This window comes from Spermophilus citellus, assembly GCF_964194105.1.
Source record: "Spermophilus citellus genome assembly, chromosome: 11".
NCBI lineage: Eukaryota > Metazoa > Chordata > Mammalia > Rodentia > Sciuridae > Spermophilus > Spermophilus citellus.
Genome location: NC_138192.1, coordinates 93,356,429 through 93,500,607, shown reverse-complemented (window position 1 = coordinate 93,500,607; position 144,179 = coordinate 93,356,429). Strand labels below are relative to the sequence as shown.

General features: G+C 38.9%; 1 protein-coding gene and 1 pseudogene across 5 annotated transcripts; both read right to left on the bottom strand.

The window, feature by feature from the left end:
- Positions 1-43,813: 43,813 nt before the first annotated feature.
- LOC308630924 (large ribosomal subunit protein uL16-like) lies at positions 43,814-44,444 on the bottom strand (annotated as a pseudogene). The gene has a single exon. The product of its transcript is annotated as a large ribosomal subunit protein uL16-like (transcript).
- Positions 44,445-69,625: 25,181 nt separating this feature from the next.
- Positions 69,626-100,023, bottom strand: NABP1 (nucleic acid binding protein 1). 4 transcript variants are annotated; one of them, XM_081261303.1, is made up of 8 exons: positions 99,726-100,023; positions 84,722-84,809; positions 76,039-77,318; positions 75,612-75,750; positions 73,443-73,514; positions 71,742-71,817; positions 71,210-71,276; positions 69,626-70,217 (listed from the first exon to the last, which is right to left on the bottom strand). In XM_081261303.1, the coding sequence occupies exons 3-8, from the start codon at positions 76,127-76,129 to the stop codon at positions 70,048-70,050; spliced, it is 615 nt and encodes a 204-aa protein (XP_081117429.1). In that variant the 5' UTR covers positions 76,130-77,318; positions 84,722-84,809; positions 99,726-100,023; the 3' UTR covers positions 69,626-70,047. The 4 variants fall into 4 exon arrangements, with proteins under 4 accessions (XP_081117429.1, XP_081117430.1, XP_081117428.1 ...); XM_081261304.1 differs by lacking the exon at positions 84,722-84,809 and having other exon boundaries at positions 99,886-100,022; XM_081261302.1 differs by lacking the exon at positions 84,722-84,809 and having other exon boundaries at positions 99,726-100,021.
- Positions 100,024-144,179: the final 44,156 nt, after the last annotated feature.

Sequence of the window (144,179 nt, the reverse complement as noted above, 5' to 3'; positions counted from 1 at the left end):
CAAACTCCACATACCCTATTACTTTCTTTTCTACTTACTGTCATTTATCTCTTGCAAAGAGATTTGCTAATTTACTTACCCCTTATTGTCTGTTCAATACCTTCCCCAGCTATTTCCTGCATACAAAATGAGAGTCCTTTAAAAGCAAAGATCTTTCTAATATTTACTAACTTGTCCCAAACCTATACATACATGTAACATGTTCAATAAGTCCATAGGCAAATTCTTCCTGGGATTTATAACTCATGGGTTTTAGGTATAATCTAAAGTTCTATAGCTAATTAGTACAAGAACTAACTAAAACTTGAACCCAGACATTCTGAATACTCAGTCAATGACCTTTCCACTATATTACTCCAACTTTCAGACAAGAAAACCCCCACTCAAACTCTTGGAACACCAATATTATTTTTAATTTTTAAGACTTAATAAAATGTATTATTTTAATAAAGTAATAGATTATCAGCACAGAAAATAAAAACATTTTTTAGGCCTCTTGGCTGAACTAACTGAATTGATGGTGTGTTTTTGCCTGCAGGACTTCTGTTTTGTGGCTTAGAATCATTGCTTTCTTGGACCTCTTTACTTTCTCTTTGCTACCATTAGTAACCCTAGCAGATGATTTTCTTTTATAGCCCATTTTACACACAGAAAGAAAAAAAATAAACTTTTTATAACTTCAGGAGAGCCAGTGTGCATGATAATGAGTAGAAAACAACACAGCCAAGTTGAAATTCAGAAGCTGTGGCTGAACCCCTCCCTGCTTGTTAGTCATTCCAGCACATCAGTACTGCAAAGCCTGCAACTAAATTCACTCCTCAGCAAAATTGCAAATTACTATATGTTAAGTTGCTTCAAAATAGTCAAAACTACAAGTGTTTAAGCCTCAAATTGCAATAATCTATTGTAATTGGACTCAATCATTACTGCAAACATCATGAAGTAAAAGGGTAGGACACAAATGAAGAAGAAAAATTTTTTTGAAATCAAAATACCTATAATCTGAGGAATCCAACATGGCCGCCGGCAAGGAAGCATCGATTCCAATGTCTCCACATTAACAGGATCAGAAAGACCCATTGGAACAGCTGCAGTCTACCTACTGAGGAACTTCTAGCAAAATTCCGTTAAGAGGGGACCTGCCGGGAATTGGTAGGTTTATTAGAAGTGTCAGTTTGTCCCAGACAAGTGGATCTTGGCCGGCCACTCGGGCGCAGAGGTCCAGTCCCGCAGCCACCAGCCACTTCTGCAAGCGGCCGGCGGCCCAGAGCGGCGAGGCCCGCCCGAACCCGCAGACGGCACCCGCCATCCCGCCTTCCCGGCTGTCCCGGGAGGCCCTGCTCTCGCTCAGCAGGCTCTTAGCCACGTGGCCACAGCTGCCCAGCTCTACAGGCGGCCCCCCGGTGGGTGCAGAGGTCCAATCCCGTGGCCCGCCCGAACCGGCAGACGGCACCCGCCATCCAGGCTCTCCCGGGAGGCCCCGCTCTCGCTCAGCGAATGGCCACCCCACCCACCCGGATCTTAGCCATGCGGCCGCAGCTGCCCGGCTCTACAGACACTCCCCGGTGGCCTGGCTCAGCAAAAGGGGTCCCCACCTGGCCGGCAGACGGCCCCTGACATCCCGGCTCTCCTGGCGGCCCCGCCCACTCTGCGAATGGCCAGCCTGCCCACCCGGCTCTTGGCCACCCCGCCGCAGCTGCCCGGGTCTACAGGCGGCCCCCGGCAGCACGGGGCAGCGAGAAGTGTCCCCGACTGGCCCAGCAGACAGCCCGTGCCCTCCTGGCTCTACTAACAGCCCCGCCCACCCGGCGAACGGCTCCCCCCCCCCCAGACAGCGTGAAGGGAATCTAACCAACCCTTTACGAAATAGCGAACTGGGAACTAAAACCAGAGATTGTGTCAGACCAGAGACAAGCCAGTTCCACCCCTCCCTTCGGACACTCTGGCAAGGAGCCAGGGGCCCGCCATAGCAGAGAGGGGAAGTCACCAAAGTTCGGCCAAAGAGATTCCTTCCCAGTGGAATCTATGCTAAAAAAAAAAAAGCAATCTATTTAAAAAAAAAAAAAAAAAGCAATCTATGCTAAGCCTCAGGCTAGCATCATTCTGAATGGAGAAAAATTGAAGGCATTCCCTCTAAAATCTGGAACAAGACAGGGATGCCCTCTCTCACCACTTCTGTTCAACATAGTTCTCGAAACACTGGCCAGAGCAATTAGACAGATGAAAGAAATTAAAGGCATAAAAATAGGAAAAGAAGAACTTAAATTATCACTATTTGCAGATGACATGATTCTATAGCTAGCAGACCCAAAAGGGTCTACAAAGAAACTATTAGAGCTAATAAATGAATTCAGCAAAGTGGCAGGATATAAAATCAACACGCATAAATCAAAGGCATTCCTGTATATCAGCGACAAAGCCTCTGAAATGGAAATGAGGACAACCACTCCATTCACAATATCCTCAAAAATAATAAAATACTTGGGAATCAACCTAACAAAAGAGGTAAAAGACTTATACAATGAAAACTACAGAACCCTAAAGAGAGAAATTGAAGAAGATCTTAGAAGATGGAAAAATATACCCTGTTCATGGATAGGCAGAACTAACATCATCAAAATGGCGATATTATCAAAAGTTCTCTATAGGTTTAATGCAATGCCAATCAAAATCCCAATGGCATTTCTTGTAGAAATAGAGAAACCAATCATGAAATTCATATGGAAAAATAAAAGACCCAGAATAGCAAAAACAATGCTAAGCAGGAAGTGTGAATCAGGTGGTATAGCGATACCAGACTTCAAACTATACTACAGAGCAATAGTAACAAAAACAGCATGGTATTGGTTCCAAAACAGGCGGGTGGACCAATGGTACAGAATAGAGGACACAGAAACCAACCCACAAAACTACAACTTTCTTATATTTGATAAAGGGGCTAAAAGCATGCAATGGAGGAAGGATAGCATCTTCAACAAATGGTGCTGGGAAAACTGGAAATCCATATGCAACAAAATGAAACTGAATCCCTTTCTCTCGCCATGCACAAAAGTTAACTCAAAATGGATCAAGGAGCTTGATATCAAATCAGAGACAAGGCATCTGATAGAAGAAAAAGTTGGCTACGACCTACATACTGTGGGGTCGGGCTCCAAATTCCTCAGTAGGACACCCATAGCACAAGAGTTAATATCTAGAATCAACAAATGGGACTTGCTCAAACTAAAAAGTTTTTTTCTCAGCAAAAGAAACAATAAGAGAGGTAAATAGGGAGCCTACATCATGGGAACAAATCTTTACTCCTCACACTTCAGATAGAGCCCTAATATCCAGAGTATATAAAGAACTCAAAAAATTAGACAATAAGATAACAAATAACCCAATCAACAAATGGGCCAAGGACCTAAACAGACACTTCTCAGAGGAGGACATATAATCAATCAACAAGTACATGAAAAAATGCTCACCATCTCTAGCAGTCAGAGAAATGCAAATCAAAACCACCCTAAGATACCATCTCACTCCAGTAAGATTGGCAGCCACTATGAAGTCCAACAACAACAAGTGCTGGAGAGGATGCGGGGAAAAGGGTACACTTGTACATTGTTGGTGGGACTGCAAATTGGTGCAGCCAATTTGGAAAGCAGTATGGAAATTTCTTGGAAAGCTGGGAAGGGAACCACCATTTGACCCAGCTATTCCCCTTCTGGGTCTATTCCCTAAAGACCTAAAAAGAGCATGCTACAGGGACACTGCTACATCGATGTTCATAGCAGCACAATTCACAATAGCAAGACTGTGGAAGCAACCTAGATGCCCTTCAATAGACGAATGGAAAAAAAATGTGGCATTTATACACAATGGAGTATTACTCTGCATTAAAAAATGACAAAATTATAGAATTTGGAGGGAAATGGATGGCATTAGAGCAGATTATGCTAAGTGAAGCTAGCCAATCCCTAAAAAACAAATGCCAAATGTCTTCTTTGATATAAGGAGAGTAACTAAGAACAGAGTAGGGAAGAAGAGCATGAGAAGAAGATTAACATTAAACAGGGATGAGAGGTGGGAGGGAAAGGGAGAGAGAAGGGAAATTGCTTGGAAATGGAAGGAGACCCTCAGGGTCATACAAAATTACATACAAGAGGAAGTGAGGGGAAAGGGAAAATAATACAAGGGGGAGAAATGAATTACAGTAGAGGGGGTAGAGAGAGAAGAGGGGAGGGGAGGGGAGGGGATGGGGGATAGTAGAGGATAGGAAAGGCAGCAGAATACAACAGACATGAGTATGTCAATATGTAAATCAGTGGAAGTGTAACTGATGTGATTCTGCAATCTGTATACGGGCTAAAAATGGGAGTTCATAACCCACTGAATCAAAGTGTGAAATATGATATATCAAGAACTATGTAATGTTTTGAACAACCAATAAAAAAATACCTATAATCTCAGTATTTAGAGTGAGAATTTTTCTGCTTTGGGCAGCTCTCTACTCTTCCAGGTGGTGGCAGTAGGAAGGTAATAAAAACAATGAAAATTGTCAGCATTGAAAATTTTAAATTTTACAACAATGACCTTTGTAAACATAAAATGTGTCAAAATTTACATAACTCATTAATGAGGGAACCAGCAGGATGATAAAGGTGGCTCAGAAAGCACTTGGAAAACAGAGGGGGTGTGAGGAAGAATTTGGCATAAGATTGCTAGGTTAGACAAAAAAAAAAACTGGTGGATATTCTACAGTGCTATAAAGCCATAGCATAGGCCTTGGAGTTATGTTTTCTAATAGACATAAATAATTTGCATCTCTACCAGACAAAACTCTATATGTAAACATGTAACTGCACAGACTCTGACCCCTAAACAAAAGGACATTTCTCAAATGAATTAAGTAATCCTTGCATGGTCTGCTAGGCAATGTTGCAGTTTGACAGAAAGAACACACGACCTTCCTTTGCCAGATTTCCAATTATTTGTTGTTATTTTTTTTAACAGAACTAAAGTAGGAGAACCTTTTATCCGAAAGTTGCCTTTAGAGAAATATTCTATTCCATTACATTAGAAATGTGTCTAGTCTTTTTTGAAAGAGAACTTTCTCCTAATTCTAAAAGGAGCCCCTCATAACTTTTCCTGTGTTAGCAATAGAGTATTTTGCTTGGATAACATTTCTTCTATAAAACAAGAACATCGTTTATTAATTAATGATTGAATGCATCTCATATTTCAATCTGATTTATAAATTTTCTTAATTCAAATCATGTGTCAACTGCATCTTGGTGAAGAAAAGCACCTTAGTGAGAAATCTTGGAGTGAAATTACATTCCCTAAGCAATTTGCCCAAGGTCACATTGAGTCTGAAACTGAGCTCATACAGTAACTTGAAATTAAAACACAAAAACACATGGACCTATGGCAGCTGCAGAAATTCCAAATTCCTGTGGCTGTTCTATAGACAGCCATGATCTCATAAGCCTCAAGTAATGCTCATTGGCCAGAATAGAGTGTGCATAGCAAGGAATTCAGGTTTAAGAATGATGAGGAACTGTAAAACATAGGAGAGAGAAAGCAATATCTTTCCTCACTCATCATAAGGTTCATGGCTGACACTCCTATAATAAAAGACAGATTAACAAGAGAAAAGCAAAACAAATTCATTTAACAAGCTTTAGAAATGATACCATAGACCTCAGAAATGAAGATACAAAGACCCAGGGAAAACTCTATTTTTACGGTTAGGTTTAATGAAAAGCAGACAGTCATACAGAAGAAAGATTAGACAGAAAAGGGTATGGAGCCAGGTGCCATCACACATATCACTAATTCCTACCTCAGACTGGGGAAGCTGAGGCAGGAGGATCGCAAGTTCAAAGACAGCCTCAGCAACTTAGCAAGGCCCTAAGTAATTTAGTGATACCCTGTCTCAAGATCAAAAATAAAAAGAGTTGGGTATGTGGCTCAGTGGTTAAGCACCCTGGGTTCAATCCCTGGTACCCACCCCCTTCCAAAAAAAAAAAAAAAGAAGAAGAAGAAAGAGAAGGAGGGGGAGGAGGAATGATCTAGTGGTAATAGGTTGGCAGAACTTTGTCTTCTTTGTTCAGAGTCTTCTTTACCTCTCTGTGTCTTCATCCCTTTTAGGGAACCTGTCATGTCATTTAAGAGCTGCATATGGGACAAGGCAGGGAGCAGGTCAGAGAATGCCTTTCTTGTTTTGGTGGATTTTTCAGTTTCCATCACTTGAAATACTTAGAATGCAAAGATGCCATCCTTTGGGGTAACATGTTTTGAACCTCAACAACAATTTTCTCCAATAAAAATCACAATAAAAGAAATAGGTTGGGGACTAGGGTTGTGGTTCAGTGGGAGAGTGCTTGCCTGGCATGTGTGAGTCACTGGGTTCGATTTAAAGTACCATATATAAATAAACAAATAAATAAATGTTCATCAGTAACTAATAAAAATATTTTTAAAAAATAAATAGGTTAATTCAACTGTGGTGAAGAGGAGAAGGAAGAGATTTTTTTAAATGGGTATAATGCTATTTAAATTAGTTAGATTGAAATTATTTCATTTTTATAACTTCTTTCTTCTTTCCTGATTTTTTTCCTTCCAAGTTTATTTTTCCCAAAGAGCAATCTGCCTCCTTGAGAAAAAGAAACAGTTTCTTTTAGAAAATAAGGCTGTATTGTTAAAATAATCCAGTTTTAGAAGAGATAGAGTACATTATGAAACAACAAAAAAAGAAATTCGACTACTGAATAACTTTTGACAGCAGATTAGAACGCATGTCATTTTTCATCTTCTTTTTAATTCTTCTTATCTACAAATTGAATTTTGAATACAGGATGAGTTGATAGTGTTGAGAGAGTTTTGTTACTTATTTTAAAGTTTTTATGTCAGTCACAGTTATTATGCTCGGGCAATAGTATTCTTTCATCATGAATTTGTGGAATACTGATTCTTCTTTCAAAGTACCAAAAATTATTCACTTAAAACTGGAGATTTGACATTGGAAGATGAGGTTCAATAAGTGTTCAAAATTGGTTGCTAATTGCCGCCTTGATTCTACAATCCCCTAAAGTGTCTCTGAATAATAAACTTCACACAATTTTAAATTAATCCAAATCCATGTTAATTTAAAATACATGTGCATGCCACATGGCACTTTAACATTGATAGAGACAGAAAAAAAAGTTGTAAGAAAAACAGAATGAACTAATATAGAATGTCAAAATTCTGAAAAGTTTAGGGGTTGCTGTAATATCAAAGGTATATATTTTTTTCAATTATATTTCAGTTTTAACCCTGTACTATCCTGTAATTATCTTAAATTCTAAGGGCAGGCTTAATGATTATCCTTCAGCCTGAAATATTCAAATTATATTGTTTAACAAAATAGTCTACATATCTTATTCAGAGTACTGAATTAAAATAATTTTAGATGAAAATGATGATTCCTATTTAACTCTCTTTCTCAAGATTGTTAATAAGTACTCACCTTTTTAAATAAATGAGTATATTCAGATACTGGAAAGATATTTTGATGAAATTTGGATAGCTTAAGCCATCCAAAACCATGTTTCCTAGCCACATTCAAATTTTATTTTCTCCTTCACTTCATCTAAATGGAAAATAAAAAGAAGTATTTGTTTGAAGCAAGTTTGTGACCACAGTTAGGGTGTTGGTGGGACCAATCCTATTCTATTACATGGCAAATGATAGTCTTGGAAGGGTAGGTATCCTTGTGATTAAGAAACTACCCCTGGAGATCCAACATGGCCGCTGGCGAGGAAGCAGCGATTCCAATGTCTCCACATTAATGGGATCAGAAAGACCCATTGGAACAGCTGCAGTCTACCTACTGAGGAACTTCTAGCAAAATTCCGTTAAGAGGGGACCGGCCAGGAATTGGTAGGTTTATTAGAAGTGTCAGTTTGTCCCAGACAAGTGGATCTTGGCCGGCCACGCGGGCGCAAAGGTCCAGTCCCGCAGCCACCAGCTGCTTCTGCAAGCGGCCGGCGGCCCAGAGCGGCGCGGCCCACCCGAACCCGCAGACGGCACCCGCCATCCCGCCTTCCCGGCTCTCCTGGGAGGCCCTGCTCTCGCTCTGCGAACGGCCACCCCGCCCACCCGGATCTTAGCCAGCGGCCGCAGCTGCCCAGCTCTACAGGCAGCCCCCAGCGGCCCGGCGCAGCGAGAAGTGTCCCCGACTGGCCCAGCAGACAGCCCGTGCCCTCCCGGCTCTACTAACAGCCCCACCCACCCGGTGAACGGCTCCCCCCCCAGACAGCGTGAAGGGAATCTAACCAACCCTTTACGAAATAGCGAACTGGGAACTAAAACCAGAGATTGTGTCAGACCAGAGACAAGCCAGTTCCACCCCTCCCTTCAGACACTCTGGCAAGGAGCCAGGGGCCCGCCATAGCAGAGAGGGGAAGACACCAAAGTTCGGCCAAAGAGATTCCTTCCCAGCGGAATCTACTTTAGCAGGTGTGTGACTCCCACCCAGACCAGATACAAACAACCGGGAAACTTCAAAATCTCTCCGTGGGCGTGACCGTAAGGGCCAAAGGACTCTCAACCCCCAACTCCCCCTACTGCCAGTGACATGGGCGTGACTGTAGGGGCAGAGGGAAGCAGAGAAGACTCCCCACCCCCAAATCCCCCAACCGCGAACTGAGAGGGAGTGACGGTAGGGGCGGAGGGAAACAGAGGACACTCCAGACCCCCAACTCCTCCTACCGCCAGCAGAGTGGTTGTGACTGTAGGGGCTGAGGGAAGTAGAGGGGATCCTCGACCCCAAACTCCTATTACCACCAGCAGCGACACCAATGGTCTTAGCTGCCAGATTCCGAAGGTGTGCCCACCAAAGGGGTCCGAAAAAATTAAACAATTGACTCCCAGACCACAGCTCCACAGCACTGGGGATTAGATGAATGACAGAGAGAGTGCTCAGTCGTTAGGGAAATAGAGCACTCAGTGGGGCTGAAAGTGTAACCAAATCCTTGGGGAACTGCCTCTGGTGAGCAGGACCTGGCTGGCTGGCAGGAGGAAGGGGAGGAGGGGCCGTAGAAGTGAAACGGCTCTGGACCAACAGGATTGAGAGACTCCCAGGAACCGCCTTACAGGGATTGCTGTTGACACATTGAGGGCAAAACTCAGCCCGGAGGGCACAGCTTTGCCTACGGGAAGAGAAGAAAATGGATCTCTAAGACCTAATTTTATTTCCTATTTCATTTTATTTTTTTCTCTCCCTTTTCCCTCTCTCTCTCCCCTTCCAAGTTTTACTGCTCTTTCCATTCTCCTCTATGCTATCTATCTCCCTCTCCTTCTTTCTTTTCAAGAGCACCTACCTTCCCCTTCCCCCCAACTTCCATCCCAAGCATTACGTCCTCCATTCAGCGTAACTGTCTAAATGCAAATAGGTGTGCGCCCTCCCCCCGAGCCTGCAAGGTAGGCGGACCTGCAAGCCACCAGCAGGTCAGGCCCAGCAACCTGGGAGTGGCAGAGCCACCCCACGAGCCTGCAAGGTAGACGGACATGCCACCCACCAGCAGACCAGGCCCAGCGGCCTGCGGAGGGGCAGAGCTACCCCCTCCCCCAGCGCCAGCAAGGTAGGTGGAACTGTGACCACCAACAGAACAGATTCAGTAGCCTGCGGAGGGGCAGAGCTGCCAAACATGCCTGTAAAGTAGGTGGACCTGTGACCCACCAGCAGAATAGGCCCAGCAGATCAGGCCCAGTGGCCTGCTGAGGGGCAGAGCCGCGCCCTCCACCCGCGCCTGCAAGGTAGGCGGACCTGCGACCCACCGGCAGGTCAGGCCCAGCAACCTGCAGAGTGGCAGAGCCACCCCACGCACCTGCAAGGTAGGCAGACCTGTGACCCACCAGCAGACCAGGCCCAGGGGCCTGCTGAGGGGCAGAGCTACCCCCTCCCCCCGCGCCAGCAAGGTAGGCGGAACTGTGACCACCAAGAGAACAGGCTCAGTGGCCTGCGGAGGGGCAGAGCTGCCAACAACACCTGCAAAGTAGGCGGACCTGCGACCCACCAACAGAGTAGGCCCAGCAACCCGCGGAGGGACAGAGCCGCCCCACGCGCCTGCAAGGTAGGCGGACCTGTGACCCACCAGCAAATCAGGCCCAGCAGCCTGCTGAGGGGCAGAGCCGCGCCCTCCCCCCGCGCCTGCAAGGTAGGCGGATCTGCGACCCACCAGCAGAGCAGGCCCAGCAGCCTGCTGAGGGGCAGAGCTGCCCCCTCCCCCCGCGCCAGCAAGGTAAGCGGAACTGTGACCATCAACAGAACAGGCCCAGTGGCCCACGGAGGGGCAGAGCTGCCAACCACGCCTGCAAGGTAGGCGGACCTGCGACCCACCGGCAGAATAGGCCCAGGAACCCGCAGAGGGGCAGAGCCACCCCACTTGCCTGCAAGGTAGGCGGACCTGCAAACCACCAACAGAACAGTCCCAGTGGCCTGCAGAAGGGCAGAGCCGCCTCCCGTGCCTGCAAGGTAGGCGGACCTGTGACCCACCAGCAGACCAGGCCCAGCGGCCTTCTGAGGAGCAGAGCTGCCCCCTCCCCCCGCGCCAGCAAGGTAGGCGGAACTGTGACCACCAACAGAACAGACTCAGTGGCCTGCGGAGGGGCAGAGCTGCCAACAACGCCTGCAAAGTAGGCGGTCCTGTGACCCACCAGCAGAGTAGGCCCAGCAACCCGCGGAGGGGCAGAGCCGCCCCACACGCCTGCAAGGTAGGCAGACCTGCGACCCACCAGCAGATCAGGCCCAGCAGCCTGCGGAGGGACAGAGCTGCCCCCCTCCGCGCCTGCAAGGTAGGCGGAACTGTGACCACTGACAGAACAGGCCTAGCGACCCGCAGAGGGGCAGAGTCCCTGCCCGCGCCTGCAAGGTAGGTGGACCTGTGACCCACCGGCAGAACAGGCCCAGTGGCCTTCAGAGGGGCAGAGCCGCTGCCCGCGACTGCAAAGGAGGCGGAACTGCGACCACCGACAGGACAGGCCTAGCGGCCCGCAGAGGGGCAGAGCCACCGCCCGCGCCTGCAAGGTAGGCGCACCTGCTACCAACCAGCAGAACAGGCCCAGCGGCCTGCCAATGTGGTAGGCACATTGCCCCAATTGGAGGAGGAGCAGAGCCCCTGCCCGCGCCTGCGCGGGAGACTTTGCAACTATACAAGAGTAATACAAATACATAGGGGGAAAATTCAATAACACAACAGTTTCAGTAAGCAGAAAGAAACGCGAACAGTATGAAGAGACAAGGAAAGAAAGGACCACAATCAATGCAGGTCAACTCAACGTTAGAAGAGGTAATATCTGCAGCAGACGGAATGTCAGATAAAGAATTCAGGAGATACATGCTTCAAATGATCTGGAGTCTCAAGGAAGACATTAGACAGCAAAATCAGACAATGAAAGATCTCTTCAACAATGAATTACATAAACAAATCCAGGAAGCAAAAGATCAACTATACAGGGAGATAGAGGTTATAAAAAACAAACAGAAATCCTGCAAATGCAGGAAGCAATAAACCAACTTAAAAACTCAACTGAGAATACTACCAGCAGAGTAGAACACTTAGAAGATAGAACATCAGACAATGAAGACAAAGTATTTCAACTTGAAAAGAACATAAACAGCTCAGCAAGACTGTTAAGAAACCATGAGCAGAACATCCAAGAAATATGGAATAACATAAAGAGACCAAACTAAAGAGTCATTGGGATACAGGAAAGTATAGAGGTCCAAACCAAAGGAATGAGCAATCTATTCAATGAAATAATTCGAGAAAACTTCCCAGACTTGAAGAACGAGACAGAATCCCAAATCCTAGAAGCCCACAGGACGCCGAATGTGCAAAATCATAAGAGATCCACACCTAGACACATTATAATGAAGATGCCCAACATACAGAATAAGGAGAGAATTTTAAAAGCTACAAGAGAAAGGAAGCAGATTACATTCAGGGGTAAACCAATCAGGATAACAGCTGATCTCTCAACACAGACTTTGAAAGCTAGAAGATCCTGGAATAACATATTTCAAACACTGAAAGAAAATGGGTTCCAACCAAGAATTGTGTATCCAGCAAAATTAAGCTTCAAGATGGAAGATGAAATTAAAACCTTCCATGATAAACAAAAGTTAAAAGAATTTGCAGCTAGAAAACCATCTCTCCAAAAAATCCTCGGCAAAACATTACAGGAAGAGGAAATGGAAAATAACAATGAAAACCAACAATGGGAGGTAGGACAGTAAAGGGGGGAAAATAATCAAAGAGGAAAACAAACCATATTCAGTAACATAAATAAACAAATATGGCTGGAAGGATAACCCATATCTCAATAATAACCCTAAATGTTAATGGCTTAAACTCACCAATTAAGAGACACAGGCTAGTAGAATGGATCACAAAACATGACCCAACAATATGCTGCCTACAGGAGACGCATTTGATAGGAAAAGACATACATAGACTGAAGGTGAAAGGTTGGGAAAAATCATATCACTCATATGGACTTCGTAAACAAGCAGGAGTGTCCATACTCATATCAAATAAAATAGATTTCAAGCCAAAGTTAATCAAAAGGGATAAAGAGGGACACTACATACTGCTCAAGGGAACCATACACCAACAAGACATAACAATCATAAATATATATGCCCCAAACAATGGTGCAGCTATGTTCATCAAGCAAACTCTTCTCAAGTTCAAGAGTCTAATAGACCACCATACAATAATCATGGGAGACTTCAACACACCTCTCTCACCACTGGACAGATCTTCCAAACAAAAGTTAAATAAGAAAGCTATAGAACTCAATAACACAATTAACAACCTAGACTTAATTGACATATATAGAATATACCACCCAACATCAAGCAGTTACACTTTTTTCTCAGCAGCAAATGGATCCTTCTCAAAAATAGATCATATATTATGTCACAGGGCAACTCTTAGACAATATAAAGGAGTATAGATAATACCATGCATCCTATCTGATCATAATGGAATGAAACTGAAAATCAACGATAAAAGAAGGAAGGAAAAATCATGCATCACTTGGAGAATGAACAATAGGTTACTGAATGATCAATGGGTTTTAGAAGACATCAAGGAGGAAATTAAAAACTTCTTAGAGTTAAATGAAAACACAGACACAACATATCGGAATCTATGGGACACATTGAAAGCAGTTCTAAGAGGAAAATTCATTGCTTGGAGTTCATTCCTTAAAAAAAGAAAAAACCAACAAATAAATGATCTCATACTTCATCTCAAAATCCTAGAAAAAAGAAGAGCAAAACAACAGCAAAAGAAGTAGAAGGCAAGAAATAATTAAAATCAGAGCTGAAATTAATGAAATCGAAACAAAAGAAACAATTGAAAAAATTGATAAAACTAAAAGTTGGTTCTTTGAAAAAATAAATAAGATCGACAGACCCTTAGCCATGCTAACGAAGAGAAGAAGAGAGAGAACTCAAATTACTAGCATACAGGATGAAAAAGGCAATATCACAACAGACACTTCAGAAATACAGAAGATAACCAGAAATTATTTTGAATCCTTATACTCCAATAAAATAGAAGATAGTAAAGGCATCAATAAATTTCTTAAGTCATATGATCTTCCCAGATTGAGACAGGAGGATATAGACAACCTAAACAGACCAATATCAATTGAGGAAATAGAAGAAACCATCAAAAGATTACCAACTAAGAAAATCCCAGGACCGGATGGGTATACAGCAGAGTTTTACAAAACCTTTAAAGAGGAACTAATACCAATACTTTTCAAGCTATTTCAGGAAATAGAAAAAGAGGGAGAACTTCCAAATTCATTCTACGAGGCCAACATCACCCTGATTCCTAAACCAGACAAAGACACTTCAAAGAAAGAAAACTACAGACCTATATCTCTAATGAACCTAGACGCGAAAATCCTCAATAAAATTCTGGCAAATCGGGTACAAAATCATATCAAAAAAATTGTACACCATGATCAAGTAGGATTCATCCCTGGGATGCAAGGCTGGTTCAATATACGGAAATCAATAAATGTTATTCACCACATCAATAGACTTAAAAATAAGAACCATATGATCATCTCGATAGATGCGGAAAAAGCATTCGACAAAGTACAGCATCCCTTTATGTTCAAAACTCTCAAAAAAATAGGGATAACAGGAACGTACCTCAACATTGTAAAAGCAATCTATGCTAAGCCTCAGGCTAGCATCATTCTGAATGGAGAAAAATTGAAGGCATTCCCTCTAAAATCTGGAACAAGACAGGGATGCCCTCTCTCACCACTTCTGTTCAACATAGTTCTCGAAACACTGGCCAGAGCAATTAGACAGATGAAAGAAATTAAAGGCATAAAAATAGGAAAAGAAGAACTTAAATTATCACTATTTGCAGATGACATGATTCTATAGCTAGCAGACCCAAAAGGGTCTACAAAGAAACTATTAGAGCTAATAAATGAATTCAGCAAAGTGGCAGGATATAAAATCAACACGCATAAATCAAAGGCATTCCTGTATATCAGCGACAAAGCCTCTGAAATGGAAATGAGGACAACCACTCCATTCACAATATCCTCAAAAATAATAAAATACTTGGGAATCAACCTAACAAAAGAGGTAAAAGACTTATACAATGAAAACTACAGAACCCTAAAGAGAGAAATTGAAGAAGATCTTAGAAGATGGAAAAATATACCCTGTTCATGGATAGGCAGAACTAACATCATCAAAATGGCGATATTATCAAAAGTTCTCTATAGGTTTAATGCAATGCCAATCAAAATCCCAATGGCATTTCTTGTAGAAATAGAGAAACCAATCATGAAATTCATATGGAAAAATAAAAGACCCAGAATAGCAAAAACAATGCTAAGCAGGAAGTGTGAATCAGGTGGTATAGCGATACCAGACTTCAAACTATACTACAGAGCAATAGTAACAAAAACAGCATGGTATTGGTTCCAAAACAGGCGGGTGGACCAATGGTACAGAATAGAGGACACAGAAACCAACCCACAAAACTACAACTTTCTTATATTTGATAAAGGGGCTAAAAGCATGCAATGGAGGAAGGATAGCATCTTCAACAAATGGTGCTGGGAAAACTGGAAATCCATATGCAACAAAATGAAACTGAATCCCTTTCTCTCGCCATGCACAAAAGTTAACTCAAAATGGATCAAGGAGCTTGATATCAAATCAGAGACAAGGCATCTGATAGAAGAAAAAGTTGGCTACGACCTACATACTGTGGGGTCGGGCTCCAAATTCCTCAGTAGGACACCCATAGCACAAGAGTTAATATCTAGAATCAACAAATGGGACTTGCTCAAACTAAAAAGTTTTTTTCTCAGCAAAAGAAACAATAAGAGAGGTAAATAGGGAGCCTACATCATGGGAACAAATCTTTACTCCTCACACTTCAGATAGAGCCCTAATATCCAGAGTATATAAAGAACTCAAAAAATTAGACAATAAGATAACAAATAACCCAATCAACAAATGGGCCAAGGACCTAAACAGACACTTCTCAGAGGAGGACATATAATCAATCAACAAGTACATGAAAAAATGCTCACCATCTCTAGCAGTCAGAGAAATGCAAATCAAAACCACCCTAAGATACCATCTCACTCCAGTAAGATTGGCAGCCACTATGAAGTCCAACAACAACAAGTGCTGGAGAGGATGCGGGGAAAAGGGTACACTTGTACATTGTTGGTGGGACTGCAAATTGGTGCAGCCAATTTGGAAAGCAGTATGGAAATTTCTTGGAAAGCTGGGAAGGGAACCACCATTTGACCCAGCTATTCCCCTTCTGGGTCTATTCCCTAAAGACCTAAAAAGAGCATGCTACAGGGACACTGCTACATCGATGTTCATAGCAGCACAATTCACAATAGCAAGACTGTGGAAGCAACCTAGATGCCCTTCAATAGACGAATGGAAAAAAAATGTGGCATTTATACACAATGGAGTATTACTCTGCATTAAAAAATGACAAAATTATAGAATTTGGAGGGAAATGGATGGCATTAGAGCAGATTATGCTAAGTGAAGCTAGCCAATCCCTAAAAAACAAATGCCAAATGTCTTCTTTGATATAAGGAGAGTAACTAAGAACAGAGTAGGGAAGAAGAGCATGAGAAGAAGATTAACATTAAACAGGGATGAGAGGTGGGAGGGAAAGGGAGAGAGAAGGGAAATTGCTTGGAAATGGAAGGAGACCCTCAGGGTCATACAAAATTACATACAAGAGGAAGTGAGGGGAAAGGGAAAAATAATACAAGGGGGAGAAATGAATTACAGTATAGGGTGTAGAGAGAGAAGAGCGGAGGGGAGGGGAGGGGATGGGGGATAGTAGAGGATAGGAAAGGCAGCAGAATACAACAGACATGAGTATGTCAATATGTAAATCAGTGGAAGTGTAACTGATGTGATTCTGCAATCTGTATACGGGCTAAAAATGGGAGTTCATAACCCACTTGAATCAAAGTGTGAAATATGATATATCAAGAACTATGTAATGTTTTGAACAACCAATAAAAAAAAATTTAAAAAAAACAAACCATAAAAAAAAAGAAACTACCCCTGGGAGGGGCCAAGCCATTTCAAGATCAAGGGATCTAGGAATTAGTAGTTAGGTAAAAAGGAGATCTTAATTACCTCCTGACATTCTAGAGACTGGAAATAGCTAGTCTCTAGAAAAATATGTTACTAATAAACATTTTTTTAAATTTTTTTTAGTTGTTGATGGACCTTTATTTTATTAATTTTTATGTTGTGCTGAGGATAAAATCCAGTGCCTCACACATGATAGGCAAGCACTCTACCACTGTGCTATAACCCCAGCCCATTAATAAATTTTTAATCATATGTTTCCTCTAAGTTGGGGAGATTTTAGCATCTCCATACCCCCAGAATAAATGAAATTTTGTTTTTAAAAAATTCGAAAAATAGACAATGATTCTGTTCATTATTTTTAGCCTCTAAATTAAATCAATATATAGGGGTATGCGTGGAGAAGGAAAGCTGAGATCATGCATCATGCTGAAATCAGATATGCTTTTTGTTACATGAGAATCAGAGGTTCAAACATGTCATTTGACCATTGAATTATGCCTGTGTTCCAGGTGAATTTTTTTTCATTTGAATTTCCTTAAAAGCCACTAAAAATTTATATCTTCAATAATATGGGCCATTTGAGGGCTGGGGATATGGCTCAAGCGGTAGCGCGCTCTCCTGGCGTGCATGCGGCCCGGGTTCGATCCTCAGTACCACATACAAACAAAGATGTTATGTCCGCCGAAAACTGAAAAATAAATATTGAAATTCTCTCTCTCTCTCTCTCTCTCTCTCTCTCTCTCTCTCTCTCTCTCTCTCTTTAAAAAAAATAATAATAATATGGGCCTTTTGAAAAATAAAATCCCTTACTAGAAATTGTACACAAAGTCACCAAGGCCACACTTCAACCTACTCTAGTGAACTGATAGACTAAGATGACTATGCTCTACCACTTATCCCTGGTACAACTTGAATTTCTACATTACCTGGGCATTCATACCGATTTAAATCTGAATGTTTGTGGAAATTAGCTCTGATTTTATGCCCAGGGCTTGAAAAATGCAAGCTAAATACCACCTCTGAAGGTTTTGTTTGTCTATCAGCTTCATAAAGAAGTGATAGAATAGAAAGGGCAAATAAAAATGCCTTCTTAGATAAAGAAAAGAAGCCCTAAACTAGAAATGTCAAAGATAATCTAAGCCAAGGAAACATTCCAAAGCCAGCAATGACTTCATCACCTTTCACCTGACTGTCAACAGACACTGTGTTTTTCAAATGAAATTACATAAAAAAAGTTTATATGATTCTAAAAGAATCAAATATCACTATCCCAAGAGTTAATGCAATTTCTCAAGATATACAGTGCCCTTAGGGATTTTAGATTAAAACATGATATGTGTATTATGTATCTAAGGAATTTTGAAAAAAAAATATTTATGCTTGATGAAAAAAAATGAGCAAATATGCTGGAAACATAACATGCCCTAAAGTTACCATTTATAAGGAAAACAAAATCTGGGAATAAAGACTGAAGAAAGAGAAAGTCATTTCACTTCATGAATATTGTCAATGGCAAAGTTAAAAATAGAATTTGCTAACATAATCCATGCCATGTCATAGTCCATGAAGTGCCAGAAGTCCCAGATTTCCATATGATATTCAGTCTCCTTGTTGATGTTTATTATTATTATTTAATGAATAGAAACACTGTATATATAAAGAATTGAAGAATTAATAAGTATAACCTACTACAACGATATTGGTGGTACATATTTAAGGTATAAAAAATCACTTCAAATGTGTTTAAATTATTCAAATTCAAGCTTTGAAAGAAAATGAGCCTGCAAGTAGCCAGCTATACATATCTCATTTTTCCAGCCTTAGCCTCAGCCTCTTGGTCTCTCTGTAGATCTGTGCCTATTTGTTCCCTCATAGTTCACAGATAGCAAGGCCACTTGAATCCACAGATTTTTTTTCTCTATTTTTAAGCAGCAAATTCCCTGTAACCAAGGCAACTTGGTTACAGGTTGATTCTGATATTGATTCTGGTTACCTGTTCCACAATACTGTACTGACCAAGGTTATATTTACAACAATAATGAACATCTTAAGCATCTTAAGAAGACCTTTTCTAAATAAATAAGAGCAGATGTTTTGTAGTCTCCTAATTTTTTTAAATTAAACTTTCTATTTTGGAATAATTTTAGATTTACAGCAAATTTGGAAAGATAATACAGGTCTGTGCCATTTCAGTCTACCCCTCACCCATCATTAATATCTTACATTACCATAGTACATTTTTCAAAGATTTAAAGACAACATTCATACAATACTATTAATTAATCTCTACAATTATTAGAACTTCATCAGTTTTTTTATGAATATTCTCCCATCTATGGTACCAAATTTCTTTTACTTGTCATGTCTTCCTAGGCTCCTCTAATCTATGAAAACATACCAATATTTCCTTACTTTTCGTGATCTTTATAACCTTGAGAAGTGCTGACCAGGTACACTGTGGATGTTTCCTGTGTTAGTCAGCTTTACATCATGATGACCAAAATATCTGACAAGAACTACTTAGAAGAACAAAGATTTATTTTAGCTCTTGATTTCAGAGGACTCAATCCATGATCTGCCTGCTCCATTACTTTGGCCTGAGGTGAGGCAGAACATAATGGTAGAAGGGTATGGCAGAGGAAAGCTGTTTTTCTCATGGCAGCCAGAAAGCAGAGGGGAGTGGCAAGAGGCTGGGAAGAAGATAAACTCTTCCAAGGCATACCTCCAGAGAACCATTCCTTCCACTAGGTCCCACCTCCCAGTAGTCCACTTAGCTGTCAATTGATTAATTCATCAAATGGATTAATTCACAGATGAATTATCAGGACACTCATGATGCAATTAATACCTAAAACCCCATTTCTGAACCTCATTACTACATCGGGGAACCATGCTTTCAACACAAGACTTTGGGGGACATTCTGGATCTGAACCAAAGTATCTCCCAATCTTGTTTTTCTCAGGATTAGGCTGAGATTATGAGTTTTTGGAAAGCATAGCACACAGATGAAGTAACCTCTTGTTTCACCTTATCAGAGGATACATCATAACCATCCTATCCCCATAACCATCCATATCATAACATCCCTATTCACACAACCATCATCATTTGGCTAAGGTTGTGTTTGGAAGGTTTTTCCACTATAAAGTTACCATTTCTCTCTTCCCAGAATCTATTATTCTAAACTAAATCATTAAGTTCAGCCCACCTTCAAGGCAGAGAGAGTTCCACCTCCTGGTAGAGAAACTCCATGTATATACTAAGTGGAAGTCTTCTGTAAGGAAGATTACTTCCTTCTCCATTGACAAATTTACCTACCTTTTTCAATCATTTTATTCTATCAGTATATATCCATGTATGCTTATTTTATAATTTGGGCTATAATACATGAATTTATCTTATTATTCATATTGTTGCAGTTCCTTTGAACTGGCTCTGATATTGCTTTGACATGACTTCATTCTTTGTTTGTTTTTTTCTCCCACACTCGGGGACCTTTTGTCTTTACATTAGATCATTTGTTCTCTTGAGGATTTCATCTAGTCTCTTGGCTTAAAATGATATCCTCATGATGATAGCCACCAAATTTATACCTCCAGGTCAGCCTTCTCCCTGAACTCTAAAAGTATGCTCTTCTGATCCCTCCTAATTGCCACTTAGATATTTCATAGGCATTCCATCCAACAAGCCAAATCTGATCCTCCTGTTAACCCCACCCATGTTGACAGATGATAATTCCATATATCTCACTACTCATACCTTATATCCATCCACCATTCATTCACCCATCCAGAATCTCACCACCTGTTGTCAATGTCATTGCTGTCACCCTGGTCTAGACCACCCTCATCTTTTCCTGGGTTATTGAAAGAGCCTTTGCACTGGACTCCTTGCTTCTATTCAAGGTGTCTCTAGCACGTTGTTACATAGCTGCCAGGATGATCTTCTTAAACTTAAATTGGATCATGCTATTCTGAACTCAACTCTCTATTAATTTCCTGTATCGCCCTTAGTAACAAAGTTCTCAGATCTAATTTTTTAAAACAAAACTAGAGCATCCTGACTATCTGATGCACTCCCCACTCCCTGGCTGCCCCCCCCCACACACACACACACACACACTCTCTCCTAGTGTCATTCTCTGAGTCTTTCTCTAACATTTCTGAGTCCTTCTCTTGACCGTCTCCACCTCCTTCACCCTTGGTCACCATACGGGGTTCCATGCTATTTATCTTGTCCACCAGACATGCTTCTGACTTGGGTCCATTACTCTTATTGTTCTTCCATCCAGAATGTCCCCCCACTTTTTCTGCATTCCTTCACCTCCTTCAGTTCTTCACGCAAATGTTAACTCTTAAATCATTTAAGGTACTTTGTATTATTAACTTCTGTGATGTTTCTTTATCATAAATGTTACTGGGAAATTTTAATATCAATAAAGTAGCTATGCAAATTTTAAATTTCAACCTCTTACTCAGAACTATCTATTCCACTTCCCGGATTTAATCCTTTGCATATCACATCATAAAATCTCACATATGTTTTGCTTATGTATCTTTTTAATATCTAGATTCCCTCAAGAATATAAGCTTTTGGGAAAGCAAGACTTTTCTCTCTTGTTCATTACTTTATTTTCAGTACAGTAATGATTAATTGCCTGCTCATTGTAAGAACTCAAAAATGCAGGTCAAATGAAATCAATTTTACTTTTTAAGATCTTAATTTAATCATTTTTAGGTTTTAGGCATTTCTCACTTTTCCCTGGAAGCTGTGTCTTTGCTGTACTTTGGCATATGCCATGAGTCATGGCAACAGGGGGCGAGGTACCAAGTACATAATCATCAAAAATGAGGCAGCAGAAAAAAAAAATAACAATAAATGTCTATGCACCCACCGTGATTTCAAATTGAGTATTCTGTGCATTCTGCAACCTTTTCATCCCTGCTTTGATGTCCATTCTGATGGATGGATTGATCATCTCACCCTCAGCCCCGCTCCTGACACCTCTTTCAGAGATACGAAATGCTCTGCCTGCTAATTACAGGAAACTGTTTCTTAAGCCCATTTGCCGGTGCATCTCACTGCAGGGTCACCATGCCAGCAGCCTGCAAGCCAGTATATTCACCAAGGAGCTGACAGTCTCCTGGGGCTGCATCCTTGAAAAGGAGCCATAGATCTTTTCCATAGGATCCTCCAAACTTTCTGTGGGGCTGGGGTCCAACTCCCTGTCTTGAGAGAAAGGGAGCTGAGCACATAATTAACTTTTAAAAATTCTTTCCTTCCCTTCAGCACAGAAAATTTGTATACCTCCTCTGGTTTGGGGAGGAAGTATTCTCTCATGCCTATGGTTAATGGATAAATTTTACATTCAAAATTGACATTCGAACTTGATATTCAAAGTAGAGTATGGAATTCAGGGGTGGAGGAAATGTTTTCTCAAAGATTCTTGCAAACTTAAAGTAGCAGAGCTTTCAAGATGTGGTTCCACTATGGATTTTTCAGTGTATTTAGAAATATAAATAACTTTTTCTTCTCTCCTTACTCTTCTGTATCTGGCCATGTTTGGCACTAATGGATGCCTTGAAGGATCCTAGCTCAGTGAGCAGTATGCTTGGGAGGTAAAGCAAACCCAGGTAAATCAAAACCACCTTATTGGTTCCCAAATGTATTTTGCTACCTAGGATATTCTGCTCTAATTTTTACAAAAATTTAGAAATGCAGATGAACTAATTTCTAAACAAAGCAGCCAGAGGGTTTCTTGTACCAAGCTCTGTATCAGGAGATGGGCAAACCTAGCCAAGTCTGACTTGCCCAAGGCAATGACTGCTAGTACACAGCTTCCTTGTTCTATCTCAGGAAAAGATGTAGCAAAGAAAACATGATCACCAATATCAAGTGCTATAGAAAACAGGTCTCCAAAGAGTGGATGAACAGTCCAGGCATTCTAAAAAAAAAATGTTAGAACTATTATTTCCATTTATAATCTATGAAAAGATAAATAATAGAGTAGTTAAGCTTTATTATTATTTCATATACCAATTGACCCTGGCACCCTGCCTCATTCTGCATGTCAGATATCCCTATGCACATTAAATTCCTAATGTGTCTTGAGGGAAGGTGGGAGCATCATGGAGTCGCAGTGGCTCCCACATTTGTTCCTTTGCCTTCAGCATATTGTAACATATTGTAGTTAACCTGTGCCTGGTTGAGCAGCCAAGTTCATCTAAAATTAAATCTGCTGATGTGGCTTCTCAATAAGGCAATCGGTCCCCATAATTTAATGCAGTACCATATTTCAGTCATTAGAGAAAGCTAACTAAAAATCTAAAGGAATAGATACATTCTTATGCTTTACCAAACACTATAACAACTTTCATAGTGTAATATATGGTTATCTTGTGAGGTTTTTTGTTTGTGTGTGTGTGTGTGGTGCCAGAGATTGAACCCAGGGTCTTGTGCATGCAAGGCAAGCACTCTACCAACTGAGCTACATCCTCAGCCCAGTTATCTTGTTTTAATTAAACAAATCCTTAAATGTTTGGCAAGTGAGTTAAAGGAGTTGACACGAGGCAATAATGTATTAAAGATGATACTACTCAAGCAAGCAGAAATAAATTCTAAAAATGGCAGCAGAGACATTTTGTCAGAGAGCTCTGACTTATTACATACAGATAAAAACAAGGAGATCTAACCCAGAGGCTCCCAAATTTTCTGTTTATACTGTTCTTGGTCTCAGTGGTTTTTTCATGACACCTCTAGACCAAAATAAATCCATATATACATACCCAAGAATTTTATTTGCTGAATAGTTAGGTCCAAAGAACTTACCAATTATCTCCTTCCTAAGAACTTAGTAACCACTTGGAAAAATAAAGCATATAAACTTAAAATATTTTTTGCCTAATTCTTTAACAATATCCATTTAATCACTGATTATGTACCTGTTAGGATTATGCACCTGTAAGGGACTGTGCAGCTCCCCAAACCTTAGATTCCAGTTGGACACACCACCTTCATTTGACATTTCATTTTCAGGAGGTGATTGCTGTTTATCCCAGCAATCACAAAAACCCAGAACTGCAAAATAAATGTCATCATTGAAAATATGATAATGCTGCCGAAAGTTGAAAACATGAGCTACTTTGTGACAGTGGTTGCTGTTCTGTCCTGTGGATGTTGAATACCACTGTGTTTCACTTGGTAACTTAAAATGTCTCACTGGAGCCTATGAGTTTGCTACAGTACCCCTGGAAAAATGTCTGAGTCCATGTCAAATGCAGCAAGCGTACAAGATAAGCCTAGAAGCATTTTCTTCTATAAATGAGAGGGAGAAAATCTCCTCAAGACTGTGAGGATTATAACAAAGAACTCTAGAACCAACTTGAAGAGGTTCTTGGCTAATGATGGAAAATTTTTCAGCAGCATAGCAGTAGTTTTCATGGACTGCAACATTACAACGTGCTTAAATTCCTGTGCTCATAATGGTGCTTTAAAAATCAAATTAATTGTATTTTAGAAACATTAAGTCATTATCTTAAAGCTAGTAAAAGGAAATAATCTAGTATTTTTTCCTACTTTGTCTATATGAACTGCACCACGGGGTAGTTAAGTAGTAGGTGTTCATGTTTCTCTGTAAGTATTTCAGCTAGCTAATAAAAAAAAATGATGTAGTTTTAGAATATCACCACTTTGCAACCTTTAATGATTTATGAAATCTATACTTTGATTATAAGTGGCTGCTATGTGGTGGGGTTAAGGGTCAAACAACATTATCTTCCTGTGACAGAAGAATGTACTACCTATGAAGTAATTTTTTCCAAAAAAATATCAAGCATGAATCCAATCAAACTTCAAGATTCAACTACTGTTCTCAGGAAAGAGAGGAGACAACAGAACATGTTAAAGGACACCCCAGGGATGCAATACAAATTCAGTTTGGGGAAACCCTAAAACCCAGTTTCTTTAGAAAATAAATAACAATTTAAAGAGAGGGTGAGGGCAAGCAGAAATACCTGGGAATTTAGCATTTGGTAAAGGTAACGTGTCAAGTGTTTGAAGAAAAGATGGGAGAATTATTATCAAGCATTGATAAAAATAAAACTAGATCATTTATATTGAAATATACTGAAGAAAATATACATGAATTAAAACATGAATTATTACAAATATATGCAAGCAATTATTTTTTTCATTAAAGCAATAATTTAATGGCATGGAGAGGGCCTTTCTAAGGAATATGCCAAACCCTAATTAATCTGATTACACAAAAATTGTAAACTTTTGTAGCAGAAAGCATATCACAAAAAAATTAAAATAAAATAAAAGATAAACAACAAAATGGAGAAAAACATTTGCAACACACATATCAGAAAACAAGTCAATTTCTTTTAACATTTAAAGAACTTAAAGAACTCTTAAAAATCAGTATACACACACACACACACACACACACACACACACACACACACTTCAAATAGATGAGTGGAACATGAGTTCCCAGAAAAATAAATGCCGGGAGATATAGTGCCACTTTGCTTAAAATATACAAATCCTGAAAATACATGACCAAAAGAAGAAAGAGAAAGAAAAAGAAAGGGAGGGAGGGAGAAAGAATGAAGGGAACACATAGATTAAAATTAAAAATAATCTTTCATATTGTCTGGACATTAAATAATGATTCAAACAAAAATCATTTTTAAAAGTTATTGTATTGATGAAACAATTGGAAATTGAACAATGACTGCATATTTGGCGATAATATAAAATTAGTGTTATTTTTTTTTTGCCCTGAGAGGATTTACATTTTAAAAGCCTTTATCTTTTAGAGGGTCATACTGTAATGTAATGTCTGAGATCCCTTTGAAATAAATGTGGGAAATAAAGACATAGATGAGATAGGAGTAGTTACGGATTGACAGTGATATTAGGTGTTAAGTATGTGTTGTATCAGAAAATTATTCTATTTTTACTATACATTCAAAATAATAAAATGGAGTTTTCATAATTGAGTGGTATTATTTTATTTTGTAAATAAATAAAGACCAAAGAGGAGATGATATAGCCTGATTTAATTCAATTCAAACTTCAGAGTATACTGCCTAAATTCAAATATTAGCTCCTTGAAGCAATTGAGTGAGCAAACTCCTTTTCAGTTTTCTGATCTGTAAACTGAACAAAATAATAGGACTCACCTCACTGGATTGTCATGAAGATAGTGTTTAGATAAGACCCCAAAATGGGTAAAAAAAAAAAAATGTCAGTGGCTCTGATTTCAGAACACCATGATATAGAAGTAATTCCTCTTATTACATATAGTATAACTTTTAGATTTTTCCCATGTCATACTTGTAGAGTAAGTATCCCATCAGAATCTCAGAAGGTAATTTTTTAAAAATTCAATGTGGAGATTCTGACATGCTTGCCATAGGAGATCATGCTCCTGCAGATCATTACTGAAACTGATTTATGGAGAGGTTCACATGGCAAGAAGCCAACAGCCAGGTCCCACTTGCCAGCCACATGAGGGAGCCACCTTGCAGGTGGATTATCTAGCCCCAGTTAAGTCTTCACATGGCTGCTGCACCTGATTTAAGCTCATGAGAAATCCTGAGCAGAACACCTCACCAAGTCATTTTTCTGATCCACAAAAAAATAATAAGCACTGTGAGAAGCAGCGACTACTTATTTTTAAAGCCACCAGAGTTTGGGGGTAGTTTGTTACACAATAATAGATAATATATACATATAAAGATATGTGAACATTAAAATTCACTGGAAAATATAAAATTCAGCTATAAAATGCTATCCTAGCTTGCATAATTCTCAGAAAAGTGTTACAAAATGAACTTCAAAGAAGTTCCTCTACAAAATTACTGCTGGTCATAGTTAATATATAGACCAATTAGCACATTACACATTAAGTGCTGGACCCCCCAAAAAAATATTACTTTCTTTGCTTTCTGTAAATACAGTATTTACCTGTTTGAAAATGAAGTGTGTTCTTGAAAAAATATTTGATTGAAACTATCTAATGTAAAGCACAGAGAGAACATGGATCGTCAGAAACAAACCACTCTACATGGCATGCATGTATATTTTTGGTGTTTGGTCAAATTTTTTTTCCCAAGTGATCCTAGTATTTTTGTTGGAACCATCTGGCAATACTATTTCCAAACATGCATTGGAAGCTCCAGTATGGAACTTTGCATGGAGCTATGCAAATAAGGTCAGGGATAGTTAAAGCTATAAACTATAATTGATGAAGACTTCAGTTGAACAGAAGGTCTTCTATTTTCCAAGCACTGTGTTAGATGCTTGAAACAGAAAACTCAATCAAATGTGGACATTTAAAAATCTCAAAACCTAAGAACTCTTTTCAAGTTGAAGAACTTGAAGAACTGATACAAGGGGCTGGTGGATTCAAGAAGGATGTGTCAGAATGAAATGGCACAAAGAACTAAAATGATCAAAGACAAAGGCCAGCCAAGACTTGTATGACTTCCCTGCTGAAGGAGATATTGGAGGATCAATAAACAGTATCTTAATGCCTATTGCTTTGGAATGTCTCTTGTACTAGTTGTTTAGTAAACTCAACTCTCAATTATCTCAATCCAATGGGATAGATTTTATCATTTCTAACATTTTTAACAACTATATAAACTGTACTTGGGAAATATTTATACAGAAATGTACATAATAAGTCACTCCATAGTTGCTTTTAAATCCTTAGAATTTAAAAATAGAGACCAAAAATGGGAGTTCATAACCCACTTGAATCAAATGTATGAAAGATGATATGTCAAGAGCTTTGTAATGTTTTGAACAACCAATAAAAAAAAATAGAAATAAATTTTAAAAATTAAAAAAAATAGAGACCGTTTAGTATATGCACATATCTCAAGCCCAATAATTCCACTCCTAAGGAGATAGCCTAGAGAAAAATATTGCATATATGCACAAGAATACATGTAGAGAATACTCTTTGCTCTATTAGGGTTGGTTTGGTTAGTTAGTTGGTTGGTTTGGTTTGGTTTGGTTTTGATACTAGGGATTGAACCCAGAGATGCTTAACCACTAAGCCTAATCCTCAGCCCCTTTTTAAACATTTTATTTAGAAACAGGGTCTCACTAAGCTGCTTGAGAGCATTGCTGAGTTGTCAAAGCTAGCTTTGAACTTGAAATCCTCCTACAGCAGCCCCCTAGCAGTTGGGATTATAGATATGCAACGCCCAGTTGCTATTATTTATAACAGGTAATACTAAAATCATTGATGGGATAATAAAGCATGGTTTCTTTCATTGTTCTTCATTTTAGCATTTGCCTAATTGTTCTTGTTTTGTCTGCTTTCCAAATTAGATTAATTTTGTCTAGCTGTAGAGGAAAAAATCATTGGTATTTTTTATTGAACCAGGATTGAGCTTTTAGAATAACTGAGAAAACTGACATTTGTACAATAGACTATTCTATCCAAGAACATAGAATGTCTTTCCAACTTGTTTAAGTTTCCTGGTTTTTGTTTGTTTGTTGTAGAGTTCACAGAACCATCCCTCACTCATTCTGAGACCACTGGTGACCCAGACTCCATCAGAGTAGCATCATTGGATTCAGGAGTGGATCTATGTCCTCATTGGAACCAGTGAGCATCACCTTTAAACAGTGTCTGGATCCATTAGGAAAGAGAAACACTTTCTGATAGTATTGCTAAAATTGATATAAGCCTGAAGTTGTTTAGGAATAGCTTGAAAACAAAGTCAATGCTTGCTTTTTCTTAAAGAGGGAGTCAGGTTTCTGACAATAATCTTTACATGCCAGGATCCAGCTTTGCTTGATCATATTCCCTGAAGTCCATATATTTGTTTTCTTTCTTTATGCCAATTCCAGTTGAACATTTATCATATATAACTGAAAGAGGCAATGTGGCTAATATAATACCTGTTATTACTTTAGAATTTCAGATGGAGCATGAATCCATTGTCATAGAATCATTTCTGCATTTCTATATTAGGTCTTGGTCACTCTTATCTCTTCTCATCTGGATCAAAATCTTGAAATAACTGAAAGACAAGGCAGGAAATGTTCAAGCCCTTTTCTCCCGAGAAAGCTCAGAAGAACGGTGTATGCACATCACCTTCCCTAGAAACTCATTTGCCTCCATAGCTGGACAAGAGGACCTTTGCTTAAGGGCAAGCAATTAAACTTACAGTAAGGATTTCAGCTCAGAAATAAATAGTCTTTCAGGAGCTTCTTCTTTGCACACACTTAGATGCCATTCCATATGTAAAGACTGCTTATAACAGTCCCTTTCTTTTTCCTGAACACAAAGATCACCCTCCTAGTTATTGCTTTCCAAAGCAGAGATATGCTTTGTAACTGATTAAACACACATAAAGGACAGAAGGTATAACCTGGAGCTACTGTTTCTAAACAGTTTAAATATGTGCAACCAAAAGCTACAAGGTATCTTTAATATACCTGTCCTCATTTCACATATTCTGCTGCTTATTGCTTGAACCATAAAATGAAGAGAGCCCAGCAATACAACAAACCCAGCAAATGTGCAGTACACCATTTCACAGCAGGGGCCTCAGCGTCTCACAGCATGTGGCTCTGCCTCTCAATGATGTGAAAAGCCTGTCGCAGACTGACTTTCCCGCTGATGCTGCAGCCTTCTTACATTCTGGATAAGCAATTTCTATACTGTGATTTTTCTCACGTGGATTGCAGAAATGGTTAATACAAATCTGGCTTAATGGAGCCATCTGAAATATCTGAGGAAATGACATTTCTACCGCTGGAAATACAAAATAATTCGTAGGCATACTTAAAATTATGTTTTTTTTTACTATGCTTTAAATGTGGCTTTAAATATTATGTTACATATTCCATCTACATCCCTGCTACTGGCAATTAATAGCCTCATTTCTCTTCATCCACTCTAGAATGAATGTTATGTTTATAAAAACATGCACTCTAAAAAATGTATCAAAATCTTGAGAAAACTATAAACCTCTTAGTGCCATCCGTGCCTTTTATCTTTAATTATTATGTCCTTGATTCCTTAAATTCCTTATTCTGTTCCTTCTTCATTTCTTTCCCTTTTTCCTTCCTTCTTACTGTGCAAGGTTCTTTGTTAGGCCCTGGATTAATTTTCTGTATAGTGAATATATGCATTTTGTTGATAGAAATACATTAATCTGCTCCTGGTGCATTGACTTGACCCTGTTCATTTATTGAGGGATTAAGAATATCTTGCTATATCTGGAAGAAGAAACAATAGGCAAACAAAGAGTTTATTTGCAGTGGGGGGTGAGGGGAGAATTTCCTGAGAAATAACTCATTTGAAAATAAGGAAAAGTCAAGATGGACATTTTAGTTACCGAGTTGGGAGCAAGAGGTCCTAAACTAAAGGGCAACAATAAAAGAGTGAGAAATGCTAAAACAGCCAGAAGCTGGTAGGAGCAGACTGGTTGGCACTGAAGTCATCCACTCAGAGGCATCAGAAGATATATCCTTAGCTCTCACAGCCCTGGTTAACCTTAGCCCAGACTCACTACCATCCTCTGCCAGGAAAGTACTTAGGTCAGGGACCATCAACAAGGAAACTGACCATCATCAATGAGCTAATCAGCTTTCTGTCACTGCAATTATCTCTGCAATTATTTCTGTTTCAAAATACCTGAGGTAATTATAAAAAGAAAAGATGTATTTTGGCTCACGGTTTGATAACTTCCAATCCATGATCAAGTTACCCCATTCCTTTGGGCCAGTGACAAGACCGTATATCATGGCTGGAGAGTATGGTGGAGCAAAACCATTCACCTCATGGACAGGAAGCAAAAAGAGAAAAAGGAAAGGGCTGAAGTTCCACTAACCCCCTTCAATGGCCCTCAGTGATCTAAGGACCTCTTACCAGGCTCCACCTGTGAAAGGTTCCATTTGTAAATCGTGTCACCTTTGAGACTAACCCTTTTAACACATGATCTTTCAGGAGACATTCAAGATTCAAACTATAGCAATTGATGAATATCTATGGACTCCCAGAGGCATTGCAATTTTGAACTTCAGAAGCAACAAAAAGTTTCGTGATATTGAGGGATTAGAGAGAAATATCTCCTAGTACTCATTGTTATAAACTAAGAAAGACCAAACTATGCCTACCTACCTAATCATTATTATCCCAGCTTCTAGTGTAGTACCTGGCACATAGTAGGTATACATTAAACATCTATGGAATGAATGAAATACAAAATATCTATATCACCTTTTCAACTATAGCAATAAACTCCAAAGGTTATCTTTTAAAACTTATAAAGGGAATATTTGTGAACACTTAAAACTCCAATCAAGGTGACTGAGAGCAGTTTCAAGAAGGCAGAACCGGCATTTGATTATAAGTAGAATCCTAATCAAGTATATCAGATTCATGTTTGGAAGAAAAAAAAAACGACATGAATAGAGGATGATCAGCCACAAGAACAAGAGAAAGAAACAGGATCCTAGAGGAGAAAATTTTTGACAAATAATTGTATAAGCATTGGCTAGAAGAAAAAAATTCTGAATAAATGCTAACATTTTAATTTCTTGATACCATCCCTAGAGTACTTCAATCTGTCCTAGCTGGGAGGAACTTCTTGAATCAGATCACTCCTAATGCTTGGATTTCTCACTCATCAAACTTCTGTCAATCCAAGCATTTTCATCTCCTAATGATTGTGTTGCTCTCTAAAATTTGACAACTGGGGCTATAGGTCACAAGCCTCTGAGAGCTTGGGAATGCCAGGCCAACAAAAAGGATGGTCTTATCTCTGTGTGCAGAAAAATAAAATTTCTGAGCTCTCAGGCTAAGGACTAGTATACCCTGATGTAGGTGGCACTTCCAGGTTGAATGTCACAAGCTATGGAAAGTTACCAGTAGCCATCCAACCTTCCAGAAGTGACTTCTCTTCCTTTCCCCTGCCTTTGCCAATATCACCTGTGTCCTTAGAGCCAGAGGAGGCAAATGGTGGACACTGCTTGACAACCAGTGGTTTTTAATGAACATAAGAAACACCCTGTGTCCCTAGAAATGGGTGAAGAATTTTTAAATTCTGGATTTTTCTATAGTGCAAATAGAAGCAGAGCCAAAAATCAAATATCCATTTTGACCAAATCACCCTTAAGACCCCACCTTTTAATATTTTTGCATTGAGGATTAAGTTTTAGCCCAAAGTTTAGAGGGACACAAACATTCAAACTAGGACACCTGGTAACAAAACAGCAGTTCCAGGACTCAAATGCACATCTGGTTACAAAACAAGGAAGCCTCTCTTTTAAGGCCATTAAACAGAAGTTAAGGGTTTTATTCTGACTGATTGATTAGGTTTAGCATCTGTCTCTGTATGGTCACTAAAAGAAAGGCTATGAGATTTTGTTCAGGGCATGGATATAGGTTTATTCTCAAATCAGTTACTGTAGCAATTCACATTATGAATCAATGTGATCATTATGATTAGCTTAAGCCAACCAGAGCCTTTCTCTGGAGCAAGATATATGGTCAATCCCCCTAAGAGTTCACTCCTTCTGTATTTCAACCAGTTTGAATGATGTAGTTCAAAAAGTATATTTTTAAATATCTCTGACAGAAGTATACCAATCAGAATTTTATTATTTAATGATGACTTGAGAATTACCAAGTTATAAATTTATTATTGTACCAATTACAACACAGTGACCATGCCCATGTGTTATTGATCTGTGCATGTCTGTCCTATTAAATGACTCCAGAGCTGGATGTACTTTAACAAGTTGTATCTACTTTTTATGATTTTTCTTTCTTTTCCCTTTTTCTAAATTGCTACTTCTAATCTACAGTGGAACTGGGAACCAGATAATGAGGCTTTTCAAATTGCATACAATTTAAAAGTAAAAATAAAATTGCCTAGGAGAAAATATGTCAAGATGAAAACCATGGTTGCCTCTGGGTAAGGACAGTAACTTTTTTTTTTTTTTTGCTTATTTTTTTCTGTTATAATGAAAAGAAATTCTATGATCACACATATACACCTACAAAACAGAACAAAGTAAATAGGATTTTTAAAATACTTTCAAGTTCCCCAAGTGGAAAAGTGGCCCCGCTGTTAATTCTTGGAGTCTATGAGAACTCTCCTAGCAGACTGGAGGCCTTGTTGAACTCTTGGTTACCTGGTGTGTTCTGACTCAAGGGAGTACACACACATAAGAAGAGATCACAGAAAAGTCAGAAAATACCATAGTCAGCTACGTATAAGGCCTTGACCTGGTAGGTCACCATTAGGCAGAGATTGCTTGCCCTTCATCGTTCAGGCAGGAAGCCCAGTCTTGCCTGTGCCCAAGGGTTAAACATATGGTAAGGGATGATGACTCAACACCACAGAAACTCAGAAGCAACAATTTAATGACAGACAATGAAAATGGAGTTTTTCTTCCTGTTTAGAAACTATATAGAAACCAAATTATGCTCAGAAGGTTGACTTGGTGAAATTAGAACAAACAATGAAGGGGCATCAGTTTTAAATAGCCCTGTGCACTCAACACACTGGACCCTATCTGCCAATCACACCAGACCTAAGGTCTCATGCCATTCCAAGTATTGTTTGCCAAACTATCTCCATGACTTACTACCTCCTTTTTTTCATTACTGAACAACCTGCTTTCTAATGAGTCATTCTTTCTTTAGACATATTAATACCATCATAGGCAATGATAAAGGTTATTGATCTTAAAATTACTCTTCATATTTCTTATTTTAAGTACAATTCTGGGAGAGCAATTTTCAAGTTCCCTAGCCAACTCATATTTATCTCCCACTCTCCATAAAGCATTCAACTTCTAAGACAGCTGGAAGCCAAAAAGAAAAATCTCAATCAAGCACCTCAAGAGCACCTCAACCTCCCCTTAGCACCTCAACCTCCCCATAGCACCTCAACCCAGACAAAGCAATTCCCCAAATTATCTTTTTCCTTTTAATTAATCATATGCTCATCTTTGACTCCTCTCTGTTGGTACCCAAAATTCTTGGGGAGGCCACATCCTCCTTGTGAATGTCTCTCCCATCCATCTTTTTCTTCCATTCCTATTATCCTAACTTCTTTATCTCACCCAGAATTATTGCAATAGTCCAATAACTGATTCCCTTGCCTTTTGTCTTTTTCCTTCTTTTCTCACCCAGCATATTGTTGCTCTGTTAATCTTCTAGACTATTGAAGGGCTTCTCATAATACAGAATGTATATCACCCATGTCTGATTCCTAGTGGTCATAATGATGCCTCCATATTTTAGGTTTGCATTTTTCCATGTTTTGGGTTTTTTGTTTGTTTGGTTGGTAAGTTTTTTTGTTTGTTTGTTTTGCACCAGGGACTGAACTCAGGGGCACTCGACCATGGAACAACATCCCCAGCCCTATTTTGTATTTTATTTAGAGACAGGGTCTCACTGAGTTGGTTAGCACGTCACTTCTGCTGAGGCTGGCTTTGAACTCAAGATCCTCCTGCCTAAGCCTCCTGAGCCACTGAAATTACAGGCATAGGCTACCATACCCAGTTTGTTTCTTTTTTTGTTTTTTGGTTTTTGTTTTGTTTTGTTTTTTAACCAGGGATTGAACCCAATGGTGCTTTTATTTTGAGACAAGTTCTCACTATAAGGCCTCAAAAAGCTGCTGAAGTTGGCTTTGAACTTGTAGTCCTCCAGCCTCAGCCTCTAGAGCCACTGGGATCACAGATGTGTGCCACCACACCCAGGTCCCCAGTAGATTCTTTCCATACAGGAGCAAAGATTGTCACCATCAATTCCAGGCTTAACAACCCAAGCCAAAGGGTGTGTTGCTTTCCAAATTGACCAATAAATCTCACAGGACAAGTTCTTATTGGTCAAGTTCAAGTCACATGCCCATTACAAAGCCAGTCAGTGTACAGGAGGTGTGGAATATGATGGTTTGATTACCCAGGACTGCCTCATACATTCTGCTCCTTTCTAAAATCAGAGAATGGAGTCGACTCCTTGAATTGCATGGACTGAAAATAGGAGAAAAGTAGTTCTCCAAGTGAAAATCAAGGTGCTATTCTCAGAAGAAAAGGGAATAGTTACAAAACTAGCAAGTGAATACTGTGGGCAGCTTCTTGAATTCATGGGCATTCCTATTACTTATTATAATATGCTTGTTAATGAGGCCCACAACTTTATATTCCAAAATTTGAGATGAACTTTGACAGCATGCATCAATATTTTTAATATACAACACTTAAATCAGCAATTCTGCTTCTAGGAATAATAACAATAGCTATGCTATTAAAAGCTTTACTATCTGACCTAAGCAATTTGCCCATGTTATTTCACTAAATACAGAACAAACGTAGGATACTGTCTCCATCTGTGAGCTCAAGAAGTTGAGCTTAGAGAGGTTAAGTGATTTACACAAGACTGCACAGCTAGTAAGAGAAGTCAGAGTACAGTCTCCAAAGCCTTCACCAGTATTAGTTACTTCTCTTAGAAGCCTCAGGGACAATATAGTCTCATGGATTTATTCAAAGAAAAAAAAGACAGTACAGGTGAGAAAAGATGTATATTCCAGGATGTTATTTATAAGTGTTTGTCCACAGAACTCAAGTGTGAAATAAAGTATCAATAAATTATGTCAACCTACATATGTCCCCTTATTATCCATAAATACATACTCAGTTCCTACTTTATAAAATGATAAAAGATTAATGACTTTTTTTGTAAGGCTGTGAAATTACAAGTTTGTTCAAATCAGCTGCCTAAGCTACAAAAGCACCCACAGTCAAGGTTAATCAAACACAATAGGGCCTTGCGCATTGCTTCCAATCTATCAGGATGTCAGTTTATCGTTTAGGAAAAAATTGAATACTTAATCTGTACAAACATTCAAAATAAATCTTTATATGTATTAGCTGTCTACTATCAGACCAAAGGGAGCTTTAAGCTAAATTATTTAACCTTGATGATGTCAACACTGAACATTCCATTAAATGGGAAAGTGAGTGTCCGGAGAACCCAGAGAGCTGATGATTCTCAGTTCACATTGAGCAACTTCTGTTGGCAGTCAGAAACCTACACTGTGCCATAGCCCCCAACCCAAGGCAAAAGAGGCAGCAGGATGGCAGAGCCCCCTGAAACTAATAGGGAGCCTTGAATACTAGAGAGAACAACTGGAAAAGTAGCCACACTGGCCTTGGCTTCTGATATATTGCCCCAACCGATTCTGGGAAGGGGAAAACTCAAAGCATGTATGACATGTACTCATTATTGTTACTTTATATAAAATATAACCAGTAAAGTCAAGTTCTTACTGGACTTCCGATTTTATTATTTTTTTCCTTTCCTTTTTTATAACCTCTTATTATACATAGAAAGATCAATTAGTTTGTATTATAATCAGGCTCTTTTCCATCATGCCTCCATTTCTCATTATCTTCAGGAATATAGTCTCAGCAAACATAGCCCTAAAACACTTCTGAAAAGCACATGAAGGAGAAGCTCATTTGCACAAGAGTAATGATTTAGTCCTGTGCACTTTTAATTTGCATAATCCCCCTTCCTTTCCCCCTTCATAACAGTCTTTGATATTTTTTTCTCCAAATGGCATGGGCTGGGAGAAAGAATTAAGCAAGCATCAAAGTTCTGGTTCCTGTGTTCTTAGCTATTACATTAATCTTTAAGATTTTCTCTCCCGTTTATTAAAAATCAGTGACTCATCCAACTTTACACATAAATCCATATCAAAGTTAATTAGAATCTCAGTAGTCTGTTTGTCTTTTCCTTTATTAATTCCTGGAAGCTTAAAGCAAGGCTCTGTTTGTGATTGTGGAAAAAAGAAAAAGAAGTCAGTAGACCTGACCTGCCAGTGATTAACCAGCAGTATTTGCATGGCAGGTTTTAGAAAGGTGCCCAATCCCCTTTGGTATGAGAAAGAACCAGACCTCGAAGCAGCCCAGCTGATCATCAGGTACAGGTTGGTCTCCTCTGGGATTGAGGTTAGCCCTGAGCCCAACCTGAAAGAGAGGATAGATGCAAGAAGTAAACCATGGAGAAGAAAGCTCTGTTTGCTGACATTTTTTTCTACTTTTTCCATGATCAGGAAAAGCAGCCAATTATTCTTGTAAATTGACTTTCTCTCCTTCCTTCTCAAAAGTCATTTTTTTACTTGTTTTTAATATCATAGAGCTCTGCAAAATTTCTACTGGAAGCAGAAAAAAGACGTGCAAGAAGGAAGGTGGATACAAAGTGGAAATTACAATGCAACAAGACATTTTTACACTTGATTTTCTCCAGGACTACCTGGACACAAAATGGGGGGAAAGCACAGGAGTAGGACCGGGGATTTGTTCTAATACATGTATTAGTGAGAAACTGACAGCAATAGTTCCAGTGCCTCGGATTTTATTGCATATTGATTTTGCTTTAGGAGGTTTGTGTGGAAATCACATAAAACAAACTTAGAAAACTAATTTTCTTCCCAAACTGTTTTTGAAAAGTATTGGAGATTCTTCCAATGTATTTTCTTATTTTAAAACATTAGTTGCATTAATAACATTCTGAAATCTAAAGAAAATGTTACAAGAAAGCCGCAAAATTCAAGCTTATATACAACACAAGAAGTTTAAATCACCCACAGATGAGAACAGGTAGAGTTTCAGGGAATAATAAATTTATTCCACATTAATAGACTTGAAACTTTTTATAAAGTTGCATAATTCCATACTCTAAGGACATCAGCCAGAAAAATCCCGAAACCAAAAAATTGTTTTTAGTTTAACACAGACTGGAGGACCAATTTGGGCATGACTACTCCCTGCAAAGTGTTCCCCCGCCCTACAGCATTCTGGGAGTGCCCTCACAATCCAATGGTCCCAGGTTCCCCTCTGCATGTGCCCCTTATGAACCTTTGAGCGCAGCAGCAGCCATGCTGTTCCCTCAGGACCAGCAGTGAGCACCCCACTTGGCAACCTAAATGCATTCTCAAATGAGTCTGGGAGTAAAGGTGGATTAAGAAATTCTCCCTCTCCTTTGGGCCCAGCAGTGTTTGACCCAGGGTTGAAGAAACCTGAAAGCAACCTTGGGCTCCAAAATGTTACACAGTTCAGTGCAACAGCCCTTTCCCTTATCTCTGCAGCTGTCCCCTTCCCTGGGATCCAGACAGCATGCAGGGCCAAGGAGAGATTCTAGGAACAGTCGCTGCATTGTGCTCAAGGCCTCCTCTCACCCTGATAACTAAGGTTTTGTTCTGGGTCACGTTCCACATGCACAGATCTTTTCCTCTGAGGACACTTCTCCCGTTTCCCACCACCTTCCGTTCCCCCTGCAATCACATGTATCAGGCAGTCTCACCAGCTGGTCCTGCACTGCCAGATGCTTCTGAGCACTAGCAATGCCCAGGGGGCTCTTCTGCCTCCAATCAACACTAAACAGAGACAAGCTGGAAACCCCAGAAGTGTTGCTAATTCCAATGAGTGGTCGGGGGGCAATGGGGGAAGGAAAGGTAGTAAAGGGCAGAATCAAGAGTATTTTCACTCTTACTGAGCAGAGAACACAATATTGCTTTGGATCTATGGGTGTTTCGCACCATTTTATAGCATGGCAAAAACATCAGGGTGGGGGTGTGCACAGATGGCTCAAAGTGATAAACAATTTAAATTGTCACACAAGAGCAGGTAAAATCAGACTTACACTTCACAATTTACATAGCCAAGTTTTTGTCCTTGTGGCCCTTCTATCATGTTTCTGCCCCTACTGTTTTATTTCCTCTGAGATACTAATGAGGGTTGTTTTCCTGTATCCCTTGACCCTTCCTTCCCCAGCTGCTACATTTAAGAGTTCACCTTCACTTTTCAATACTCTTCCCACCCTGCTCTTAAGGAGCTATTTTAGTTTTATATGAAATGAAATGATAAATGCTGAATTTTGACACAGCCTCTGTACAATACTGATTTGCCATATTCAAATGAGTTCCTTATTCTGATCAATGTGCATAAAATAAATCATACAGGAAAGTCATGTTTTTTGCAGGCATAGGGCCTAAAGTCAACATATAAAATAAAAGCATGTATCAACTATTTCCTGAAAATTCCTTTAAACTAATTTGCAATGCATAGTTTGTGTATACCAACCAATTCAGTAAAAGATATTAGTGACTGTGATTCCACTTACTATAGCAGAGATATGCAACATATAATTTTCAAAATTTTATTTTCCTAAAAGAGAGGGAAACCTAAAAGAAACCTATAAACATATAAACCTAAAAGAGAGGGAAACACTGATATTCTTCATTGAGATCTGGATAAGACATTTGCTTTGCATTAAAAACAAAAAAAGTCCTTAAGGACTAGAATCCCACAGAGCAACAAGATGCTCTACTCTGAGAGCCATGAAGAGCTGAGACAACTCAGAGGGCACCAGTTGTTGATGTCATGGTAAATGTACTATTGAAATGAATCTTGCTTTTATTGTTGTTGTTGTTTGGCTTGTTTGTTTACCATAAATTAAATGTGCGTGAAGTGCAACCACTGTAGAGGGAAAAACATACATCAGGTTGATTACCCAGCAATGTTCACTTATTCATATATTTGATTTAAATATGAAGTTTGGCTCCTTTTTCTCCATGGGATGGAGCTTCCTTTTGCCACTGCTACCACACATCCGATGTCCCTACACATGCACATCTGAATACTGTGGCGCCTATGCACACACACACACACACACACACAGAGCACACTCCCACCCACCCACCCACACAAAAAACACCGCCACCTAAAGGGCAGGAAGGGAAACACCTCCTCCACGATTCCTAGTAACTGCTCACTCCCTCCCACTCGCAAAACTCCTTAGTTTCCACAAACCCCACCTTGCCCCTCACCATGTAGCAAGATGTCTCTCCTACTCCCCTGTGTCTTTATGCGTGCCTACATAGAGACCAAGTGCCCTGCTGGCCCTGGGGTCCTCCGCGGCTCAATCTGCACCGTAGCTTCCATTCAGAGCCCAACTGCGTGCTCTGGTAACCTCAGGTTGCCAGCACCTTATACAGTGGCCACCATTTTATCTATCTGGCAGAGACTCTAGGTTGCTGCAGTTGCTGAGGAATCTAGAGGTACCATGGTCTCCCTTCCTTAGAAATAAGGAAACAATCGTTAAACTAGACACTCTTAGGTACTAGTCAGCTCTCTCCTTTAAGAGTCCGAGGTCTGAATTACTAGTTTACATGAAGTCTCACTATTGCTAATTTGTAAGGGTAGGAGGAGGCCTGGCTAGCAGTAGTGCTTATTTGATTTTCATTGATAGGAAATTAATGTGCAATAATAAAAACAACAAACACTTCAACTTATTTAGGGCAATTGCTTTGCCTAAATTTCACCCTTTCAGTGTTAAAATCATGTTTATATCTATGTTGGCCTCCTAAACCCAGCCCCAAACTTTCTGAATAGAAAGAAGTCCTCTTCTCTCCCATAATAGGCCAGAGTGATAGATCTGTCCCAGTCAGGGCTGATTCAAGTTACACGAGGTTGACAACTGACTTTCCCCCAAATTCTGAGCAGTTCTAGATTGTTGGATTATAGTATTACACATTATAGTATAAATCATCAGCTCAAAATATGCCTCATATTTTAAACATTTTTATAATGAAAACAAATAGAAGAAAGTAAATGAATCCTATATACCAGTTCCCCATCTTCACCAAATATCATCTTATGAATAAGCTTTATTCTGTACCTCCATCCACAGGATTATTTTTAAGCAAATCACAGACATTCTATCATTTCACCAGTGAATACTTGAGTATGTGTGTCAGTTACTAATTTATTACTGCTCAGCTCCAAGAATCAAGTGACCCTTTTTCACTCCAATGTGATACTATCAGCAGGATCCCAGAAACATGTTTTTGCCAACTGGCGAGATGTTAAGCTTTGTCAGTAGAGGGCACCAGAGGGACTTGGTAAGAGGAAGAGAGATTTACCAGTTCTACTGCTCCAGGCTGCTTGTCTCTCTAGTGCAAAACAGTTGTAGTTCAGGGGACTGCGCAGCCTCCCAGCCAGTTTCAGCAGAACCCACATGGGCAAGTCCAGTGAGTCCTGAAAACTCACCAGCTTTAGAGGTGCCCAGCTGGTATCTTCCCATGGACAGCTGCAGGACCCAACTTGGGTGCCATCCCCCCACCTGTGTCACCTCAGTAGACTTCGGTCACCAGTGAGCCACTACACACTCTATCCCGGAGATCTGGATCTCACCCCTGGGGGATAGGGAAAGACTCTAGATTTATTCCTTCCTGGGTGTTCTGATTAGATAGAAGGTGGTCTTCCATCTCCCACTCCTCTGTTCTTTACAGTTTACCCCTTGGTAGTTAATATCCTATAACTAATTAATACTTCTTTATTTTCAACTCTCCCTATTCCATGTACTATGGAGTTTCTGTCTCCTGACTAAAATCCAACTGATACAGAAGGTTTTGACTGAGCTATAAATATGATTCCATTTTCTCTCCTTTCTTAGCCTATCAGTTACTTTTTTTTTTTTTGTAACTTTTTTCCAATGGTTGATCTAGAGTTTGCAAGATACAAATACAGAACTAATCCAGGTCCATTATTAAATAGCACTGTACCACTTCATGGGTAGTGTGCAAGTACCTTATAACAACAAAATTATCCTAACCCCTTTCTCCTGTTGCTTATATCATTATTGTCATTCATTTCATTTACGCACATATTACAAACATAATAAAACATAGGATTGCTGCTATTATTTAAACAAACTTATCTGTTAGAATAAGTGAGTATAAGTCAAATTAAAACTTTTATTTTACCTTCAAGTTTTCCTTCCTCGATGTTTTTCTTGTAGATCTGAGTTTCTGGCCTATATCATTTTTCTTCTCTCTAAAGAAACAAATTTTTTTTTAAAAAATTTTCCAACGTATTGAACCCACTGGCAGTTTACCAGTATTACCACTGAGCCATGTTCCCAGTCCTTTTCATTTTTTATTTTGAGATAGGATCTTACCAAGTTACCCAGTTTGACCTGGCTCCTGCCTCCCAAATTGCTGGGATTACAAGCATGTGCCACCATGCCTGGATCCTAAAGAACTTTTAATATTTCTTTCAAGGCAGGTCTACCAGCAACAAATTCCCTGAATTTTTATTTGTCTGAGACAGTCTTATTTCTTCTCCACTTTTGAAGGATATTTTTATAGGGTAGAATTTAGGTTGGTGGATTTTTATCAGCAAACTTTCTTCTTGCTTGCAAGGTTGCTGAGAAATTAAATATAACTCTTATGTTGTTAGGCTGTTTGTTTGTTTGTTTCCTAACCTCTATAGGTTAGATTGTTTTCCCCCCCTCTGGATTCCTTCAGGATTTTTTTCTTTATCTCTGACTTTTTGTATTTTGCATATGATATGCTGAGATGTAACCTTTTTGGCATTTGTTCTGTTTTGTGTTCTCAGCACTTCCTGGATTTGTTTCAGTATCTAAACACTAAGTTAAGGGAAATTTCCAATCATTGTTATTTCAAATAGTTCTTCTGTTCCTCTCCTTATAATCTCATAATGCCTATTTACACCTTTTGTGTGCCACAGATGTATTGTTTGTTCTTGAATATTCTATTTGTTTGTTTTCTTAGCAGTTTTTCCCCCTGTTTTCCAGTTTTAGTTGTTTCTACTAAGATATTCTCAAATTCAGGGATCGTTTGCTCAGCCATGTCCAGTCATATTCTTCTTTTCTGTTACTTTCATCTCTAGCATTTCTTTTTGGTTCTTAGAATTTCCATCTCTCTGCTTGCATTTCCATTCATTCCTATGTAACCCTCCTATGTAGTTTAAGTCATCTGTATTCATAATATCTAATACAGTGTAAATGTTACATTAATATTGTTGTACTTTATTGTTTAAGGATAATGATATATAAAATCCTGTAATGCTCAATGCAGACACAATATTTTTTCCCCTGGTTGGCTGAATCCATGAATGCAGAAACACTGAATGTGGAACCTGCAATATGGAGAGCCAATTGTACTTTGTGATTTCTCAGGGATCCTGAATTATCAAGTAGATCCATTTATTATGAAGTCTCTCATCAACTTTTCAAAAATGATTTTAGAAGGTATTGGTAATCATTTCTAGATTCATTATTTTATTAGAGGTAAAAACATAATGATATTAGGATGCTCTCATTACCTTTTTGTTAACTGGAATTCCTCACAGAGAAGGAATTTTCCATATCTACAATTAGTTTACCCCAAAGCGTGGTTTTTATAGGAGAGGCAGCATTAATGCTCCATTATTTTTTGTATTTACCTATTTTCAGAATAATGAGTTTCTTAACATCCTGCAAAGTTTGTATATGTGTGTATGTTTGGGTGTGATTTTTTAGTTCATGAATTTGAGCATAAGTTTCAATTTATTGCAATTATTATCTTGTTAGACAACATTGTCCATCTTTGGCAAGAAAGAATCTCTTCAAATTGGCTCCTGAGTATTTTTTAAATGACCCCAGTACTCTTTAATAGTTTCCCTTCTTTCACGTCCAACAACATGTTTCCAACTCATTTTATACAGTTCTTGCCATTTCTCCGGGGAATCCTTATTCCTTTTATTGGAAAATGGCATTTAGAAACTATAATCTGGGTCCTAGGGGCTCATTACTCTCTTCACAGAACAGGTCTAGAAAATGTGTTTTGTTTTGTTTGGTGCCGCAGTCTGGCTGGGCACAATTCAGGAGCCACTTGTCAAAAGAAACGAACTTTATTTTTAGAACCACACACACCAAACAAAACAGCTCCTCAGGAAAAACCTTCAGAGCCCAACTGCCACCACCGGCTTCCCACAAGCCTCTCCACCTCCCTCACTCCTCCTGCTCTTGAGGCTGATTAGCTGGGTCACCCTGGGCAGAGCCAAAAAAAGTCCCCCAATGAGCAGCTCCGTGGTCTGAAAGGACAGGGAAACAGCCCAATGAGCATCACCGCAGAGGAGCCAATCAGTTGGCAGCTAGAAGTTTGCTGGGGCCGCTGTGAGCCAATCATCAACTGGCAGCTGGAAGTTTGCTGGAAGCTGGAAGTTTGCTGGGGCCCCTTCGGCTGTGGCTCTCAACAGTTTGGTTTTGTTTTATGAATAAAATATGGATTTATTGGTGAGTGTGATCAAGGAGGGGACAACACAGTGGAAGCTCTCATGAGTGATTTGGCCCCACAGCCATTAGGAATGAGCTGCTTCCACAGACACCAGGACTTGAAATTTATCAGCATTAAATTTGGTAAAGTCCCATTTCTTTGAGATGTGGATTTTCTGGCAGTCAGGGAACTTGAACTTGGCCGGCCCATAGAACCTCAATCACCTGTTCCTTGTTCCACAGATTGGTGTGGATGAACATGATGATCTGGACAATATCAATCCTGGCCACTGTGCCTTGGAGTTTCCCAAAGGCAGCCGATCATACCCTGTCTGGAGCCTGTTTGCCCCAGCATAGGACAGCATCTTACTGATGATGATGACATGGAAAGGGTGGAACCACACTTGAAGATGAAAGCCATCTTTGCAACAACTTTTTTTCCATAAACTTATTGGCACAAATATGGGCAGCTTCCAAAGCTTCAGAGGACAGCTGCTCATATTCATCACACCCACCATGTGACCACACAGTGGAAACTTATGTACTTTTGCCTTCTTCTGCCCAAGGTCAAAGATGTGGATCTTGGCATCAGGGACACCTAGAGATTTTTCATAGGGCTTATTCTTACAATACTGGTAACACCAGGTGGGGTGGTGGCCCATGAAAACACCAGGATCTTTGGTGGCACACTGGATGTCAAAGAGCAAAAATGTGCTTTGTAAAAGAAAATATATCATAATAATATTTCCCAAGCTTATATTCTAATTGATTAACTTCATTTAGCATTTTGAATTTATATCTTTTCTTGATTTCTAAAATATTAACAAAAATGTATTGTATTTAACACAAAAAAAGATATATATAATAGATTCATAATAATAATTATTAACAAACATTGCTATTTCTTCTTATTTTTACCCAAAATTTTCCCCAATAAGGATGCACAGACAAATGGCTATGTTTTTAAAATACTTGAAATACTTCTCTGCATGGTTAAGACACCAACATAACTAGTTTCATTCATTTTCTTCATTTTATTTTGCTTTTACTTTGGGTATATATGACTGTTTTTTTATCTTATGTGTTATGGTTTGGATATGAAATGTCCTTCCAGAATTCCTGTATTAATGTAGGAATTTTCAGAAAGGATTGGATTAAGAGAGCTGTAACTAATCAATCCATCCTAGTATGAGTAAGCTAACTGGGTGGTGACTATAGGCAGATGGCTAGAAAAGGTGGATAACTGGGAACATGCCCTGGAAGGGTTCATCTTCCTTGTGGCCCATTTCCTCCTTTATCTCTTTCTGATTCCTGGAAATATTATTTATGATGTATTTTCTTTTACTGCCGTGAATGGAGCAGTGCCCCTCCGCGCCATGATCTATCTTCCCTTGGGCCCAAAGCAATAAACTTGGCTGACCATGGACTAAACCTCTGAAGGTATTTTGGTCCTGGTGATGAAAAGTTGACTGACTCTGTGTGTGTGTACAAAATATTTGCATAGTTCTAAAGTCATATCTAGCTTCTGTGTCCCTTCCCTTTTCCTATAAGAAATCAGTATTATTTTCTGGGTAATTTTTTCATTTTTATTTTTTAAGAGAGAGAGAGAGAGAGAGAGAGAATTTTTTTTAATATTTATTTTTTTAGTTTTCAGCGGACACAACATTTTTGTTTGTATGTAGTGCTGAGGATGGAACCCAGGCCGCATGCATGCCAGGCGAGCGCACTACCACTTGAGCCACATCCCCAGCCCCAATTCTTTCATTTTTAAAGTAAAAGCAAAATGCATATTAAAATTCTCCCATTATTAAATAAAAGGCAGCATAATGTACAATTCTGCACCTATTTTTTTTTCAATTAACAATATATGCTAAAGAGTGTTTCATTAAAGTATGAAGAGAAAGTTGCTGTCTCTCCCTCTGGAGATGGACTGCATCCTCCTTTGAATGTGTATTACTTACTTTATCCCCAAAAAAATGTCTCTTCCCTAAGATAGATCACATTTTCCCTTGAAATGTGTATTTGCTTTCCCAAATAAATCTGTGTCTGTAAAAAACAAACAAACAAAAGAGCATGAAGAGATACTTACTACCCGTGTTGCATATGTTTAGTGTTCTACTGGGGGAATGTGCTGTGGTTTATTCAACCATTGTTGAATTGCTAGACATCTGAACTGTTTCCCATCTTTAGCTATTAAAGGCAGTGCTTAAATGAACATGCCTTGTCCTATTTTTACCATTGTATCTTTAGTATTTTAACAGTTAGCTTTTACTATGTATAGCACACTACCTCAAACCTTAGTGACATAAAGTGGTAGTTATTAGCTCAAGATTCTGTAGGTCAGCAGTTTTGGCAGAACTCAGTTATGTCCTTCTGTTATTCTCCTCATGTGACTGAAGTCAGCTGGCAATTCAGCTGGATCTGGATAGCCCAAGATAGGCTCACTCACATGTCTGGTGTTTGGCAGGCTGTCAATCAAGGGTTCTCAAGTGGCCTCTCATCCTTCAGTAGGATAGCTAGTACTCCTTGTGTCCTCATGGCAATCTCAGGTTCAAGCACATGGAGAGGAAGCCCTGAAGCACAAGCACTTTTCAATCTTTTGTGAACATCAAGTTTGCTATTGTCCTTTTGATCAAAGAAGGTCATATGGACAAGTCCAGTATTAGTAGGGAAGAGGAAGGCTATCCACAGAGAGGCAGACAGGAAGAGGTTTTCTCTCCACCACTTGTAAACTACCTGAAACAGAAAGACTTGTCCAAAGGCAGGATTGTTAGATCACAGGGCAAATTCAATATAAAATCAGCCCACACAGGTGTTAGTTTTTCATTCACTCCATCTACAAGTGAAGTGCTTATATGCTCATATTGTCACTGAGAGTATGCTTTCAAACTATTGGTTTTTCCCAACCTAAACTCGACTATAAGTTTCTTCATATGGATACCTAGAGTGTTTTTCAAACTTTCATATTTTTTTCAATAAAAAAAAATGGGGGGGCTGTGGTTGTGGTTCAGTGGTAGAGTGCTCACCTGACACATGTGAGGCACTGGGTTTGATTCTCAGCACCATATAAAAATTAATTAATTAATTAATTAAAGGTATTGTGTCCATCTACAACTAAAAAAATATTTAAAAAAAAAGAATGGTATTATTAGCACAGACATAAACTTCGGAAATATCTCAGCCTTTTATTCAGGAATGGGATTACTACCACAGGAATGGACCCACTCTCCTGATGGAAAATGAACCACTGGACAGAGGAGGGGACTGGGCTTACATAAGGTATACTGAAAGGTGACTTAGTTAATTAATGAGCTTATCAGTCTAGGGCACTTAAGAATTTGGGGTCTGTCTCATTGGGTGAGATGGGGGGTCTAGGGTCAGCAGTCAATTTGGGCACTCAGGAAACAGGTTTGTGAGAATTTTTAACTTTGTTTGTACTGAGCAATATTTTACTTGGAGGGTCTGGGGTCAGTGTTCAGTGCTTATCTTTCTCCCTTCAGTGGCCCACCATACTGTCACTGGGAAAGGGTTCATATGGAGAAGGATCAATGCTTTGGCTTGCTTTGTAGGGATGGTTCTGTCACCAGGAAAGGATCAATGCCATCAGTGTGCTACTTTCTTTTTTATTCCATTTTCGCAGGCCTTGCTATTTGGGGGTTTGTCATTTTCCATATCTAATATTACAGACTCTGAAAGGAAGGAATTGGATGTTGAGGTCTCTAGCTGCTTCCTGCTGGGATAGGGTGATGTAGGGAGAGGGTCTTCCTTTCAGAATCCTGGAAGTGAATATGGGGGTTATGCAAAGGGGGATGTGTGGTAGATATTCAGAAGCAAATGCAAAGTGGGGGTCAGGAGGACAATCCTGGGTAATTAAACAAAATTTGTTGGGTAGACCCAGTAGTTCACAAAGGATCAGGCAAAAAAGTGGTAGAATTAAGATAGACTGAAGGGGGAATATCAAAGCATGTTACTGGATGAACAATAGCAGGCTGTGGAATATGACCCAATAAATCTCTGTGCCACTACCATGCCCATAGTTGTGCATATTATGAGAATCAGCATGATAAACCTGTTAACAGTAATAGTAAATTGATCTATTTTCCCTATTCCAGGTGGTCCTGGAGCCATTTAAATTGTCTTTTACCACTCCTGGTTGGTTTCCACAGAAATAGCATTCTTCCCTGACTGGTTTTACAAGATGATAGATGCCAGGGAGTCCAATTGATTTTGTAAAGTCAGTACCCAATCAATGACCTGTTGGATATCTACAATAACCTGTGCTATTTTATAGTGAATAAAGGTTCCTAATCCCACTGCTCCCGTGTTAATCCCAATGGATGTTACTAGCCCTGTGAGTAAGGGAACAATTTGGGGGCTTTCCTATGTCTGGTGTGGCTATTATTGAAATGGATAGGCTTTGATTGTGGGGTCAAATGTCAGTTTGAGGAATAAGGAAAATTTAGGTACAGAGGCCAGTTTAATTTTGGTAGGCAAGGGCAAATATGAGCCTCATAAAGGACAAACCTTAGAAGTTTGGGGGCATCAGGGATATGGGACTAACCCAAGTGTACATCTTAAGTTCTATTTAAAAGAACACTTGTTTTCCTCTAAAATGCCCAGGCATGGCCATATTTTGGTTATAACTGTTTTTTCTAGGTTTTCAAGACCAAGCTGGTCAAATTGACCTCGTTCCTATCTGCTATTAAGAGTCAGCTGAGTTCCCACAGGGGTTACTCTTGGGGAACTTGAGAGCAGTTTCTTAGCTCTTTTAGAGCTATCTTCTAGATAGGGTCTCCTTGATGAAGTGGCTTCCCTTGGAAGCATCAGGGATGTCTCCTTTCTCCAATGACTCTCCTCTTTGCAACAGATGCATGGATTGGCTTTCATTCTCCAGTGGTCTCATTAATCTCCCCAATCAGGAGGTCATGTGGCCCAGAGTTGCAAAGCTCCTTAGAGAAGTTCTCTCTTTCCCTGGTTCAGGCTGACTCAGAGGGCAGGAGACAAATATTGGCTTTCTTGGCCCTTTTATTTTAACAATCTTTAAGCCTTGGTCTTAAACATCCAGCAAGCCAGTCTCACCAGTCTTAAAATAAAGAGTACTGGGCTTTAACTTCAATGTCCATAACCTTACAGTCATTTACCCCTTATATTAAATTGAGGTCTATATTAGTACTTGGAGTTAGCCTTGTATCCTGTCTGTCCTGTAGGTGATGGCTTATTATCTCAAATTAACCCAGGTTTTGTGTTCTTGAAGCAGTACCTCTGCAAAACATTAATAGGCAACAGTTATAGAGTTTATAAGCAAAATTCAAGATAAAATTAACAAGAGTTAAAATATATTTAGTTTATATAATAGCTATCTTGAATTTTGGCTGAGGTATACATTATATCCCCTGTTTGAGATCACAGTAATCTTGACAACGAAAACCAATCTTTTAAACACAACTTTGAATAAGCTAGAGTGTGGCCTATTTTGGAGCCATTCTAACATGTAGCAAGGTGGGAGGAAGGGCCGTATCTCAGGTAAGGTGAGGCTCTGTCGCGACCCCCTTGCCCGCAAGGAAGACGCAACACCGGGAATCTTCTTACAGCTGTTTATTCAAGCTCTCGAGAGTTCTTCTCATCCCAGAAGCCCCTCCCAGCCTTAATAAAGTATCCAAACACCCAATGCGAAGCTGCCACGTGGAGCTTTCTCGTAGGGTGTCAAAGAACCATGTGCCAACTCTCCCAAAGAAGGAGTTGTTTATCACAGACCACCACAAGGCCAGCGCCATCTTGTAATGGCGACCACAGTCCGCAGAAGCGGCTCGCCACAGTTCCCCCTTTCGTTTACTAAAAACAAAACAGGCAAGAGTAGAGGTGAATCGCCATTACTCATACGAAGCCTTCAACCAGGAACCTCATCAGACCCAAGCAGGTCAGGACGTTCCCACATGACCGTTATTGGCTGAATATGAAAACAGACACCACAAAGCTGTTAAGGCCCTGTGAGCTGGCCTCCTTGACGTGCATACAAATCAGGGCTGGATCCAAGCCCTGGGGGCCGGGGGGAATCCACTGCCAGCAGTTTTTTCCTTCTGTTTATAGCACGTCAAAGGGAATCAAGTAGCCCCTGTCTTAGGTCGTTCACTGCCCTTACATTGCTTACCCGTCTTTGGGGAGGCCCCATTCCCCTGTCTTAGGTTGCAGTGCAAGCGTGAAAGTTGCCCGTCTCTGGGTACTACAAGATCAGCTCGTTGTTGCCAAGGCGTTTAATGGTATCTACTCAGCCAGTCATGATTAGGTCTCTGAGGCTGAACTGTGGCTGTATAGAAATACAACGACAAACAAGTTGGCAACACCCTAAAAGAAAGGCACGGGTCATAGAGCGATAGAAAAGTACTAGCGCGGAAACCCATCTGTGTGCAATGGCAGTAAAGCCGGCAGAGTGCAAGGGCTTTCCAACACTAGGAGAATAACAAGGAAGGACATGTCGTTCCCAGTGCAATGTCCGTAAAACTTGGGGTGCAACGACCATGTCAAAGGTTTACTGTTTAATTTGTGCAAGCCAAACTTGAGGTGAGTTGCCAGTTTCCAAAGCTGCAAGTGCTTGTATAATCATAGCTTTATCGCGAGCATTGCGGGCCTTAAGGCGGCAGAGAAACCACAAACAGAGAACCATACCGAAGCAACACATTGCGCCAAAAATGCCTACCCCCACCCACTCTTTAAAAAAGGAAAAGGCAGAAGATATCCAATCAGTGAATTGACCCAACGTTATGGGATCAACGTGGGTACTATTCAAGACAGCTATCTGGGTTAGTTGAGACTGGATCATGTCTTCCGCTGCCATGGACCAATTTCCGGCCAAGTATTCTCCGATGATACGGGAGGCATTCCTGGAATCATTAAATCTGACAGAGGTTATGCATAAATGTGCACGTTGATCAACACAGCCCAAAAGCACCAAATCAGCCAATTCTTCTACCTGAGCTTGGAGTAAATCTATTCTTTGGTTGGCAGCTAAGATCCCTGACAAAATATGTTGATTAATTGCATTTTGGGACTCAAGTATCATAGAAGTTTGTTGAACAACTTGATTAACGGAGGCAGCAGTCTGCACTTGATTGGCCATGGCCACTCCGGCCGCGACCGCTGCAGCAGCAGATACCGCCACGGCTGTCACTATAGCAGCTGTGATTCCAAAATCCCTGCGGACTCTAAGTAGCTCAACAATGGGGAATTTATCAAGGTCCGCAATAACTGGGATTGGAACAAAGGTTGGAATTTTCATAACCACTGTTACAGCCGAAGAACCATCCCAACATTCAGATAAGAAACAATTAACATTAAAACAATCCAGCATTTCTGACGAGGTGTCATTAGCCAAAAGGAGTAAGAACGGAGATTGAACACAAACCGCTGCAGGGGGCAATGTGGCATTATCCAACAGAGAGTTGAACGAAACAGATGTGAGTCTACTACCTCGCTCACTCTCGTAAACAGTGCCAGAAACATAAGCCAACCAACTTTTGGCTCCCAGCAATTGAGCCAGTGCAGAAATATCAGCTGAAGCCCCCTTTGTGTTGGAGATCAGCCATTGAAACCAGGACCAACCCACTCCTGTAGAGGAGTTGGCACTGTTGCTAAAGTCATAAACATACCTCTTAAGAGAGGGGGAAAGGGAGAAACCTTTAGCAACTTGACGTTTCTCCCAAGAATAATCCTGACAAGGCGTGAATGTTGGGGGGAAACCAAGATTAGGGGTACAGTAAGGAGAAGCCTTAAAATGAGTGGCATAAGGAAGTCCACTAGAATATGGGGGCATTGGAATTAGTACCTCGGAGATACTAGCCAAGGTAGTTATGGTTAAAGCAGAGCTATTTACGGAGGTTCCTGAGCCTGATTGTTCCCCTGAGACTACTTGGCCCAATACAGTACTGAGAATGCTCCCTGAGACTTGACTGGACTGCAATGGATTGTCCCAGTTAGTCAAATTCTTGGTCTTAAGACGGATACAATGAGCGTTCCCAAGGCCAAAACAAAACACTCCTGTGAGATTAACTTGAGATTGATTGTAAATGCGTTCCACGTCCCCTCTAGGAGAGGCACAGGGCGCAGACATCTCACACGAGGTAGAGAAAAGAGTGGGAAGGACACTGGAATTACCGTGAACCGGCATCGGCATTGGCCAAGCCCGTGCCACCGCCCACCATTGCATTGGTGTCGTCTGTGTCATCGGCATCAGCACCAGAGCCAGAGCACTCAGCAGAATGAAGATCCTCATCACGGGATTGCTGTGGTAATTCTTGTTGCTGAGTAGCTGGCGTCAGGACTCTTCTTGTCAGGCGTTCAGGGACCCACAATGGTTCCGTGCGATCCTGGGGAAAAACACATACGGATCCTCGTGCCCATGTCAGCACGGGGTCGGGGCCGTTCCATTGGCCCGTAAGAACATCTTTCCACTTAACATAGCCAATCACAGAGGGCTGAGGGAACACATGTCTATCGGCCGCAGAGCGACCATGAATATCCAAATTCAAAAAATTAATAGTAAAGAGAGCTAAGGACAAGCATTCTTTAGGAGTATGTCCAGCTCCTATTCCCCCTTTTTGTTTTTGTAAAGTTTCCTTTAAGGTGCGATGAGCACGCTCAACAATGCCTTGTCCTTGAGGATTGTAAGGCAGACCATGAGTAAGTTGCACTCCCATAGTAGAACAAAAGGACGTGAATTGTCTGCCAGTATAAGCAGGTCCATTGTCAGTCTTAAGGGACGTGGGCGCACCCCACGCCGCCCAGGCTTCCAGGCAATGAGTGATGACATTACGTGCCTTTTCTCCTGATAACGCAGAAGCATGAATAACTCCAGAGTACGTATCAACAGAAACATGGACATACTTGAGGTTACCAAAGTCAGGTATATGTGTCACATCCATTTGCCAGACAACCAGTGGCTTCAACCCCCGTGGGTTCACTCCATAAGTAGGGGGATGAAGAAATGTGACACAATGGGGACAGTGCAATACTATCTGCCGAGCATCTGCTCTAGAAATGGAAAAACGCCTGCGCAGTGTTAAAGCATTAACATGGAAATTTTGGTGAAACAATTTAGCCTCTTCTAAGGAGGAAGCCAAACAGATCAACTGACCTCGAGTGGCTGAGTCCGCACAGGCATTACCCTGTGATAATGGACCAGGGAGAGAGGTGTGAGCCCGGATGTGCATTGGATAAAAGGGAGCAGTGCGGCTACAGATAAGCCGTCGAAGCTGATTAAAGTAAGCAGATACATTACGGGCATCACTAATAGCTCCCACAGCCTCTAGGATTTTTAGTGCTTGCACCACATAGATGGAGTCCGAAATGAGATTAAAAGGAAAAGAACACTGTTTAAACACCTCAATAACAATTTGCAGTTCTACCCATTGTGGATTTCCAGGAGCAAATTGATGCTGGACAGGGGGAGAATCATTAATGACATAAGCTCCCATTCCAGACTTGGAACCATCAGTAAAAATATTAACAGCCCCCGGAATTGGACTGGATGAAGTTACTTTAGGGAAAATAATAGGATGTTCCTTAACAAAATGGAGTAACGGATGAGAAGGGTAATGATTATCAATATCCCCTTGAAACGAACAACATAGAATAGCCCAGTTATCTAGAGTAGCACACAAAACATTAAGTTGAGCTTTAGTATAGGGTATAATAAGAGAAGAAGGTGATTGTCCGAAAAATTGAATGCTTTGTTGAATCCCTTTAAGTGCTAATGCTGCAACAGCATCAGGATAATATTCTAAGGATTTTCCTGGGGATACATGTGGGTGTATCCATAGCAAAGGTCCATCTTGCCATAGTACTCCAGTAGGCTGCCGCATAGTGGCAAGCACACATAATTGAAAAGGTTTATCACTCTGGAGCCTGCATAAAGTGGCATGTTGTATAGCTTCTTCTACTGTCATAAGGGCCGCTCTAGCCTCTTTGGTGAGGCTACGAGGGGAAGTAAGATCTGGATCACCTTTAAGAGTAGCATACAAAGGCTGTAGTACAACATTAGAAATATGTAAATATCCTCGTATCCAATTAATATCTCCCAGCAGTTTCTGAAAATCATTTAGAGTTTGAAGATCCTGAGTTCGTATGGTGATTTTTTGTGGTTGTAATTTGTCATACCCAATTGTTGCTCCCAAATACTTAATAGAATCTCCTGTTTGAACCTTTTCAGGTGCTATATGCAGCCCACATTGTGCTAACAGCTTCATGAGGTCGTCATAGGCCTCATGAACTGTTTGTTCTGATTTAGCAGCCAATAATACATCATCCATATAATGAATGATCTTGATGGAGGAGTACTTTTGTCTGAGGGGCACAAGTGTCTTCCCTACATACATCTGACACATTGTGGGACTATTAGCCATTCCCTGCGGCAACACTATCCACTCAAACCTTTGATCTGGTTCCTCGTGGTTACACGAGGGAAGGGTAAAGGCAAAACGCTGCGAGTCTTTAGGATGTAAAGGAATAGAAAAGAAACAGTCTTTAATGTCAATAACAATAATGTGCCAGCCTTGAGGAACAGAAGAGAGCAGAGGCAGCCCTCTCTGAATGGGCCCCATAGGTTGCATTTGAGCATTAACCGCTCGTAGATCATGCAGTAGGCGCCACTTCCCTGATTTTTTCCTAATGACAAATATGGGAGTATTCCATGGAGAAGTAGAGGGTTGGATGTGACCCAAGTCAAGTTGTTCTTTAACTAGAGCATGGGCTGCTGCCAGTTTAACCGAGGGAAGAGGCCACTGAGGCACCCAAACAGGCTCCTCGGTGAGCCATGTTATGGGTATTTGAGCCTCAGCGGCCCCTAGGAAAAACCCAGACCAAATCTGTCAAGCTTTTGATGACCTTGTACAGGATGCTTACGTCCCTGTAAATGTTTTCCTAGTCCTAAACCTGGCCTATACCCCATATTGTGCATAATTTGTTGGGACACTGGGGAATAGTCATTACTAAGAGTGAACCCCATGTCTTTCATCAGGTCACGGCCCCATAAAGAGATAGGTAAATTAAGTACATAAGGCTGAAAAGTACCATGATGTCCTTCCGGGTCCTTCCAGGAAAGATGTCTACAGCTAACCTGAGGAGCCTGGGCATATCCAAGTCCTCTCAGAGATTGATCAGAAGTCTGCACCGGCCATCCCTTAGACCAGTCCTTAAGTGCAATGATGCTACGATCTGCACCTGTATCAAGTAAGCCCACAATTGATTTACCTTCTATGCTTAATTCCAAAGTAGGGCGATTACTCATATCTAGTGACAAATAAGCACAATTCCCTCCAGTGGTACCAATCTCATTCCCTGTCCGTGACTTTGAGTCTGCAGGGAAATGATCATGTAAACTAGGCAAAACCAGTAATTGAGCAATCCGATCTCCTGGGGAGATGGACACAATGCCTTTTGGAGCTTCCACCATAACCTTTACTATCCCTACAGTATCAGGACTTATGACTCCAGGGAAAACATGAAGACCTTGCAAAATGGAAGATGCACGTCCAATTAGCAAACCTACAGTGCCAGGTGGTAGAGGCCCTTTGAACTCAGTTTCCACCAATTGGACTCCCATCTTAGGTGTTAACACGAGTCTGGAGGTGGAACAGAGGTCCAATCCCGCGGCACCTGTAGTGGCTCTCCGCGTTTCATGGGATGGCGTAGAGATGGCCATGTCTCGGGTTCGGGTGTGACATTCTCCACTGCCCCATATATTTGTGGGCCCTGGGGTCGGGGGCCCCGTCGGCCGTTTTTTGGCCCAGCTGAAATAAGCTGTCCATGGATGTCCCTCACTGATGTACACTCTTTTGCCCAATGCTTCCCCCTTTTGCACCTTGGACACAATCCCGGTGATCGAAGGCCAGTGGAAGGGCCACCGTGAGGAGGTCCAGTAAAATTGACATTTTTGGGACACTCACGTCTGATATGACCGGGTTGACCACAATGGAAGCATGTTCTGGCGGCAGGATTGCCCCCTTTTGCAATCCGAAGGACAGCAGCTGCAAGACCTGCATTAGTTAAAGGCCCTCCAATCTCTCTACACACTTTCATCCATACTTCTATGCCTTTGTTCTTATAAGGAGCGATTGCTGCTTTACATTCCTTGGTGCATTGCTCAAAGACCAATTGCTTAACAAGGGGCATGGCTCTATCAGGATCCCCAAAAATCTTTCCAGCAGCATCCACCATCCTTGCTACGAAATCTGAAAAGGGTTCTGTAGGGCCTTGTAAAATCTTGGTCAAATTACCAGACACTTCTCCTCTATTTGGAAGTGACTTCCATGCCCGAATGCAAATGTTATTAATTTGATCATATACCTCAGGAGGGAATCCTGTCTGTTGATTAGCAAATCTACCTTGCCCCAAAAGCATGTCCTTATCCCAATGAGGATGTCCTGCTGCATGGTTTTGGGCGGCCTGCTCTATTGCGCCCTCTAGCATAAATGCTCTCCAGTCCAAATACTTGCCCGGAGAAACACAAGCCCGAACAAGGCTAGCCCAATCAGAGGGAGTCATACAGAATCTAGACAGACTCTCCACCTGAGTTAATGTGAAGGCGGCATCCACCCCATAAGTGCGTACAGACTCTGCCAGGGTCTTCACAATTTTGAAATCTAAAGGCTCCGAAAATCTTCCCCTATTCTCATCCTGAAAAACTGGATAAGCAAGACCCATCTCAGCGTTAACAGCCTTCCATGTTTGAGCATGGAAAGCTCTCCCCGAAACACCCCCACCATACGGCGGTGGGTCCGGAGGATCACATTTCTTGAGCCCCGGTCTATCTTCGTTCCCTTCTCCAGCAGCTAAACTCCCTAGCTGGCGAGACAGCCTCCCAAGCTCCTCCTCCTCATCCTCCTCTTCTTCTGACCCGCTTCCACATGGGGGTGTGCGCAGCGCACTGAGATCTGGATACAAGCGTTTCCTCCCCTGCTTCTCGCTCCGCACACTCCCATCCTCCCGAGATACCTCACCTTTTGTCAGAGATAATCGTCTCCTCCCCTGTTTCACGCTCCGCACACTCCCATCCTCCTGAGATATCGCACTGCCTGCTGTCTCCGATTTCTCCTCATGTAACTTTTCTAAAACCTCCTGTCCTTTAGCAAGTGCGTCATGACATCTGCCATCTGTGAGGCAACTACGGACTATCTTCCAAAGGGGAATCACCCCACCCTCCAATATGCCCTGCTCACAAGCAAAGTCAAGATCCTTGCCCAATTTATCCCAACAAGGCATAGTAAGGCTGCCCGAATATGCAAACCACGGTGCAGCAACATCTACTTTCTGCAAAAATCTCTGTAAGATACTATGTTTCACTTTCAGGCCTTTGGAACGTAACAGGCCGTCTAGTGCCAGAAGAAGCGGGCTTGAAGATGTGACACCCATGACACAGCAACAGAACAGATACAGAGGACAAAACGAAAGTACACAGAAACAAAAGAAAAGTACACAGTGCAGCTGCAATAAAATATGAGGCTCTCTCTGTCTTTGTAGAGGAGCTGACTCCGCTTTGATTGCGGGTCCCACTAACCGGGACTATCAGGTCCCGCCCACCGGGACTATCGTGTCCCACTCACCGGGACTGTCGGGTCCCACCCACGGGGACTATGGGGTCCCACTTACCGGGACTGTTCAGTGCACCACCTCTGACGACTTGCAAGTTTTGATTTTCCCGGGTTTCGGCACCACTTGTCGCGACCCCCTTGCCCGCAAGGAAGACGCAACACCGGGAATCTTCTTACAGCTGTTTATTCAAGCTCTCGAGAGTTCTTCTCATCCCAGAAGCCCCTCCCAGCCTTAATAAAGTATCCAAACACCCAATGCGAAGCTGCCACGTGGAGCTTTCTCGTAGGGTGTCAAAGAACCATGTGCCAACTCTCCCAAAGAAGGAGTTGTTTATCACAGACCACCACAAGGCCAGCGCCATCTTGTAATGGCGACCACAGTCCGCAGAAGCGGCTCGCCACAAGGCTCTTTACAAATCTTAGGTAAAGTGTTCTAGTTCAAAGATCTTTGCTTCTTTCTTAATGTTTTACAAAGTTTGCATATATTGTTTCCTGAATCTGTATGAAAATGAGTTAACATAATATAAATTTACATTCAAAACATGAATCAAAGAAAGGCTGAGAGAGCTTTTAACTTTCTAGTTATGTGGAAAAGTGGCAAATTGTTTTCATGTTTTACAATATTAACTTTTAAACAGATTAGGCTCTTATTATCTTTTAGAAGTACATTTACATTTTTATGCTGGTGTAAAAGGTAACATAAGATTTAGGTTAAGTTACAGAACATAAATTCCCAATTAAATTTGCTATTCTTGTAAGTCTAAAATTACCATTACAGACAACTTTAGTTTGGAGAACATCAGCTTGGTTAAAATATTCTATGAAACTTCCTGCTTTACCTAAAAAATGTGAACATATTTAGTTTACGATATTGATGTCTTTATATTAACTACATGTAGCTTTTAAAGAAAATTTTAGACTCTATAATGTAGTGTAATATTCAAAAATAACAGCTGTTGCTGTGTAACCAGTGTTGTATAGATTTTTTTAAATATTTTTTTAGTTGTAGATGGACACGATATCTTTATTTACATATTTTTAAGTGGTGCTGAAGATCAAACCCAGTGTCTCACATGTGCGAGCCTAGCACTGAGCCCTAGCCCTAGCCCAAGATCTTAATTCCTTTAAGACTAGTTGTTTTAAAGAATAAAACTTAACGGACACAATGTTAAGAGTAAATTAATATTTTAAGAAATCCTTGTCAGGTTAATATATAGATTAAACCTCGGTTTTATATCAGTACATTAGTATTTGACCTTAGAGAAAAACAATCAGCTTTAACTGATTGTTCTATATACATATAATCAACTTAGTTACACATAAACTTGTTGAAATTTGCCCTTTACTTACATAGACTCCCATGTTGTTTATTTCATCACACAAAGACCCTTCTTACCCAGAAACACTTTTTCCCTTCTACTAAATATATTTCCATACCTAGAACCTTCTAACTTCTCTTTCTTATCTGTTGACCCTTGTTTTTTTGTTTTTTGGTTTTTTTTCACATTCTGAAACAACCTTTATGAAATTTCTGAATTTAGACTAGTTATTCCATTTTAATAACAATAAGTACTTTATGTTATTCACAGTACTCTAATTGAAAGCACAGTTGAAACTTTTGGACCCTTTGTACACAGAATCATGAAAACACAAATAATTTTTAAGTATATCATCCCATGGAATTCAAGAAGGTAATAGTACTTGATGTTATATTTAACAATTAGCATTTTTATTTTTTATTTTTTATTTTTTGGGAGAGAGAGAGAGAGAGAGAATTTTTTAATATTTGTTTTTTAGTTTTCCGTGGACACAACATCTTTGTTTGTGGTGCTGAGGATCGAACCTGGGCCGCACACATGCCAGGCCAGCATGCTACCGCTTGAGCCACATCCCCAGTCCCAACAATTAGCATTTTAACTTAGCAAATTAATTAGATATCTCTAACAAACACAATTATGTTAACCCCATACATCTCAAATTTAATTTACTTATTTTTCCTGTAAAAAACAAGATACCAGAAAAGTGTATTCAATAGTGCTAGCCATTTCTCTTGTTGAAGAAAAGTACTAGAAACTAGATATTAGACATTTAATAATAAACATCTTATTGGTTTGATCACCTAGAGAAATTTGTGAGTTAGTCATTTTAAAGGTACCTTTACCTTCATTTGTTTACTCAAATTAAATTGAACTTTTTAAATCACATGAATTGAAGGTATTTAAATCCACTTTTTTACAATTTTAATTCACAAGTGCTCATCATCAATATGCCAATTTTAATATCATGTACATAACACATGGATGCATGCACATATATGTACATATAATACAACATACAAGTGTGCACACATAGACAAAAGCAAAGGCCTTGTAGCTTTGTAAGCAAATCTCCATTGCAATGTTACAGGTATTTGTTAAAACTTATTAGATTGAGAGCTAACCTTTGTAAATTGGTCTCTGAACAAAGCAAAGTTTTAAAAAATTCTGTAGTTGGATAAAATATCTGATGAGAAAAACACATTAACCTATGTGCACTGGATCAAAATCATGAGCTGAAAAAAAAAATATATATATATATATATATGTAACTTAAAATAAAGAGTCCTAGAAAAAAAATGACACAGCTGTTAATTATTTCAGTAAAGCAGCATGAGAGACAGAGGGGAGAGAGAGAGTGGGAGGGAGCCCTGAAATCATTTTCCTGTGTCGCAGCCAGGGAGAAGTGAGAGGGACACTCTTTTTCTTTAGTCTCAGGTCTCCTACTGAGCCTGCCCTTTGCATTCCAATGCAAGCTTGGCAGGGCGGGGCCAGGGAAATTGCTGCCTGGGGCTTTTAACTCTTTTCCCCCCCACTGGTAATCAGGCCAGGTTTGGATGCAGAAAATGATGAAACATTATCTCGGATTACTTTTGAGGAATGAGACTGTTATGTCCTGCTCCTTACTGAGACATGCCGCTGGCTGTTGGGCTGTTCAGGGTTAAGGGAGGACATTTACCAGCTAGTTGTGCCCTTAAAATCTCATCAGAAGGGGAATATTTGCCTGCTGCTTGGTCATTTGCAGTCCCTTTATCTTGGGGCTGCATGGATGTATTAGGGGACATGGGAAACTGGCTGTACCAAGGGGAGGGGCACCCTCTCCAGGTAACTTTCGCATCCTAGTGGTGTGGAGGCTTAAAGACCCTCCCAGGTGTCACCCATTAGGCGGTGGGCCTGTTGGGAGCCAGGGAAGAGCAGATCTCTCCCCTAGACTTTTCTTCCCCCCAACATCTTATTGATGTTGAGGTGCACATTGTGGCTCGAAGCTGGCAGCCCCCAGAGGGGGTTTTCCCTGGAAACAGTCCAATTCACAGTGTCCCTGCTGCCCATAGTTGACACAGGGCTTGGTGTATTTGTTAATTGAGTGAAGGAAAAAGAAAGCTTGGAGATAGGAATCTCAGACAACCTTGCCATTCTGTAAATTTCAGACAATTTTCCCAACCTGTACCAGGTGATTTTTAAATTTTGGAGGTTTCATATTTGGGCCATCAGTGAAGATTATCTAATTTGTATTGTGGCCAAATTTGAGTGCTGAGCCTAATGAGGTGTTTAATTTTGAGGTCAGTTTGGGAGTAGAGGGTCTTAAAATTGGTAGACAGCCTGGCCAAAGGGGAGTCTCTGGGAACTGCCTGGGTAGTTCCTTTATGTGCAGAGGTTCAATGGAGGTGACAGTTGAGGGCAAAGCATCCTCTGCACTCTTATTGCCACCAATGTGCCAGTCTTGGACTGGACTTTTCCCATTGGGGATTGGGTAAATGTCCTTATCATAATCTCAGTGGTGGGGGATCACCCAGGTCCTTATTAGCCAAAAGGTGGGGCTATCTACTTGGTAGAAACCAGACAAATGGAGTCTTACCTCTTTGGAGAGATGAGGAGGTAGTGATGGATTCTGAAACAAAATGGCAAGGAGGTCCCTGATCTGTGAGGTTTGCTGGTATGTAAGGGAAGGGAAGATTGGGAAGGGGAGAAAGGGTGTGAAGGGGGTCAGAGAGAGGATGCCTCCAACACCATAAAAAAGATTCAGTACAAATCCTTGCTCTGTCCACACAGCATAATGCTTCGAAAACATAGATCAGGTTTGGAGTTGGTTACAGGTCACATACCGGCAGCGGTTCAGCCAAAGTGGACTCAGAGGGTGTGGAGGGTGAGGAGGGAGGTAAGGGAAGTAGTCAGTCTCGGGATTCAGCCATAGCTGCATGAGAAGTGGCTGGGGTTTCTCCCACCTCAGAGATTCTTGGGGGTGCCAGGCACTTAATGGCCACTTCCCAGATCCCATCAGTCATTTAACTTAACTTTAGGAGAAGGGAAATTCTTCAGTGGGACAGGGAAGGGTAAATTTCACCTTACTCCTGTTCTGGATCAGGGAACCAAATGTTAGCACAAAAGTATCAGGCCAGATGCAAATGTCACTGATCAGTTCAGCCTTTTATTCAGGAATGAGATTACACCCACAGGAATGGACCCACTCTCCTCGTGGAATATGAGCCACTGGACAAAGGAGGGACTGGACTTTATATAGGTTATACTGAGGGGTGACTTAATTAATGGTGAGCTTCTCAGTTTGTGGCACTTAGGAATTCAAAGTCTGCCTTACTGGGTGAGATGGGGGAGTCTAGGGTCAGCGGTCAATTTGGGCACCCAGGAAACAGGTTTATGAGAATTTGAAAATGTTTTTATTGGGCAATATTTTTACTTGGAGAAGAATGGAGGGTCTTCGGCCAGCATTCAGTGCTTATCACTCTTCCTTTGGTGTCCCATTGTATTGTCACTGGGAAAGGATTTATTTGGGGAAGGATCAATGCTTTGGCTTGCTTTCTAGGGATTGTTCTGTCCTTGGGAAAGAATGCTCTGGGAAAGGATCAATGCCAATCAATGTGCTGCTTTCTTTTTCACTCCCTTTTCACAGGCCTCACTATTTTGGTGTTTGTCATTTTCCGTATCAATATGTATCTCAGTGCTGTTTTAATCTATATGTCACATCTTGAGGTTGAGTATCTTTTTATATGCTTTAAAGACCAGGGTTGTGAACTGTCCATATTTCTTGTCCATTTTTCCATAGTGATTTATTTTCTCTACTTTTATGAATTGCATGTTAAGAATATTAGCCTTTTGTGATATGAATTACACATGTACTTTCCAATTTATCTATTATTCTTTTAATCGTGTTATGGTTTGGATGTGAGACATCCCCAAAAGGTCACGAGACAATGCAAGAAGATTCAGAGGAAAAAAAAATGACTGAATTGTAAAAGTCTTAACCCAATCAGTGGATTGATCCCTGATGGGATTAACTGTGGTGACTGAAGGTGAGTAAGGCGTGGCTGGGGTGGGGGGGGAGACAGGGCATTAGGGGTATGCCTTTGGAGTATATATTTTGTAGCTGGAGAGCAGAGTCTCTCTCTGCTTTCTGATCAGCACGTGAGATGCTTCCCTCTGCCACACTGCTCCACCATAATGTTCTGCCTCACCTGGAGCCCAGAGAATGGAGCCTGCTGTCCATGGATTGAGACCTCTGAAACTGTGAACCCTCAAATAAACTTTTCCTCTCCTAAAATTGTTCTGGTCTTTTAGTCACAGCAGTGAAATAGCTGACTAAAATATCATATAAATGTAACTGTAGTCAAATTTATTAATCTTTCCTTTAATGTTTCTAGATTTTGAGCCATTGTTTTCTCCATTTGCAAATTATAGGGAAATTCACCTGTTTTCCTACTGTTTGTATCAGGCAGAGTTGCTAGTCATAACTGATTTCCCCTACTGTTACTTCCCTACTTTTACTTGTAGATTAAATTTCACTAAATTGGGTCTATATTCAATTTTAACCCCAGATTAAAATGTTAGTCAAATTCTGTATTTCTCTTCTCTGTATTCCTTTTAAAACCAACTCCAATCCTGTCACCTCTATGAAGGTGTCCTGTGTGTTAGCAGGAGTCTCAAAGTGTTAGTATCAGTCAACAGTTAAAAGTATAGATGTTATCCGTGGAACTTTGCCACTTGTGTGATCTCAAGCTTTCAATCTCAAAGTTATTTAATCTTTCATATGATAACAAGACCTCCCTCACAAAGTCATTTTATAGAGTAAATGAGATAATATAGGTTACTTAACAGCCCAGGTCTTGGCTTATCGTTAGTACTGAACTATAGGTAGCCCATTAAAGAAGTGGAAGGAGTGACTACTTAAACAGTAACTGATGAGAAAGGAACATATCTGTGAAAGGAAATGTGTTCATTACAGAAACAGCTCTGCTGGAAGTGACCATGTGTGCTGTGTTGTGTATACATGTGTGCACAAACTGGGAAAGAATATATAATTTAACTGTATTTTTTTTTCAGTGTTTCATTCAGGGACATTTCCCTGTAGATTGAGAGAAGGGGTCTTTCCTTAGCAAGACACCTATACATTCTGGGTATGATAACTCTGAATCCCAATCTACAAGGACAACAAAATCCCAAGAAACAGAGGGCATTTCTAAACTTATATTTTAAGAAAATCAAGAATTTAAGAGTCAAAATCTGCTTAAGAGCTGAGCATCTGCCCTGAAAACATGCAAGTTCCAGTGACTCCCTTCTGCTTCTGGCTCTCCACTGCAAACAGAGGACTTCATATGATTCTACCACTTGCTTGGAGCTGCTAGGGAGTAGTAGTGCACCCCAGGGAGCAACTTCTAACCAGCCATCCTGGGACTGTAAATCTCTAGTCAGCTGGTCTTTATTTCAGCACTTGTCCCAAGAGTCTGGGTTGCCAAGTGTAAATCTTTAAGGTAAAAGAAAAAAGCTGGAGCAAAGTTGAAACAAGGGACAGAATTTGAAAATGCCAAGGTCTTAGAATTTCATTTCTGAGATGAAGGGGCTATGCTTGACTGTTCTGTGGCAACTGGAGTTGGAACTGGAATTAAAAAACTTGAATTCTAGAGATGACCTGACACATAAAATTGTCCCTTAAGCTAAAAATGGTTTCTAAAGTATCAGAAGTGATGGCTACTGGGGTCATGTGACTTGGGAAGACACCTGAGGGAAATTTCCAGAGGGATGGTGATATTCTATGATAGGGGTTTGAGTTCCAAAGGCTTTAGTCCTAAAACTCACAAATGAACATGCAAAATAGGTGCATATGTAAATTTTACCCTAAAAACTAAAGATATTGAATTCTAATGAATAGGCCTACTAAGAGGAATATGAACGGTTCTCTGTTTACTTGAAATATATTAATGAACATATAGGATAGACCAATGTGTGATTTAGTTAGATGTGAATGGCAAAATCCAGGTGGCGAGTATATAGGGGTTTTACACTAAAATTCTTTCTACATCACTGCATGTTTGAAATTGTTCATAAAACATTGGGGAAAGTTTCCCAATGCTTTAGTTTTCATAAGCAAAATTACTCTGTACTTATGCATGCACAGCAATCCTTAGGGATGTCACTAGGAATAGAAATTTCCTTCCAGTGTGCCCTCTGCCTTTTCCTAGGCCACTGACCTATCTAGTCCAGACCTTGGAAGGCCTCCCTCTTTCTCCACACTTTCATAATCAGGTCCTCACCCACTGGGCAAAGGTGAATGCAAATACAGCACTGGCTACTCAGCTATTGGGCAGATCTTTGCATTGAAAACTCAATCCTTCATGCTGTTATGGCAAATCATCAGCATAAGTGCTTTTCTTTGCCTGGAGAAACTTGTAAAACCCGAGTACCTTGGTGTACTGTTTTAAAACCAATTTAGATATAATTTAGATATAATTCATATAAATTGCTCTTAACACTCCTGTTTGAAATTGAAGATTTTCTAAATTAATTCAAAAATTAAAAATTCTCTAAACAGCATGGAGAAATGACCAGTACTCGTCATTTCCATTGGTCATGAGGAAAGGAATTAACATTTGTTGAGCCTTAGACATCTTGCTTCACTGACATTGGCTCACATAGTCCTCTAACACTGCAAGCACATATCTTAACTTTATGATGATGCTCCTGGTCATGGAGCCAGTTAACAGTAGACCCAGGTCTCAAACCCAGATCTCCTCAGTTCAAAACCATGTTCTTTTCACCAAATCATATCCTGACATTTAAAATATGCTATGTTCTGCAAAGCTCACTCAACTACAAGGACAGCAGCATTTAGCCAAGATTTTATAAATACACCACTGGGTCAAAGAATAAAATTTATAAGGGCAGTTTCATGTTCTACTTCAGTTCTTTAAACCACTCAAAAGATGTTTTAAATAGTTTACACTTTCTACCAGTCATATTGACAAATACAAGTATGAAACTTTGCAATATTTTCCATAGCATTAATAGGTTAGGGCTTAATCTGTTTAAGGGAAATTTACTTCTTGATGTCTAGTATTGTTTACTCAAACTAGAATTAAACACTCTAGCACTCAATGTTCTTCCTTACGCTCAAACCATAAAACTGTTATCCAACAGTAATGCAACCTTTTCTCCATGTTTACCCTAAGCCAGATAACAGAAGCACTAGTGCAGACTACCCTATTTTTCTTCTTTTCAGTGGTCCAACAACATGTCAAGAGCTTAGTCTCCTACTAGGGCCATGTTTTAAATTTAAGATTAGCCTCACATGGCAAGCAAATCATGCCCTGCATATTACTTGTGGAAAGTATTTATTGTAGCTGCTTCTCTATACAAAACAGGATTGAAATCTGAAGGTGTAAGAAGGGTGGCTCTACAGATACTCTCAGGAATATCATGCTCCAGTTTATTTTTTAGTTTGGTCAGACTTCTTTTTTATAATAGGGAATTAAGGGACAAGAGTAGATAGATGCTATGAACATATACTTGCTGAAATATGCAACAAATTTTTTTTTTAAAGTTTTTAACCAAAGGTTAGGGCAAAAAAAATCTTTTAACTTGACATGCAGGCTCAGTAGAAGCCATGTGACCCTGCCGTAGAGATTTGATCTTAACATTGATGTTATTTAATTCTACTTTAAATCTAATTCAAAAATTTGCAGTGCTCACATCCAGAGGCCACTCAACCTCTTATTCTCAGAACTATCTGCTGCAGCCATTGAATCTTTGCTTCGAGGAACATCCTTCTAATTATTTTCCATGTACAATCCCAAATCTAGTAGTCTATAGCTTCATAAAGGTAAAATAAACTGAGAAAACTTTTGTGATCTCATTGTGAAGAGGAAATCCCCAGAGCAGAAGACATGCAGGGTACTTCAGAGTAAGTGCAGGTCTCCCTCCCAGACCTACACTTGCAAATTCTAGGTCAGAGGAGCAATCCATATTTCTTGCAACTTCTTGGGGCATCTCGTAGGTGTAGAAACCAAGTTTTTTTCAAGTATGTTCAATGTTATTCTATATTCAGAATATAACCAAGAAACTGTATTACCCATGTGCAGATGTACAAATTTCGATAAGACAAAACATCCAAACTTGGGTTGGTTATGTTCTCAAATTAAGGATCCACAATAAAACTGTGGGTAAAACTTTGACTTTTCACGAGGTTTACAAGAAATACTTCCCAATTGAAGTGTTAAAATGTTCATATTCTTCTACCATACTGGCTATCTAATATGGATAAAAAGTTCTTAGTGTCTTTAAGGGTTCACATGGAAAAAGGCTAAATTAATGGCTTAGCAGGTGAGTTGGACTTGGATTTTTCTCTAGTCTGTGCTTTGAGAAACATCAATAAACCCTCTAGGTCAGAAACCTGGGATAATGTGGGTACAGTATCTGAATCCAAATTCTCATACACTCTTATTAAGGCAAAATTTGAGGCATCTGCAGAAGATGTATCTGGAAAGTAAAATGGTTTTTTGTTTGTTTCTCCTTCAATATAACACACGATCAAGAGCTGCTTTCCAAAGGTCATAATTAGATTTCCTCAGAAGTGTACCTGAACTGTTAATCATTACTATTTTGTGAAATGTGGAACTGTTTAATCATTTTAATGTGTAATTATTGTCTGGAACCTCAACACACAAGTACCTTTGCCTCTAACACCCCCTTACTGGCCATTCTAGAGAATGAATGTAACCATCTTTTTCTACTAGATATATTCAGACTCCCAACCAGACAGGAGACAAAGAGAAGAAAAACTAGATCTTAAAAAAAAAAAAAAAAAAAAAAAATCCCAGCAATAAGGCAAGGAATCCCAAGACTAAAAAACACAATTGCTTGGCAAAGTGTTTTGCAAATATGACTTCACATGGTTTTCCAGTTTGTGGTCTCTAGAATGCTTTCAAACACATTAGAGGAAAGAAGAGATCTTAAGAGACACATGCAGCCTGAAAAGGCTTGGAGCAACAATAATTATGCTAATGACACTGAAAAGGGAAGTCTTTTAAGCAACTAAGCTGTCAGATTCTTATACAGAATATGAAATATTGGCTGCCAGTGTTTTCAGACTGATGTAAAACTCAACATTGTACATCCTTGAAGGCTAACCACCTCCACTTACTTTTAAATTCTTGTATCATAAATCAAAACCTTTTACTAATCTTCATCTACTTGTTTGTAGCATTATTCCTTGGTATTACTCAACCAAGCAAATTAAGCATTCATTTAAAATGTTAAATAATAAAAATATGTGACAAATATTTGTAACTACACATACTCAGGGTATCCTCAAATTGTTTTCAAACTTAAAAACAAAAATTACTAAAACTATAGTGTAAAAGCAAGCACAGTTTGACACTACAAAAGAACCCTACTAAAGTTTAGCCTTCACCATTAAATATCATCATCTGACCTCATGGATTTCAACTTTCAGTTTCTATTCTGCAGCAACTTCCCACCAACCCCGCCTGAAGGACAACCTGCTCTGATCAGGTTTTGATCCAATTCAGATTTGTTCTGTAGAAATGACAAGGGGGCCTGATCCTAAGCTGAGTGCATTTCTATACTAAATGCTTTTTGTTTCACTAGGTGTTGTTTAAACTTATTTCACAGTTGAACGCTGAAAGCACCAGGAAGGAAGGTAGAAACTTTCTTCCTCTTAATTTCTTCACGACTGCTGTCCAAGAAGACTGGAAAGGCAAATATTCATTATGGATTGTAATTCACTTTGCTTTGGTTTTGGAGGCTTCCCTTAAGAAAAAAGAAACTTGTTAATAAGTAATAAAATCATAGAGCAAGGTTAAATTATTGAGGCAGTGTCAATCACAAAAGAAAAATTTAAGTTATTTTTCTACTTAATCTCATCACACTAAATAGCAATACTTCTAAATTCTGCATTTTTGTACTCCTGAGGTATGATCAGACAAACATTTGACTCCTTATTATTTAGCAGAAATCATTCCAATTTCTCACACTGCAGTCTTTAACAACACAAAGAAGTATTATTATTTACTTGCTTTCACAGTCGTAGAATCAAAGACTTAGAGAAGGTCTCAACTGTAATAACTAGCCCAGCATCACAAATAAGAAAATGAGGGCAGGACTAAAAGGACAGTAACCCACATCTGACAGTACTTTAATTTTCCAAAACTCCAAAATCTGTTAACATTAACGCAAGTTTTATTCAAGAGATAATATTTAAGAAGAGGTAAATTCTAAACAAAAGAAAAATTTGCCAGTTAACCACCCTACAGTAAAAAGTAGAAGTGGGTACCATTTATGACACATAAATAAATTCCACTTTAACGTTTCTAAATAAAGCTGTAATCACTTCTTTGTCATTTAACTTTTGCTATTAATAAGGCTATGTGAATTGTATTCAGAAACTTTTGACAACACACACAAACTTCAAATTGAAGTACCACCTAGGATTTTCAGTTCAGGCTGAGTACCTGTAAATACCTAGGATCTATAATTTAAGACTGCATATTAATATATGAATTCAATTTGAATCACCTTCACTACGTTCACCAAAATTATTTTTAAAAATAATTAGATCAATGTTTATTATGACTTTATAACTCTCTCAAATTAAACATCTCAATATTTAACATGGTAGATTCAAAAATAAATATTCAAGGCCTCTTTTAAAATTTTCTTTCAAAATCCACGCTAATAATAAATGTTAAGAGCACTATCTGAAAATAAAGCAAAGTAGCTTTCCTCTAAAACTTACATATTACAATATAGATTGCATTCTGTTCCATAATTCTGATAATCTTTTTTGGTAATGAAACAATTTAGGATGATTCATTTAAGATGATTCATTTCTTGGGAAATCTTAATGGCAGTCACTCAACAAAATCATTCATTCTTGGAGTAACAAACACTCAAAAACTATTGTTGGCATTGACCAAGTTTCTGTTTTGTTGTTGTTGTTTTTTGTGGTTATTGCTTTAGTTGGCAATATCTGAATTTACGACAAAGAACATCTCCCATTAAGCCTTGTGTGAAATATTACAAAATTCATACAGAAGACTCATAGAGGCTATAAAGCTGATGTTTTAAATAACTCACCCTTGAAATGGGTGCAATTTTTAGAGGATATCCAATAACTTTTTTGCTCTAAAAATATATGCCCCTACTTTTCAGTGTTCCCATTCAACAGGAGACTTGAGCAGCTTAACAGTTTTGTTATTAAAAAAAACCACTCTTCTTAACAAACCAAAAACGTAAAAGGAAACCAATAAAGGACATATCTTTCACAGTTAACAATAAATAAAAGTGCACTAAGTGTTCAAGTAGGGCACGTAGTTTAAAAACTACATGTGACTATTTGGCATAGGTCATCTTTTAAAGGCTCTCCGAGGGTCCCTGCCATTACTTATTGTGGTCATGACTGTTTGATTATTAGCAGCTCCTGGTAGCTGTGTATTGATAGGTCCCCGGACATTGCTTCTACCAGCATATGAAAGTTGGTATCCCCTTGATTCAGGGCCAGTTTGAAGGCTATTTCCTAAAAAAGAATACAAAAAATCATCACTATCTTCAGAAGAGGTCTATAATAATCTATGTAACTACACATATTTTAAGTTCCAATATATCTATTAATGCTTTTAAATATTAGGGAAAACAAACTTCTTTTATTTTTACACTGGAAAAAAATGCTAGTTTTAGGTTTTTACAATGTATTATTAGTACTATAAATACATTAACTTGATATTGTGTTAGTAGTGGAAAAAAGCCAATTTGGGCAACAAGATTAGAAAAGGAACAAGAAAACACATGCACTGCTTATACTACTACAAAAAAAAAAAAAGCAAAAAATGTTGAGTACCAACATTTTTGCTCATATTATGGTTAATTTTTCAAAACAGACAACGTAATCCTTTTTTAGACAGCACAGTGTGATGATCAGTTGTGCCAAAATATGCAATCAGGTCAAATAAAGTATCATTTATTCTAATGAAATCTAATGACTTTTCCTTAATAAAGACTTGAGGGGGAAAAAAAAAAAAAAAAAACCTTTAACAGGGGTTACAAGGACCTGTTAGGATAAAGGCCAATCTTTCAAAAGGGCAGTTAATAATATATGAAAATTTAAGGTGTTAATTTACTATTACTTTTCAGAACTATTAATATGATTATCAGCTTTCAATGTACCAACATAACCACTAATTCTGTATCTATTATAAATAACTAGATTACAGAAATTTTACAAAAATAAGTGGAAAGATAGCATCAGACTTCTTCACAGATACACCAGTCTTTTGTATTAGTCAATGTTCAATATTATATTCCCTGAAATTGGTCCAAATAGTTATAGAATGTGCTCAGTAAATTGGCTTGCAAGTACATATTATTTGCCTTCTAGAAAACATTTGGAGATTCCCTTTTTATTGGTAGTTCACCTTTAGTACTTACTTATGCCTAAAGATATTCTTTTCCTCTAAATCTTTCACACTTCCCATAATGTATATACCTAATTAAAAAAAAAAAAAAACTTACCCATTGATCCAAATGTACCTGTACCTATATTACTATTCATGGAATTAGTCTTCTGTTCATTGTGTGCCTTAAAAAAAAAAAGTTTTAAACAAATGAAGATTAAAATAACACTCATTATTACAAACTTATACCCTTTTTAAAGTTTTAGTGGTTTTGTAAAATTATCTTTTAACAATTCTTTAAAAAATTTGTCCAAGTCCATTCAATGGTAAAAGATTCAAGAATGTTCCCCAAACCTTTTTTTAGCTTCTGTTACATCCTGTATTTCCTGACGTAACTCCTCACTCCACAAAATCTAAATGGTATATATATATATATATATATATATATATATATATATATATATATCCGTAATATTCTATGCCCTAAACAGACTCACTGAGTATTTTTAATGAAAGTTACTTTAAAGATTATTTTTTACAATTCTCTTCATTACGTTCAGGGTATCACAGGATTAGCCTCAGTACAGAACTATAGTTCACAGTCATATTAGCCCAATCATAAAAATGCACTCTATATTTGGATTAATTACCCCTTTGTTCTGCGGTCCTCGATAATCTGGGTTGGGCTCACTGAAATTTGGCACTTCTGAATAAACCATACAAAATCTGAAAGAAAATAAAGGACAAGTTAAATAGACTTCTGAAGTTAATCAACCTTTCCTTAATATTCCTAAGGTTTGGTAATCAAAAATTTAGGTGTCAAATGAATAACAAAATGATAACTAATGCTATTCATTATAACCAAAGTCTCTAAAATCAGTATGTCCCATTAAACATCAAATATCCAACTATCTACAACACATAAAACATTCTATTTCATATTTAAATTCTTCTATACTGCAAAAAAAAAAAAAAATCATGTCAAAGGATTTTTGGACACAAAAACAAATCTTTGTCCAGTTTTTCCAGACAGGCCGATGCTAGTGAACTGTGTTTAGGGTTCCAGAGTGGTTTCTCCAGCAGTGGTGATGGATTTGCACTGATCCATTCACACACTCTCATCCAGTCCCTCTTTTGACTAATCACTTCGAATCTGCAAAGATAATCATCCAAGGTTAAGAGTGGATTCTGGGTGATAAGGACAGATAACTGGCTATATTAAGCCACCAGTTTATATCGGAGCTTGTGGTGACTACATGATATGAACTAACTGACAAATATGTATTTTCTTAGTTCCTTAACCCACTAAAAAGAAACTAGAGTCCATTTTAGGTAATCCTAAACTGACCATGACAAAGAGCAGTCATAAGAAATTAAGTGACCTCCTGTGATTCTTCATTTAACCAACCATCAAACATTATTATAAATACCTCTGCATACATGAAGGTCAGGACAGGTTTGGTAACACTGACCCTAAAACCTTTCATAATACTTAGTGCTAATAATACCACTCAACATATAAACATGAGTGGATCCAAATTTTTTCCTCTAGCAAAGACAAAGTGTTACTTCAGTCTCTGATCTTTAAAAAAGCTTGTAAGCTCATTTTCATCATAAACAATTTTCTCCCAACAAAGTACCTCATCCTCTCAGTGTGAGTTTTTTCTTTTTGGTGCCATTTATGACTTCTCTCTAAATATCCTCCAATTTAATGGACATTAAGAAGATGTTTAAGCATTAACCAATAGAGTGGAAAAAAGATCTGGCTCACTGCCTGTACCATATTTTATGAGCACAAGCCAAATGACTAGGCTAACATGGAGGCTGAATTACCTTTACACCCCTAGAGAGGATGGTTTCTCCAGGTCTGGGTGGAGATCATTACCAGGGTAGCAGTGTATGGAAGCTCGCATTGCGGCTGCCTGCACCACACCTAGGCTGTAGATAAATAGAGGACTTCAGTTTTCATTGCTGCAAGTCCTTTTACCATGAGTCCAAATTTACCCATACACAAAAAGAAAAAGAACATGTAAACTCATGGCCAGAAATTCATGCCTTGCTCTATTTTTCATGAATCACTAGAAGAGGGAATTCAATTCAAATGACACCTAAAAGATGCGTGCTTCTAAAACCTACCAGAAATAGCCCCACTGAGGCTGGTCTGAATTGCCGCTTTTACTGCTCTCTGCCAGGAAAATGGATATCCTCAACATAGGATACTATATTAATAGCTGTTAAAACTAGTATCCATCAAAAAAAGCCAATTTAGTGATTTATAGTTTATACCTACCAATTATTCTGTAAACATTTGTAATTTATTCAATTGTACAAAAATGCATTTTAATACTTACTCTCCAATTTTTTGAAGTTCACCACCCCTTCCAGTATAAAGTGTCAGACATCCTTTCCACATGGATGCGTATCTAAAAAGAAACGTTAATTCTTTAGAAATACGTATATTTCAGTCTATGTAAGTCAAATAAACCTTTACACTGTGTATTTTGTATTGGGATAGGAGTGGAAATCAAGCCCTCTGTAAATCAAATACAATTCTAATTAACTTGCTACTTACTAAAAAATACAAAGAAAATTATATCACCAAATTGTGACACAATTACTTAAGTTCAACCCTAGAAATGAAAGAAAACTTCCTTTAGCAAAGCAAGCATTGTTATGCCCAGATGATTACATCTTTAGTCAGTCAATATAGGAAAAGCTTTTAATTGCACATATTTAAGCAGAAGTTATTTTTAGGGGTTGGGATTGTGGCTCAGTGGTGGAGCACTTGCCTCATACCTGTGAGGCACTGGGCTTGATTCTCAGCACCTCATAAAAATAAATACAATTAAGGTGTTGTGTCTATCTACAACTTTGTATTATGTGTGTGTGTATATGAAGTTATTTTTATTATTTTCAGCCACAAGATGTAAAAAGTTAACACCCCATGTTTCCTTTTACACTTATTGTCATGGTACAGCCAAATTTTAACTGCTTTTCTTCTACCTCCATAAGATGAAGAGTTCCCAATGAAGTGGTAAAGAGAACTTCTTTAGTTGAATTTTCCTTTAAATTGTACTCCTTAGCCAGCACAGTGGCACACAGCTATAATCCCAGTGGCTAGATAGGTTGAGGCTGGATTGCAAGTTTGAGGCTAGCCTCAGCATTTAGCAAGAGACTATCTCTATAAATAAAAAATACAAAGGGCTGGGGATGTGGCTTAGTGGTTAAGTGTCCCTGGGTTGAATCCCCAGCATCAAAAATAAATAAATTGTACTTCTTAGCCATTGGGCCCCTTAAATAGTATACTAATGAGTTTTAGCTTTTTTGACAAATGTTTAGATGGAAACATCATGACTGACTACAGTATAGGAAATACTTGAAAAGAGATACTGTTTTTTGTATAAAGTAATTTTAATCACTGGAAAAAGGATATTCTGGGGGGTCAAAAAACTTCAATTAAGCTAATCCTTACCACACTCTCCCAGGTAGGAATTTTCTTTTGTGTAAATTGAGAATGTGGAAGTTTAAAAAACATAATTAGTGTCATAATGAGTCAGTGTTCTGAGAATAAAATGTCTAAGTCCTGACTCTCATTTCCTGCTTTGATGATACTCTACCTCACTTCCTGAAGATGTTGTAAGACCTATAAGATAGTATCAAAGAGCTCTAAGCTACTACACCCAGGGCACTCAAATATTTCCTTGGATTCTACTTACTAACCAACATCAATCTCCACCAACTTTTCCTGTAGTTATTACAATTCTATTGATCACAAAAGTTCCCAGCTTCTGTTTTCAAGACACTTTCCTGGCCTTTTGTCTTCTTAATATAAAGATTTGGCAAAATTTTTAACTTAGTCTATCAAAAAAAAAAGTGCTAAATTGTTTTTTAAAACCACCAATTTGCCACCTGAATCTTCTGAATGAAGGTATCATAGAAGTCTTTCTGCCAAACTTTTTCAATGTATCATTTTGGCCTTACCACATTGACCTTAGGACAGAAAATAGAAAAAATCATTTTACAGAATGAGGCTTCTAGACATTGTCTAATTTCTGAGTACAAATTTGTACCACAGAAAATACTAAATCTTCCAATTAGTTTCCTGTCCACAAAAATAAGTATTTTAAAAAAAAAACTATTGGAAGGATTTCAAGTCATTAAAAAAGGAGAGATAGAAATGAACTAAATATACTCAATTAAAGGTTTAGAAAAGATCATGGACTATACCAATCTACCAGAAAGACTCAATGACTCCAAGGCCAGTATTTTAAAACATAACTACCCTGTAAATTGGAGGGAGAGGAAACGAATTTCCTGTCTGAAACCTACCGAGTTTACCTGCTAGGTTGGGCTGCATTCCTACGCAGCTTATTAATATTAACACCAAAGGGGCTCAAAACTTTGGAGCGGCCCACAGAAAAGGTATGGAACTTCAGTACTTGGCAGGATCCCGGGAGCCAGCCAATCCAGAATCTGCACTGTTAGGCTCACCGGCCCCCCACCCTCTTTTACACACCTACCCTCGGGTCAACCGAATAATATCCCCTGGCTGTATGAGACCTCCAATCTCATCCCACACGGAAATAGTGATGCTGCCCGTTTTATCTGCTACTTTGCACGATCTGACTTCATGGCCATCTTTGGTTTTGGTCACGCGTCCTGTGAAGATTTAAAAATCAAAAGGGAGAGGGGCGTATTAGATTAACGAGGAAGAAGCTATTCCTCCTCCGTATTTTAATACTGTTGGAAAGAGGAGAAGCCAAGCCCTGGCTTCACACCGCTGTGGGATCAGAGCGCCGGCGGGGGCCACTGGGACCACGTGGGTGGGGGAGGGGATCGGGGAGGACGGGCAGGGGGGAGGGGAGCCCCGGCTCGCGCCGGCGGCGTCCTTCCCTCCGAACCCGGGGCGCACATGGGGCGGTGGGGTGGGCTGCAGACCCCACTTACCTATCTCCAGGACAATAAAGACGACATTTAAGTTTTTCAGTCCGGGCTTAATATCTTTTATAAAAAGAGGTGGGTCGTTGACCCCATTCATATTGAGCAGGTGCGGCTACCGCTGCCGAGACGCGGACAGGAAGGGCGGGGACAAGGATTCCCACCCTCCCCGGCCAGGGGCGAGGGCGGAGGGACAAACTGAGGCTGGGGTTGCCAGAGAATGGGCAGAAAGCGGTTATTCAAGGAAACCAGCGCTGGCGGCACTGAGCCCAAATTGGGGGGAGGGGAAGAGGGGGTAAAAAGGAGGGGGAGAGCGCTCACAAGTTCAAAATCAAAAAAAGAAAAAAGAAAACAAAAAGGAAACCCGAACCACTCCGCACGCCAGCCGGGCTCCCAAATGGGTGACCGGGAGGCAAAGGTAAGAACTGCCTTCTTTGGATAAAAGGAATAAAAAAAAAAAAAAAGACAGTGAGGGGACACCTCTGCCCTGAGTCCCGCTCACACACACACGCGGGCGCGCGCCCAGTCTATCCTGGACTCGGAGAAGGGATCGGCTGTGACTGCAAAACGGGAAAGAAAACTGCAACCGCACGCCCCGCGTCCCAAACTGCGACTGCCGAACGCGCTCGCGGGCCGGTGGACTACCAGGCAGCCACGCCCCTTGTGACGTCAAACGGCGTCGGCACGCCCGCCACCACGCCCGCGTGGCGCAGGGTCGGGGAAACCAAGGGATGGAAAGGAACCAACGACGCCCACGCAGCTTCCTTAGCTCCTCCTCCGGGGCTGTCAGTCCTGGCCCCGCCCCCAGCCTGCCTATCCGCTTTCGCCCCCGCCCTCCGTCGCCGCGCAACGTCAATTCTTCCCTGGTTAACTTTCCTGCTGCAGGCTTTTACTACAAGCTGGCCAACGTCAGGGTCTTCTTCCCTTTTTCTCCTTGCCACTCAGCGTTCGGTCCCCAACCCATGCCCTTTGGTCCTGCGGTCACGGGAACGATTGAGTTTAGGATTCAGCAGGTGCAAAAGTATGCAATTGAATTAGAACAGGGCTCTGGCATGGTTAGCTGTGTTCAGGATCAAGGAAAAACTGGCTGGGATGGTGAATGGTTCCATGGTTGTAACATTGGAGTTTTCGGACCAGAAGGGAAATTGGAGATCAGCTCAGCTTCACCATTTTAAGCATATTTAAACTGGGATCCAGAAAGATGAGGGTTGCTTGATGAAGATCATCCAGGCAGCTCAACAGGCAGGTCTTCAACACAGACCATCCGACCTGGTCTTCCATTTTTCACTCTACAAAACAAAGAAGATAGAAAAGCAGTTAAATATCTTTGCAGACAGGTTTCCTTCGTCATTTGACTTTTCTTTTAATTTACACTTGTTTTTATACAATCAAAAGTAATCATATATCAGCGTCGGGAAACCCTGAAACATAACCTGAAGAAAGAAAAAAATGTGCTTTAGAAACAAACCTGGCCTTGAACTGTTTACCAGTTGTGTGACCTTTGATCCATAATTTAATCATCAGAAAAACAGACCTGGGATCCCTACCTCATAGAGGATGAAATAGGATCAGTAAAACATTTAACTGGTGTCTAGTAAATGGTTGATGGATACTCAATATTTTCTAGTAGCCAATTTTCTATTATTAAAGGAAAGAGTAATCACTTAACACTGATCTTTTCATGGGTCCTTTGTAGGGAGTGCTAATTTTAATCCCCATTTTAAGGATGAGAAAACTCACCAGAAACAACATAGCTGGAGAATGATCAAACTGGGTTCTGAATGTAGGCAATCTTTACTCCAGCGGTCTCCCGCTAAGAAATATTTTTATATTTAAAGTTCAGTGGTGGGATTATTTAAAACAATGGAAGAAATAAGGTGGTAGCAAAAGGACAACTAAAAATTAATTCTTAAAAAAAACAAGCATCTAGTTAACTAGAAATGTTGGGAGGCATGTCAAAGAATTTGTATATAAGAAGCATACAAGTTTTTTCTCCTTTCTGATTATCTGCAAGAATAGCTATATTATTACCCTAAAAAAAGTTTCAAAAATAATCACAACATTAGAAAGAGAGTCAAGATTTTTTTCTAAAGAAGCAGAAGCTTCCAGTTCACAGACAAAAGGGCTCAGAGGGCCAAAGACAATGATGTAATATTGGAAAGTGGTGTAAAATAATATGATGAGCATGATTTCTACATCAAATGAAAGCATGCCAGTTAATGGCAGAACTAGGGTCCAACCTCAGGTCTCCCCCAGACTCCAAATCCAGAAAAGAACTTCCTATTCACCATGGTTATCTGACAGACACTTCAATCAGACATTCCTCAAAGCTTATTTTTAATGCAGGCAAAACACTCTCATATGAGCAATATTTAAATCAGAACTTTAAAAAAAAGGTTTGATGAGTTCTTAAAAAGATACAAACAGGAAACCAATTAAGAATGTTAAGTAGATTTGTGGCCAAGTTTTTGGCAAAGAAAGTTAGCCACTCCCGAAATTCTCAGTTATTTACCCCCAGAAAGAGGAGATTATGTAGGGTTGCTCAGACTAATTATGTTGACATTTTATAAAGAGGAAGCAGACACTTAGGAAACCAAGCCCAGCAAAAGCAGAAGCTAGTGCTCTGCTTTTGCTGGCCCAGCCCTTCCCAAATCTCCCTCCCCCACTATACAGCTCAGCTGAACATCTCCTACTTCCTTCCCTAGTAACTCAGCAGTTCTCAGAAAGGAAATGGCAACCATATGCTTTTTCATTAACCAAAACTAAAGACAGCTTTGAGAAACAAGATAGTGCAGGCAGTATTGGAACTTTTTAAGTTAGGTTAGTTGGTTTCAACTACTCCCAAATCACTCCCCAAAGGTGATGATGGTTAGTGAAAAGAGAAAGGGGATGTGAAGAACAATCACTAGGCAAACAACCTTTCCCAATATTAACGTTCAATTACGTAAACAAGGAGATCTGCCACTCAGTGCACCCAGTTAGGTAATAATTATTATATTGCTGATTTTTTAGGATATTCACACAATTACTTCACAGTCTTCTGGTCTTCTGCCTTCTAAAGCTTGTGTGTTCTTTGGACCTTTGTTTTTCACAGCCAAATATAAACTTATTCTAAAATGATGGACTCTTCTACTTCGTGCCCAGAAACTCAACACCATAAATTTTCATGAAGGAATGCTTAGTGAGACTCAGTATGATACAGAAAAGCATCCACTAGAATTCTGTATTAAAAGGTTTTCAATATCTCATTGATAAAAGTCCTCATTGATAAAGGTTTCATGTAAATTGTGTCCACCACCCACTACCTATACTCACTTACAGGTTTTAGTTTCTGGCATTATCAAAATCATTCCCACGTGGCACTATCCATTTATGTAAAACAATTACAAGAAATGGGCGTGGTAGTGCATGCCTGTATTCCCAAGGGACTCAGGAGGCTGCAGGCAGGAGGATTGGAAGTTCAAAGCCAGCCAGCCTTAGCAACTTAGCAAGACTCTGTCCCCAAAAAAGAACTGGGTATGTAGCTTAGTGGTAAAGCACCCTGGGTTCAATCCCCAGTACTAAATAAAATAAACTAAAATAGCAAAAAAATAAAATAACAACCACCACCACCACTACCAACAAAAAAAGAACTAAAACTATTACAACATCAAAAAAAAAAAAAAAAACAGCTCAACAAGGACTGTTTGATAATAGATGGTTAGTGTGGTGAAACTAAGAATAAAAAAAATTTAGAAGAACCACAGTGTTCTCATGTTACATAAATAATCCACTTTGTAACATAATTGGCAAGGTAAAAAAAAAAAAGTCTTAATTTTCTTTAAAAGATTTAACCAAAAGACTCAGAAATAATGTTTAATTACAAATGCAGTAGTAGCTACACAAATCAGAATGATCAATGCTGACACACCCTGAGCATCTACTCTGTGCCAGGCTTATTATACTTATAAGCACTTACCACTTAAGATGTTACTTAATATGTAAAATGATTCTAATTTTATAGTGAGTTATGGAGGTATGATTTTAAATTAACTGGTACATATAACTTTTTCTAAAAACAAGTTATTTGTCCTAACATGTCCCTTCTTTGATTATCTAAATGGGTAATTTAATTTCTCAAAGATTTTGTAAATCACCATGACAAATGCAGTAACATGTGATCCCCGGTGTCTGACTGTGTGGAGGCAGTGGAATCTCCTTGTGAGAAATAACTTTGTAGTTTCTCTTAATCCCTAAACAGATTAATTCAAATCAACTGATTATCTTTTTAATGACAGAGGCTTCTACATTCTCAAAAGCTTCTTACAAGTGTACCATACTTCTAAAAAGTTGCTCAAATTTATCATTTATGAAAAAATAAAAATATTGCCAGCAGAACTAACAGGGCAAAATATGTTTTTAATGGTGGAAGATTTATTTAATTGGTTCAGATATCATGGTCCTTATACTTTAATGGATATTGTAGAAAATCCAACATATCACATATACAAACTGAGCAGTAAAGGTTTTTGCAGAATAAAAAGTCCTACAGAATTCTAAGAATACTGTATGTAACTAGATGCTTCAAAAAAAGTTATTAGTATTTGCTGATGTTCCCAGAACACTGGGAATGAACAGATGAATGAATGAAGAAAACAGGTACAAATCTAGCTTGCATGGTCTCAGAGCCCTACTCTTTAACAGGCCCTACAAAAAGTAAGTGAGAGACCCTATCATCATGCCTGACACATGTTAGAGTGGACTTGAGAACTATACAGAATTCTGACTTACTATCATAGTTTCTCTATAGTAAAAATAGATGCTCTCTTATTTTGGAGCATTAGCAAGCTCTCTCTCTCTCTCTCTCTCTCTCTCTCTCTCTCTCTCTCACACACACACACACACACACACACACACACGTAAATTACCAGGAAGAAACAATACATGTTTCCACACAAACCCCTAATTAAGAGCATTTCTTATATGAACAAAGTGTGTCCCAGGTGGAAGGATGCTTACAGATAAAGTACTTACTTGAATCCTTCATTTTGTGTATTAAAGAACACAAACTGGGAGATAACAGGATTACCACCTTCATCTCCTAATGAACTAATGGATCTCAGTCATAATCACCAAAGGCCGCTAATATCACAAAAAGAGAGACAACCAGTTCAACCAACTAAATCAGAATCCCTCAAGGTGGGACACAGGCATTAACATATTTTAAAGTTCCCTAGGTAATTTATAATGTAACTAACTCTGAGAACTACAGCAGGTAAAGCAATTTGTTTTCTCAGAATTTTCTTTCTCTTTCTTCCCCACATACTTCTTAATACTCTGGAACAATGTTTCCCTTATACTAACTAGGGAAAACCTGTACTGATGAATTTCTAGGAGTGAAATAATTGAGTATTTAAGACTTCTGATATATATTATCAAATTACATCTTAGGAATTTAGAAGAGACTGACTGACACTTCCATTTGGTCTTTATATAGGCATTAAACTTAATTCATTAATTTATCCAACAATTTTTTATTAAACAATCAATAATGTGCCAGCACTGAGACTGCATCTGTAAAAAGTAATACAAAAATCCCTGACATCATGGAGCTTTCATTCTAAGGGGGCAGAAAGACAATAAAATAAATAAATTATATAGTATGAGAGAGCATGATGAGTACTAAGGTGAAAATTAAGCAAGGGAGGGGAAAGAGATATTGCAGGTAGAGATGCAAAGAGTTGTCAGAGAAGGGGATACTTGGGTGAAGATACAAAAGAGGGAGCAAGCAACCCAGGTGGACATCTGAGTTTAGACAGTCCAGACAGAGAGTCATTGACCACATCTGGCTTTTTGCAGGAACAGAAAGAAGACTGCTGTGGCTTGAAGAGAGAACAAGGAAAGAGTCTAGAAGCTGAGAAGGAAGAGGGGGTGTATCATATATGAGGACATTTTTATTCTGCAACAGGAATCTATTGGAGTGTTTTGAGCACTGATCTGACATGCTAACCTGACTTAGGAGTCACTCTGACTGTTGGCTGAAGAACAAAAATAGCAAGGGTAAAAAAAGAGGAAAATCAGGGGATTTCATATTGATCCACTTGAGATGTGGCATACAAGGGTGGTAGCAGTGACCATGGGACAAGATGATCAGCATCTGGATCTCTGTGGAAGATGGAATCACTGTGTTACTGAAAGCACAGTATGAGAAAATGAGTCAAATATGACTTCCATATTTTGGGTCTAAATAACTAGAAAGATGGTGTCATTAACTGACATGGAGAAGGCTGCAAGTGGAACAATTTGGGGAGTTGTAGAAAGACAAGGAGCACCATTTTAGATATCAAAAGTGAAGGTTATGGTGACCTTGACAAGAGCAGTTGCCATGAAGTTGGGGGAGGGCAAAAATCTGAATGGATTGAGTTTAAGAAAGAACAAAAGTGCAGGAATTAGAAATGTCAGGGAGGTATGTGTCAGTTCTTCCATGAAGCCTGCTGCAGAGGAGAGCAGATATGGAGTAACAACTTGGTGGGTAGTGGGACAAAAGGTATTTAAAAAAAAAAAATGTGAAACACACGCGCGCACGCGCGCACACACACGATATTATGACTATAAGTGGTAGGGTATAATCCAGTTAACGGGGGGAGGGTCAGGTCGCTGGAGACACATCCTTGTCTTTGAGAAGGTGAGAGAACTAGAGCCCTTGGGGAGGGATTACTGGGAGCAGAGACAGATCTTCTGGAACAGGAGGAAGGTGGGCTGATAAAGTAAAAGGTGTGTGTGGAAGTTCTGTGTGAAACAAGCAAACCCATCAATTTAGAGTGAAGATGGGAAGGAGGTGCTGGAAGTTTGCAGTGTGAGGAGAGGGTATGAAATAGTGATTGGGGAATGTGGGAGACTGAATGAACCAGGCAAATATATTACAATTTTAGAAGCAGACTGAAGTCTCACTTGAAGGCAATTAACAGCCAATTTAAAGTTAGACCACTGCACATGGTATTTTTTATCAGACACTTGCATCTGTGAAGGTTTAGGACTGACAGGCTGGGAATTGGATGTAACCAGTATTGCAGTTTTGACAAATGATAGTAACACGTTTTTTGTGTGACGTCTGTTGTATAAGTCTTTCCTAGTTTGTGATTTGCCCTTTCCTTTTATCTGTACTTTAAGTCCAGAACTCTATATTTTTATATGGTCAAATATGTTTTCTTTTCCTATGGTATTTTCTGTTGCTTTTTGATGAGGTAGTCCTTCCTCTTAAGGGATGATATAAATGTTCTTCTGTACCATTTCCCATTTGTTATAGTTGAATTTTTAATTCTTTAATTTATCTATATGTATGCTGTGATGCAATAATCTGATATAATTTTCATCAAAAAGTTAATTTTACTAGCGTTACTTAGAAATAATTCCTTACCCTTAGATTTGCAATTCATTTCTGTGTGTGTGTGTGTGTGTGTGTGTGTGTGTGTATGTGTATGTATAATTTTTTTGTACTGGAGACTGAACACAGGGGCACTTTGCCACTGAACTATATCCCCCACCCTTTTTATATTTTAGTTTGAGACAGGGTGTTATTATTTAGATATCAAGCATCCATCAAAAGCTCATGTATATCCCAGTGGCTTGGGAGGCTGACGCAGGAGGACTGAGTTCAAAGCCAGCCTCAGCAATGGCGAGACTCTAAACATCTAAAATACAAAATAGGCTGGGGATGTGACTCAGTGGTTGAGTTCCCTTGAATTAAATCCCGATACAAAAAAAAAAAAAAGCTCATGAGACAATGCAAGAAAGTTTTGAGGTGAAAATATTGGGTTAAGAGAATCTTAATTTAATCAGTGCAGTAACCCCCTGATAAAAATTAACTAGGTGGTAACTATAGAGGAGGTTGGTCATTGGGGGTTGTCTTGGGGTTTTTATTTTGTCCTTGTTGAACAAAGTAGTCAGTCTCTCTCTCTCTCTCTCTCTTCCTCCCACCCTCTCTCCCTCCCCCGCCATTGAGCTGTCTTCCTCCACCACACCCTTTCACCATGATATTATACCTTTCCACAGGCTCTGAGAAATGGAGCCAGCTGTCTATGCACTGAGACCTCTGAAACTATTGAGCCACAAAATAAATTTTTTCTCTTCAAAATTGTTTTTGTCATGTCTTATGTTTACAGCAGTAAAAAAAAAAAAAAAGCTGACTAAAACACAGGTTCTCCCTAAATTGATGGGGGGTCTTGCTAGGTTGCTGATGGTCCCAAGTTCCTGAGGCTGGCCTCAAGCTTGAGATTCTTCTGCCTCAGATTCCAAGTTGCTGGAATGACAGGCATGAGCCACTGCATCCACCTTGAAAGGTATTCTCCTATTATACTTTTCTATCTTATAAACTTAAGTTCCAGGTTATTGCTCTCTTCTTGGTCACTATTTTCTCTGGCTAGTCTCAGTATTTAACATGCTTTCACTATTACATAATTCTCCAGCATCTAATAAGGCAAATACCAACTTCCAGGCCCATTTTTCAAGCATTCTTTAACCATTGTTGCTTACTTTATTTTTTTAAAAAATGTTATCATGATTTAAAATCCTTGCATGTTTTGTGTAGAATTGGAAAAAGCCTAAAAATTACTTGGGACATACTGATTTCTCAACAATGTTTAAGTTCCCCTTTCAGAAACATGCTATGATCCCCTGTTCTAGTCTTTTGAATTTTACTAGCTTGATTACTCACTCATGTTTTTACATCCTTTAAATCCCCTTGGGGTCAAAGTTTTGCTTTGATTTTGATTTTGCTGGAATGTTTCCTCATGTAAGTTCTCCTGAAAGAAAAGAAGGTACCTTCTTATACTCACACATCCAAAAATGTGTGATATTTTATTCCTCACACATCTTGAGTAGTTACAGAAGAGTTATACTGTAGTCCTTTTCTCTTAATATTTACCATAAGGCTAATGGATTCTCTTGAAATATGAATGTAGAAGAAAAAACATTTTAAATTATAAATGTCAAAAGAGAGAGGTTTATTAAACAAGTTAGTGTATCATTAGTAGGGTAATCAAGGCCTATTTTCTAAATGAGGTAAATATACATGTCCTGATAAGAAAACAAGAACATGTAGGAGAAAAAAAAAAAAAAAAGGAAGTTGCAAGACTGGGGGTACAGCTCAGTGGTAGAGTGCTAGCCTAGCACATGTGAGGCCATGGGTTTGATCTTGATCCTCAGCACTACACACACACACACACACAAACACACACACTGCACAATATATATACTAAAATTAGATTTCTTTTTTCTTTCTTTCTTTACTGTGCTGGGGATTGAACCCAGGACATCAGGCATGCCAGACAAACACTCTACCACTGAGCCACAACCCTACCCCCCATTTATATACTATATAAATGCAACAACACATACCAAATATTAATGAATTACTGTGGGGATTAGAACTAAGATGTGGGACAGAAAAAAAAAACTGTTTCTGTTTTGCATATTTTACATGATTTGAAGTTTTAATATTGTCCTATTAATTAATAGGTATATGGCTTTTTGCTATTAATGCCTATATTTATTTCACCTTTTTTTAAAAAGTCTTTATTTCACTTAATCCTACTCCCTACTGTACAGTGGGTGCTTTGCCTCGCTTAACTATTCCCATAATGCACTGTACTTATCCCAATATAATCCACAATACTTATTCCATTTATAGGAATTTTTGCATTTTTGTTTTTGTTTTGGTACTGGGGACTGAACCCAGAGTTGCTTTACAATTGAGCTACATCTCCAGCCCTTTTTATTTTATTTTTGAGGCAGGGTCTCCATAAGTTTCCCAGGCTGACTTGGAACTTGTGATCTCTTCCTCAATCTCCAGACTCACCGGGATTACAGGCATGTGCCACTGCATGGGAGAGGAATTTTCACTTTAATTAATGTACACACTGCCTTTTTGTCTATTTCTTCCAACTAGAATGAAAAGTTGTCATTTTATACCTTATAAAGCACATGTTCAATAAGTATTTGTTAAAAGTTTCTGTATTACTTGAAAGGGGATATGTACCATCTAGTTGACTGGAAAGTAAAAGAGGCTGTACTCAGAAGGGAGAAAAGGGAAGTGAGATGCAGGTAGAAAGTCCTGATGGTGAGCTGTGTCCATTGGGTGGGTAGTGAAACCCCATGGGAATGGTTAACCATCTCAGTAGGGCAAAGGGAACAGACAGAGACTAGTGTGAGAAACTATGCAAGAGCAGTAAGAAGGTAACCATCCTTCTCTATTTAGGGGAATTCCACATTGACATAGGGAAATATTACCTAAATGTCTTTCTCCAGTGACTTAGTTGTTTAGCTATCTCTTGTGGGTGGGATAAATAGGAGTGGCATGGAACTTTTGAAGGGGAAGTAGGAAGGCAAATATTATTGTGAAAGTCATAACTGAATCATCTAGTAGGCTTGCTGCTGAAAGAAAGAAAACCCCCCAAATATACATCTATATGCAGAGGCTTAAAAAAATGGAAGTTCATTTCTTCTTCATGGTATAATCTCAAGGTGAAAAGCATGGGTCTCTTGCAGACACTCAAGGACTCAGATTCTCTCCATTTTCTACTTCATTGTTCCCTAAAATGACCTCATAGTCAAAGGTGGGTTGTATTCACACTCAATGTTCCAACTCATAGAAAAGAAAAGGGAGGAACTTCAACTCAAATGACTTCCATTATAAGGCAGAGATGACCCAGAAAGTACACACTATGTCACTTTATACATTACTCCAACTTATACCCCACAATCACATCCAGCTGTGAAAGGTGTTAAAGATATCATTTCTAGCTGAGTGGTCATGTATCTCATTTTATCTCTATTTCTATGGAAAAAAGAAGGTATCCATTTTGGAGGAGAAGTAGAAATATTCACCCTATTCAAACAAACAAATATTGTGTTCTTAGTTGACTTGAAATTCTTAGGGCTGTCCAATTATGCATGTGTAGTACACAAGCCAAGGATAATGCATGGAAATTAAAGCTAAATGCATTCCATTTGGAGAACTGTCCTTTATTATGAAATAATATTCCTATTTTTATATTAAAATATCTTTAATGAGGTGGGGATGATGATTTTTTTAAGTAAAGTAGAATTTTTTTTTTAATTTTTCAAGTAAAATAGAAATTACATTAGTATATCCAGAAGGTAACCATTCTTAAAATCCTTAACTGGGAGCCAACACTTCATTTGACAACCAAACACAAAGGGTCAGCAGAGGGGCCAGTAGATAAGACTGTTACTATACCTACTCCTCCTTCAACATTAAAGGTGGCTTCCCACCCTCAGAGTAAGTTTCTTAAACTCTCCTCACCTGATACAGCATCTCCCTGTCCATAGTTGGCTAGGTCCCTCCACCACTAGATATCCGTGGCGTACTTAGTCCCGGTATAGCATTCATCATACTGCAAAAGTTCATATTTATTTCCTCCTGCTTGAATATGAGCATGCCAAGAATAAGTACCATGAACTCATTAAAAGTATTATCTCTTTCCAATATGAAAATATCTTTATTAGTTTGCTAGGGCCACCAAAACAAAATACTAAAGGTGAGTGCCTTAAACAATGGAAATTTATTTTCTCACTGATTTAGAGGTTAGAAATCTAAGGTGTCAGTACACTTGGTTTCTTACGCCTTTCTCCTTTGCTTGCTGATGACCATCTTCTCACTGTGTCCTTGTGTAGCCTTTCCTCTGTGTTCTGTGTCCCTTGTCCCTTGGTATGTACAAACTTCCTCTTCTTACAAGGATATCCACTAGTCATATTGGATTAGGATGCACCCCAAACAGCCTCATTTTAACTTAATCATGTCTTTAAAGACCATTTCTCCAAATACAGCCATATTCTGATGCACTGGAGGTTAGAGCATCAACATCTGAATTCTAGAGGCATACATTTTAGCCCATAACAACATCTTCATTATTTTTTGCTAATTATAAAATTAAACTATATTTTCAAAAGCAAATTATACAGAAGTGTGTAAGTAGAAGATCTAGAAACGTAGCTTGCACTGCTTACCTAGAATGTGCAAGGCAACCCTGGGTTCAGTCTCTAGCAGTGCATAACACACATACTTTCATGCGCACATGCACACAAACACACACACACACACACACACACACACACACACACACACACAGAAGCTTTGTGCAAGAAATTTAAAGTCTCCTATCATCTTACCCCCTCCCCAAAGCAATGGTTCCCAACCAGTAGGACTGATCAATGTTTCTTGAATGAATGAATGAATGAATGAATGAGCAGTTGTGTGGTCCTGACATTATAGCTGAAGAAATGAGACACCAAGAGGCTGCACAACTTTTAAGGTCATTAAACCAAGTAATAAAAAGAGAACCATAATCCAGTTCTGCCAATTTCCTATCCAATTTTCCTTCTAGAATCCTATACTACCTCCTTACTTATGTTTATTTTCAACTTTGAATACTTATGGGCCTCATTTCTTTTTTCCTTTTCTCCTTCTTCTTCTTCTTTTTTTTTTTTTTTTTTCCATACTAGGGATTGAAATCAGGGGCACTCAACCACTGAGCTACATCCCCAGCCCTATTTTGAATTTTATTTAGAGACAAGGTATTACTGAGTTGCTTAGCGCCTCACCATTGCTGAGGCTGGCTTTGAACTCGCAATCCTTCTGTTTTAGCCTCCCAAGCTTCTGGGATTACAGGCATGTACCACCACGGCCAACATTTTTAATGTTAAAGGAAGTAAGCTGAATATTACTTCCTTAAAAGTTATCAAACCTGATTAAGTTGCTTTTCACTTATCTTTGTCCTTGCCTTGGGCTCTTTATACTACAAAAACAAATATTCACTCAAATTAGTTTTCAGGCATGAATAGCAAACATTGTCAAAACTTCATGTTTTGAGAACAGTAACTACTTACTTTCTTGATTCTGTTGGCTGACCATCTAGGAGTGACTCCTGATGGTCTTTCCTACACTCACTCATGTGGATCCACTGAGTGAGCTATCAGATTACAGCTCACCTGAGGCCAAAGGACCTAGGTAGGACTCACTTATGTGCCTGGAGATGGGTGCTAGCTCTGCACTGGGGCGCCTCTGCTCTTCCCCAGGTGCTCGGCCATCCTGTGGTGTTTCACATCAGACTTTGCATCATCATGACCTCAGGGTTCCAAAGAGGCAAGTAGAAGCTTCAAGGTCTCCTGGGCCTAGACTCTAGAACTAGCATAATGTCACCTCTGTAACATTCTGTTCATCAAAGTCAGACACAAATTCAATTGAGATCCAAAGGGGGCAAACAAATAACTTCTGCCCGCTTATTATTTCCCCAAATTGTATTGCTTCTTTACTACACTACTTCTTTAAAGATGTTATTACTTTATACATGTAAAATAGCCACATTAGCATTGATTATAATAATTTCCCTAGTGACAAAAAGCAAATTCCTTTTTTTTAATTATGGAAGGACTTAAATATTCCCAAACTATAAAAGTCTAATGCTAAATACACTTCATTCTATAGTCTCCAAGTATGTTTACACAAATAAATACACACAAAATCACTCTCCATCTACGAAAGCACTTCTTACCACCAGGGCTTCATATGTGTATTTATTTATTTATTTATTTATTTATTTTAAATAGCAGTGTGTATTTATATTTTTCACTTAAACTTTTCAAATGGGAATAATTTCAAGTAGTATTTTTCTCTCAACCCACTACTTATGACACTAAAAGTGAATTCCCTAAGCAATTTTATAGTAAAACGAATCCTAAGAAGCTTCGACATGCTCATAGCAAACATCAAATAAAATATAAATTTGTCACTCTCTTTATGAGATCTCTTTTGAATAGTGGCCCTTTAAAATCCGGTAGTATATTTTATAGATTCTCTTTACTTCCCTGAGAATTATCAGAATCAAGGACTCGGGTAAATACTTTGATGACAGATTGTAGTTAACATATAAAAGGTTGCAAGAACCACACAGAACAGACTTCCAGAAATGGAGAGGGTTTTAAACTTCTAAGATCTGAGAGAAGGTTTTGATATTGGGTAAATGAAGTGAAGGTGTTGTCCAGTTCTACATATGTGTAGAGGAGGATATTGTTGCAGGGTCTGAGAGGGAAATTAATATTTTTGAGCATGTTCTTTGTGTCAGGCACTTGGCATACATTCTCATTTAATCATTACAAGACCCCTCCAAAGTAAGATTTATTATCCACATTCCATAAATGGGAAAATAAAGACTGTAGAGAGATTCCAGTCCACAACTACTGCTGAGTAGTACTGAAATTCCAACCATATTTCTCTGGCCTCAAAGTCTCAACATAAGAGAGCATGTTATAATGTCACAAGATATAAATCACTCTAATTAAATGTAAGCCATCCTGGGTATTATCCTTCAAACACAGTGATCTGCTTAGAGATTAAATTTTAAAGCAAAGCGAATTGAACAGGGGTCAGCCAATTGTGGCCCCAAACCCTTTTGTGGTATTGCCTAAGGCTGCTTTCAACAGAGGCGAGTAGTGACAGAGTCCACATGATCTGAAGAGTCCAAAATATTTATGACCTGACCCTGTATCGAAAAATGTGCTGACCTATGGTATAGAACCTTTCTTGATCCATATCCAGTGGTGTCCCAGGAAGAGAAATCTGAAGTCTAGCAGACACTGAAAAAAGGTATGTTTTATGTTTGCAAGGGGATCTGCTGACTTTGCCCTATCTTGGAAATAGAGTAGTATTTTATAAAATCAGTCAATTCACTTTATCCTGATCTCTTACCTGTTAAGGAATTTCATCATAAATAGCATGGGCTAAGTACTGCAACAACTGAAAACATGGTATGATGAAAACCATAGATAATATGGTTGCTATGAAATTTAGCCATATTATAAATCAGTTATTTAATATTCTGGATTCAAAATCACCACAATTAGAGGCTGAGCACTTGCCTAGCATGGGTGGAGCACTGGATTTGATTCTCAGCACCAAATAAAAATAAATAAATAAAATAAAGGTATTGTATCCATCTACAACTAAAAAAATATTTTTTAAAAATCACCACAGTTAGGAATTTACTTTGTGTGAATCTCATATAGGCTTGATTATACCTGAGAGGCCTATAAAACCTGGTTTTTAAACTATACAAAAATAAAAAATTAAAACTCATTGAACCAAAAAGACAGACAAATGAAAAATGTTTAACTGTAGAAATCAGATAACCAGTCTTTCAATCGACATCATTTTATTAGCATATTTCATTCATTAACTGACTTCAAAGAATAAATGAACTTAATTGATGACAAAGGTTTACACACTTCTGATTAATTATATTTACACGGTGTTCTTTATTTGATTTTACACAAAAACAGCAAAATAAGACAGAAAACACAAAAATCTGCATGGAATTTTTTAAACGAGTACTAGAAAGTGTGGAATAAAAGACAGTTTGTTCATCTGATTGGGCTGGATTTATTAACCACTTAATTTCCAAAGTAACATGGAAGTAGCAATTTGAGATGAATCACACACACACACAAAAAAAATAAAAAATAAAATAAGAAACAAAATTGTAAATAGTTAATTATTAAAAAGACAAATATTGTGGGGTATTTTTTGCACTGGGGGTTAAATTTAGGGGTATGCTACCACTGAGCTACATTCCCAGCAGCCTTGTTTGTTTTAATTTTGAGATGGCCTCACCAAGTTGCCAAACCTGGCTTAAAACTTGCTATCCTCCTGCCTCAACCTCCCAAGTTGCTGTATTATAGACATGCGCCACCACTAAGGACACTGAAAATAATTTTTTAAGATAATAACTTTTGATGATGATGGTGATGATGATTATGTACCATATATTGAATTCAGGGGTGCTTTACCACTGAGCTTTTCTCCAGGTCTTTTCATTTATTTATTTATTTTTGAGACAGGGTCTCACTAAGTTGTTGGATCTGGCCTTGAACTTGAGCTCCTTCTGCTTCAGCCTACTGAGTTAATAATATTTAATAATTAATAAAGTCTAGCAGACACTGAAAAGAGGTATGTTTTATGGGATTAAGGTGTGTGCCATTGCTTCCATCTCAAAAGTAATAACTTTGTAAAAGTAAAGATTTTTTTTTAATTTAAAAATATTGAGGACATGGCAATAATGAATACCCAATTTTAGTTTATTTTTTGTGTGAATATATATTTATATATTTACCTATATAAATGTTAAATATTAAATATATTTTTTAACTTTATGACAGTTTTAGATTTACAGAAAAATTACAAAGATCATTTAGAGCTATCAATGTGCTCCTCAACCAGTTTTCCATACTATTATTGTCTTAAAATTAAGATAAAACATTTGTTATAATTAATAAAACAATATATGTTTAACTGAAAGTCCATATCTAAATCATATTTCCTTAGTTTTTACCTAATGCCCTTTCTAGATTAGCCTGAACTGTCCTTTCTTGAATCAATTAAATGTTGGCAATGGTAGTGGGTTACTGTGACTTAGTTAATTTGGGCCAACCTTGGCGAATCAACCATACATGTGTTACACTTAGGGGTAGAGTTGAATGACATGGACAGGTCAATCCCCGTATTCACTGCAGTGAATATGGTTTTCTGATGCAAAGCTTACTAAGACACAGCAAAAATAATTCAGTGAAACAGAAAAGTTTGCCTAATCCTGAATACCAGAGATATTCATGACACCATTTTTTCACATTCCTTTTTTTTTTTTTTTTTGGTACTGGGGATTGAACCCAGGGGTACTTTATCACTGAACTACACCCCCTTTTTATTTTTTTTTTATTTTGAAGCAGGGTTGCTGGGGGCCTCACTAAATTACTAAGACTGGCCTCAAACTTGCAATCCTCTTGCCTCAGACTCCTGAGTCGCTAGGATGACAGGCCTGTGCTACCACACCCAGCTTGTTTCACATTCCTAAAGGGGGTTTCTGGAAACTTGAAATTCCCAAGATTCAGAAAAACAGAATGATTTACATGGTTTCTTGGCCTTGTCTCCATTCCATTGGTAGACATGTTGTTTTCTATATATAAGATCATGCTCTACTGTTACTTTTCTTTATTTTTCTCTTTTGAATTAAAAAAAATCATTTTTTAAGTTAAGAAAATGCATTTACATGATGAGAAATTTAAAACATATTGAAGTTGTGTATAGAAAGACTTCTTTCTCCTTCCTGTGCTCTCCAGGCACCCAGTTCTCCACTCCCCTTCACCACGGTTTCCATTTTCTTGTGTACCACTTCAGAGATAACCTGAGCCTTTATAACAAAAGATGTACATATGTCCTTTCCCTCCACCTCATTTTACAACACTCTTTTGTACCTTGCTTTTATTTTCCTTATACTATATCCTAGGAATCTTTCTAAAGCCATAGAGAACCTACTATCTTTTTTTTTCAGAATTCATAATATTCTAATGAGGGACAGACTTACTGTCATTTATTTTATTAGTCCTCTATTGATGCACATTTGAGTTATTTACAGTTTTTTGATACTACAAACAAAGCTGTAATGAATAGCTGAAACAAATGTCATTTCACACATGTAGGAGGATGCCTGTAGAATAAATTACTGCCTTTTCCATCTTTCACCAAAATTTCATTTCCTCTCCAAGAACAAGTTTTGCACTGGGTAGGAGTACTCACTGAAACACTTTAACATCTTTCGTTTGTTTAATATAAAAGAATCGTTCCTGTTACAGACTGAAACCATTTCCAAATTATATATTCCACATACTGATTTATGCAGAAACTCTACGGCCTCACTAAGAACCATCCATCACTTTCTTAGACCTTTACTTGTGTTAACAGAACCAGCAGTTGGGGAACATATAAAATAATAATACCATTGACTACATGTGAAACAAGCCGAGAACAATGCCAGGAAGATGTGATAAGCAAGGAGTTGTCTGGCCTTGCCCGGTAGCCTAGCAACTTACTCAGTGGCCTCAGAACCCTTTCAATTTGACTTGACATTTCAGCAGAGTCACTAGGCTCATGGCCATTCTGAGGAAGCTTGTATATGTCCAAGACTGTGTGCGCATTTCCTGTCAGAGGTCTTGAAATTGTAATCCCTGGGATATTTCAGCTGATTTCCATTAGTAGGGGTCAAGAAAGCCAATTGCATTATTTTCTATTTACCAGTCCAAAGCAGAAGCCAGTGTACTCTGAGAAAGTTCTAAATAGTTAGACAATTGAATATGGATTATACTATCCCCCATGACTTATCAATAAAAGCTCAAGTCACGCCCCTCAGGAGCTAGTGATGGCATCCACAATGGTAAAATCACAAAGATACCAACTAACATTTATTGAGCATTCACTGTTTGTCAAGCACTCTGCTAAGAGCTTTACAAGCCTCTTTAGATTTCAGAACAAATTTACAGCTAGGATCCAGAGGAAGCCTACCCCTTCCCCTTCCACATCCCTCTACCAAAGTAAACTCTGATGGTGGGCCCTCTCATTTGTCCTAAGAGCTACTAAAATAAAAAATTTCTTGCAAGAGTGAACACAGCCAACTGGAACAGTATTTACACACTTTTTTTTTTTAACTGACCATGTTATATTCTTTACAGAGTAAAATTTTTATGAAGAGAGTGGAGAGCTCTGTAGAGGTGGTGTTCACAGGGTGGGGGTAGGGAAAATGCCATCAAGAAGAGACACTAAAGGGCAAAGTTGAAAGTTAAAGCTTAGTTTGCTTCAGAGTAGTACCTGGAATGTAATCAAAATATCACTGCTCTCTCAATTCTAAATTCCCTTATGACTGCATGAGAAAACAAAAGCCAGAATAGATTTTCCAACCCTGCAATATATTGATAATAATTAACTTTATTTAATGGTTTATTAAGTAGCAGCGTGCTCAAGGACCAGTAACTTCTAATCAATGCATTAGAGAGTCCTCAGAAGTTGATTAAGGTGTTTACGAGTGTTGTTTGGGATTGGGCCTTTTAAAATATCATCAGCTCCAAGACCAGTTTCATAGAGATTTGCTTTTCAAATGATTTTTTTTTTTTTTTTGAGGTTTGGTTCTGGGTCTTTAAGCACAGAACAAGAGTTCTTTCACAGAGGCATTATTTACCGAGTCCTAAAACCACTCGGACTGAAAAAGATCACTCAGAATTGCTGAGAGGGGTCAGCAAGTGGCGTGGAATGCCTGAGAAAGTGGGACACATGGTTAATTACACAAACTAGCCAAGAGTTAAACAAAAAGCAAAAGCTCTCTCTCTCTCTCTCTCTCTCTCTCTCTCTCTCTCTCTCTCTCTCTCTCTCTCCCTCCTGTCTGTATCTAGTTTGAAAATCTATCATTTGCAGCAACTTGTTTTTTTTTTTTTTTTTAACTTCTGAGGTCCCACAGTGCACTGGGCTGGGCTGTGTCATTTATGGCCTCTCTTGACTGGCTGAGTCCAGCTTGCTAAATGAATGTCTGGAACTAAGGGAAAAGAAAACCTTGTGGGGTGCCCCACATAGCCACTGGATATAGGCCCTAACCCAAAGCACACCACTGGGCTGCAGCTACCATGACCTCTCCAATATTTCCAGAGAATTACCATGAACTTTACTGGAAATGAGCTGCCTTGACCAGTCAGAGCTCATTCTCTCAGGAAGCTTAGAATCCAGTGGATTTCACAACATTTGTAGCTTCTTGAGAAATGCAAAATGAATTTCCAAACCTTTCCTCAGGCTTGATGAGATTCCCAAGTGATTGCAAAAGTGAAAATAAAACCCACAGCCATTTTGTATCTTGGTATTTATGAATAAGACAGGAAGTGAAAATTGTATGGGAGAAAGCTGGACTTCATAATTATATGGACTTTTTGGCTCTGAGTAGAATCCACAGCCCCTATATGGGAGGAAAAAATCATTGGGAATGATACAGGTTTAATCTCCTCCTATACTTCAACAATTCATGGGAAATTAGGGCTGGCTGGAATTTAAAGATTATTCCACGCCTTCATTTCACAAATCTGAGCCCACAAAGATGTCACTCACTGATGGGCACTCAGTTCACAAGGTAGAAAGAACACTAGGCTTAGACTGAGAGAAGTAGAACAGAAGTTAACCTACAACTTTCTGGTTGTGGCTTTCAGACAAGTCAGTGAGTTCAGTTTCTATATTGGCAAATTGAAGTAATTTCAAAATTCACATGCTGTGACTGTTGCTCTGTTAGTTGGAGGATCAGTGGACTGGCACTAGAAACTTGAAGGTACATGGCTCTAGCAAATTCACAAATTCACAAATAGTAGAGGAAGCCACCTTTAGAAATAAATCAGAAAATGATAAGTTTATGATGGAAAAGTTTTCAAAATATTTTTTTGTGTGTTTGATCAAAGAGAGCTACCTTTCTACTGTACTCCCACCCCAAAATCCAAACAAAAGAACACAGTGAGAAATGGATTACTTTTAATTTCAGGTGAACACATTTCCCAATACCTTTGGAAAGAATGTATCAAATACATACAGGTAGGAGCATGCTGATTCTCTTTTGACACTTAACCAGATATTGGTATAACCCATCAGTGTATTTGAGAACACTCAGAATTCCAAGCAAAGTGAGTTGGGTACAATATCTTGGAAGAAGATCTGATCAGAAATGTGGAAAAGGCTAAGCAAATGAAATAAGGATGATTGGCAAGAAGGAAAGCAAAAAGAATCCCCCCCACCACCAAGTGCCAGAAAATAGCAAGGCACTGTGCTAACTTTATGCACTTCACTGTATATAATCCTCTCAATTACCTCACAGAAAGTCAGTGCTATTGTCTCCAATTTTTCATATGAGGAAACTGATGCTCAAGAAATTAAATAACATACAAATTAGTGTTAGGCATTGGATATGTATGACAGCAGTACACCTCCAGAGCCTGATTTTGCAGAGTTATATTTTATTTTACTGACATTACATATACATATAATTTAAAGAATCAGTTCTACAAGGTTTGTTTTGAAAACAACCTACTTTTCATTCACTAGAGGCAACTCTTTTCATACTCCATTCAAGCCCACTCCCGGATGCTTAATAAGGTATTTCCCTCTGTTTTACTGAATAATGTTTGGGTTTTTTTTTTTTTTTTTTTGTTTTTGGTACCAGGGATTGAATCCAGGGGTACTTAACCACTGAGCAACATCTTCAGTCCTTTTATGTATTTTTTATTTAAAGATAGGGTCTCACTTAGTTGCTTAGGGCTTCACTAAATTGCTGAGGCTGGCTTTGAACTTGTGATTCTCCTACCTCAGCCTCCCCAGGCCCCAGGATTATAGGATTGTGCCATTGTGCCCCAGAATAATGTGTTTTAATTGTTACTTTGTATGTTTTCCCTTGTCATGTAACTCTAGAGAGTGAGAAGTTAGCCATCTTTATTTCTCATTCCTCACTCCCATCCTGAGCCCATTCTCTCAATATGATCATGCTGTGGTTTTCATTATATCGGATAGGAATATATTAATGAAAGTCTTAATATGGTATTCTTGGATGAACATCTGTTTTTATCCATGGTTTGGAGAAGTTGATGGGCCACTTAACCTGGAAACTGAAATCATAAAATATTTTCATGATTTTCTTTTCTTTGTTCCCTATCATCTGCTCTTTTTTTCTTAGTAACCCTTTTCTTGGATGTTGGACTCCTGGATTGCTCCTACAATCATAATATCCTAGCTCTCCTACATCCTTATGTTAGTCTTTCTCCTCTTTGTCCTAGGAGACTTCCTTAACTTTATGTTTTAGGACTAATATCAAATTTCTCGTTTCTAATGTCATATTTTTTAATGTCTAGGTTTTCTTTGAGCATACTGAATATTCTTTTTATAGATAATCCTGTTATTATTTCATATCTTCTCTTAGCTCTCCGAAGACAAGATAGTTTGTTTTTTAAAGTTTTCTTTTGGCAGAGTGTATTCCCTTCAAGTTGCCTTCTTCTATTTGTTTTTTCTCTCTTTCATTAATAGGCTTTTCCCCTCAAATATCTAGCCATCCCCAGCTGTCCAGTTTTATTTCAAGAATGGGCCATTGAGAAGAGAAGGTGGCTGTCCACTGGGTTTGCTTTGGGATGATGTGACACTGGTCAACATACTGGGCCAGTGTCTTTTCTCTCAGGCTGATAAGACTTCCCAGAGAACACTTCCAGCCTTCTGCCAAGAAGGTGCAAGCCTGGCTAACAGTGTTCTAGGACTCAAGTGAAGGAAGAAAGTGGAGGAAATCTTGGTGCATGATTTATAAACACTTTTTTTTTTCTTTTTTGGTGTGGAGGGTGAGATTGAACTCAGGGTCACTTGACCACTGAGCCACATCAACAGTCATTTATTCTATTTTATTTAGAGAAAGGGTTGCACTGTGTTGTTTAGTGCCTCGCTTTTTGCTGAGGCTGCCTTTGAACTCGAAATCCTCTGTCTCAGCCTCCTGAGTTGCTGGAATCACAGGCATGCGCCACCGTGCCCGGCTTATAAACACTCTTTTATTTGTTTATTTTTTTTAATTTTTATATATGACAGCGGAGTGCATTACAATTCATATTACACATGTACAGCACTATTTTTCATATCTCTGGTTGTATACAAAGTATATTGACACCAATTCGTGTCTTCATACATGTACTTAAGGTAATGATGTCTAACTCATTCACCATCATTTCTATCCCCATGCCCCCTTCCTTCCCCTCCCACCCTTCTGCCCTATATCAAATTCATCTATTCCTCCCTTGCTCCCCATCCCTGCCTCAGGATGAATCAGCCTCCCTAGTCTTCAGTGTCATAGCCCTCAACCTTTCCCATTACACCAATCCAGAGTCCCTTTGTTATTGTCAGCAGAATGAGACAGAGAGTCATTCTGCTACCTGTAAAAGACAGGTGTGGTGAGTTAGGGATCTACCAGCTTTTTTTCAAAGACTCTGTGCCAAATCCCCTGCTTAGGCACCTAAGTTCTACTTAGTTTCTAGTTCCTAAGGTACCTGATGCTCCAATTTTTTAGAGCTGTACATTGCTAAGTTGGGCTGCCTCTCCACAAGTTTAAGATTCAGTTTCTTGGGTGTCCTAATTGAGTTACTACTCATCTATCTGCTTCCCATTTTCTAAAATTTTATTGCTGTTGTCTTCTATCTCATTCCCTTTGTCCTTGTGCATTTATGTCTTGTTCAAAATCATTTTATTGTTCTCTTGGCTGGATTCAGGAACGGAGAGATTTGAATGCTTATGTTCAATCTGACAGCTTTAACTGAGCTTCCGCAGATGCTAAGCTATTATCTATGTTATAGTTTGTGGAGCTTGTCCTATTATAGAAAGGGATTCTAAATCTGGTAAACACAAATGCAGTCACTAAAAAAAATATGATAGTCATCATTTGGAAAGCATGTCCATCAGGACTTTCCATTGTTTTTTTGTTTGGATTCCATGCATGCTCACCAGTAATCACCTGGAACCTTCTAATTATGTGAAATTCAGCATGTCCAAAATAAAATTTATAACCTACCTTACAAACTATGAGTGCTACAGTGTTCTCCTGCAATGGGCACTGTCTTAGTAAGTGCTACCTCATGTTTTCAATTACTCATTCCAGAAACTTTGGAGTCATTCAAGCACCTTCTTCCCAGCCCAAGTGCTACCTGTGAATATTTACGGTATGCGTCCACTTCCCTCCTTCCCTACTGTAAAGATCCTAGTGCAAGTACACAGTCCTCACCCCTAGACTTCTACAGTCCTAGATAATTGCCCTGCAACACTTTCAGCCTCTTACCTATCCACTCCCCACACTGCAGTCATTGCCATCTTTCCAAAGTGCAAGCTGGATCTTGTTCTACGTGATCTGCTTTAAACCTTCAGTTGTTTCCCAGAAGACAGACCATCCTTAGCAAGGTTTATATGACCTGCAGGGATTGTGGTGCTCCCTCTCTTACCTTCTGCACTGTGGCACCTCCCAGCCAAGAATTCTTGCTTTTGATCTTTTCTCTGATGCTCTCCACCCCCACCCCCCACTTTCTACCCCCTGCTGCAAAGGACCCTTCAGGTAAAAGAGCTCCAACCTAATAGCTGCTCCCAACAGCCTAACTGCCCCTCCAGTTGGCCCTGGTATTGCTTACTCATTCCGTGGGTCTTGGTTAAGTGTCCTTTCTTCAGGGAAGCCTGATGAGGTCAATGTCTGTTTTTAGTGTACTCATATAGAAACATGCTTCATTTCTTTATCTCGCTTATTAATTAGGCTCTCCATTTTTATGACTATTTGATTAATATCTGCCCTTCTTAACAAAGAATGCATCTGTTATTTCTCACCACTATATTCTCAGGACATGCTTAATTGCTGACTGTCCGTTTTATTTTTCTATTTTCTATTTATTCGTTTATTTTGCAGTGCTGGCGATCAAACCCAGGGCTTCATGAATGTTAGCCAAGCACTCTACCACTGAGCTATGCTCCCAGTTGATTGTCCCTTTTAAAGTTGATTTTCAAAGAAAAAATAATATTTAGCTGAAATATTCCTCAAAATCGGTATTTTGACTATTATGCAACTTTTCTTATGATGATTCAAGGTCATTATCCTTAAAAATACTGTAAAAAAGTAAATTTCTTAGTTTTTTTGAGCATTTATGGTTATCAATTGTTACATTAAATAACCTAATGATCAGTCAAAAGGAAAAATGAGAAGATTTTGAAATTTTCAAAGGAAATTTGAATTGTTTAATGCTAGGTAGAAGAGCATAAGATTCGTTCAAATACCACTTTCAAATATAGGAAGTACTGAATAACAATAATTGTTATTATTGCCATTCTTGAGAGCTTATCACCCATCAGTAGTAAGAAAGAATTTGAAATACATTATCCCGTTTATTTCTCACACTAACCCCCTGGTAGCATTTTCATTTTATCAATGAGGAAACTCAGGCAGATTAAGAAAGTTGCCAAGAAGCTGACAGTCCAAGTGCTTGCACTGGGGCTCACACTTTAGGCAGTCTGGCTCCAGAGTTTGTGTGTTAAATCCCTTAATGAGAAAAGCAGTTATTTTCATGAAGCCAGATAGTTTTACCAAAGAAAAATGATCTTACATTTGGGAGAATCTTCGTTGGGATGCAGAAAGAACTATTTAGAAGCATTAAATATTGGAATAAGTTATTTCACAACTAAGCTGCATTATCTATTTTGATTATAGAATGGATAGACATATAGCTCAGAAGGGTCAGTCAATAATATCTTTAAAGGTAGCGCTTGCAGCCAACTGACCATTTTTTGAAGTATCCTCCATCTTTTCAACTCTAAAAGGTTGTTATTGCTATCTTTTGTCTCCAACCTTTTTTCCTGGACTACCATAGTCAACTCTGCATTATCCCAGGGCAGCTTATCCAGGGGCAAGTCTTGCTTTATTGAGTTTAGTAGTCACTTTGCTTAATGACTTGCTGTGTTAACAACTTGGCATGCCCTTCATCCACAGTCAGCACCTACTCAGTTTAATTACTTGCTTTGTTGACATTATGCTATCTTCAGGGAAACACTGTGAAATCCAAAACTTAATGTCTTAATCCTTGTGTGCTGCTATAACAGAATACTTAGAACTAGGTTAATTTATAGTGGACAGAAATATATTGGCTCATGGTTCTGGACACTGGAAAGTCCAAGATCCAGAGGCTGGCTTCTAGCTAGGGCTTTCTTGCTGTGTCATTACATGGCAGAATTGCAAAGAGCAGCCAATAGAATAAAAAGGGCTGAACCCATCCTTTCATAAGAAACCCACTTCCTTAATATTGGCATTAGTCTACCCACAAGGGTGGATGCCTCATGACATATTCACCTCTCATTAGACCTCACCTCCCAACACTGTCATATTGGGAATTAAGTCTCCAACACATGACCTTTGGGGGACATATTCAAACCATTAAAATTAACTGCCTTCACTATTAGTACCATTTCTCACTCTTCAAAAAATATGAGATTACAGGGCTGGAGTTGTGGCTTAGTGGTAGAGCACTTGCCTAGCACTTTCGAGGCACTGGGTTCGAGCCTCAGCACCACATAAAAAAAATAAATAAAATAAAGGTACTGTGTCCAACTACAACTAAAAAAAAAATTTAAATATGAGATTATAATGATATAAGTAGAAAGATACAAAACAAGAACATGAGGAAGTTAGCATGGTCAATATAAGCATTTGATGAACTCAAAAACATGAAAAAAAAAGATAAAAGATGACATAATGACTCAATGCATCAGAAAGGCAAGAGAAAATACCAATAGTATATTTAGAAAGACTAAATTGTTCTTCATAATGATCTTGAGGTTTGCTTAAAATATGCTAAGCATCCTTTGAAGAATTTCTCCATTGAAGTCAATAATGTATAGGGGCTGCAGTTGTGGCTCAGTGGTAGAGCACTTGCCTAGCTTGTGTGAGGCCCTGGGTTCGATCCTCAGCACCACATAAAAATAAATAAATAAAATAAAGGTATTGTGTCCATCTACAACTAAAATAAATAAATAATTTAAAAAGAAGTAGATTATATACAATATATAATATTGTATTTTATATATATATATTTGGTCCTGGGTTTAAAGGTTAAACCCAGGGTTACTTTACAAAGGACTTACATCCCCAGCTCCTTATTTATTTATTTAGAGACCTGGGTCTTGCTAAATCGCTGAGGACCTTGCTAAATCGCTGAGGGCCTTGCTAAATAGCTGAGGGCCTTGCTAAATTCCTGAAGCTAACCTTGAACTTGTGAACCTCCTACCTCAGCCTCCTGAATAACTGGTTGTATTTTTAAACAAGTAAAGAACCCAACTTAATGAAGCAAATAGTGTGTGTGTATATGTGTGTGTTGGTAATAGTTTTGTATAGGAAAGCATGCTAGAAACCGGGTCCCCATATCTCTTTCCTGGATTCTCTATGGAGTGGCTGCTGACTCAGTCCTGCTCCAGGAAAGCCTTTACTCTGTCATGGGTTACAAGACTGAGACTGATAGCTTACACTTGCTTTTGAAGAACAGTCACCAAAGACCTTTAGATCTTAAAATCCATGTGTTCACCCTCGCCAAATGCTGTATGTCTGCCTGTTTTATCTGAGGGGGGAAAAATAGCCTTCCCCTACTTCTCTGTTGAATCACAAGAGGAAGGAAAACAAAGGATGAATTGTGTCTCTGTCTGGACCCTAGGCAAGTTCTCTGCAGGATTGTCTTTGGTTTAGCTAACTATAAGAGAATCCCACAGTAAGGAGTTTAATCTGTCTTGTGGAATTTGAGACCAAAAGGTCAGGAACTCCTCTGTACGTCAGCCTCCCCATGGGCTTCCGTAATGTTTTAATAAAAGAGAGCATTTGATACATATAACCAGTTAGCAGTTTTGATTGTCTTCATAGGATAGTGCTAGTGCCCCAAAATGACCAAAGACTTTCTTGCCTGTAAAGATGTGCATGAAGATGTGGGTGTTATCATTCCCTAAATGCACTGAAACTCTAGTTTCATGAGGTTTGGTTGCCTTGGGAATTATTAGTTTAATTCTGTCTCACCCTCAAGTTCACCACATGCTTTGTCTGCAGAAACAACATGAATGATGTTGTACAAACAGTCTGAACCTGGTCCCCTCACTTGACACCCGTCCCTCTCTAGACTATCATCTTTTATGAGGACAAGGGGATTATGACTATCTTTTCACTGTTGCACTATAATCTTTATCATAAAGGAAATGCTCAATAACTAGGCAGATGAATGAAAAATAAATTAATGGCTTAGGAGTGACTGTTTTCTTCACTTAATCCCTCTATTCCCAAATCTGGCTGTACTTCAGGATCACCTCGGGAACTTTAAAAAAAAAAAAAAAAAACAACAGGAATGAGTCCTTTTATACAAGCATTCCCAATAGTAGTTTATAAAGTGATTGTGATGTGATGCTAAATTTGAGAAGCAAGAATTTAACTTATCTGGCCTCAGTTTTCTCATCTAAAAATAGTTGATGCTGCTACCTCATTAGATTTAAAGATCAAATGCATAAAAGCCCAAAGTACTGTAGCAAAGAAGGGACTGTGTATGACGGTGTAAGGCAGGACAAGAATGGAGGGCAACCAGACAGGCCTGCCAGAAAGAACACATTCACTATTTCATAACCCAAATGCTTCTCTGTGACACAGACATGACTCATCAGATTCTAAGATTTAAGTAGGATCTGAATGTCTCCTGAACAAATCAACCACTCACCTCTTTGCCTATAAATCTCCCACATCTCTCTTCTGCTAAACTTAGAAACAAAGCATTTATTTTATATAAAATGTATGGGAAAATTACTGGAAAGACCTACTCTTTTGGAGCAAAGATGGTGATTTATTCCTGTCTTTATTTCTCCACTTGCTCAACTGTCATCACTGGTCATTCCAATCCCATGTAATTTGACGCCTTTGGGTTATTAATGTTCAGTTTTGCTTTAAAACAAGTGTTACAGACGCCCCTGCATTCCCTGAATCCCCTTTATTGCTTCTGGGAGCCCATTCTCCAGCTTTGCACACTCAGCTCCTAACCTAACTGGTCAATCCCCTTCTTCAAAGAACTACCTGTGGGCTACAGGATATCCTAAGGCAGGATGCACTGAGAGCCAGAAGTAGGTGCAGGAGAGTTGGTGTACCTCCCCTCGTCCCAGGACAGCAGATGGCCAGCCCCTGGGTAGTAGAGAAGTATGAAAGCCCAGATGACCTCCTTGAGGCAGAATAAACTCTACAGTATCAATTACACCCCAGACCTCCCACTCAGTGATGCTGAGAATAAAACTTTGCCTATAATTGCATCCTTGCTGGGCTACTTCCTCCTCCTTTTCTACTCCCCCCACCCCCGCCCAATTCCTTTCCCGATTCCATGTTCAAGAGCTTCATTGATAATCATTGGCCCACAAATCTTCATTTCTGCCTCTTCCTCATAACATCTTCTTCTTCCTCAACTATAGGTATTATAATTTTAAATAGACTTTTCATTTGCATTCACCTGATTCCTGCATGGCATGTGTGACTATGGGTCTATAATAGTTAAGTAGGGAGCTGATTTCTTCTTTTGTGATTTCAAGTTCTTTGCCCTTCCAGTAATTCAGATTAGTCCCTTTTTATGTGTAATTTACATATAGGAAAGTGTACAGATTTTAAGTATTATAGCCCAACAAATTTTTACACGCATACACACCCATATAATCAACTCCCAGACTGAGATATAGAATATTTTAATCACTGAAGGCTCCCTGTGCCTCCTCCTAGTTGGCAGTAACCACTCCCAAGTAACCTCTTTTCTAATTTCTATCATCGTAGACAAGTTTAGCCTGTTTAACACTTTTTTATAAATAGAAACATCCTACATGTGCTTTTTTGGGTCAAGATTCTTTCATTTAACATTATGCTTGGAAAATTCATCCATGTTACATATATAGTTCATTCTTTTTCATTGCTATGTGACTTGCCATTGTGTTAGTATACCCACCACTTATCAACCCATTTAATCACTGATGGAAGTTTGGGTTGTCCGTAACTTGAAGCTATTATGAATAAGGTGGCTGGGAACATGGTTTACAGGGCAGAGACAAGCACTCATTTCTGGATGCATTCTCAGGACTGGAATTGCTAGGCCACAAGTTGTATAGTTGTCTAGCGTTAGTCAGTGCTATAGCAAACATATAAACAGTCATATCCGTGTGCATTTCCACCTAGTTGATTATAAACCTTTTTAATTAGTTATTTTTTCTCAAGTTTTATTACAGTATAATTTTTACACATTAATTTACCCCATTTTTAATGTAAAGTTTTAAGAATTTTGATGAGAATTACAATTGTGTAACCACCACCACAGTCAAGATAACTGATCACCTTATCTTCTATTTCAGCATAGAAATGTTTGTAATTTTGCTGCATCATGTATGACTTATCTCCTATTTGTCTATTTTTTAAAGAACTTTTCTTTTATTCTTTCAGATGAACAATAAAATTACTCTGCAAAATGTCAAAACAAATATTATTACTTTCTCATTTAAAAGAGGTAAGAATAGCTCTTGAGTTGCACAGGTCCTCTTAGGAATCCTGGTCACTCACATGCTGGATGGCATTAGGAAAGCCACTATCTTCTCTGATAATCAGTTTCTTCTTCTGTAACATGATCGCTATAAGGGTGCCTGCATCTGGGATTGTTGCAAGAAATAGTGAAAATAACCAAAATACACTGGGTACTTGCTACTTGGAGGCACTGTTCTAAGCATTTTGTAGTGACTTACTTAAATCTCACCACAATCCTATAAAGTATGTATTGTCTCTTTCCCACTTTTGTAGACCTAGAAACTGAAGCACAGAAAAGTTTATTGCCTAAGTCCTGGTCAGGCCAAGAGCCACGTGCTGACTATAGGGCTGCTTCTCTATTTCTGAGCCCAGAGTCCAGCACAAAAGACGCAGATGTGCTGACTTTCATTATCATCGTTCACCTTCTTTATTCTCCCAGTAAAGTTACATAATTGTCTTCATTTGGGCCCGCACACTTCTTGTTAAAGCTACTCATAAATATTTTATGCTCTTTAGTTCTATTGTGAATGGGGTGTCTCTTTTTCTCATTATATTTTCCCAATGGTTATTTTGGGATGTAGCAATAGCGGTGGACTCATTTACACTTTAACAGCACCTCAGTACCATTTAAAATGCCCTCCAAACAGCAGTCTCAGTTATGGTTGGTGCTCATTTAATATGGAATAAAGTTAGTAGCTAGGCAATGAGGAAAAAAAATGGAGATTAGGAATTTCACTTTGGTCAAAGAAGAAAAGGGATGGGGTAGTAGAAAGAAATAAGACACTGAGAATTGAACACACAAGTCCATAGTACATTCTGCCTCCTTCCTCAAAAAATTTTATTCTCACACTCCTTTTTTTCATAATTTAAAACCCTATTTACAGTATAAGTTGACTAAATAAAATTGTTAATATTTTCTCACCACTTGGAGAATTCTAAGACGAACAAATACTTCTTCTCTTCTAGGTGTTCACGTTTTATTGTTCTTAGTCATCTGATCAGGGGGAAAAAAGTGTTTATTTGTTTGTTAAGCTTAGTTTCTCTCAAACAGAAGCTGAACATTGTACTTATTTGGGGTAGGGAGCTTGGGTAAAATATTCAAATGTTTTGATTTTTGTATAGTACGTAGGTCAGAACTTCTGAGGACATTTTAATGCCAGTAAGATATGACTACGTCAATGTACTGGAATGACTGATTCACTCTCAGTCAGGGGCCAATGGGAAAAAATTGCTACACTTAAAGTTCTAAAGTAGAATAACTCGAGGAGGTTAATCAAAGGACTTGTTTACAAAAAGTGTGGGCAGGGGTGAGGACTGGAAGAGCTGGTGCAGCATACCAAGATCATTATGGATGAAACTTGCCACCACAGGCGGGAGGGAGGGGTGATAAAGCAGCAGAAGACCTGTGGATAAGGCTATGTTTTGAAGACCCCAAAAGGACAATCATACCCAAACCAACCCAATAAACCTAATATACACTCAAAGCCTAATATGGCACAAGAAAAAAAATATTCCCTTATAACCACTGGAGGCATGTCTCTTGACATTAATTGAATGAAGCACAAGAAAACTAACTGATGAATTAATCAAGACTTGAGATTTATAAGTGACAAAAACCTAAGTAAAACTAGTTTACATAAAGAAAAAAAATGTACTGGAAATTCAGGAATGTAGCTGGCTTCATATGTAGCTGGATATAACTAAAACAATAGTAAATGGGGAACGCTTAATCCTCAATTTCTCTCTCTAGATGAGCAAACATGAGGAGAACCCTCACCTCCTCTCTTAGACTCTTCATTCATTTCTCCAAAGAGCAGGAGGTATGATCTGGGTCCCCCAGTACATTGGTGCAGAAGGGGTTAGAAGCTCTACTCACCAAACCATTAGTCATAGCTTGGGAGAAAGTCATCCAACTGGGGAATCCAAGAAAGGAACTGGCATATGGGCATGATTCAGCTCCTCTGGCACCCTTCATTACATCTGATCAGATTGTTTGTCTTCCATTCTTCTCTCCTGCCTTGAGCTAAGCATGCTGCAATGGAGGGTGAGATCCAAAAGATGGCTGCCATGTTGGATGCAAATCAGATGAACTAAATAGAGTGTTAGTCTTTTGGGCAACAGTCAAAAGCCATGAGCTCAATCAGCTTCTCAGTAATGAAACTATTTTTTTCCTCCGATTACTTCTGCATCTAAATTTGTTCTGAACTTAGAGGAAAAGAAAGATTATGTTTTGGAATTCTACAAAGCCCATCAGCAGTTTTATCAAAACCCTTTCCTACTCTTTCCCTCTCTCAACAATATTTTCTTCTCTAGGCTTCATTCTCAGATTCTCCTCATTTGGAGGGTAAAGATGGCAAAAGGGAGTTTTAGGTTTATATGTTCTTGAAGCTCACAATTTCTGTGAAAACTGAATGACTCTTTTATATAAAACTTAAATATCATGGGGAAATTTTTCATTGGTTCAGCAAGACCATGTGTTTGACCTTAGATAAGAATGGAGCATCCTGATTGGCTTGATTACTCCAGTTGCTTGGAATGGGTCAAACTCACCCAAGCCATATGGAATAAGAATGGAGGAAAGGACTACACTCATGGGCAGATTGAACAGAGAGTAACTGGCTTATTCTCAATAGAAATGTGTTAGTAAATGTTTTCTTTTTTTTCATATTAGTGGTTGTCAATCTTAGCTACACATCAAGATCACCTTGGAGTAAACCACCCAAGACCAATTAAATCAGAGACTCTTGGGAATAAAGACCCAGGAATGAGCATTTTTTTTTTTTTTTTTTTTTTTTTTTTTTTTTTTTTTTTTTTAGTTTCAAGATGTTGCCATTATATAGCCAATGTTGTCCAACATTATCTTATGTAGGATATTATTTCTTAGTCTGGGGCCAATTAAGTAGACCATGGGTCTTGTTCTGTAACTAGCTCTTGTTATTCATAGTAGGAAGACTGAGATTAGAGGGGGACTCCGTGAAGATGAAGCAGTGACACTGCTTTTTAATCTTTCTGTATTTTTACACAAAAACGTACCAGACAGAAAAACTAGATAGAAAAACTAAAAACCCATGGACGATATATGCAACCAAACTGGGTGCAAGATATGCCTGTAAACCAAGATATGAGAGTAGGTGATGGCTAACCAGTGTCCCATACAGAGGGTGCACAGGAAGCAACTGGGTGTCTGAAGGATGAGAGACAAAACAATCCAAAAATTCAGATGCCTCCCAACTTACGATGGGATTGTGTCTGGGTAAATTCATTGTATGTTGAAACTAGTGTAAATTGAAAATGCATTTAATCTACCTAATTTACCTACCATCACCACTTAACAACATTGCCCACTGCAGGGCTTGGCATGTTACACTGTGATCCCATGGCTGGCTGGGAGCTGTGGCTCACCACTCGGCATCACAAGACAGTAGCATAGCCCAAATTGCTAAGATGCTTTCTCACCATAATAAAGTGAAAAAATTGTAAGTTGAACCACCATGAGCTGAGGATTGTTTGTGGTAGATTTGAGAACAGCAGCTGTCTTCTACAACAGAGGAGAAACTCCTGGGGGTGAAATCAAAGTGAACTCAGCAGGAACAATACAAAAGAAAGAGGGGATCACACCAAAGTGGGAGAACAGAGTCAGAAACATTCACAAAATAGTCACCCTAAAATATGATGATCAGACACTTCGCTTTTAAAAATGATTGTCGCAGTGAAATTTCTGAAAATTTTCACTTCATCTTTATATGCTTCTTGTTATTTAATACTTTATTTCAGAAAACACATATTGCTAGAACTTTGAGCATATATTTTGTAATATACAACATCTGCAGAGTGCATAAATATACATATATGTATATATACAACATACAAGTTAAAAAAGGACATATATGTTCATTTTAATTAATAGTTAAAAACAGTACTCTAAAATACAAGTGTATGAACTCTCTTATATATCCAAAATGCTGTGCAGGTAGGACCCATCTGGACAATACCAAAGTCAATCCCTACATATCTTGTGAACCCCAACCAGATAATCAAGAAGGAAGTGGGGCCTTTTAAGAAAAACTGTATGAACAAAAAAATGTACCACACCATGCCAATTCTACAGGGTCAAAAAGTTTAAATCAGTATTTTAATCATCCTGAAAAAAAATCAAGTAAGAATCAGGAGAAAATGAAAAAAAGGTGTTGAGAATGAGAGAACACCATAGTGTTGGACTAACTCAGCTGCAAAAGGGTTGCCTTAAAGAAGCACCTCTAAAATCAGTTCTTTCTGTTCCTTTTGCTCTTGAAGACACGTGAGATGCTTCAGAAGCTTACATAATTTCCCACAGTCTCCATGTGTGATTCTTGCCTTCTTCATCCCTCAAAACAACATATCAGAATTCAGGCGAGAGAATCTCAAGTCCCAGTCTTTTAAAAAAGAAGATCTTGGAAAACTTCAGCATGGCTGTCGTCCATAACTATGCAATGATTAAGGCTTTCCCATCAAAATGGATCCATGTTTTACTGGTGACCCAAGCATTTTCTCCTTCTGTGTCCCCGGCAAACTACAGCTCTAAACCTCATTTCCCCCATCTGTAAAATGGGTTACAGATGTACCCATCTGTATCCAACTGTGCCCATACTGTTATGATAATAAAATGAAATAAATTTTGAATTCAGGACAATGCCAACAAAATGTTAGCTAATAATTTACTGGTACCACAATCTGTGTGGATTCAATACTCTTGTGTGAAAAAAAAAAGCCATTGAAAACCACTAATCTAGGGCTGGGGATGTGGCTCAAGCGGTAGCGCGCTCGCCTGGCATGCGTGCGGCCCGGGTTCGATCCTCAGCACCACATACCAACAAAGATGTTGTGTCCGCCGAGAACTAAAAAATAAATATTAAAAATTCTCTCTCTCTCTCTCTCTCTCTCTCCTCTCTCACTCTCTCTTTAAAAAAAAAAAAAAAGAAAACCACTAATCTAAATAGTCTTAAATTTCATTCTTAGCAAAGTTATTTAATTGTTTATGTATTCCCCTCATTTAGTATTCAGGTTAATGCAGTATTTATTATTTATTTAAAATATACATATATAAGGCACATATAAATTTGTTAGTAACTGGATAGAAAAGGTATTAGGTTTCTCTTTGTTTTTCCTTTTTGATACTGGGGATTGAACCCAGGAGTGCTTACCACTAATCCACATCTCCAGCTGTTTTTTTTTTTTTTTTGTTGTTGTTGTTGTTGTTTGTTTGTTTGTTTGTTTTAACTTTGTGACAGGGTCTCACTAAATTGCTGAGGCTGGCTTTGAACTTGCAATCCTCTGTCCCAGCCTTCTGAGGAGCTGGTATTACAGACGAGCAGCGCCACCACAACCTGCTAGGTTTCTCCTTTTTATTTAAATATTTTTTAAATTACAAGGTACTTCTGAAACAAAGGGTGATTTTAATACCAGAACAATGCTCGGTAGGTGAGTGCCTGCCCAGACAGCTCATCTTTCACTTCTGAGCCTTGGCAGGGCGGCCAGAGAGACTTGGGAGGACAAGGCTGGCATGTTCTGCCAATCTATGGGACGGGAGCTGTGCATATCAGATCAGACGTTGGCCAGCCAATTGCAGAAAAGCCCCAAACTCAATAAATTCATCTGAACTCTTGTGTTTTGAGTTGTCCATGCACTCGCCATACCCTTGGTAAACAAGCCACCTGCAATTTGAGTCCCTGGCGTCAGTGGAGTACAGCAGCCACCTGGCTTCCTGTACGTGACTGCAAATGACTTGGTTTGAGTGATTTCTCACCGAGGTGACGCCACCAAGTGGTAGGCTCCATGTTTGTGCAAAGACTTGGAACCTGTTTTGTGTGGAACAGTTTTCAAGTCTGCAATCTTTCCAGTACATTTTTTTTTTTTTTTTTTTTTGTCTACAAGCTGTTGGCTCTGAGAATTATTTACATTTTAATTAGGAGTGCTCAACGCCCTTCTACAAAGAGAGTCAAGCCGCTTATTTACTTCCTACTGGCAGGCTTCTGAGGAAACAGCTTAGGCAGTTTTGCTGCACCACTGAACCAAAATAAAGTCACTTGCAGAAGAGCAAAACCGTGTTCTCATTCGCCAGCTTTGCTTCTCTGCTGGGGGCTGCTCAGGGGGACCCTGAGAAAAGCTTCTCTATGTAGCCATCCAACTACTGCCCGATTTTTTTTTTTCTTTTCTCTTTCCTTTTTTTTTTCTAGCAAACTTTTTAACAGGTGTGTGTGTGTGTGTGTGTGTGTGTGTGTGTGTGTGTGTTTACCATTCATTTATTAAGCTTAGCCAGGGAGTGTACTCGTTCTCTGTGTGTCTTTTCAGATAAGTTTATCCTTTTAATCATTTAACCTTTTCCTTGTTTACGAAGAAATGTTATTAAATACTATTCAGTCTCATCCCCATTCTAAGACAGACAGAAAGCAAACTTCCCTTGACGACACACGGCCGCCACCGTGGATTAGTCATCGAGCTCTACGTATTCTGACACCCACAAAGGGCTACAGAGTGGGAAGACTTGTTTGCCCCAACATTAAATAATCCTGCAATACTACATTTTGTGCCCTAGTTTCTGTCTCTGTGTCTCCTCCTTCCGTGACTGCCTCCCTGTCTCTTTCTCTATTTCTTACTTGCTATTTCTAATCTACCATGAACAAGGAAATCAGATAAGCCTGTTTCCTAGAGCTGGGGAATCAGACAAGCCTGTTTCCTAGAACTAAATGCCTGACATAATGTTTCAGGAGCAAAGAGCACAGACTTCAGTGCATACTTGGCTATTAGGATTGTTTTAGCTGCAAATAAATGACAAACCTTGACTGGTCATGGTTCAAATAAAGAAATTTATTGTCTCTCAGTGTCATCTATATATAAGAGTCCCAGTTTTGTGTTAGTCCTGGGTTATTCTACCAGCTGTCTTTTTCTGTGGTTGGCTTCATCCTCTAGCTGGTGGCAATAAGCTGCAGTGGTTGCAGAGACACACCCTAGATACATCATCGTTCCCAGGAAGGAACGAGAACAACAACTTGCATGTTTCTCTTTGAGAAGAATATGGTTTCTAGAGACTCCCCAGCTGATTTGCCCAGAATTGCCCTTTCCTGATCCAACCTCTGTCTAGGTGTACAGGATTCTCATGATAGGTTTAGACAAATTAGTATTCATTCTGGACCACATCGTAAGGCTCTTAGGAAAAAGGAGAAGAAAAGTGGAGATTGGGAAGAAACCTACAGTGTGTGCTAGAAATGGAAATTGTCTGTTTTTAATTTTTTAAAATACCTTTTCTAGATTTGACTGTGTCTATAATTAGTTTAGATCTGAAATAGATCACTTTTAGAAAAGTGAAACATTGTTTTAAGATAAAATCATATGTTAACCAGGGACATTTAATGAAAACCTAACTTTGTAACTGTGAATACATAAATGGAGACAAAAGTGTGATGTTACAGCTCTTGAATGACTCGACAGGAGTGAAGACTGCACATTTCATTCCAAGGAAATGTTCAGAGGAAGGGCTGTTGAGTTCAGAGGTGACTGTGGCTTTTCATAAAGGCCAGATACCTTTTAAAAAGCTGCAGTCAACGTATCAAGTGGCAGGAATGTCCCAGCAACCAATATTTTCTTCTTGAAGCACATTAGTAAGGAGTTTCAGAGTTACTTTGGACTTAAGTGAGATTATAATGTGTTCTTTGCTTGAATTAGAACCAGGTGGAAAGTCTCTCAGTCAAAGCAGGAAGCCCCTCCCTCCTCAGGCTCATTACACACAAATGTACATGTCTCAGAAAGTAATCACAGGGGGAAGGGCTTATTCTTGTTCCAGTTTCCATTTGACCAAACTTCTGTCAGAACCACACTCCTGTTTCCGTATTCGTCTACTCTGCTGGGCAGTGTATTGCTGAACATAGAGGAACTCATCATACTGTATGTGAGCACATTCCAGAAGGTGGACTGGCCCCAAGACTGATGAAAGCATCCTTTTTGCTTCACATTTCAGAACTTTTATGAATCATCAGAACATCAGGCCCTGACTAGAAATGCCAAGATGTTTCAAATTTCACAAACTACAGCAGATAATTTGGCTGAAAATAATCTGGCTAAAAGAAATTTCACCAAATAAAATTTGACCAAATATAAAAGTATGTATAGTTTAATTTATTTTTTTGAGGCGGGGAGAGAGAGAGAGAGAGAGAGAGAGAGAGAGAGAGAGAGAGAGAGAGAGAGAGAGAGAGAGAGAGAATTTATTTATTTATTTTAGTTTTTTTTTTTTCCGGCGGACACAACATCTCTGTTTGTACATGGTGCTGAGGATCGAACCCGGGCCGCACGCATGCCAGGCGAGCACACTACCGCTTGAGCCACATCCCCAGCCCCTGTATAGTTTAATTTAAAATTTAGTTTAAGTGTAATTTGGTCAACAGAACAATTGGAATAAATAATACTTACACTAAGTGAATAAACACAGCCAGTGATTATTTGAATGTTGACAATTTTGCTGTATCTGTATTACAAGGTAGCTTTCAGCTCTCTTTGCATTGTAAGCATTTTTGTTTGGTTGTTATAATTAATCCTCTCCCCTTTTTTGTCAATTACTTATGTTCTTTGCTTCTTTGCTCCTTACAATACTGAAAAATTAGAAAAAAGAATTCTACAGCAATAATGTATGTTTGCAACAGCTGAAATAACCAACAGAAGCAGATGGACTAAAACAACCTAAATATTAATTAATAGGGGAATCCATTAAAACTAAGAATTTTTATATATTTACAAGCTTTATCTTACTATTAATATTGTTATTAATTTCCCTTAGTATAAAAGTAATGTTTTACAATATAAAAAATAGAAAATGTAGATATACAAAAATAAAAGAACATTATAAGTCACATATCCAGTTGAAATCTTGAGTTATTTCCTTCCAGGTCTTTTTAATGCACATACACATATACACATGCATATATGTACACTCATGTAGACACACACATATGAACACATTCACGTCTGACCTTTGCAAAATAGGATCATGCTATAATAATGTTTTATAATTAACTACATAAACTCTATATACAAGGCATTTACTGTTAGACCTTTGGATAATTTCAGCAAATATTTATTGGTCAGAAACAAGTTAAGATTTATTACAGATATAAATAGTGGAAAAATTGAAGTGTGAACAAAATGCTTAAGGCCACATGAAAGGTTACAGTTGAACCCCATGATTAATACAACTGCTAATGTTTTAAAAATTCAGTGTCAATCAATTCAGAATTTTAACAAGATTATCCTATTGCTAATTTTCCTTGGACCATGGTCTTTAGTTCCTATTTGCTGTGGACAATTTACTCTTGAGAAATCAATGGAAGATTCTGGGTCAGTTCAGTTTTGAGCTAGGTCATCTTTCACCCTGCTTGAGGTGTCTCCATTAGTCATTTCCAACTCACTTGTTCTGAGGAATACAACATCTGGGTGTTCAAATTCGAGACACACTGTGGACCTTGTTCCAAGAAAGAACTTCAAGTGACCTTCACAAATACATTCAATAGAGCAAAATGAAAAATAAGGGAAGCTGGGTGGGGCTGGGGTTGTGGCTCAGCGGTAGAGCACTCACCTAGCACATGCAAGGTGCTAGGTTCGATCCTCAGCACCACATAAAAATAAATAAATAAAGTAAAGGTATTGTGTCCAACTACAACTAAAAAAATATATATTTAAAAAAAATCAGGGAAGCTGAGTGAAAAGTACACAGGAACTCTCTGTTCTCTGTGGGCAACTTTTTTGTGAAGTCAAAAATCAGTTCAAATTCAAAATTCAAAAAAACACGACCTAGAATATAAGGATGCAAGAGAAATATTTTCACTGCATTAAGAAGAATCAAACTGCAGAGAAAGAGAGAGATGAGACTAATGAGAATTGGTGCATATAGCAGGGTAAGTTCTAGGGTTTACAGTTACTATAGTTGAGTTGTGCCAAGATAAGAACCACATTACATCGAAGAAGGAGGAGGAAGAGGAGGAGGAGGAGGAGGAGGAGGAGGAGGAGGAGGAGAAAAAGAAGAAAAGAACAAAAGTCTTCTTGCACTTAGAACTAAGAGAAATTTTTCTGTGGTTTTCCCAGCATGAAACTAAAGTGTTACAAGGTTTAACAACATTCAATAGCACGCTAACTCTAAATAAAACAATGTCTTCTAGAAACATCTCAGATGTAAGACCCTGCACTATATAAGCAGGGGAGGTAAAACCCTTAGATTTTTTGTAGTTATTTGAGACATTTTAAAAATGCTTTAGACAATTTTCTCTTTAAAAGAAGAAAAAAATCCTAGTTGTGGAGAAGATTGTAGTAAAGAATGTTTATGGAAATATTAAACACTCTGCCTCATGAAGAAGCCTTTAAAAATTAAATACTAGCATAGATAGGTTGAGGTGATAGGTCAAGATTTCACAGCTATTAGCTAGGGGTGAAAAGAGACTCAAGGTGGGTAAATTTATTTTTTCATAGTTTTTGTCTAAATATTCTATTTATTTATTTTTAATTTTATCTTATGGTTATACATAGCAATTGGGTTGAGGCAGGTAAGTTTTTAAAAGAACTGGAGAAGGATGGTACACACTTCTCAACATGGCACATGACACATCCAGGCTGGCAAGCATTGCCGGCACTGTTTATTGATTGGCTTCTGTATCTCAGTCTGTTAAAGAAGAAGGGAGGCCCAACTTTCCCAAGCAAATTCAGAAAGTAGCAGAAGTTACTTTGGAACCTTGTCTATTTGCCTCCTCCTCCTATCTTTCTCTTCCCCCAATTTAAATGGATACTGCATCCAGGTTGAAAGCAGGATATGAATAGCACTGTCTAGGGTCCAGCCATGTCTAGGGAAAGGGTGCTTAGAATACACCCCTGGAGCCCAGAACAGAGGTAAACCCCTGGAGGAGCAGAATCCAGTGGACTCCAACTGGGAAAAAGATTTCATGGACCCAACTCGATTCTCAGGACCTCCCCTGGTGAGCTAGGCCAGGGAGAGGGCTTTATCCAACATACTCCTGCCTTTTCCCAACAAGAGAATCTAATCTTCCTTTGGCATTATTTACTACTTCCCCTTGAATGTGAAGGAGGTCCATTTTAAAGCAGAATTGACTTTACTGAGGCTGCGAGAAGGCAATCCTAGAGTGTATGGGGATTGGGTGTGGTGGGAAATCATATAAGGATTCAAGTTCCCTGTTCAAAATCCTACAACTGCTAGGATTATCCAGTTGCCCTGGGCACAGATTTCCTAGCCCAATTACCTCCCTCTGTCCTCATTCCCCCCCCCCTTTTTTTTTTTTTTTGAGAGAGAGAGAGAGAGAGAGAGAGAGAGAGAGAGAAAATTTTTTAATATTTATTTTTTAGTTTTCGGTGGACACAACATCTTTATTTTATTTTTATGTGATGCTGAGGATCGAACCCAGCTCCCCGCGCATGCCAGGCGAGCACGCTACCACTTGAGCCACATCCCCAGCCAGCAGCATCCATTCTTACTGAAATTTCTTCTGCAGTCTGCCCCTTCCCATGCTTAGGTCTCTTCTTCCCACTCCCCATCCCAAGCATGGTAAAAGCCTTGCCACCCTGGATTGGTCCTCACTCCACCTCCAGAAACTTGTCCTGGTTCTTTTGAGAGTGGTTGATATATTTATGCATGGGGAAAATAGGAAGTGAACCCCAAATTCTCAACATGGATCTTGGCAAGTGAGGAAGGGTTGGAAATCCTACCTGCTGCTGATCATAGGTTATGATGCCTTCTCCCCTCATAACATAGATTCAGATTAAAAAAAAAAAAAAAGTAAGTTTCCCTCAGACCACTCATTTATTTACTGCCAAAGTCAACACCAGAATCTAGGTCAAATAAATTTCACCCAATTAATGTTGCAGCTCCCATTATGCCCAAAGGAGACAGAAAAAACCCATGATGCCCTTTCCAGAAATGCCCTTGGTAACAGGAGTATGAGAGAGACATTAGGAAAGTTTTCCACTGAAATTTTTTACAGTGAAACTAACAAAGTCCAGGGAGCTTGCAAAAAAAAAAAAAAAAAAAAAAACTTGCCTTGACCATGTAGAATAATGTTAACTCAGGATATGTCATACTGGGCAAAACATCTTGTAAATATTATTCAAAAGCTGAAAATATCAATTACACACACTTTATAGCAACAATTTTAAAAAGAGGTCGAGTTTCTCTACTAGTTTTGACTCCCCAGAATTAGTCATTGTTTTAATAATTATGGTCAACTGAAAACATTCTTTCTATATCTACCAGGTTGGTGAAGGTTTTTTTTTTAATATTTAATATTTATTTTCAGTTTTCGGTGGACACAACATCTTTATTTTATTTGTATGTGGTGCTGAGGATGGAACGCAGGGCCTCGCGCATGCCAGGTGAGCGCATTACCACTTGAGCCATATCCCCAGCCCTTCTATGTACTTCTTTTTTTTTTTAATTGGTCGTTCACAACATTACAAAGCTCTTGACATATAATATTTCATACATTAGAATCAAGTGGGTTATGAACTCCCATTTTTACCCCAAATACAGATTGCAGAATCACATCGGTTACACATCACATTTTTACATAATGCCATATTAGTGACTGTTGTATTCTGCTACCTTTCTTATCCTCTACTATCCCCCCTCCCCTCCCCTCCCATCTTCTCTCTCTACCCCATCTACTGTAATTCATTTCCCTCCATGTTTGTTATCCCATTCCCCTCATAACCTCTTATATGTAATTTTGTATAACAATGAGGGTCTCCCTCCATTTCCATGTGATTTCCCTTTTTTTCTCCCTTTCCCTCCCACCTCATGTCTCTGTTTAATGTTAATCTTTTCTTCCTGCTCTTCCTCCCTGTTCTGTTCTTAGTTGCTCTCATTATATCAAAGACAAACCATATATCAATAGTAACTCTAAACGTTAATGGCTTAAACTCTCCAATAAAGCGACATAGGCTGGTAACATGGATTAAAAAAACAAATCCAACAATATGCTGCCTCCAGGAGACACATCTGATTGGAAAAGACATACACAGGCTCAAGGTAAAAGGTTGGGAAAAAATATACCACGCACACGGTCCTCATAAGCAAGCAGGGGTGGCCATTCTCATATCGAATAAAATCGACTTCAAGACTAAGTTAATCAAAAGGGATAAGGAAGGACATTATATACTGTTAAAAGGAACCATTCACCAACAAGACATAACAATTATCAATATTTATGCACCAAATAATGGCGCTGCGACGTTCATAAAACAAGCTCTCCTCAAGTTCAAGAATCAAATAGACCACAACACAATAATCATGGGTGACTTCAACACACCTCTCTCACCATTGGACAGATTCTCCAAACAAAAGTTGAATAAAGAAACTATAGAACTCAATATCACAATCAATAACCTAGACTTAACTGACATATATAGAATATATCAACCATCGTCAAATGTATATACTTTTTTCTCAGCAGCACATGGATCCTTCTCAAAAATAGACCATATATTATGCCATAGGGCAACCCTCAGTAAATATAAAGGGGTGGAGATAATACCATGCACTTTATCAGATCATAATGGAATGAAACTGGAAATCAATGATAAAAGAAGGAAGGAAAAATCCTACATCACATGGACAATGAACAATACGTTACTGAATGATCATTGGGTTACAGAAGACATAAAGGAGGAAATCAAAAAATTCTTAGAGATAAATGAAAATACAGACACAACATATCAGAATCTATGGGACACAATGAAAGCAGTTTTAAGAGGGAAATTCATCGCCTGGAGGTCATTCCTCAAAAAAAGGAAAAACCAACAAATAAATGAGCTCACACTTCATCTCAAAGCCCTAGAAAAGGAAGAGGGAAAACAACAGCAAATGTAGCAGAAGGCAAGAATTAATTAAAATCAGAGCAGAAATCAATGAAGTTGAAACAAAAGAAACTATTGAAAAAATTAACAAAACAAAAAGTTGGTTCTTTGAAAAAATAAATAAGATCGACAGACCCCTAGCCATACTAACGAAGAGAAGAAGAGAGAGAACTCAAATTACTAACATACGGGATGAAAAAGGCAATATTACAACAGATGCTTCAGAAATACAGAAGACAATTAGAAATTATTTTGAAAACCTATATTCCAATAAAATAGAAGATAGTGAAGACATCGATAAATTCCTTAAGTCATATGATTTGCCCAGACTGAGTCAGGAGGATACTCACAACTTAAACAGACCAATATCAATAGATGAAATAGAAGAAGCAATCAAAAGACTTCCAACCAAGAAAAGCCCAGGACCGGATGGGTATACAGCGGAGTTTTACAAAACTTTTAAAGAAGAATTAATACCAATACTTTTCAAGTTATTTCAGGAAATAGAAAAAGAGGGAGCTCTGCCAAATTCATTCTATGAGGCCAACATCACCCTGATTCCAAAACCAGACAAAGACACCTCAAAGAAAGAAAACTACAGACCAATATCTCTGATGAACCTAGATGCAAAAATCCTCAATAAAATTCTGGCGAATCGGATACAAAGGCACATCAAAAAAATTGTGCACCATGATCAAGTAGGATTCATCCCTGGGATGCAAGGATGGTTCAATATACGGAAATCAATAAATGTTATTCACCACATCAATAGACTTAAAGATAAGAACCATATGATCATCTTGATAGACGCAGAAAAAGCATTTGACAAAGTACAGCATCCCTTTATGTTCAAAACATTAGAAAAACTAGGGATAACAGGAACTTACCTTGACATTGTAAAAGCTATCTATGCTAAGCCTCAGGCTAGCATCATTCTGAATGGACAAAAATTAAAGGCATTCCCTCTAAAATCTGGAACAAGACAGGGATGCCCCCTATCACCACTTCTATTCAATATAGTTCTTGGTGAAGGTTTTCTGGGAAAAAATGTTTTTCTATTTTAAAACTGAATCAAAACACATATGCATAGATATCAGTTTCTAGAAGATCTATTTTAAGCAGTGCATGAAATGGCACTTAAAATAAGCCATTTCAGAGTTGCCTCCCATGCCTGACAAAGTATCAATGCCAATCTAGTGATTTGATTATTCGGTCCAAGTAAACAAATGTTTGGAACCTGTTTGTTTCTGTGTAGGAAACAAAGATGCTGTGCTCACAGAACTTACCATGGAGAGGAGAGGAGTGGATGAGACAGAGACAGGACAGATGTCACGGAGATGGAATAAAGTAAGGAAAATGAACCAGGAGAGTGCAAAGGTCTATGGGGATTCAACAGAAGGAGGACTGGGCGTGCAGTGGTGCATGCCTGTTATTTCTAGCAGCTCTGGAGGCTGAGGCAGGAGAATTGCAAGTTCAAAGCCAGCCTCAGCAATTTAGAAACTTAGTGAGACTGTCTCTAAATAAAAAGTAAAAAAGGGCTGGGGATGTGATTCAGTGGTTAAGGACCCATGGTATTGAAAAGAAAAGAAAAGAAAAGAAAAGAAAAGAAAAGAAAAGAAAAGAAAAGAAAAGAAAAGAAAAGAAAGAAGGAAGGAAGGAAGAAAGAAAGAAAGGAAGGAAAAGAAAAGAAAAGAAAAAAAAGAAAAGAAAAGAAAAAGAAAAAAGAAAAAGAAAAGAAAGAGGAAACAAATACTATTGAAAACAATTTTTTTAACTACAATAAATCAGGGATTTAGCAAAGACAACTAAAGAGGTAGACTCTTGGGGTTTGCCTTAAAGTCTGGGAGGAATTGAAAAGAAATCAATCCTAAGCTTAGCTATAATACAAACACTCAAAAACATCAAGTATTGACAATAATGATTTTAAGAAGATTGTTTAAACGTTTTAATTTCACTCCTTCTAAAAACATCTCTTGTTGTGGTAAACTTCAAGTGACTCCAAGTTCCTAGGTCCTAGCCACTTGTGGCAGCCTCCCCCCACTCTTTGTACCAGGGATTGAACCCAGGGGTGCTTAACCACTGAGGCACATCTCCTCCCTTTTTAAAAAAATATTTTATCTAGAGACAGGGTCTCACTGAGTTGCTCAGTGCCTCACTATGTTGCTGAGGCTGGCTCTGAACTCAAAATCCTCCTACCTCAGCCTTCTGAGCAGCTGGGATTACAGGTATGCACTACCACATCCAGTTTGTGGCAGCCTTCTAACATTAAAACAAAAGGTTTGGCATTCCACCAGCCTGGGGACTTTGTGTTATTCTGTCAAGAACACTTCCTTTTCCTCTCCAATAACCCACATAGGATCATTGTTTGTACTTAACTCACTCATTCAACAAACACTCAGTGAGCATCTGCTGTATTCCAAGCCTCACCAGGTATGAGTAATATAAGGGTGAATATATATCATCAGGGAAATGCAAATCAAAATCACAATAAGATGTCACCTCACATCTGTCATGGTGAGTTACTTTTTAAAGATGTATTATTTTTTAAAAAGACAAGTGGTGATGAAGATATGGAGAAACTGGAACCACTGTATACTATTTCTGGGAATGTATAATGGTATAGCTGCTATAGAAAACAGTCTGGATAGTTTGTCAAAACTTTAAAAGTAGAATTACCATATGATCCAGGCAATCCCACTTCTGTGTATGTACCCAAACAATTGAAAATCAGGATCGTAAAGATATATCTGCATACCAAAGAATTCATTGTAGCATTATTCATAATAACCAAGTTATAGAAACAACCTAAATTTCCATCAGTGGATGAATGGATAAAGAAAACATGGTATATACATACAATGGAATATCGCTCAGTATTTAAAAGAAGGAAATCTTACCATTTGCGGCAGTAGCGATGGACCTGAAAGACACTATGCAAAGAAAATAAGCCAATGACAGAAGGACAAATATCCATGATTTCATTTATACGAAGCCTCTGAAATAGTCAAGCTCAGGATCAGAAAGGAAAATGTTTGTTTCCCAGGGCTAGGGGGAGGGGAAATGGGGAAACTACTGCTTACTGGGTAAGAAGTTTCATTGTAAAAAATTAATAAGCTCTAAAGATTAGGTGTATAACATAGTGCTGGATAGTTAACAAAACTGCATCATTTACATAAAAATTTGTCAAAATAATAGATCTCATGTTAAGTGCTCTTACCTCAAAAAAATATTTAAACAACAACAAAAAAGACGAGTACCTTTTCAAAAAATCAGGTACAGAAAAATGAGTCAAATGATATGAAAATGAAAAAGTAGCTGGAGTGACAGGATCAAAGAATGAGACCACCTGGGCAGAACAGTCTTTAGAGATAGTGTTGAAAGCAAATTATGTCACCCAGATGAGACCCTTAGGCACATTGTTTTCTAAGTGCTTCAAATCAGAATGGTGTGTATATTATAATTTTTGCCAGTTTGATATGCAAAAAATAGTATATTGTTTTCTCCCCGAGGCTGGAAGAACATCACAGGCTCCTTGCCAAAGTTCCTGCTCCTCCAACTCCTGGCTGGTTGCTGCATGGGAAGTGCCACATTACATTTGGCTGCTCTGGAGCAAGCTCCAGGATATTTTTTACAGGCAACATCAAAAGACCAAGTTAAATATCAGGTCCCTGAGGGCTTCCTATTCTGTTTTTAGTCTGAAGAAAGGAGCTATCTTTTGGTAGGGAAGAGATCAGTGGTGCAAAGAATCTCATCCTTTTAGGTCAGATGTGTTCCTGTCAAACCAGGCGTCCTCAGTCTCCTGGGGTCACAGTAGTATCATTCCCTATGTGCACTATAACAGCATTTGTGTGGCAGCAGAAGCACACACCCACTCAGAGGAATATGTCCCCTCACAGACGCAGCTACATGACAGGAAGGATGATGGGCACAGGCACAACTCTGTGGATGAGCATGAAGTTTCCTGTGACTATTGTACAACTGGAGAAAAACCTGGCAATACACCTTTGATTTGTTAGCTCTGACCCCCTGCCTCCTCCAGCACCAGAGTGAGCCACTTTCCTTACCTGCTCATTTAAAAACATGGCTTGGTGACATGCAGCCCCTTTGGGATACATAATCAGACAAAGACGATCTGCAGCTAAATACAATTGACCAAAGGCCTTATCTGTTTTGCTGTTTTTTAAAAGGTTGTGAGGTACAATTAACATCTCATAAAATTCACCCATGTTAAAACATAAAATTTAATGATTTTTAATAAATTTGTAGTTGTGTAAAATTTTCCAACTTTTCATACCCCCCAAAGATCCCTTGTACCCATTTATAGTCAACTCCTGTTGCTATCCCAAGCCCCAAAACAATCACTACTCTGCTTTCTGTCTATTACAGATTTGCCTTTCCTGGACATTTCACATAACTAGAATCATACAATATGTAGTTTTGTGTGCGTCTGGCTTCTTTTAATTAGCATAATGCTATTGAGGCTCTTCAACATTGCAGCATGAATCAGTACTTCTTCGTATTACTGCAGAATATCTCATTGGATGGTGTGCTAGTCAACTTGGTGTTGCTGTGACCAAAATAAAAGAAGAATAACATAGAAGAGGGAGCATTTATTTGTGTCTCAAGTTTTCAGAGGTTTCAGTCCAGTAACAGTGAAATCCATTGCTTTGGGCACAAGGTAAGGCAGGACATCACTCCGGGTAGGGCAGAGGAAAGCAGCTCACTTCATGATGTCCAGGAAGCAAATCAGAGGGAGGAGGGAAGGGTCCTGTAGGGAAGATGAACCCTTCTAGGACATGCCCCCATTGGCCCACCTTCTGCAGCCACATCCCACCTGCCTACAGTTACCACCCAGTCAGTCCATTCAAACTAGGATGAACTAATTAGGTTATAGCTCTCACAGTCCAATCATTTCACCTCTGAACATTCCTGTAATAACACTGGAGTTTTGGGGGTACACCTCATATACAAACCATAACACATATTTTTTCCCACCAGTTGATGTACATGTGACCTATTTTCATTTGGGGGTTATTATGAATAAGCCAGCCATGAACATAATTATACATGTCTTTATAGAAACATATTTTCATTTATTTGGAGTAGATTAGATATCTAGGAGTAGAATTGCTGTGTCACATGGCAAGTTTAGCTTATTAGGAACTGCCAAATGTTTTCCAAAATGGATGTGCCATTTCACATTTCCACCAGCCATTTATGAGGGGTCCAGTTCCTCTATATCCTCAATTAACATTTGTTATTGTTTTATTCTTTCAACCATATACTTTTTAGTGGGCTTTTTTTTTTTTTTTAATAAGACTCAAGGTCTTCCTACCCCTCAAGTTCCAGAATCCAGTATGGCTGATATTTGCTTCATAACTACGTCAGATATTTAAAGCCGTGATCATTTGGGAAGAACATACTTGTGAAGATGGTCTACCACATGCTTGCTGCTCTGAGTAGGAAAAGGCAGAGCAAGCCAGACACCTACCTCTATTGTCTAAGGCAGGAAAAACAGTTTTTCTAAGAACTACAAGTTTCTTGTAAATTAGAAATCATTTAAATTCAGTCATACAATGAATATTTATGAACACCTGTCTTGAGGAAACAAAGGAACTTTTCATATACTATAGAAGTAAGATTTAATTTCACCAATATGTTTTGACTATGTTGTGAACAAAGCATCAGGTTGGAAGATGGAGTAAAGCAAAATCTCTGATGAAAGAGGTTTAAAATCTGCTCACTGCCAGGTGTGGAGGTGGGGAAAGAAGGTATGGTGGGGAGGGGAGGTACTACTACCTATTTGCTGAGTCACAGCACCTTGGCATGTGTCTTAGTAATGAATGTGTGGTGCAATGGGGTAGGAAGTTCAGCAAATTCTTGGAAAAAAAATTAATTTGGGGTTAATGATTATAACCTCAATGTCAGTCTTACCTACTGCTAATTCTAAGAGTCTTGAACTGCACTGGTATTAGTAACCCTTTAAGAAACTTCAGAATTGAACCATTCATGATTCTTGGCCCATGACCTTAATGCTATTTCAGGGTTTGTCAACATCTTACGCAGTTAGTCAGGGAAGGCTAAAAGGAAGTGAACCTGGAAAGTGAGAGAATTTTGTGAACACATAATACAGGTTTTCCTTATATAGGATAAGAAAGGTTCCATTGGCTCCTCTGTTTCAGGCATAATAGCCTTTTTCCACTGACCCTGAACTGCGAATCTGTGGTGTGATGGAGCCCTTTGAAGTCTGTTCAAGTAGCAAGAGGCAGCTGTGTTCCTCTGTCCCCAACTTTATATTTAGTGCGATTCACAACTGGTAAACACTAGGCATCAGGCCTTGCCCTCACCCACCCAGAAGGTCTGCCAGCACAGCACAGCTGTGCCCACTCTCCAGCAAGGCATTCTGGGTGATTTCTTTTGAGCTTAAGGAAGGGTTCTGAGAGTTACCTCAGAAGGCAGTTGCAACCAGCACCACAAAGGACCAAATGGATTAATAAGGAGGAAAAAAGAATAGGTATAGTAAGACCTTTTCTTGCTAGAAAAATGTTAGCAATAGAGTGCCCCGGATTTGACCCAGCAGCTAACATTTACTGTGGAAGGCAGCCATGGGAGTTAAACTCACAATCCTGTAAAATGGAAAAAACAGTTTTACAAATAACTATGATGTGAGACTAAAAGTAGTCAGAGGCTCAAAGTACAAACTAAGAGATTTTTCAGAGGAAGGTGAGGCTGAGCACACAGCAGGCATGGGCTGTGGGGTGCAGAGAACGGCCCAAGCTGCATGCAGTTTTGAGGCCCTGGTGTGCCAAAACAAGGATATAAAAAGCATAGTGTGTTTAAAATGTTTCTACTAAATATATTACTACTTTTGACATGCATGCACACAAAGTTCAATGCTATACAATCATACTGTCCATAAAAGCATTACAGAAATCACTGAAATACTAGTTTACCATGCACTACAAGGAATGTGGTTTAAATTAAAATCTTTGACAATTGCTAGTGAATTTCAGTGACTGTTCGTTAAATCTCTCTAGGAAGTAAGTACAAATCTAAGGATCATCATAAGAGGAAAGCCTTGGCCCTCAGAGCTGGGATTAAGTAATGTCTTCATGATTTTTCTGTTTTGGTTCAGATATGAGATGTCCCTCAGAAGCTTATGATTAGATTTTGAGAGCTGTGACCTAATCAGTGGATTAATCCACTTGATAGATTAATAATTTGAAGAGACTACTGTACTGGGCAGATAGGCTGGCTAGAGGAAGTAGGTCTCTGGGGGCTTGCCCTTGGGATAATATCTTTTCCCCTGCTCTTCCTCCACACCTCGCCTTTCACCTCAACTCTCTCTTTTGGGGATGTTTCTACCTGAGGACCTTTCCTCAGCCGTGCCCTTCTGCCATGATGTTTGGCCTCATCTTGAGTCTAGAGCAATGGAGTCAGCCCCCCATAGACTGAACCTCTGAAACCACGAGCCAAAATAAACTTTTCATCCTGATCTGTCCTTGTCAGATATTTTGGTCATAGCAACAAAAACCTAATAAACATAACTTCCTTGTCTGTCAGATACAGAAAGAAGCACTTATTCAGCAAAACTGGGAAGTTTCAGTTTTGCATAGGTGAGTGACTCTCATCAAGGAAGATTATCTCCTTCAATGCCACCGACAATTTTTACCTATATTCAGTGGGAAAGTTTCCAGTCTTCCATTATACGTTTTGGAAAATAACATCACCTACTGTTGACAACTCAGGAGTTGTTATTGTTATTATCTGCTCTCATTGTGTGACAGGGTAATTGACAGTAGCATTTTGCCCTTTTCAGGTTCTCCTGCTGCCCTCTCAGCCCTGGAGGTACTTCCTGCTGTGGTCAGCACATCTGGCCCTACCGCATGTCTTTTTTTTTTTCTGGTTGCTATTACTTTGCACACTGGTGTGCTGCTTTGGGGGAATCAGATAAGCATCTTGTTTACATGGGTTATGAAGAGTCTGTGAAGTCAGAGAGGGACCTGTAACACCTGACACAAATGGGCCTTCGTAATCTGCCTTATTCTCAGGCTGCAGAGACTTAAGCAGTGTTTTGTTGGAAATCTGACATCTATAGGAGGAGTTGATAAACCACCTGTTAGGAACTGAATGGTGTGCTCTTCCTCACCCATTGTGTATTAAAGACCTAATCCCCAGGATCTCAGAATATGACTATATTTAGAAAGAGGGTCTTTTAAGAGGTAGTTAAACAAAAATGAGTCATGAGCATGGGTCCCAATCCTATATGCCTAGTGCTCTTTTAAGAGAAGAACAAAGACACACAAAGAGGGAAGGTGGCCCTCTACAAGCCAAGAAGAGAGGACTCAGAAGATACCAGTCCTGATGATAGCTTGATCTTGGACTCTGGCTACAGGATTGTGAGAAAATAACTTTATTTAAGCCACACAGTCTGTGACCTTCGTTATGACAGCCCTAGCAGACTACTATACTACCCTAGCAGCTTTCCCTGTGGTGTGGTGTCCTGATACCATCTTGTGCCTGGAGTAGAGAGGAGTCTACCCACAGGCTGCCCTCACCATGCCCACAGCTGAGACAACTCTTTCATTTAACTTGTTGATGATTATGCAATCCTAAGTTTCTCCAGGTACAGAGATGTCAACTCATCAAAGAGAAAGGAAGAGATCACTGGACTTGGCAAATAGATGAGCTTCCATGTATGCAAGAATAATGAAAAATTTAAGGGAAAAAATGTTTCATCTCTGGGAAAATGGATTCAGAGCTATTAGTTAAAATCTAAGAAAAGCACCAGGAGACACTGTAAACTCCTTGCTAATAACATCACTTAATTAGCTACTGAGACCAAAAATAGGCATAAGGTAGGGATTTCTACACATAAAAAATTTTAGAGCTTTAAAGTAAATCATTAGAGTATTCTTGGACAAAAACCACAGTGAAAGATGAATTTGTGAAATTTTATTTTGAATAATATTAAAAAGTGTGAAAGACAAAGTCCCAAGATATAGTTCCTTAGGATAAGTTAAAGATGATCAACCTTTGCCTACTAGGTAATATCCTATATTCTCCCTTCTCCAGACCAAAACCTTCACACACACATGAAGTAGATATGTATCAACATACTAATGAGTGGACAATACTCATGGACAATTTTAATGTTTGGGAAATTCCTAAGCAGCTAAAGTTGAATCCAAGACGAACAAACTCACTTACCATTGATGCCAGAGCCCTTGCCTTAGGGGGGGGAAAGCACATGTATGTCCCCATGAAGCACAAAACAAAGACAACCAGAAAGTTTTGCTGGCATAGGGTGGCATAGAGGACACAAAGGACAAGGAAGTTGTGTCTTTACATAACCTCAAGGGGATTTTGTTATTTCCTTATTACCCTTAAAATCTTTCTGTCTACTTAGAAGTGGTGGCATTTTCTAAGAGAAAAATATATGCTTTTAAACTGTTTCTGAGTGCTAAAATAGAAGGAAACAAATGAACTCACTTGGAACCCTTTGTAGTCAGTTATCTCCTACTGAAGAACACTGTTCTCATTTCCACATGTGCCTGTCAATATTCTCCAACAGAATCTACCCAACTCCAGGGACTGCTATCCCTGAGCGCAGAGATGTCCCTTGTACAGTGACTGAGAAAAAAAAAAAAGCCAGCAGGTCCAAACTTGGCATGGCCAAGCCCTAGGGCAATGAGTTGACATTACAAACACATTATCTCCAGACCGAAGCACCTGCAAGCAAGGGCATGGGGCCTGGCAGAGATGCTAACAGGTCAGATTCCAAAAAACCTGACAGACTGGAAAAGCAGTCACAGATGAGCATGACCAGGTATCCATAAATTGACCACTTAACCTCACCTGATTTTACTTCTCTGGTGACCAGACTAGCAAGAACTTTAGCCATGTAACTTACCAGCCTCTGAGCTCTAATTAAAGTTTACTAAGAGCTTTATAATCTGCCCAGACAATTACCATGGAGATGCAAAAGGGATCATTCACACTGGTGCTATTAATATTTTGTTGCTGTTAATATTATTCCTGAGTCAGAGTACAACTGGCACCCAGGGTTCTTTTTGTGTTAGTGTTTGTGGGGAAGGAGTCTTTACGTGTACTATGCCCTTCTTCCCTTCTGACAATAGTGCAGGCAATGGATGCACTATCACATGTGTGTAGCTGGGATGAAGGCTGAACCCAAAATGTCCATCACCTCCCGATTGTCCCCCAAGCAGAGGAATCAGGTATAAGCTCAACAGTCAAGGGCAAGGTAGAGCTGCTGTCACTCAGCCACCACTGAGGTGTTTTCCGTGTACATACCTTGGTTATCATGGGAATCAAACCCAGACTTCATTCATAGGCTTTTTAGTTCTGATTCAGTGACTTCAGATGTGAGTGTTAAACAATACAACTGACTAGGGGTTAAAGCTGGGGATTTATCTTTGTAATCCATTTTATTCACAGTCTGAAAGATACACCCACCCACCCTCACACAGACCCAAACACATCATCATTGTTTGGCTATTGTACAATTCGTTCCACCAGCGAGCCTGGGGTGAAGATTACCAAGAGTCAAACCTTGACCTATTCGATTCTCAAACGTAAGCCATGATATTTATTGTTCAACACAAAAGCTTTGAATGTTAAAAAAAAAAAAACCAACATAGACGTCTATCAAGTCCAGATTTCTACACAACATGCAAAATATCTTGATAACACTGGTAACATGCAGTCATGGATCTGTATCTGAATATCTCAAGACAGCAGGCAGATTTATTTACCCTGAAATGTCCATTTCAGGACCTCTCACTGGCAAGGGTCTCTTCTAAGCCCTATGCCTAATTTTTGGATCTATAATTTCTATTTTTTTCTTAGAACCCCCAAAACATACCAGCTTCTTATCCCACAAAAGCTGAGGTATGGACATGATAAAACCATTCCAAAAAGCAATGAAAACTACCTCCTTACACTGATGTTAAATCTGCCTCCTTACAAGTATGCTCAAATTGTCAGAAACCTGTTTTTGGTAACATAGTGATATTTATTTATGAGACTGAGTGGTTCATTGGGTATTTTGGAAGGCTATCTGAAAGTCTTATATTTTAAACCAGTAGCTCTTTTGCCCTAGTAACTACCTAGGCCAATCCATTTTTGTGGAAGCTCCCACCTCCTTTCCTGATTACCTCCTAATTAGCTTTCAGATCTCAAGTCAGATGCCCTCAAGAAGGTACCTCCTAACTTTCTGGACAAGATCAAATCCATACATAGTGTCCTCACATCTCACTTCTTGGTGGTACATGTCGCATTGTATGAGACTTTAGGTAATTCCAGTTCAGACTTCAAGTCTTCTAGCTTAGTCCTCAAACACTGTGAAACAGAAAGTTGGCCCATGCTTATTAGATTTGTCTTTAATTCTCCCACGAAACTAGGAAGCGCATGAGGGTCACACATCACCTCCTTTTTCTCACTTCTGTAGCTCCAAGCTCAGCACAGAGCTCAATACACATTTATAGACAGAATCAAGTGCATATCAAGTACATACAACAAAGGTTAATTGGAGCTGGTAAGAAAGGGTCTTCTGGGTTTAGGTTACACACAGATTCAGTAAGAACTGAAAAGTCAGTGTGATGATGAATTATGTTTTAGTTCATTATAAAGTACACTTTCTGATAATTATCACTGTCCAACAGTGAAACAGGAAATGTAGAGAATGTTACTCCAAAGTACATGTTCACTACCAGGGATGTTGAAGAGAGAAATTCTACGAAGCATTAGAGTTGGACTAAAATCAACCAGAAATCTTGTAAGGCTACAGCCTTGAGACAGCTTACAATGATCTGTCTGACTATTGATAGAATGCTATGTTTAATGATGAAGGCATTAAGTAGAACTAAACAGTTTCTGTAGAAATTTATGTTCAATATAGACAGAAATCAATACAACGGGATAAATAAATACAAGTAAATAACAGAAAGATCAGAGTTCAGAGAAGCTAAGGTGACCATGATTTATAGAATGGGTACCAGAGAGGAGAGAGCTGCACAGAGAGAGATGGAGCCCTAGAAATCTACAGAAGGGTCTTTCAAGTCTGTGTGTACTATTGTGCATGAGCATGAGAAGAAACCACCCCAGGCTGGGAAAAGAACATGAGAATCTGTAGACAGAAAAAAATGTTTGGAACTCATATAAGACTGGGAAAAATCCATGGTCCTTTCAGCCAAAGTAAGAAAAATCAGTAACGCAAGGCATGTCCAGTAGACGAGGCATTGGTAAAGCCTGCTTCGTAAGCCAAATCTAGCCCACAGACCATTTTTGAACAGTTCACATGCTAAGAATGAGATGTATATTTTTGAAGGATTCTAAAAACAAAGAAACATATGCAACAGAGACTATCTGTGTGGTCTGAAAAGCCTAGGATATTTACTATATGATTTCTTACAAAAAAATATGTATTTTGCCGATCCCTGAAATAGTCTCAAAAAATTATCAGCTAAGTAATGGAGATAAATTATCTATATGATTAAGGCTGCCTTGGACCCACCCTAACAAATTAATGGCAATCCTAAAAGAGATCCTAATGATTTCCTGTAGCTTAGCTAGAAATGAAAGCAATCCTAACACTATTTAATAATAACAATACAAAAATCCAGTAACCCTAAGACATGAGGTTTATATTGGTCATTCCAGTTAAAAACTGCCAGACTTGCAAAGAATAGGAAAATATTACCCTACATTACTTATCTTTTGTTGTATAACAAACTATCCCAAAAGTTGATAAATTCAAACAGTAATCATTTCTTATTTTGTCTGGTTACTGTGAGTCACAGAAGGACATAGTGGGCAAACTTTCTGTTTCACAGTGTTTGAGGACTAAGCTAGAAGACTTGAAGTCTGAACTGGAATTATCTAAAGTCTCATTCATCTACCAATTTGGCAGTTGATATTGGCTATTGGCCATGTTTTGTAAGAAAAGCATTAACAGAACAGGTCGTATTGCATTATCCTTGCACATCTCCAGGGCAATCTGGAATTACAACAGATGCTTGGCCAACCTTAGGAATGTGGCTTTTGGATGTCAGGGACTGATGATTTTGTGTGCAACTAGAGCAATGGGCTCTGCCATACCAGTCTGTCAGATTGCTTTGCACAAATATCAAGATTAATGACATACATTAGGTTTCACTCTAGGGGTCTTTAGTTTCGATTGATGGCTGGTTGCTTAGCAAATATACTTATGTGACCAGCATACCAAAAAACCTTGGACACTGAGACCTCAACAGAATTTCTTGGGTTGTGACTCTTCACACATGTTCCTGAACTATGCTGATAAGAAAATGCCCACTGAGGAAGGACTTTAAAGTCCATACTGGACCTCCCTAGACACTGTCCAGTGAAAACATCTGTCCTGTCAATTCTCTCTATACCCTTTGCCATAATAAATATTAGCTGTGAATATAACTTTCCTTCAAGGTTTGTGAGTGCTTCTAGCCATCACCAAGTTTGAGGTGATCTTGGGATTCTCAAAAGATCATGAAGACATTGATCAAAAAAAAAACTTAGGCTGGGCATGGCAGTACATGCCTGTAATTCCAGCATCTCAGGAGGCTGAGGCAGGAGAATTGTTCAAATTCAGTTCAAAGCCAGGCTTAGCAACTTTGCAAGGCCCTAGGCAACTTAGTGAGATCCTGTCTCTAAATAAAATATATAAGGGAAAAGAATAGAGGATGTGGCTAGGTAGTTAAGTGCCCCTGGGTTCGATCCCTGTAACCAAGAAAAGAAAAAGAAAAAGAAGAAAGAAAAAGTAAGTTAATGTATAAGTTAACAGTTGATGTATAACACATTACCCGAAATGTAGCATAACAACAAACATTTATTATCTCATCTTTTCTGGGTCAGGAATCTAGGTGGCTTAGCTGGGTATATTTGACCCGGGGTTTATCACTGTCTAGGCAATAGGCATGGTTGGGTCAGGATAATCTGCATCTGAGCCCATCTACATGAGCTGAAGAAAAGGTTCAGCTGCTTGCCACCTGGGTTCTCGGTCGGACTGCTCAGCACAGGATTTCCCTGAGGGCAGAGAAAGAGAGAGCCTGCGACAGAACCCAGTCTTTTATAACCTAATCTCAAAAGTGAAATAACATCACTTTTGACACAATTTATTAATCACACAGTTCAACTTTGGCACAATGTGAGAGGAGACTACATAAGAGTATGTGTAGTAGGAGATAGAAATCACTGGGAATCGTTTTGGAGGCCACCACACCAGCTATATTAACATCAAAGTGGATTCCAGAAGAAGGAATATTATCAGAGATAAAGAAGAACATTTCATAGCAGCAAAGGGGTAAATTCCTCAAGAAAACTAAAAAAGTCCTAAATGTGAATGCAGATTTTCATGCCTAATTCTTAGACCCTAGTAGAGGTTTATAACAGGACATTTTTTAGTGGTGGATATATTTAGCATCTAAGTCCTCATCACCATCAGGGGAATGAAAAAAAAAATGCTTTTTTTAATTTTAGGAAATAATTATCAGTTGATTTTTAACAAATCAAAGTCCATATGTAAGTAGAGTTCCTTTGTTTTGTTTTGTTTTGTTTTTTATTGGTTGTTCACAACATTACAAAGCTCTTGACATATCATACTTCATACATTAGATTGAAGTGGGTTATGAACCCCCAATTTTACCCCAAATGCAGATTGCAGTTCCTTTGTGAGCAGTTCTGCTTTAAGTAGAAGCAAAGCGGAGGAAGCACTTAGTGTTAAGAAAAGGCCTGAGGATTGTGAGGAATCCCCGCCCAGCAGGGCAAGCAGGAAATCACAGCCACAAACCAGAGGAAAGGAGGAGTAGGAGAAAAATTATATAAGTGGAAGAAACGATTTATAGTAGAGGGGATGGAGAGAGAGTAGGGGAGGGGAGGGGAGGGGAGGGGAGGGGTGAGGGGACAGTGGAGAATGGGATAGACAGCAGAATACATCAGTCACTAGAAAGGCAATTTGTAAATCAATGGAAATGTAACTGATGTGACACAGCAATCTGTATACGGGGTAAAAATGGGAGTTCATAACCCACTTGAATCAATCTGTGAAATATGGTATAATAAGAACTATGTAATGTTTTGAACAACCAACAATAAAATAATTAAAAAAAAAAAAAAACTAAAGCAGCATGAAATGACGTCCAGGTGACGTCTAATTTTAATAGCTGATAGGGCAGCAAAATTTGACACTGGTGATGTTGGGAGGAGAGGAGAAGACACTGGGACGCAGCTCAAGTGGGCCATGCTCACTGTGAGGCTGACTGTGCTGTCAGCATAGCACAGGTACAGGACATGGGAAGTGAGTAGGTTCATGTGTTTGAAATGTGTATTTCTTTATAGGAAAAAAACAAAACAAAGCAAAACAAAAAAAAAAAAAAAGTCTGTAATGGGAAGGCCTGTTAAAATAGCTTTAAAGATATTATTTAAATAAGAATCCCAGAATATAGACTTTTATGTTTCAAGATTAGGTTATCTGATCTCATCCTAATTTCCAACAGCTTGTGATGAGAAAAAAGAAAGATCTGGAAAAGAATCAAAACAGTCAGTTTCAGATTTACCCTGGCACTCAAGACTTTTCCATGATCTGACTCCTACTTCATTTTCTAGATTTATCTAGCAGTTGTACCTTCTGGAAATCTGTCACTCTAGCCAAATTTTTTTAAAAAATGTATTTTTTCTGATTTAATTTGTACATTTATCTCCATTTGTAAACACATATGAAATTGAGATGATTTATGATCCATGCATTTGGATTTGATAAAATATCCTTTAAACATATCTTATTTTTCTTTGCCTCCAAGATTTTGCTAAAGGTACTTTCCCCCGCTTTACATTAATTGAAATCCAACCCATTTTTCCAGACTCAATTCAAATCCAAAATATAAAAAAAAGTCCTGATTAGCCCTTTCAAAATGTGAATTTACTTTTCACTTACAGTAATACCAAAATCTATATTTATCTATTCTGTACAACTTTGTGTCTTGTTATGTATCTTTGTCCTATTTATCTTTCTGTATCATAATAAACATCTGAAGGGCAAAACTCTCTTTATAGCTTTACATTTTCCATAGCAATCTCCATGTATTTTCCTCATTTTGATGATCAATAAATTACTTAAGTGAACAAATGAATAAATTAATGACTATGCTTATAGAATAAAATTACTACAAAAGAAAGAGAATGTAGCACGTGTAACAATATGTTTAGAATTATTTTACTTTCACTAAATGGACAACAGTTCCTTCCTAATACATAGGATGCAAGTACTTACATTCAGAAGAACACATTCCTTATGATGTGGAGCTGGGGTAATGAGATGTAAGTTCATAACAGATCTTCCCTTTTTACTCATTACTTTGCACACATCCATGTGTCCGGCATACACACATTTATGTTATTTGGACTTAAAGTTTTAAAAACATTTAACAGATACATGAATTACTTTTGCAGTGAAAATTTTTTAAAATGAAGAAAGCAAAAGGTTAGCTAATTTTGAGGCATGTGGCCTTATGACAAAGGAAAAAGAGAAAGCCCAAAATTCACTAAATAGAGGTATGTGAGTTATGAGATCTGGACCAAGAAATAAGGTCAATTCAGAAAACCACAGAAGAAAATAAATAGTTTTCTGAACCTAGATGTGAAAGAATTCCAAAGCTTATATATTGGTTAATTTAAAATTCCTTATCACACAAAATAAAGTGGAAAGCTCAGGGTAGGGGCTAGAATAAGGAAGTTAGCTATCTTAACAAAAAAAGACTTTGTCTTATATTAAAGTACAACTGTAGCAAGACTCTTATTCAAAAGTCATCTCTAAGCTGGGCATGGTGGTACACACTTGGAATCCCAGCAGCTCAAGAGGCTGAGGCAGGAGGATTTCAAGTTCAAAGCCAGCCTCAGTGACTTAGCCAGGCCTAAGCAACTTAGAGAGACTTTGTCTTAACAAAAAAAAAAAAAAAAAAAAAAGGGCTGGGCCCAGCAGTGTACACCTGTAATCCCAGCAGCTCAGGAGGCTGAGGCAGGAGAATCTCAGAAGGATGTTGACCTCAAACCTAGACTCAGTGACTTAGAGAAGCACTAAGCAACTCAGTGAAGATCCTCTCTCTAAATAAAATACAAAATAGGGTTGGCGATGTGGCTCAGTAGTGAAGTGCCCCTGAATTGAATCCCCGGTACCCCCAAATAATATTAATATATTAATGTTAATATATTAATATTAATAAATTTTAAAAGGGGGCTGATGATGTGGCTCTGTGGTTGAACACCCCTGGGTTCAATCCCTGATACAAACAAACAAACAAACAAACCTCTGAAATGTGTTTTTCTGATAAGAGTGGTGTGTTAGTCAGCTTTCTATCATTATAACAAATATTTGGGCTAATCAACTTATAAAGAGAAAAGGTTGGTTTGGGTCCACAATTTTGGAGGTTTCCGTCCATAATCAGTTGGCTCCATTGCTTTTGGGCCTGGAGTGAGGCAGTGTATCATGACAGGCAGTGCACTGCAAAGCCAAACCAATTACCTTAAGGCCAGGAAGTGAAAGAGAAAAAGAGGAAGGGACCAGGTTTCTGGTATTTCCTTCAAGAGCAAGCCCCCAGTAACCCAAAGAGCTGCAGTGGGCTCCACTCTTAAAGGTCCCACCACCTGCCAAGAGCACTAAGCTGAAGACCAAGCCTCTAACATGAGTCTTTGGGGTACATTCCACATCCAAAATAGAGCAAGAGGTCTCATCAGAGCTATATTAGTGGTGGAGGCATTTGGCCACTTTTGTGTAATACACTGATATCACTGATGTTAACCAAAAGTAAGTAGGATGTTTGCTTCTTTATCATCAGTAAAACAGTTCAATGGTGTCCCTTCCTCCCTCCCTTCCACTAGTAGCCAGAACTATGCTAAGTGTTTTGCAGGTTTTTTATTTGTACCTCCCAACAACTTTATGATACAACTTTACATACTTCAGAGAGACAAACTCAGGCTAAGATAAGTTAAGCCAGTAGAGGAGCCAGGATTTGAACTAAGTCTGATGCTAAATCTCTTATTCTTTTGCTCTCTACAATTGTGTCTGTTGTCTCCATATTAGGGTTCCTAAATAACAAACAGCAACCTAACTTATTATGTAAGCAAACCAAAACCTAACTTATGAGTATACTAAATAGACGCGTTTCAGCCAATCACAGGCAGTCAGCTCATCACTTCACGCCCACATAAGGCAGCCGCTTAGCTGCAGCCAATCAGCTGATACCTCAACCCCACCTTTGTTCTAACCTATAAATGCTCACTGTTCACCATGCTGGGCAGAGGTCCAAGAATTTCTTCTGGCAATGAGTGCTGCCTGATTTATGAATCATTCTTTGCTGAAATAAGCTTTGTTAAACTTAATGTCTCAAGTTTTTTCTTTGACCCATCTCTATTATTGCTAGACACCCCATGTACATGACATTTTTCCTGATTTCACTTTTTTATTCATTATAGGAAAGTTTGTCCAAATTGTCCATATTTGTGCCAACATTACTTAAGAATCACTATGCATTGTTGGTATTCCATCTACTCAGCCTACTGTTTCTATTTAAAACATAAAGTATATTCTGCTGGAAGGCAAATGTTCTCTAGTTTGTTTTCCATTTACTAATTTGTTTTAGTTCCACTACTTCTTGATCCATCTATTTTCTTTTTGGACAGTGCATGCTTTCAGCTTCATTCAAAGTAGTATAGATTCACAATTCCTTTTCCAACAATTTTGAAGACCAAAGAGATCTCAATAAATGCAAAACTTTTTATAATTCATTGTCACCAAAGCCCAAAAGACCTATACTTCATTTGGCAACAAAACCCTGCCCTGAACTGGCCAGAGACTATTTTTAGTCTTCAATGGTCACAATCATTGTGAATGTTCACCTATTTCACTACAATAATATCAGTTTGTTTCATTATAGGGTGCTGACCATCTCGCGCTAGTATCTTATGTGTGGTGTGGTATATTTACTTTATTACCATTTCAGGATTGAAAGAATCCTAAATTACAAAATACTTCTGGACCCGGAAGGGTTCAGAGAAGTTGATTTATTTTCTTTTATCCTCCCACATTTCCCACTTTTTAAGAGCCAATACTTGTTTTCCCACATCTCATACTTTTTGATTTGGGGGATATCTATGGATATTTGATACACATGCTCTGTGACTTTGGCAAACTCAGTGTTAGGAAGCACAATCCTTTTAAAAACTTTTTTATTATAACAGAAGTCATTAGAAATACCCACCCCTGAATCAACCTAACAAAAGAGGTGAAAGATTTATACATTGAAAACTACAGAACCCTAAAGAGAGAAGTAGAAGAAGATCTTAGAAGATGGAAAAATATACCCTGTTCATGGATAGGCAGAACTAACATTATCAAAATGGCGATATTACCAAAAGTTCTCTATAGGTTTAATGCAATGCCAATCAAAATCCCAACGGCATTTCTTGTAGAAATAGATAAAGCAATCATGAAATTCATATGGAAAAATAAAAGACCCAGAATAGCAAAAGCAATTCTAAGCAGGAAGTGTGAATCAGGCGGTATAGCGATACCAGATTTCAAACTATATTACAGAGCAATAGTGACAAAAACAGCATGGTACTGGTACCAAAACAGGCGGGTGGACCAATGGTACAGAATAGAGGACACAGTAACCAATCCACAAAGTTACAACTATCTTATATTTGATAAAGGGGCTAAAAGCATGCAATGGAGGAAGGATAGCATCTTCAACAAATGGTGTTGGGAAAACTGGAAATCCATATGCAACAAAATGAAACTGAATCCCTTTCTCTCGCCATGCACAAAAGTTAACTCAAAATGGATCAAGGAGCTTGATATCAAATCAGAGACTCTGTGTGTGATAGAAGAAAAAGTTGGCTCCAATCTACATATTGTGGGGTTGGGCTCCAAATTCCTTAATAGGACACCCATAGCACAAGAGTTAATAACAAGAATCAACAAATGGGACTTACTTAAACTAAAAAGTTTTTTCTCAGCAAGAGAAACAATAAGAGAGGTAAATAGGGAGCCTACATCCTGGGAACAAATTTTTACTCCTCACACTTCAGATAGAGCCCTAATATCCAGAGTATACAAAGAACTCAAAAAATTAAACAATAAGATAACAAATAACCCAATCAATAAATGGGCCAAGGACCTGAACAGACACTTCTCAGAGGAGGACATACAATCAATCAACAAGTACATGAAAAAATGCTCACCATCTCTAGCAGTCAGAGAAATGCAAATCAAAACCACCCTAAGATACCATCTCACTCCAGTAAGATTGGCAGCCACTATGAAGTCAAACAACAACAAGTGCTGGAGAGGATGTGGAGAAAAGGGTACACTTGTACATTGCTGGTGGGACTGTAAATTGGTGCGGCCAATTTGGAAAGCAGTTTGGAGATTCCTGGGAAAGCTGGGAATGGAACCACCATTTGACCCTGCCATTGCCCTTCTCGGACTATTCCCTGAAGACCTTAAAAGAGCATGCTACAGGGATACTGCCACATCGATGTTCATAGCAGCACAATTCACAATAGCTAGACTGTGGAACCAACCCAGATGCCCTTCAATAGATGAATGGATAAAAAAAGTGGCATCTATACACAATGGAGTACTATGCAGCAATAAAAAATGACAAAATCATAGAATTTGCAGATAAATGGATGGCACTAGAGCAGATTATGCTTAGTGAAGCCAGCCAATCCCTAAAAACAAATACCAAATGTCTTCTTTGATATAATGAGAGCAACTATGAACAGAGCAGGGAGGAAGAGCAGGAAGAAAAGATTAACTTTAAACAGAGACATGAGATGGGAGGGAAAGGGAGAGAAAAGGAATATTGCATGGTAATGAAGGGAGACCCTCAATGCTATACAAAATTACATATAAGAGGTTGTGAGGGGAATGGGAAAATAAACAAGGAGAGAAATGAATTACAGTAGATGGGGTAGAGAGAGAAGATGGGAGGGGAGGGGAGGGAGGATAGTAGGGGATAGGAAAGGTAGCAGAATACAACAATTACGAATAGGGCATTATGTAAAATTGTGGATGTGTAACTGATGTGATTCTGCAATCTGCATTTGGGGTAAAATTGGGGGTTCATTACCCACTTCAATCTAATGTATGAAATATGATATGTCAAGAGCTTTGTAATGTTGTGAACAACCAATAAAAAAATTAAAAAATTAAAAAATAAAAAAAAAAACAAATACCCACCCCTGCCAATTGTTTCACTGTTCATTGATGGTAAACCACTAATGCATTTTCCCCCAAGAGATAACCTTTTTTTAAAGCTCAGACAGTGTGTAAATGTGGAAGACTTCTTTACAGGCCATCAGTTATTTTTATTTAATTTACTTTTTTTAAATCTGTATTTTATAATCTTTCATGAGATTTGATTAACTATAATGTGGATCAAAGTAAAAATGATCCAGGTGATTAAACTTCTGATTGACCTGAGTTTTCCTCAGTTGAATATTCTGGGTATATTTATACACAACCACAGGGTTTATTTTCCTGTTCATCTGTCACATGACTTTCTGTTATTCTGGCTTGATTTCAGAACCTTGGGTGTTAAACCACAGCATCTGAACATATCTTAAATCTGGTAATTAAGAAATTTAAAAATTGTCACAGAATTATCATTTATTAAATGAAATTTTCCACAATAGGTGTCATTAAGTTTAACTCTAAGAGCCAAGGAAAGAGTCCCAAATAAAAGGGAAGGAAAAGCTTCCCTGCTCTAAGATGCTTTTTCCTGTGGTAAACCAGTTGCTATGACAGTAGAGGCACTCAGAGAACATGTACCTAAGTGCTTAAAATAACCAGAGTACTTTTCCCTTATGAATCAGATTCTGCAAGGAATTACTAAGTCATTTATATGAGAATTGTTTCTGCATCCATAACTAGACCTACATAGTAGGGTGGAAAATATTCCATTGTTTAGGGGTTTTAAGATTTAGCAAATAAAAAAACAAATTTCTAAGTGTTTAACACATGCAGGTATATGTGCCTATTATCTTAAGAGCCTTTCATTTAGTTCAAGTTGAAATAATTTTGAATTCCACGTTTTAAAACCATTTGTTAATCCTCATAGCATCAGTATGTCATGAATTAGTGCACTTCTGACCATTTTACAAGGGAGTGATTAAAATAAGCATGTCAAATATATTTCTACTTTAAGATAATTGTTTTTTATTCAGAAATAAAAGCAAAGATCTCAAGCTCTTAGCTCCTTGCATAATTGCTAGGTAATATGGCTGCTTTTCTCTATGTACCAAGGTGTTCTGAATGATTCTTGGAACTTTGCTTTTACAGAGTGCTGACTGGGCAATCAATGGGGTTGAGCACATAAAGAATGCAGGGGAGTGCAATGGTTCTCCCAGAAAATGGGGCAGGGGAACATACAAGTAGGGCTTCTTGTGTGTTTTACATAGTTCTAAGTGATCATCTTTGTTGATGAGCATCCATGTCACCAATTGCCTTAGCTGCTCTTTCCAATCCAGTCCAGTTTACTCTCACACCTGAATCCTTCCTTAGAGCTTTCCTCATCCACCATTCTTGTGCACACCTTTATGCCAAAAGAATAAATGGCCTGCCGGACATGATGTACAAGGTGTTCATCATGAGGCACTAGGGCTATTTCAGATAGTGGTAGTGCCATATTCTCGTTGTAATAATGGTCCTTAAAGGGTAATTGGAGAATGCAAAGCAAAATCCTTAAGAGAATATTAACAGTATACTATAGTTGGGGAATTCTGAAAAGTAAAATCATGCTATGGATTTCTCTGTTTCTTGTGTCTCTTTGGAAACATCAATATATCTTGTTTGTGTGCTAAGCACATATTTTGCTAAATGGGAACTTCATTCAAGTTCTTTCATCCATAAAATGTATTTATTTATTTATAATTATAACCATTTTTTCCCAGTAAATGTAGCTATCAAAATAGAGGAAAGCTGTTATCACACATTACCTTTTTAGCCAGCAAGGGGCTTACTCAGCTTACTCAGAAATCATCACTCCAGGGTTGGCCCTGACCTCAGGAAGCTTCTTCCATTCTGGGAACCTGAGATGAACTGAGGAGCAAACTCTTTATAAACAAGTCACTTATGTAATGCTGCTTTGAAGATTTGGCATTTGTTGGAAAAAATAAGGATATGTTGGTCTACATTACATATTCAGGATCAAGTATCAAAATGAAATCCTATAATAAGCTTTGGCATCATACCAAATTTGAATTATGGAGGATAAATGTTCTTGGCAATATACTGGAGTTTTCTGGAAGAGAACTGCTATAAAAGAAGTCTCTACAGCAGTCTCTAAAATAATGCTAAAAATCACTGGTTGAAAAATTGAAACATTTTAAAATCAGTAATAAAAAAATAAGTCATCACTTCCCCATATCTTTGGATGGACTTTTGCCAAAGATATACGTTAAGTAATTAGTCATTTAGTTAAAGTAACTGCACCAGTTGCTCATTTATGTAGCAATTATGTAAGGGTTACAAGTACGGATTATGTTCGGTCTGACTGGCCAATGGTTTGTAGTCCTTGATCCTTGTCCCCACTTACTTGGATCAGATGCTACAGATTCTTTCACTTTTAGGCCAACGTATACTCCCATTGTCTATGAGATGATGTCATAGCCTTACCTTGTGAACCTCCACCCGACCACTATCAAATGCTTTCTTACTACATTTTTATTGAAAATCTAAGCTCATTTACGGTTCGCCATTCAAAAGTTATTAACATACACCTGTATGGCTCCAGTACATGTAACTGTTTTGTTCCTAGCTATACCTTGCACCCTGCCAAGGAACTCTTCCCTAATTTAGGAAATCAGATCCATTAAACAAACCATCTGGCTCTGTTTTCAGTGCTCCTCTGGGCATGGGCTAAATGCCTTTGCAAATATAGTTGTCAAGAAATTGTATTATGGACCTGGTCTGAGGAATTGGCATTTGATCTGCAGCAGGGCCAAGATTAGCAGGGCCAAAAAGTTCATATCCAATCAAGGGTCCACCAGTCTTCTAGTTCCTAAATAAGATTGAGAAAGATAAATAGTTTTGGAGAATTGCCTGGACACTACTCTTGAATAACCACATTAGGCTCTTTTTAATTATTTATAGCAAATAGATATAAATCTAAATGAATCTCAAGCTAGCAAGATAAATATCTCAAGTTTGTTGGAAAGAGCTCAAGTTATGGAGATGCTAAATCAGAGACTGAGAGCCATCTTAAGCCAATGAGCAGACAAGACTGG

Excerpts from the sequence above, each read along its gene's own strand:
- NABP1 (XM_081261303.1), bottom strand. The coding sequence starts at position 76,129 with ATGAATGGGGTCAACGACCCACCTCTTTTTATAAAAGATATTAAGCCC. Across the intron at positions 73,515-75,611 it reads ATTATTCGGTTGACCCGAGG|ATACGCATCCATGTGGAAAG; the intron begins GTAGGTGTGTAA and ends GTTTCTTTTTAG. Across the intron at positions 71,277-71,741 it reads GAGGACCGCAGAACAAAGGG|GCACACAATGAACAGAAGAC; the intron begins GTAATTAATCCA and ends TTTTTTTTTAAG.